The sequence below is a fragment of the Lepisma saccharinum genome, chromosome 1, assembly GCF_977018435.1.
Source record: "Lepisma saccharinum chromosome 1, izLepSacc3.1, whole genome shotgun sequence".
In the NCBI taxonomy this organism is placed as follows: domain Eukaryota; kingdom Metazoa; phylum Arthropoda; class Insecta; order Zygentoma; family Lepismatidae; genus Lepisma; species Lepisma saccharinum.
Window position 1 is genome coordinate 73,475,023 of NC_139229.1, and position 144,179 is coordinate 73,619,201.

At 38.2% G+C, this 144,179-nt stretch overlaps 1 protein-coding gene across 4 annotated transcripts; it reads right to left on the bottom strand.

Annotated features, from left to right (window-relative positions):
- Positions 1–15,922: 15,922 nt before the first annotated feature.
- LOC145996471 (very long chain fatty acid elongase AAEL008004-like) lies at positions 15,923–111,751 on the bottom strand. Of its 4 annotated transcripts, none has more exons than XM_083132970.1 (10): positions 111,695–111,751; positions 69,344–69,455; positions 61,552–61,712; positions 52,024–52,214; positions 31,611–31,694; positions 30,940–30,996; positions 28,389–28,494; positions 22,909–23,045; positions 19,949–20,119; positions 15,923–19,017 (listed from the first exon to the last, which is right to left on the bottom strand). In XM_083132970.1, the coding sequence occupies exons 3-10, from the start codon at positions 61,610–61,612 to the stop codon at positions 18,712–18,714; spliced, it is 1,113 nt and encodes a 370-aa protein (XP_082989096.1). In that variant the 5' UTR covers positions 61,613–61,712; positions 69,344–69,455; positions 111,695–111,751; the 3' UTR covers positions 15,923–18,711. The 4 variants fall into 4 exon arrangements, with proteins under 4 accessions (XP_082989096.1, XP_082989112.1, XP_082989088.1 ...); XM_083132986.1 differs by lacking the exons at positions 31,611–31,694; positions 111,695–111,751 and adding exons at positions 46,144–46,224; positions 110,100–110,637; XM_083132962.1 differs by lacking the exon at positions 111,695–111,751 and adding an exon at positions 110,100–110,627.
- Positions 111,752–144,179: the final 32,428 nt, after the last annotated feature.

A 144,179-nucleotide genomic window follows, 5' to 3' on the forward strand; every position in this document is an offset into this window, starting at 1 on the left:
CGTTCATCTATTGAATAATTCAAAATCGGAAACAACCGGTTTCACACCATCTGAACTTTTTATGCAAGTTGATTATCACGATGAAATAATAGACAAAATAAGTTGGCCAGATGACTTGAAACATTTACCCTGGAAGACAAAGTGTACAATGGCTGAAGCAAATATAAAACAGAAAAACCAAAAGATTAAAAGAGATTTTAATAAACCTAAGCATCCGATAAAATCTGGTGGCCTGGTTCTTGTTAGAAACCATCTTAAAAGCAAAGCTATTAGTGATAGCATTCACAAATTTTTCAGCTTGTATGTTGGTCCTTATCAAGTCAAGGAAGTTAAGAATAACCAAGCACATTTAATATCATTGTCGACGCCAGCAAAGGAACAAAAGCAGAACTTAACAAATCTTAAACTTTTCAATTGTACAGAAGAAAAGAGAAGAGAGCTATTGAAAGCAAACAATGTATAACCCAAATGATTTTTGTGTATAATGTTGTGTTTATTTTCTGTGCTCTCAATTAAATATTTGTGTATATTTATGCAAGTCATAAAATTTGCTTCTTTGTATAAAGATAATATGACAAAGAAAATTGCGTAAATTATGTATGAATGGCATGCTTGAACACAAATATTGTATTGCGTTAATATTTGTAGAAAGCAGTTTGTAATATGCCCCTTTTATTGTAAATTTTCTTCTTGTTCGACAATTTAATATATATTGAATAATTGTCTCACGCAGAAAATGTTTCCTAAGAGAGGGGATTATATTGTGACGAGCACAATAGTTACAATGTTGTGTTATGTTAACTTATGATGAGTTTATAATGTGAATTTATGAACGTACGTGTTCAAAATGAAAAAAATGACTATCGAATATAGTAAACAGTTTGTAAAAAGTTATGTACCATGTCTAAGTTATGAATACAAGAAATATTAATATTGGAATCTAGTTTTATGTTGATAAAAATGTGTACGTTTCAGTGTGTTGTTGAAATACCGAGGGAATCACCCGATAGTTGTTATCAGACATCAATCTTCTAGGATTGTTTTTTAGTAACGTTTCCTGGTGCAGTTTTCATGTTTTTTTTTGTGCAATACCTGTAGAAGGTTGATTTAAAAGAAAAACATAATAAAACACAATGCTTACAATAGGATTCGAATGAGCCCCCCTCCCTCCCGCCAGACATTGCAAAGTGATGTACGGTAGTTTAGCTTTGAAGTGTTCTGGGATGCATGTTGACGTATTTTCTACTTGTCCTTAATTATCTCCCTTCTACAAAATACTTTGTCGACTGGCAACTCCGATTCATTCGTCCACAAGAACGCGTGGTTTTCGGGCATAGCGGGACCGGACACAACGTACCGTGGGAGGTTGACTTTTGCTTTCTTCTGTCGTGTGAAATTTGCAGCGAGTGTTTCGTTCATATTATTTACATTACAGGATCTCTATTGTTTGTCGGTGCTGTGAAGTGATAAAATAGGGGGACCGGGAGTTATTGATGACATACTGGAGAAGGGATTTTCGGAATTTACGAAAAAAGTGTAAACAATCCGAAATGGAAGGTCTGTTCCTGATTTGGAAAAATTGTTTCAGGCAGGAGTTGTGAAGGATGGTAAGCAGTATATTAGGCATTTTGATTTTTGAGAAGAAGAAAAAATATCTCTACAGAGTGATTGACTGAGTAGAAAAACAGTGAAACTTTATTGTTGGCCTTATTCGTTGGTTTCCTCTGCGAAAGGTGTGAAATAGTAGAGGATACTGAGATTTATCAAATTTATTACATGAAATTTGAAAGGACGGAAAATGATTGTGCCATTTCCTTCCCGTTCAATGTTCATCGCACTGCATGAAGGAAATAATCAAAGTTGAATTGTTGGACTCTACTTAGCTACTATCAGAATATATTTGCGAATATAAAATATCATACATATATTTTCCCTCGTTACATTTGGATATTGATACAAGGATGAGAAATTTCCCATTATAAAATTGTAGAAAAAAGTTATTTTCTGAATAACATGATGACCAGGGAGGGGGGGGGGTTCTGGCCCCCATAATTCATTTCGGTTGGCCCATGTTGCGTACCCTAGTTTAAATGTCACCGCACGCCACTGCCTAACTGTACTGTACCCCCTCGAAAATTACGTCAATTTTTTTTAATCTACAGATTTCAATGATTTACGTAATGTAAAACTGGTTCCAGCTTTAGGAAAGCACAACTATCGGAGATATTTGATCCCAAAGAATGGCCTACGTAAGTTAAAACCTGCAATTTCAGAGTATTTTCGCAGCTTTTTGTTAGTAAAAACTGTTTACATTCACACTAAAATAGCGAAACAACACATCGAAAATAATTATCAGTATGAATCCTAACAATCCTAACCTAACTACAAAAAATTATAGCTGCTCTTGTGGAAAGTCGTTTTGCGCGAAGCCTTTGGGCTGTTCTGCTACACGGAGAAAAACATTTAGGTACCGTCGACGCTCCGTACTCTCGCGATAAGGTGATGATTTTTGTGTCATTTATGAAGATTATGTTCTATACGAACGATTTGTGTTGTTTTTAGCTTTAGGCAGTGGCCTGGCGTGGGATTTTTAAAAGTGTTCTCCCCACCTCATGCCCCATTCCCCCAATGTCTTCCAAGTAGTTCATATAATATTAATCTGGTACGTCTGCAATCCAATACTAGATTTTGGTAAAGTTATTAATCAGGAAAAAATGTTGACATAAGGACTGAAGTGAAATCGCAAACATTGGTTGTTGACACAATAATACGTAATCTGAAACATCGAAGGCTACTTATAGAGCAGATGAATCCGACGACTCTTCTTTGAAGATAGTTCGAATCCTGGCTTGGGCATGGACGTTTGTGATGTCTATTCATCAATTTCATCATATCATCACTCATCCCCATCTTCGCAAATTAGCCAAAAGTGGCAAAAGCGAAGCAAAATCAATCAAATCAAATCAAAAAAGTTCTATGATGCTGTCATAAAGTGAAGTTTCTCATTTGAATTTGAATTTTTGGGTGCGTCATGGTCATGGTCCATGTTATCCACACCTGAATTCCACACGTTTTTTTCACCCGAAAATAGAGTACATGGCCAACAAAAACGTTTCGACAACTGCGCACATCCACATAACCACGGATAGTCGTTATACCACGAAACATTGAAATGTTCACCACAATTTCGATTTTTTCTGCAAAAGAACAAACCGAAAGATTGCTTCAAAATATCTTCTATCGCACAATTACACATACTGTTCAGATAGGATGAACCCGCCACCTCGGAACTCGGAGCAAGCTCCATTCGCTTGTTAATTAATTGACAGTCCCCGAAAACAACATAAAGACGAAAGACACCACTCACAAAACTCGCACTGCACAGTCCCTTCCACAAACCGTTGTTTACTTTTGTAACGCGTGAAGCACCCTCCTTGCCCCCTCCCCTCTCAGCATCGGCGCTTCCCCAATATTTCCTTCGGAACCTGCAAGAAGTCCAGTTCTACTACTGTTGCCATCTTAGTTCTTTTGAAACCAGATTTGCCCAAATCGCAAACTTTTCGTTTCAAATAAGACGTATGTAGAGTAGATGTAGTCTTCATCTGTTTCCTAACTACTCCCACTCCCATGTTTCGCTAAATCCACTGAAATCTCATTTCAGCCACCACTACTATTTCGTATATTTTACGTCCCTTGCTACCTTTAAGGCTTTCGCTTGATAGGATAATCGTGACGATGAGGAGGCATGGTGAATTATTGAAAAAAAATATTATATCTTTGTGTATGTAATTATTAATTTTTATAATTATGTAAGTAAAATAATAACAACAAACACTGAAATAATCATTTCTTGCTGAGGATTCGAACCTGCGACACCTGACACTTCAGAGAGTGCTAAGATAACAATCGGGAAATTATGCTTGTAAGTAATGTTTTCACCCAAAAACAGTTCTACCACCTCAAAAACATTGCTTCAATCCGAAATTATCGAATTCCTGCGACAACGTATGTCAATCTTAATCGGCCATTTCAACAATATCACAAATTCCTGTAACCGAAATAATATTTTACATGTATGTGTGAAATATAGAATTTCAAGTTGACATTTTTTAGAAGGACAGCGGACCCCTTGATCATACCCATCCCTCTCCTCTCCTTCTCGGCCATGATGTCGAAGAAGGACAAAGAGGACTTTCGTAATCGCTGATATTTAGAGTAAATACAAAATATCACTTGGTAGTTTGCTTTTCGACCAGTGTGATTTGATTTTTAAAAATTTTGATTTGGCGATTTAAGTCCACTCATGCAAGTTAATGCTAATCGGGACAGTTTAAAGTGGGATCCGAACCATTTGTGCCTCCACCGGGTATCGAACCCGGGATCCGTTGATTACAAGGCGGCGACGCTACCACTGCGCCATCGTGCACGGGGTGACCTCCGATGGACATTAACGAGTCTCTGCAGGATGCTGTGAATGCTATACCACAATCCAGCACATGTGCGTTAGCAAGAGTGGTTGGGGCATCCAAATCGACAGTAAACCATCGCTTGCATGACATGGATTACACCAATACACAGCCTCGACAAAGTCCGCACGAGCTGACAGAGCTGCAGGCCCAGCGCAGAGTTGCAATTTGCCAGAAATTGCTACAAAACCCGCACGATCTTCGTTTTTGGAGGAAAATTGTGACAGGAGACGAGAAGTAAGTGTTTTGAAAACCATGATACACGTAAACAATGAGTGAAAGGAAGGCAGGAGGCCATCGCCCATGTGAAACAGGACAGATTTGGGAAAAAGCTCATGCTGAGTGTGTGGCGAAATATTGACGGGATTATCCATTATGAGTTTGTTCCAGAAGGTCATGCTGTAACAGGTGAACTATATATTGAACAATTACGCCGAGTGTATGTCATTCTGAACGGGAAATACCCGGCATTAACGAGGAGGAAGATGTTACTGCTGCAAAATGACAATGCTCCCAGTCACCGGTCTCGAAGAGTGACCAACACAGTAGCTGAGCTTGACGGATTTGAGTTGTTACCTCATCCCGCCTATAGTCTGGAAGTTGCAGCATCGGATTACGGTTTGTTTCGCTCTCTCACACATTTCCTGTGTGGTCGGCAGTTCAATTCAAATGATGAGGTAAATTCTGAATGTCGTGAGTTTTTCAATTCTAAACCTGCCACCTGGTATCGCCATCAGATTGAACTGTTGTCGGAGAGATGGGTGAAGGTAATTGAACATGGAGGCCTGTACTTTTCTGAATAAAGTCTGTCTTTGATTCTGATATTCTGTGATTCATTTTCGCCCTTGTATGGTGCAGGACTTCTGGGACAGCCTGGTATATTCTCGTTCGTATTGGAAATGGTTGTGGCATGATTTCACAATACCGGACGGTTCCCCAATTTCTTTCATTTTTCGGATAGTCAATAATTTAGGCCTCGTAATCACGAATCTGTAGTTAAAATTTGGCGCTGACGTCATGCACGGGTAACCCCACAAACCATTCACGGATAGCCCCACGAACCATGCACGGTAAGGTTAGGTTAGGCAAACATAGTTAAAATTTGGAGTCGTAGTAATGTCAGGATACGCCAGGAGGGTTAGTTTTGCTGTTGTTTGGGATTTTTTTACGGGAAAAATGAGCGATAGTAGTCCGGAATAGGAGTTTCTTGTGCTTACGCGGGTCATACTTTGCGATCAAATATCTCCGTTATTTGTGGTTTCCTAACGCTGGGACCACTTTTATATTACATAAAACGTTGAAATCTGTCGATTAAAAAAAAATCGAAGTAACTCTCGAGGTCGTACAGTGGGTCGACGACCCCAACATTTACAGAAAAATGCAATTTACATTAGTCCTCATAATTTCATTAAGCATCCACTCATCCTCATCGTCGCGATTAACGCGTAGGTAGAAAAACGTAAAGCGCGGAAATATGATGATGTTAAGATGAATGAACGTGGTAGATAAACTAAGAAAACTTTTTAAAATTGCTATTTTCAAAGTTCAATAGTTTTAACCCCCTCCAAGCGTAGTGTCATGATTCCCTTCCTCTAAGCACCTCAGTGTAAAACAGAAGTAGGCTATGCCTAATGACGAGATTAGCAACCAGCAAACGGAAATTGGGCTTTTGATTTAACTACTTTTAATCTTTCTGTTTCCGTCAGGTAAAATCGCAATTTAATTAAAAATGCACCTTTCTAACCTTAGCGAGCACAAGACGGTGTTGAACAGTTGCATATTTAAATAGAAAAACACTATCACTCACAAACATGGCCAGAAAAAATACGGTACATAACTTTAGGAGCCCAAGGCCATTTTCACAGGTAACCCGCTTGCTTCCCGAGCCGATTTTGATAAAAATGCAGAGTTTCAATTAAATGAGTGTAGATCGGAGGCTAATTGCCCTAGAGAGATGAATGATATACCGTTGTACGCGGAATGAACCGGAGATTTAGACACTATATAAAATTTATGCAAATTCGGCGTTTATGTGGCGGGGGGAGGGGAGAACCCCTAAAATTCCAAAATTTCGGGGAAAATGGGATTTCCCCCTTCCCCCAAGAAAAAAGTACATTATCGTGTCGACATGCACGTGGAAATTATCGCTGGCATGTAAGGAACACAAAAATATTTGCATTATTATCGTATGGTAAGGCGAGTTGTACACCCAAAAGGAATGGTCAGCACGCCACTGATTCAAGCTTCAAAATGCAGCGTTACCTTGAAATGATTGTAGCTCAGATACTAATTGCCCTAGAGAGATAAATGATATACCGTTGTACGCGGAATGAATCACAGATTCAGACGATATAAAATTTATGCACATTCGGCATATATATGGGGGGGCAGGGGGAATCCCAAAAAATCTTTTTTTTAAAAAAAATGGGGTTCGCTCCCGCCCCCACCTGAAAAAAAGGACGGAAAACATTCCTTTTGACCCTTCGAATGCAGTTTCCAGGGGTGAGGGAAACGCACTGCTTTAGAACAACAAAGCCGGCCTTCCTGTGTCGGCAAAATTTTTCCCTTGAAAAAAGACGCAAAAAAAAGTCTCCGTTTTCCCGCCATTTTCATGAAAACAAAACGTGCAACAATCATTTCAGTTAAATACATGTGTTAACGACGATATGAAAAAGAAAATCGGAATTCTAGCCAAAAATAGCGAAGTTATAACGTAAAAACTACGACCTTGACAAAGGGTCTCGATCGAGACGATCGAGCACCTAAAGGTTAAGGTTGAAACATGGCCCAGCTGTCCTCTCAAGCCCCTTGCAACTTCAGACAAATAAACGGAACTCCCAGGACTAGCTTACGAGAACGATAAGCAGCAACAGGTGGCGGAAGTTATTCCCTCTCCCGAAGTGTTCTTTTTTTCTATCGTGTCCAAATTCGTGGACTTTCACGTTCCGGTCCGTTCTTTACGACGTGAAAATATACCATAACAAGCAGCACCTCGTCGCGTTGTAATCATGAGTTCGCGGGTTCGATTCCCTGAGAAAGGAAGGCAAGTTTTCCCAACACATTGAGCCCAACCGTGTTTCACGCATTGAACGCCAAAGAAGTGAATTCACACAAAGTGTCATTCGGAATACAGTATTCTTCTCGAATGTTCCGATTATACTTTCCTCATACAGAGTTTTAAACTTCCCAACGATTTGTCGTTCATGTTAGGAGAGTTTTAACTCTTGAGAAGTGCTTGTCCTGTGCAAGTTGCCCTGTTAACCTTTTTTCGAGGACCTCTTTACACCTCCTTTTTAACTTTAAGATAAGGTTTTTAGATAAGGGAATTTTTCCTCGTACACTTACAAAGGTTCAAAATTGCCATACGTGCAGAAGCACGCAAAAGTGTTGATCAATGAAAACCAGACAACAGGCCCATAGCGAGGGGTAGGTTAGAGAGTGGGTGGGGGTGGGCTGAAGCCTAAGGCGCCATTCAAAGGTTGATTTGAGAAATTTACACTTGGCAGATGTGTATTCTGGTAACACACTGCTGAAATTTTATGTTTCCGAAAGTAGTGGTAATAGTATCTTTTTGAACATGTTCTTCAGACGCTAAGAATAATATAAATATTATTAAATATGCTACACTTTTTAAAATCAGAAATGCAAACTACGATTTTTTAAATAGAACCTGTATTATTTTTGGTGAGTTTTTCTTTCATTTTAAAATGTGTAGGATCTAAATGTCAGAAGAAACTATTGTAGGACCCACATAAGATGTAGGTGCTTGATAGTGCAGATTGGGGGGGGTAATCTTGTTATGGGGCTGCCAGACATAAGGGGGGGGGGGGAAGGGGAACTTTCCTTCGAAGATTCTACGGTTCTAGCCTGGGCATGGATGTTTGAGTGTGTCCATTCATCACTTTCATATCACTCATCCCCATCTTCGCAAATTAACCAAAAGTGGTACAAAAAGCGAAGTAAAATCAATCAATCAATCATTGATAAACATATTATAGAGCTGCGACTTACGTCAGGTGATTAAAGGCGGCCGGATGCATCTAAAGCGTTCGGGTAAGCTTCTTTGTTCCTCCTTCCTTGAAGTGCGAGGTCCACTGGTTGTCCGTACTGCATCTTTCGAGATGACAATCGAAATGCCGGATTAAAAAAATGAACGGAAATTCAAGAAAAATTATCGCGGGTGAATATCCCACTTTTCTGCAATCAGAAAAGGTAAGTTCTGTGCGAATATACTGAGAGATTACACAAGCCTAATCTTAGCTTCCTGTCGACACCTAGAACTCTGAAAGGATTCAGTAGTACCAAATGATACGAATTTTTCAATACCAAAAATGAGTGCTAATCACAATGTGGAATATACCAGGTATGCAAAAAAGTTCATGCCGTATATTGCAGTGAGAAATAAAGACACTGTAATTTCTGGCAAATGTGTTTTATTCAGCAAAATAAGCTCCTTCAGCTTCAATTACATGTTCCCAACGAGATACAAGCTTATAAATCCCGCGTTTGTAAAAGTTCTGGTCCCTAGAAGCAAAAACTTGTCCTATGACCTGCGTGATATCATCTCGGTTTTGGAACTGTTGCTCACGCAAATGGTTATCCATGGTCAAAAACAAGTGAAAGTCGGATGGGGTAATTTCCGGGGAGTAAGGAGGATGAGGTAAAATTTCCCAACCAAGTGTGTTGATTACCTCCTTGGTCGCTTTCGCCATATGAGGTCTAGCGTTGTCTTGAAGAAGGATCACTCATTTCCTGTTGACTAGTGTTGGCTGCTTCGGACACAGTGCAACTGCAACTCTTTGCAACTGGGACGAGTACACCTCGGAGTTGCAATTTTAATCCAAATTTATAATTATTATTATTAATATGTAGCTACTCTATCCACCATATGGGTGAATATCCAACACAACTGTAGTACATTATTTTTCTTACATTTTGTAGTTAATGAATGTACAAAATGAAATTCATAGTTATTTTATTTTGTTATTAACTTTCACACATTCCGTTAAAAAAAAGGCTTTAAAAGTTAGGGGCAAATTTTACTCGTAAAGTTTATATTGTGTGACTTCTCACAAAGAAAATTATAAATTTTGGAAACTGTGGATTCATTTATTATTTTGTTTAAATGGTAGAATATAAAAATATAACCTGGTTCCTCTATTATATACAAAACTTTTTTCAATCTAATGTTTAATCCTGCTAAGGGAGTAAAATTAATTACCACTATATACTATTTAAATGAGATATTTGTAGGATTTCAGGGGGATTCAGCCCCTTAGCCCTCCCCTTTGCTACGTACCTGGTTACAACTTGCTACATACCTGGTTACAACTTATTGTACAAGATGTTTAATCCTGCTAAGGAAATAAAATTAATTTCCACCATACAGTACTCCAATGAAACATTTATAGTATTTCAGGGGTGGGAGGCTGCAGCCCCCAGAATCCACCTCTGGCTACATGCCTGTTCCACCATGAATAGAAAATGGCGACTCTATTACAAGGCAACAGTAACAGGAAAGCCATGCACTTACATGTCTACCTCTCTTGACTATCCCATCAATTTTGTTTGATCATCATCATCATTACAATCGTCGCGATTACCATACAGCTGCAGAAAAGCAGCCATTGGCTGCCATTTAAGAATTGGATAATTTTCTTCTTGTGCTTTCACCTCTGTGCTCATTTCCAGTCTTCTGTATGGTGTTTTAGTAAATTCTAGGATGCTTCTGCAAGCTGTGGCACCTTGGTACATTGTAGGAAATGCTAGTCAGATCAACTGGACAGGCAATAAGTGTCCCTCTTGGAAACCAACCTTCAGAAATAAATGCAACCTTTTGAACCAATGACTAGCTGTACGAGTTGCTTGCACATCACTCGGACTAGGCTGTTTTCTCAGTGGTGTGCATCACGTAGCCTCAGTCTATCATTCATGCATGCATGGTGAATGCATTCTTCCATGCTGGTTGTTGCTTCGGTATGAAACCCCCAGTCACTTTGATAAGAAAAATACCTAAGGTGCATTCCATACAAGCACTCACAATGGAACAGTTCTAAAAAAAATCAATTGAAAAAATCCATGGCCAGCTTGGATCTCCCTGAAAAACGTAAAATCGAGGTTACACTATATGCATCAAACCTCTGGAAGCATACTTTACTCTTACTTTATACGTATTATCAAGATATCTGAGCTGCAGTGGTCAAGTTGTCTGGTTGTCATGTAAAAGACCTTGCTTCGATTCCCATTTTGAAAGATCCGAGAGAGGAATTTCTCCATTCATGTCCCTGCGTTAGCAGATATCAAGTGCGCACAGCCTCTCATAATTAAGTCAGGGGAGCCAATCATCAAAGTCTATTATGCACTCCCCCAATAAGGATAGAACTAGAACATCTCCTCTATGCAGAATTATTTTAGTAATATATTTCTGGCACATACAATTGATGTAGAAAAGTAATAATATATTTTACGTCCTCGTTACAAACACTAACTGGGACTGTATCTACAGTTTTACATGGGATCAGAACCATGGCACTACCCCCTACCTTGCCCCCTTCAAATGAGTGTATGAGGTCTTAGAGTAGATCCAACCCCCCAGATTATCCCCATTAGTATTTAATTATGACAGCATGTCTGCTACTATTCTGCAAAAGAATATAGTCACCGGCTCACCAGTCAATGTCTCGTTACTACACTGCCGAATTGGATTGCTTCAAAAAATGGGATGAATTGCATAAGTAAAATAAATAATGTAATTATTAATATATCATTAACTATTATATTAATTACCTTAACAGAGCAGGAGAGGGGCATTAAATCTAATATAGTCTGTCTGCAACTAACCTTTAGTGGCCTCCCCCCCATTAGCCTCTTGGGACAGGAACTTTTCAGGCATGTGCTTGCAGTGATGTACAAAGAAATTGTAGCAAGAGAACTAATTGTCACATAGAGAGATGAAATCGAATTTTGATTTTTGCAGAAGGATCGGACTCTTAGTGGAAGTGAAATTTATACATTATATTTCCCAATAATGGAAGTTAAAAGAAGAAAATCTAAATTTTACACAAAAATTCATATGGCCAGTAGACAAAAGTGATTGAAAAATGTAGTATGTAGCAGTGTGGTATTTTCCTACAACTGTGCCAAGTCTTGTTGATATGGTTATTTTGGTTTGCTTTTCTGCCACTTTTGACTAATTGTGAAGATGAGAATGAGGATATGATTAAATTGATGAAGACACACTCATAAAGTACACCCATGCTCAGACCGGGATTCAAACCCATGACCCCTAGCATCACAGCATACTGTGATAACCAATTTTTTTTATTTTTTATTTATTAAAAGAAAACCCTAAGCGGCAGTTCCCCCATCATTCTATTCCTCAGTTTTTCACAGATGTCAGTCTTTCTCAATTATCCATTTTCTCACTTTTGGACTTACACAAACATATATGTCTTATGAGGGATCCGATCCCAGGACACTGGCATCGAAGCATGCTGTGCCATGGAGGTTGACACCAATCAGCCACTGAGATCAATCATGTTTAAAATAAGGATCCTTGGTGGGCAAAATATAATAAAAGTGTATAAGCAAAGCAATGTTGCCATCTAAGTGAATAGATTTCCCAAAAATTGGTTCTAGAGTCGGTCCTAGGGATGTTGGATGTACCAAATTTGCAAGGAAATATGACAAAAGACCATTCTTCAAAGATATTTAATCTTCATCATCCAAATATATTGTTTTGTCATTCCATTACATGGCATTCATATGTATATAAATGAACAAAAAAGACAGAACTATCATTTCTAGAAATGTGTTAATTGATGTCATGTGCCAGTCATCCTGAAGTTCATAATTTGTGTGGTATTGTTTGAGATCAGCAATCCTGAAAAAGTTAATGAATGACAAATGGTGCACACATATATTCACCACTTGGGATTCCATTCTGCAAAGCCAGGGTTTAAAGCCTCGACATTTTTGCAAGCCATTATCCACTCATCTCCTCACCATGAATAGCCCACAGATAGAAAAAACAATGTTAAATAACCAAAACAATAAAGAATTCAATCAAACAATTTTCTACATTTTCGTGTGAAGATAAACTATCTACTTTAAAAAAATGTTTATTATATTACCAACGTTACATTATTTTTGTCCCTCCACAAAAATTGCCATGAAAAAGAGCCCTTTCCCTGCTTTGGGCAGTCCATAGGTCAACCATCCATCGGTCATGGTGTATCTGTGCGATACATGCGACTAAACTTGTTTATTTCCTTGGAAACTATTACGCGTGAAGTTCTAAGCTTGTCTGTAGCTGCTTGCTTCTTTGTCTGAATACAGATGACGCTGGTGCCCCTTAGTGTCTGGGATTAGTAGGCTGTTTGTATCCGAGATAGATCGTTCAGGTTAATGGTAGCTTGTAGAATTTACAGTTAGGATCCGGAAACATGCTCAATTCACTCGTTCCATGTTCTGCAGCAGTGATGGTGAATGCAATGAATACATTATCATCAGTGATAAGGATCTATCGGCAATTGTGAAGATAATTTTCGGCAATTGTGAAGATAATTTAACTCAGACTGAACCGGAATGTGATGATTGTGATGAACGGCAGTGTGACGTGTATGAATACATTTGTTGTAAGGTGACAATAAATAGCATATGTAGTGTTAAAGCAATGTTTTTAAGGTGCTTAAGAATCATTATATGTTCATTCATTCATTCATTCATTGTTTTCTGCCTAATTGGCAGGTTTTTCACTGCAATCTCCAGCTTTCCCTGTTCTCTGCCTTACGCTTCGTAATAGCATACGACCCAGTTAATTTAATATCATCCATAAGCTGATATCTCTTTCTTCCACGGACTTTTCTTCCTTCAACCATTCCCTCCAAGGCATCTCTTAGCAGGCAGTTTCTTCTTAGACAGTGTCCTAACCAGTTTCTTTTCCTCTTCTTGATGGTCTCCAGTATAGATCTTTTTTCACCAACTCTTATCAGTACGGCTTCGTTTCTTACCTTGTCCGTCCATTTTACACGCTCCATTTTTCGCCATGTCCACATTTCAAAAGCTTCGAGTCGTTTCTCTTAATTTCTTCTCAACGTCCAGGTTTCTGCACCATATAGTGCTACACTCCACACAAAACATTTCACTAATCTCTTCCTTAGACCTATGTCCATGGGTCCACAAAAAACATTTTTTCTTCTATTGAAAGCTTCTTTTGCTATTGCGATTCTCATTTTCACTTCTTGGTTGCAGCTCATGTCACTGCTTATAGTGCATCCGAGGTACTTGAAGCTATCCACTTGCTGGATTCTTTCACTGTTTGCTCTCACATTAATATTCCTTGGTTTCCGTCCTATAACCATTGCCTTTGTCTTCTTTACATTAATCTTCATCCCATACTGCTCACAGCTGCTGTTTAACTCTTCTAACATACTATTTATGGTTATTTCATCCTCAGCGAATAATGCCATGTCATCAGCAAATCTTATGCAGTTTATTCTTCTTCCTCCTAATTTGACACCTCCTGTGCCCTGGAAACAAGTTTTCACTATATCTTCTAAATAAATATTAAACAAAGTAGGCGATAGGCAGCATCCTTGTCGTACTCCTCTTCCAATTTCACAGCCTTCTGTCATTTCGTCTCCTGTTCTCACTTTAACTCGTTGATTCATGTATAAGTTGCTTAGAAGTCTTCTCTCTTTCCAATCTACACCAATTTTCTTCAGAATTTCTAAAAGTTTAACCCAATTCACTCTATCAAAGGCTTTCTCCAGGTCTACAAATACTACAAACACCTCCTTTCCTTTCTCTAAATATCTTTCCCCAATGGTCCTCAGTAAACCAATTGCATCCCTTGTACCTCTTCCTTTCCTGAAACCAAACTGTTCTTCCTCTAACTCGCCACTGACCTTCGAGTATAGGCGTCTGTTCAGAATTCTTAGAAGAATTTTTGCCGAGTGAGATATCAAACTGATTGTCCTGTACTCAGAACATTTTCTGGCATTGCTTTTCTTCTGCAGAGGTACCAAAACAGTCTCCGTGAAATCTTGTGGCCAATCCCCTTTCTCATAGATTTCATTGCATAAGTGCAGTATTTCTCTTTTTCCATCTCCCAGGCATTTGATAAGTTCAACAGGAATTTCATCAGTGCCCGTTGCTTTCCCATTCCTCATTTCTTTGAGTGCTTGCTCAAATTCTTCATTCAGGATATAGTTAATCATGAATATGTAAGTAAAATCGTACTAGTATCTCACAGATACATCACGACCGATCGTGTTGCTTTTTCAGATGCAAGGGTTAAAGGAGGTATCGTGTGTTCATATCACTTCCATTGTGGACAAGATCGAGAAAATATGGGCCCTATGTCTACGGTTTCATAGTGTGGATAATGCACAAGCTCCAGAGCGGTTCATGTCCTTAATAAAAATAACATTTTTCTTTTTAACATGCCAGTGAATAAAAACTGAGAAACTAGTACTCACTTTATCTGCAAAACTGTTTGTTTCTTCTTTGTTCTATTAATTTCAGTGGCCACTGTCATCATCCTTGTTGGAACTTGTTGTACTGTTCCTTGGCGTGCTTCTATTGTTCGTAGTTCTCCAACCGCCGTTACGTGCGCTGTTGTTAACTGTATGTCTGCATCCGTGTCGTCTGCTACTTCCCGGCACCAACTGTTGTAGTAGGGGAATCCATGTGTAGTGTGCCTGTCCACTATCGATGTTTAGCTCATGTGGGAAGTGCATTATGGCATGTTTTTCCTTAATTTTGGTGTCTACGAGTGTGTGGGCGGTGTGCTTGACTTGTACCTTTTGTATTTTATGGCTATTGTATTTAATGTGTTTAGTAAGACCAGTAGTGGGTTGGGCTTTTTTTTTTGCATCTGTTAGGTGTTGTTGGATTCTTTCATTGACAGATCTGATGGACCTGCCGATGTAATGTGCCTTGCACTCTCACTCTGTGTCATATACACCTGGATTATCAAGGTGGGGGGGGGGGGAGGAAATACCTTTTTTGTTTGTTTAGTTTATCAGCTATTTTGGTATTTGGTTTGTGAGCTACTTTAATGTTATAGGGGAGAAGGGCTTTGGATATGCGGTTGGATGTGGTGGGATGGTAGTGGAAGGCAAACCACTTATATTTGCCATTGGAGGTTAATTGTGGCCACGTAGAGTGCCAGCAACAGTACAAGAAGTTCCAACGAGAATGGTGGCAGTGGCCACTGAAATTAATAGAACAAAGAAGAAAAAAACAGTTTCACAGATAAAGTGAGTACTATTTTCTCCGTATTTATCTACTATCGTGTCCCTCTTCTAATTATGAATGCCAATGAATTTCTACAGTTCTTTAAAAATTTCACCACTACTAGAATAAAAATATGTACATTCTGTTGTGAAGGTTGAGCTGTAACAAAACTTTCAATACAATTTTCAGAAAATTGTTATTTAAAATCAGCCAAGGAAAGCAAAAAAATGTACAAGTTGTAATGGAAAAAGAAAATGTTATTGTCACAGGTAACCTTATATTACAACTTTCAAATATTGTACAAATTAAATTTTCAGGATAAACAACAGAAAACAACATTCAACAGAGGAAAATACAGAATACACACATTGTGTATAACAAAACCAACAATATAGATATACTGGTCATTTCTTTACCCTCTGTTTTCAGTGACTGAGCCATGATTTGGTAGAGGAGAAAATGCATCGTGGCCCTGAACTGTGAAAGTGCTTACAATGTCACACAAATGTCAAAGAAATGCATAATTTTTCACGTGTGGGTGTGTGTGTGTGTGTGTGTGTGTGTGTAAAAACAACTAGAGCATGAACAACCTAATTATTGCACAATATACCAGTCTTACATGAATTGATTGAAGTCTAACATAAAAATTGTCAAAAATATATACACTCAAACCACCACACATTTACTTCTCTTATATGTATAATATATATGTAATGTATACTTATGTATTACTTTGTTAACAACCACAAACATCATGTAAGAAATTCTGTACAACATAAACATAGAAATAAATAAGTTGCAGCATTTACACACAATCTTGTAGAATAAGTTCATACCCTTAGGTTTAAAAAGTAAACCCACATTCCAAAGTCAACATGGAATTTTGTAAAACAAATAAAATGGTTACCAGTGAAAACAAATATGGATAAGAATAATATATGGCAAAATATTGTGAAAGATATCCTCTACCAACATCTGGCTCACAATATGTTCACTATTAGAGTTCAATATATAAATGTTATTGTATAATGATTTGATTAAAAAAAATACCAGTATTGTTCAAAATATTTTGTATTGAATGAAAAAATCATTATAAATAAAGAGGCAAGTGTGACATCACCGCTGGCAATTGTTGGAATGTCTTTATTATGAAAAATGTACTGATTGGTTCAGAGCCCATAAAAATAGCTTGACAGCTTTATTACTTTTTATATTTTTTGTTTTCAGAATTTCCATTTGCAAAAGTCTTGCAAAAGAATTGAGATTTCACAACTAGAAATTACACAGAGCAAAGGCATCCATACTAACTTGAAATAAATAGATGCACTAACTTAATACTACTGTGAATATCTCGGTAAGAGTTTCATATGTCAGATTTAAATGTAATAAATAAAATCAACAATATTGATATTGAATATGGCCGCTGAAAAATCACTGGGAAAGTGCTCAGAGAAACTCTACCATATCACAAAATACTGTTTGAAGCCTCTGAATATTTTTTTCATTGAAAAAAAAGTTATATTTTCCATTTACACTCAATGTATTTCCAATACATGTAGGAAACATGTGTCTAAGATGATTTTTTCACTTTTGAAATAATGAATGCTTTAAATATGAAGTATTCTGAAAGGGTAGCACATAAGTCTTGTTCTTATTAGCTTCTACTGATAATCTCTTATCAATGCATCCGGAACATTCAAAATTATTGCATTATCAACGTCACAATTTTTTTTCAAACAATAAGCTTACTTTTCACTCTAACAATGAACAAACAAGCCTGTTTGATTCACACTGCTCAAAATATACTCTAGAATATTGAAAGTGCCTTGGTTTGTATTGTTGTACAACCTTGAGTAATCTTTTCTTCATACACTCGCGCTACACACTGTCTCGGATTTTGTTTCAGCTTCTAGTATCAGGCAACTAGCTTTATAAACTTCCCAAACATTTAAATAAACAGTCACGTTACATGAAAAATTTGTGAAACAATGTAATAATGCTACTTATTTGCAACTAATACTTATACCTCAATGCATGATTCAAACAACAATTTCATATCCTAGTGTACAAACTTTAGAAATGCCACTTGTGCTAAATGTTAATACTTGATGCAAATACTCTTACAAATATCACAACCTGCCATCTACAAATTATGTTATGTGCAAATATGTAATAATAATATTTAAAAAAGAAGCATCATATAGTATGCATGAGCTACTTCATGTATGTACAAATAAAAGCAAAGCCAACAGCAACTATTCAATCCTACAGCTTGTTGTTTATTACAAAATCAGAATGCAACTTCTCAACACTGCAATGAGCTAATCACACTTTACGATTCCTAAACTGTATCTTTCTCTCTTATGAAGTTGAGTGAATATTAATGATGTTTTAATGCACTTATTAAATATGGCAGTTGTTGCAACACATTAAGCATAAATTTCATTTCCTGACATTACGGTCTTTGAAGGGAGAGGATAATGTGCTTCTTCTGGGTTATTTATATAATGATTATAAAAAGTAGAGTAAATCCAACCCATGATAAATGCACTTTGCACTAATTGCTCGTTAAAACACTTTTTCACGTTTTGCATCCATAGAAAGGAGGTACTGTCAGGCACATAAGGCAAGAAGGTTTTTTTATGTTCTTGTGCATAATCCTCCGAACTTATTTCTTCTTCTTTTTTTTTGTTCCTTTCCTTTAAATTGCATACACTCCTATAAGTGTCACAGCCCTGAGGTTTAAATCAACTCTAGGTGATGAGCACCTTTATGTCTAAGTTTCCAGCTGTGCTGAACACACTGGACGGCTTGCATTTGAGGAACACTGCAGCCATAAAAAAGAAAAAGTACGAAACTGCATCGGTATTTTCTAGTTCCCCAGTCCGTCTCTGGGACAAGATTCTAGAATGAGGGGCACAAAAACAGAGGGTGGGGGGGGGGGGGATTTTATGATCTATTGTAGCTTTGAAAGCAAACTATAATATTCACACTTTGCACTCAGTTAATCCTTTTTCTTGTCTCCGCTCTCCGCCGCTATGCTTCGGCGATGCACGTCGCCGTTAGCACTTCCATTAAGATATCCATTAGCGTGGCCATTTGCCGTGCCATTCATGTGCTGGCCTATATAGCCGTTTTTCGTTCCATTCATCTTGGAGGTGTCTCCATTCAACTTGACACCGTTCACCTTGCTTGCTATGTTTCCATTGGCATGGCCATTTATCAATGTAGTTTTTGCAACATCGCCGTTTGTCAGCTCCCCATTTGATACTTTGCCATTGGTAACTGTACCGTTCAGGTACCCATTGGCCTGAAAAGAAATAAGATACATTAAGGGTGCATATGAAGGATACCAGCCTTAAAAAATTAGGTTGAATACAGCGTTGCTATTTAACCTTATGCATGTAAGCAACCATCAACTGAGTTGAATTGAACAAGCATAGTTTCATTTCGTACCATAAATCTATGGAGAAATTTCTAGTGTTTATGTTTTCAACCAAGATTGTACATAAATGTTTGAGATAAAAGTCACTCTCCCCAAAAATTTATTTTCAGTTTTCATACTTGTTCATGCATGAATACATATTGTCATAACTAGTAAAATAATTTCTGCTGCTACATCCTACACATATGGTATTTAGAGATCTTGGCATTTCATGTACACAGCACCAGTTGTGAATTCTGAAAATTTGCCCTGCTTTACTGCAAAAAATCTTATTTATTGTATGTATTTATTATATATAAATTTGATATAATAGAAATAAAACACGAATGGAGGCATGCAAGTAAAATAAACACAGATGTCTGAACAAAGAAGTGAGTTTCTGCAAGGCTGTCAACCATGGCAACTTCCATCCTACAATACAAAATAAGGAAACTGTTATCCTTCGCTAAAATTTTTGGGGAAAGCGACTCTTCTCTCACTCTGTATGTATCTAAGTTGACACTTTCCTCAAATAAAAATGGTTATTTTTCATTTTTACATTACCTCCCTGCAAAGATTTGTGTCAATCTTTCAGACAGAACTAACAAGCTAGAAATTAAAGTAAGAGTAGGTGATCACCTGAATCACAATAAAAGGGGAGATTTTTTGAGTTTATAAAACCAGTTTCAATTTACCGTGGTTCACTACTCCATCATGGTGAAGAATGTACAGGGGCACGTCACTGAAAAGGGCTGGGGAACATGTTTTACAAAATACAATTCAACAACAGAATATTAAAGTATATAAGTAAATATACCTTTGCTCTTGCTATCCTTTGTTGTTTCTTGTATGTGTTCTTGTAGAAGTCCGAGAATAAGAATAAGAACATCACTGCGTGCATTCCTATCCACCACACAAAAGCTCTGGGGTAATTGCACTCTACAAATAGAAGCTGGAATGCATGGACCATGATGAGAACAAACTGAACCTGGAAGAAAAAAGAAAAGTCAGATTGCAACACTGATACCCACTAGCTTGCATCAAGATTGTACTTGCACTCTTGGCAGTTACGTGAAGAGTGGCCCCATGGACAAAATCTTATTTAGTGATGCTGTTATTATTACAATTAATATGAACAATTAAAAAAGTGTGGATTATGTCACGTGCCAATTCCAGCATGCGATATAAAGAAGAGCGGAGTTCAGTGCAGAAACTAGGAGCGGAAAGGGCGATTATATATATATTATAGTAAATGCAAAATATATAAAGGAAGAGTATAAAAATTATAGAAGGAGTGAATAAAATGTTGTATATAGCCAATTAAGATAATTAAGAACATGCTCATCTATGGAACATTTAGGAAAGTTAATAAGTGAGCAAATGAATTCAGAAATTGTATCTCTCCTCTTTGATCTTCTGACGAGGAGAACATCGTCAGCTTTTGTATTTGTCCGTCCCTCGGTGGTGCTGTGTCCAAATTAGACACCCTGAAGCCCTTACGGTTGCGCTCCTTTTTAGACACACTGGGCCATAGGCAGCGCTTGCTGTTAGCGATCCTGGGCTATTCCCCTTTTGGTCGTTACATAGGAGGTGGCGCTATTGTCAGTTTAGTCGACCCTACTCTTTATATAAGTATAGCTTGTATCGTATGCCAAAGAAGCAGGGAAAGTGAGCGCATATATGTAATAAATAAGATTACACTTTAAAAGGAAAGAAAATAAATTAGAATAAAGAAAAAGAAGAATAAGCCTTCTCCAAAAAATTAGAAGAAAGAAAATAAAAATAAGCCTTTTCCAAAATTAGAAAGAAGAAAAGAAGAAGAAGCCTTTTCCAAAAATAGAAGAAAGAAAATAAGAATAAGCCTTCTCCAAAATTAGAAAGAAGAAAAGAAGAAGCAGCCTTTTCCAAAAATAGAAGAAAGAAAATAAGAATAAGCATTCTCCAAAATTAAAAAGAAGAAGCAGCCTTTTCCAAAAATAGAAGGAAGAAAAGAAGAAGCCTTTTCCTAAATCAAAGATAGGAAGGAAGAAGAAGCCTTTTCCAGAAATTACGAGAAGAAAGAAGAAGATTTCCTTTCAAGAAGAATATAACCGACGTAAATTTGGAAACAACATATACGAGGCGCATCCAGAAAGTAAGTTTCCCTATTTTTTTTTTAAAAAAAAAACCAACACAGTTTCAGGAAACCATTTATTGGCAACAGGTACAGCAAAGGTTCAGCTATTTTTCAACATAGCAACCAGCAGAATTGAGACACTTGTCGTATCGTGGTATCAACTTTTGGATCCCACTGTCGTAGAACTCTGCCGCCTGTGAATGGAACCAGCGTGTGACAGATGTCTTCAGCTCTTCGTCATTGCCAAAACGCTCACCGGAGGACAGGAATTTCTTGAGGTGCAAGAAAACGTGAAAATCGCTGGGAGCCAGATCAGGACTGTAAGGTGGATGATCAAACAACTCCCAGCCAATTCCGTCAAAACAGCTGCTGTGCACCGAGCCATATGTGGACGAGCATTGTGATGGAGGAGCACAACACCTGCAGTAAGCATGCCACGCCTCTTGTTTTAAATGGCACGTCGCAATTTCCTTAGTGTTTCACAGTAATGGTCAGTGTTCACCGTTTCACCTCTGGGGAGGAAGTCAATGAGCAAAATGCCCTTCCTGTCCCAAAACATGGTGCACATCACTTTCTGTACCGACAGCGTCTGTTTGAATTTCTTCTTGACCGGAGATCCACTATGCCACCAATGCATTGACTGCTGCTTGGTTTCTGGGGTGAATTGCGAAATCCACATCTCATCGCCCGTGACGATCCTGTCGAGGAAATCATCGCCGTCATCATGGTACCATTGCAAGAATGTCAGTGCTGCTCCTGAACGTTTCATTTTGTGTTTGGGTGTCAGGTTTTTCGGCACCCATCGGCACCCACCTGGCACACAATTTTTTGAACAGCAGTGTGTGTGTGTGTTTGTTCTGCCATAACTCTCGAACGCCTGTAGCGATTTCAACCAAACTTGGTACACATATCACTTGCAATATGGAAAGAAATACTGTGGGGGTAAGACACCTCTGGCACCCCTAGGGGTGGGGTGGGAAGGGGGTGACAAGTAAAAATAATTGAAAACAGCTGATATTAGTGTGGAATCCATAGTTTTCGAGGTTGCTAAGATGAATAGTGACACTCTCAATGCCGTTCAACTCCAAGACACCACTAGCACCCGTAGAGGTGGGGGTGGGAAGGGGATGGCATGTAAAACTAATAAAAAACGACCGATATTAGTGTGGAATCTATAGTTTTCGGGGCCGCTAAGATGAATAGTGACACTCCCAATGTTCTTCGACTCCAAGACACTCTTGGCATCCTTAGGGGTGGGGGTGGGAAGCGGGTGACATGTAAAACAACCGATATTAGTGTGGAATCCATAGTGTGTGTTGAGACGTGCTGTTTCCCAGTGTTTCTTCAAGAAACAATAACTCCGGCTGTAGGCGACGGACATTATGGGACTTAAACAGTCATGTTCAAAATGCCTTGCCCCATCTTATGATCAACCATAAAAGTAGCGAATTTTAAAACATCTTGTGTGCAAGAAAAATGCAGAAAACTGTGTTTAACTTGCACGCTGCAGTTTCCAAACTGTACAACATTGCACTCCTACCATAGGCTGATCACCACAGACAGGCTCTGCATGGCCCTGCACGATATCGCTTCTAAAATGCATGCCATATACACATTTAACAACTGAACATTTTTGTAGTCCTAGCATGCCACAAACTTACCATCTGGAAGGTAGTGAGGTACTTCTTCCACCACAAAAACCTCTGGTAACGTGGGCCCATGGCAGCCATCATGTAGTAGAAGTACATTACGATGTGGACAAAGGTATTCAGTAGACCAAAGAAAGTGCTGTGGCCACCTGTGTTAGGAAACAATTGTTAAAAAGTTTACAATCACACAGACTATTGTGCATCCTCATACAAAGAAGTATACATTAAGTAATGAATTGCCTCCATGTAACTTTGTCACTTTGTAATGGAAGGGTTCCAGCAGGTTTGATCCCCATTGGTTTGGATTCCACTTTAAACTGTAGGTCCAGTCCTGAACCAGGCTATCTGTGCAAAAAGTGACTTCATTGATTGTTTATTCAAAGTCCACTTTATGCAAAATAAGGCTAATTGGGACTGGACCTACAGTTTAAAGTGGGATCTGCACCACTATGTGTCTCCACCGGGTATCGAACCTGGGACCCCTTGATTACAAAGTGACGACATTAGTGCAAAAAGTGTGCTTCGAACTCTGATAATAAGTTATGCATTTTAAAAAAGCAGTTCCCATAAATGATGTTATAATGCTATTGAAAAAGTAATGCTTATGATGGAAATTATGCGCTGGATGATCACTGCATTACGAACACCTACCTAATAATGTTCACCTTTTTTGTCAATCACAGCTTGCAAACATCAGGGAACAGATCCTACAAAGTGGTAAGACACCATTGTAGCATCTCCATCAGTTGGCCCACATTTTATGGTGTAGTGATCTCTGAACCCATTCCAGCATATTCCAGACATATTCAATAGGATTACAGACTGATGATTTTGGTGGCTAAAGCAATGTGGATAATTCATTATCACGTTCCTCCAACCACTCCATAGTGATCTGAGGTCGATGACAAGTTGCGTTGTGTGGTCAAACATGGCACCGTGGTCAGAAAAGCCCTCCTAGAAGAATGGGTGCAGATGGTCATACACCATAAGTGAACACTGTTCAACAGGAAACAGAACTCATCACTGCAGCCAATGTTCCTCCATGTGTCCATGGTTAATTGATGCTTTTTCTAAGCGAATTCACAGGGGCACCATTGCTGGTTATAGCTGTTGAACCCCGTTGATGCAAGGTATGTCGCATGGTCGTTGTGGAAATTTGTCCAACTTGCCTGCTGTTATACTGGTGAATCAGATGTTCTACTGCTGTTTGTTGTCGCTGAGATATCAGATGTGACATCCCATGCTCGACGCTTGGATCAACCAAACATGGATGACCAGTATGTGATCTTTGCTGGATGTCTTACCCATGGTTCATTGAGTCTTGGTACACCCTTGTTATTGCGGTATGTGAACAACCAACAAGTGCAACTCTTTCAGAGATACTGGCACCACACCTCCGGGTCCCAACTATCTGCCCACAGGCAATTTTTTTTCTCCAAGTTTACCTATAATGGATGCCTGTTGCCTTCTGATGTACAGAGGAGAAGCTAACAAGTTTTCTGCCAGCCGATCTTGATGTAGAAACCACGTGGTATCACATCATTCTTAGCAACATGTCCTGCACCAGGTGTTCCTAATGCAGTGACCATTCAGTCTATGCACACACTTTGAACTACATGCATGTGACAAGAAAATTGTAAACATAAAAAAGTTACATGATAATGAAGCAGTATGCCAATTGCTGTGATCAATTCTATTCTGTAATTCCTAATTCCCTAACATAGTATTTCTCAAGCTATTCATTACATTTAATTACAAATTTAGTTTAATATGTTTTTTGTTACATCAATCATAGTGGTCATTTTTATTTAATTCAAAAGTTGCTTCTCAGAACAGCTCACATTTTCGTAAATTCCACATGTAGTCATCCCAGTTTAAAATGAAATATTCTCTATTTTTTTGTTTGTTAAGATAGCCTTCCTTCCTCAATCACGGCCAACTCTAACTGTGCCATGAGATTATGATAATGTAATTTCTATAGATATCACAAACATTGAAATGCTCATAGTAAAAATTCAGTGAAATGCCTTTCTTTTACTTTACTATATTTCATATTTTCCTGCTTTATCTATTTTACCATGTCTGTCCCAATAAGCAAAATGTTATACATACACGTATATTTTCTGCATTATGAGTTCTTTAGCAGAAGTCCCTTGAAAATTGTTTAATCGAGATTCGATTATAACTCATAGAAGATTGTTATGTAGTCTTTTATCCAAATTCCAAGTGGAAACTGAGATACTTTCGCATTGACCCAGCATGACGAGGACAATCGCATACAGCTATTTGGAAAGAAGTAGCAAAACTCGTAGAAAGCCAGAAAAAGAGCAGCAACGGGACCCAATAAAGATTCGCTTGGCATACATTGGCTGTTGAGTTGCACAGCATAGTTTATTGTTCAGCTGGCCCTACTGAAAATTCTCTGTACTGTTTTCAGTAGATCTGTAGATGTTTTGAAACATCTACTGTTTTCAGTAGCTGAACTGTACTCTTAATGTTTTCAGTAACATAATTATACAACTAACATCTTTTATTGTGTTTAGTATACTGCTATGTTAAATATAAATATATTAATAACACGTTTTGCGAGTATCTAGGTAACTGTGACGCTTCGGGACGCAACTGCTCCCTTCCTCAGGCTGCTCACGTTTAGGTTATGTATAAATCATAACCACGTCGACCTCTCCATAGGTACAGGATATAGGATTGGTAAAAGGTGTGTGGTTAAAAAACAAAAAAAAACTAAAACCCATTACAGGTGCACGTCATACTACCATGCTGTTTCCCCGATTAGAAACTGCTCCTTGGAATGTTAAAACAAACAGGAAGAAGCATGAATGTTCGGTGGGGAGAGCACGACAGAGATATAAGGGAGGGAGTTCACAAAATGGGGCTCTCTGAACATATCCTTGACGAAGACCATGTAATCACCAAACGGAAAGTGCTCAGGGAAGAGAAAAAAACCTATAAGAAGGAATGTATATGAGGGTCATATATATGTAAGGGAAGAGAGAATAAATTCAACAGGGATGGTGGGAATATCGATGAGATGTGGGGGAAGATGTTCAAGAAGTGGGATGGAAAGGAATATGTAAAAATAGGATTTAACGTAGGGATGTGCCGAAGCCGATTACAGATGTATGAAAATCGGCCGAAATTGACATATCGGAATCGGTATCGGAATCGGCAAAAATCCGATATTTAAACCGGTACAGATTATACTAGATTTTACCTTCTAACAAGTTTTATATTCTAGTTTTGTAAGATTTATTGAAAATTTGATTATGATTCGTCATTATTGTAGAGTTTTTGTAATGAAATTATTGCAAACTCTCATTCAGAAAATCAACCTAACAATAAATCTGAAATAAAACAGTACGTTGCTGAACCAGGATCTTCTCTTGTATTGGAAATTCAAAAATGAGTATTCAAACCTGAAGCAAGTGCTGAGAAAATACTTGGGCATACCTGTTGCATCAGTATTCAGTGATTGAGTGTTCAGTGTTGCTGAACAGATTTGCGGTAAGAGAAGAAGTAGGTTACATCCTGAAGTGCTTCCAAATCTCGTATTTCTGAAGTTGAATCTGGCAGAACAGGAATTCATTTTGCATTTCAAAGAACTGCTTGTGTACTAATGTTAAATCTCTAGGTTCACATAACCTTTTGTAGATGCAAATGTACATTCGCATCTCTTGAGAATATATATGTATATACATATGATATGCAATAGAAATGTACATAGCAAATTTATTTTTGTCATGCAGAAAATAACATACCATTTCTGTTTAATAACCTTATTTATCGGAATCGGTTAAATATCGGCATCGGTATCGGTTCCAAAAATTATCGGTGAGTACATCGGCATCGGTAAATTTTCAGCTTCGTCACATCCCTAATTTAACGTAACCCCGAAAGTAGCACGCCAAGCTGAAATGGAAGAGGAATTCTCGCTGGACTTGACATGAACTGGAATGGAGGAGATGTGGGGGATGGAGGGGAAATAGAGGAGAAAGAGAGGGGAGGTGCCCGACCTCGCGCTCTACGAGGAAACTTTGGAGTATTGCAATTGCAGCACACGTGGACCGTGGCTATTCACAGTTTTAAAGTTTTAACATTCCAAGGAGCAGTTTCTAATCGGGGAAACAGCATGGTAGTATGATGTGCACCTGTAATGGGTTTTAGATTTTTATTGTTTTTTAACCACACATCTTTTACCAATCCTATATCCTATACCTATGGTGAAGTCAACGTAGTTATGATTTATACATAACCTAAACATGAGCAGCCTGAGGAAGGGGGCAGTTGCATCCCGAAACGTCGCAGGAGTTACCTAGATACTCGCAAAACGTTAAGTTATTAATATATTTATTTTAAATTTGTGAGTAATTCACACAACTTTCATCATGAATTCGTGTTTCGATGCTATGTTAAAACAGTACTATTATCAGTAACGAAAAATTTCTTATCTATATAATTTAAAATACAAAAATCGTAGCTATAAACAACGAAAATAAATATATGGTAAAGCATGTGGAATCTGTTACGTAGGAATGCTTTCATGCAACAAAAAAAAAAAAAAAAATCAAACATAGTGAACACGTTTTTAAGTGTGTAGCTTCAATGTGGTTAACACACTTATAGAAAATTGAAAAACATACTGTTTTAGACATAAATTGACATATTGTTCTTCCTATATTCACACAAAAACTGAAAAAAAATAGTTTAAACAAAGACCTGATCCTCAATGCTCGAAAATGCAACAAGCAAACTCTGTTGACTACATTGATCAAAACATTGCTCATTTCTTCAATTGCATTACACAGACCTAATTATAACCATGACAATTCCATGCTGAAAAATAAAAGACAATTGGTATGATCATGTATTCAAACTACTACCTGCTTTAAAATTGAGTTATTTCTTAAAAAAAAGTTGTATTAACTTATTCATTAACATATATCTAACTTCAGTAGTATTCATTAGAAAAACGGTAGAATTTGTCAACTGAAAACAGTATAAACTTCCAGCAGGGAGACCTCTGGCCAATGTCATTGAAGACATTTTGGAAATTACCTCACTTTTCAAAAACCGACTATGATATTCCAAAATCTGAAAAAATACATCTGCTTAGATTTCCTTCAAGAGCAGTCATATAAACCTTCATGTGTTTTGTTTTTACTGATGTCTATATATTTGCAATAGTTTTATAACATAAGCCTATTAACTATTGCAAATAACTAGACAACAGTGAAAGCAAACCATGCCAAGACTCATGTGAATCCTCTGGAAGGAATTCTAATTTTTCAAAATTTGGAACATAATGGCGGTTCATAGAAAGGAGACGAAATTTCCAAAATGGCCTCCCTTCTAAAACTAATATATTCCAGATTTCAACCAAAAAGTTAACCTTTGAAGGTATTTTAGATTTAGAAGTTATAGCCATTAAAATTAACACACAAACACAGAAAATAAAATTTTGCATAGGAACTTACCAGGGGTGAATTTGACACCAAACCATACACTCATGGGCATGCAGCCATGATGAATTACATGAAGAGTGGACACGTGTTCATTCTTCTTTCGTAACACAAAGAATATCTGTAAGGAACAAAATCATTAAGTTCATACAATAATATGTGCTGTCAAAAGAAATCTCTATGAAACCCTTTCCAGAGGTTGCTAATTGTGTTTGAAAAAACATCTATAACAGTCTCAATAGTTCCAAGGTCCAGAACTGGCCATTTGTTGTACTTTTGCAGTTATCATTGGAGTCTATCATTTCAATACCCATATTTGTATATTTTCTGTATAGTTTCATGTCTCGTTTGTGACTCTTTAGGCTAATAATGACGAAGATGAATGATTATTTCACAGAATCAATACCCAGGTTGGAAACCTTTGGTGGTGAAACTGTGAATTTCCTACTCAGTGCAATAGGTTACTAGTTTTAGAATTATGCCACCTAAACACACAATAACATATACTTCCTTGATCATTACATATGTGTTTTATTTTATCCACCAAGGCTACGTTATATATTTTCCTCAACAGATGGTAACACAAGCAGGTTTGAACTTTGCTACATAGCATGTGTTCAACAATCACAGTCCGAGGTGTTCATTGATGTTGCAAGCAGTACATAATTTTTCCTGACCTACTGCATTTTCATGGTTGAATGTTCATTTGTTATTTGCTCTTATGCGAAATATATCCAAATGTAAAACCTCAGAATGAATCAACAACAGCACCACAATTACCTGTTTTCATGAACATTGGAGTGTTAGGCAGCTTTCAGACTGAAGCAACAACTAACCTTCAGAAATAAATTAAACCTTTCATACAGAAGTAACAGCAGCTTTCAGAATGAAGCGACAACTAACCTTCCGAAATAAATGAAACCTTTCACACAGAAGTAAGAGCAGCTTTCAGAATGAAGCGACAATTAACCTTCAGATATAAATGAAACTGCACATGTTGCCTGTCACTTGTATGTCACTCAGACTGGGCTGTTGTCTCAATAGCATGCTTCATGTTGCCTCAGTCTGTTGGTCATGCACTCAAGAGTGTACATAGGTGTAACTTGGTGGGGGCAAGGAGGTGCACTTGTTCCCCACAAAATAAAAAAATTAGAATTATTAACATGTATATGTTAAGAGTATTTTTAACCTTCTGAAACCAGAGGCTCATCTTCTACCCCACCCCTCCCCCCAAAAGTGTGAAACCCAACGTCACTTTAGTCTGAAAGCTGCCTTAGAGATAAAAATCATAATGATTTATTATTATGTCATTGTACCGTACATGCTCTATTGTACATGTCACACTGCATGCTTTTGTTTACTGCACTGTACAACAGATAATCCCTGAAAAGTAGATAACTAGACAAAACAAGTGTTTATGCATAACAGGCTGGAAGAAAATTCACTCTCTACTTTCATTTAGAATGTTTAACAAATGCTGTTACTAAGAATCAGTCCAAATGCAAATTTAAAAAAAATGCAATTCAAGCATTAACACCCACTTCTGTTTCATTAAATTTAATGAGAAGCACATTCTGGTCATTTATTCACTGCAATTGAATGCAAAGTTCCTTCTGCAGTGTCCAATACTGTTAGACAGACTTTATAAGAGGAAAAATGGTGATATATCCTTTGAGGATGTCCCCGAAATGTGTTTGTTAACAATTAAAAATCAGGAATTATAATAATAATATATCTTTATAATATATCTTTATAATAATAATAATAATAATAATAATATATCTTTATTTAGTGAGGTTCAGCATATGCTGGGTGTCACCATACTTATTGATTGATTGAATTGTTCTTTTACGTACACTTTATGCACAGATAGGCTAATCACGACTGGGCCTACAGTTGAAAGTGAGATCCAAACCACTGTGTGCCTCCACCAGGTGTCACCATACTTATAAATTATTAACAGAATTACTATAATACACTGAGCAACAGAGTTGACCAGAGTGCATTAAAAAAATTAGTTTTGTGTAGTTAATGGAACATTACTTTGTCCTTTCTGTGGTTTCCTCACTGGAAACTAAAAGTAAAGTTCTTCATGGCGCAACAACAATGATTTATTGAAATGTTTCTATTCCTTTTAAAACTATATTATTTAATTTTGGCTCAAGTTGTCATTTCTCTACTGCACACAACTTTTAGCCCAGGAAAAGGGAGGGGGAGGTCATGTCACTGATCTGGCAACATGTTGACATGAGGCTTGTTTCTTACCTACAAATTTGATGGCATCCCAACTGCAAGTGAGCTCCTGTACCAGATTATACAGAAAATACAATACAGTGAACAATATGCCTCACGTTACTCAAGGTCCGACTAATGAATATTCCCGAACTCTGGTTTCAGTCATGATGTGAATTTTGGAACTCATCCTGATTAGGTATACCACCATGCCAAATGCACTCTGATGCAATTCACATGCAAAGTTACTTCGCTGAAAACAGCATAAGAACTACGAAGAATTTAAAAATATTATACATAATATTGGAAAAACATCTGTAGAAATAACGCTTACCGTGTCTATGAATTCTGTAAATTTTGAGAAATAATACCACCAGCAAGCATGTACCATCTGAAATATTAAAGCATACAGTTATGTAAAAATTACAAGACTACAGACTATGTAGCTCTAAACAAACATGCTACTTCAAACTACAGGTAATATCTTTCATCATTACAAAGATATAATTGAATTGTTTTTGAAAATGACATTATCAATGAAGTAAAGAAACTATTCCATAACATACTATTTAAATATATTTAATTGGAACATATTTTCAAGATTAAAAATTCAAGCAGTATCAACAATACCTCAAACGTTAAAGAATATTTAAAAAATAGTATTTAAAATAGTAAGCATTCTAAAACTGCAGCCAAATTAATAATAGCAAATGCATAAACTTTCCTAGATATGACTGTTACTAGTTGGCATTCACAGAAACTTATTTTTCATTTCCAGCAATAGAATTGGTTTATCAGCACAAGAGAATTTCAAATTTGCTTTCCAACTTTGTGAGGAAGTACTCAGCTTCTACAACTATCCGATGCAATGCACATACCTTCAAAAATGATTAACATTTTTCTAAATTTACTGGAATTCCATAACAAATGCATGTACTATGACTCATTCCCTGCTATACAGCAGATATTTTAAATAACTTTTAAATTTTTAATATCTAAACTCACCCTCACGGCCACTGGGTGGTTAGAATAGTCGACTGGTTGACATCGAAAATTATAGTGGCCTGTAAACCAACCTGACAAGCTTATCTGCAAACAGACCAATCGGTACACTAAGTCATCAAAAATCATTCACTTCATCATTCTAATTGTTTTCCCTTTTCATATTATTTACATAGCAGCTACAACTACTAAAGAAATTTTTAACATCAGCAATAGATTCAACATGTCCAACTGACATGCAAGGCACCTTGCAGACTGATTGGAAAAGTCCAAGCTGAAAGAAAGTGTTAACCTTGGAAAAAAGAGGGTTAACGCTGAACTGCAAAGTTACACATTGATTTTAATTAGTGTTTGTTCTTTCTTACAACTCCAATCAACCAAACTAAAGACCACTGTTTGTCACATTGTGCTATCTAGAATTCACATATAAGTTCCAATTAATACCATCAAATACGCAAAGGTTCCAAAAAAAAACCTGCATTAAAGCCATATTTAGATTCACTGAATACTGATGAGAATGGTGTTGGTTATTCTAGGAATATATAGATGCATAAAGGTGTAGTAAAAAAGAAAAGAAAAAAAAAGACACTTTCACATTGCAACATGCCATGGAACCATATGGAGATGGTGTGATCAACCCCATTATCCTGCTACATTTAACCCCCCTCCCCTATACATTTATTAGAGGCTGGGCAAACTTTATAGCTGCTCCAGCACAGCTCTATACACATGTAGTAGATATCCTTCCCACCTGCCTGGGTATAAATTGGCAAATTTAACAAGTTCATATTGATCCATATGTATAACTTTAGAGCTTTATGGGGGAAAAGATATCTTCTCATTATCGTAAGATTTAATTGTCCATTTTTTTTTTTTTTATCGTGCACAGATAGACCAATCAGGACTGAACCTTTGGTTTAAAGTGGGATCCGAGCCACTATGTGCTTCCAGCAGATAGCGAACCTGGGACCTGTTGATTGCAAGGCCATTACCAATACGCCATTGAGGTTGCCCTTTCTGTTCAATTTTATTTCAACATATGCCCACGGTCATCTTAAATAAGAGAAAGTGACATTTATGCTTGCTAACAGTGACAATTTTACAGAAAGATGAGACACAGCATTGGTAGATTTTGTAATTATGAAGTAGCACTGCAAGTCCTTACAAAAAATATATATCCTAGTAACACTTTCCAATCAAAATGGGAGAGTCATGTGTCCAGACAGCTGTATCAGAAGCATGCTTTGTTTATGGTTTTTTGTTTTGTCATTCATTCAAGGGCAAAACTTGCATTTCTTTCAATGGTAATTTCAATCTACATAGTCCATTTCCAGCATGTATTATTTATTCTTCATCTCTTCATTTACCATCACCCAAATCATACTTTGTATGCTTGCATAATGCATATGAAAGCCAGAAGAGAAGATGCAGATTCTGTTTTCTAGATTATAATAGTTAACAGAGCACTATCAAACTTCATGTACAGGGTGGTCCGAAAGTCACCCCCCCTACCGAAAAGTAAGAAGAACAATAGAGGAACAATATAATAATATCAAACACACGTACTGTAAATATTGTTTTAATTTTCACAGGACATGGCGCCGCATCATTTTGTGCAACGAAAATGATGGTGTTCATACAGACCTTCTCGATGTGTGACGGTGTCAGTGTCAATGAAAGTGAATATACTAAAACCAGTCCATGTGTTTCATATTATTATATTGTGAATATGAAAGTGAATATACTAAAATCAGTACATGTGTTTCATATTATTATATTGTTCCTCTATTGTTCTTATTACTTTCTGATCGGGGGTGACAAGACTTTTGGACCACTACATTTACTTATCGTAGGCAATCTCTTTTGTCGTCATTGTAAAATGTGGTTCCTATTCTTAATGTATGGGTGAGATTCACAAAATCTAATGAAAATTTCATGGAATTTTACAACGGTTACACTGCCATGCTGAAAGAACACTTATCTATATGCCATTCCTCTTATTTCTCTAATAGATTTTAGCATGCATGCCCTCACTGCAAAGTTCTAACAAACATGCCTATACAAGCGTTAACAAATTACAACACACAAAAGTCATCTAAATAATATGGAATGCTTCAGGATTCTCACTTTTCTATTAAAAAGTCTTGTCAAACACCATAACATAATTACATGCATATCACAGTGTCGGAAACAATGCTTTCAAGTAGCCACCCTATTCATTACGCTCATGCAATCACACCAATTAATAAAACAATCACCACACATATGAAGTAACAGTGATTCATGGAATGAAACAGTCTCTCTGCAAATGTAATGGATAAAAAGTGTAGCATGATAATTGCAACACAATCTCCTGGTAATTTCAATTTTCTATGCAACAAATATTGTTCCATGCTAACATTTATCATGCAATTAACTACAGACACATTGCAGTTCGTGTGGAATTTTTTATACTAATTCTAAAGTTGTCAAAAAAACAAAAAACAACATAACTTCAGAAAGTTCCTAACCCATTGAATAAAATAACTAGGGAACAAAGTCTAATGTGTAAAGAAAATTAAGAATGCATTCATATTGTACGCTGATGACAAATTTCATTGTAACTTTGAAATTTGAAAATATGATGCTAAATGTTGGTTTACTGATGGCGTGCTGATGTGTTCACAGGTTGTTGGTCATAGGCGTAACTTAGGACAGGGGGGGGCAGAGTCAAAAAGTTTCTATCCAATACAGGATTATTGTGCTCATTACATTTGCTCCACACAAAAGCACCATTAACTTGTATATTTAAACACACCTAAAAAAAAAATTTTGGAGGGAGGGCAAGTGCCCCACCATGTTACACCTATGGTGTTGGTTTCTCTCCCATCAGATTTGTGTGCTGCTTAGGCATCAGTTGTCTTGCCAATGGAAGAATTCAAGTAGGGTGACAAAAACTTTCAGCTCAGAAAGCCATATGGCAAGATGAAGCATGTGATCATCTTTCCACGCAGCTATCAGATCGGACATTTTGGATAGAAATCCAACAGTGTGTGTATATGTTAAAGGAACAACTGCTATATGTTTTGCCAAATTGAATCACATATTAAATATCACCTGTAAAATCATTGTAATTGAATATGTTTAAAAAGATCTATATACAGTCAGTAATAATTCCTAAATAAATCAAATTATTTATTATAATTAAGTAAACTAACCAAATTAAAATAAATTTTATATGTAAGTTATAATACTGGTTTAGTATTTGACTTTATGAAGTCTATTTCTAGGTTGCTTTATAATTAGGACCTATTCCCTACTGTTGATGCCAACAAATTAAAAACATGTACTAATGTGTACTAATGAGAGACCAAAGTACAATTCATTACAGGTATATTGAAAATAGATCACAGAAAGCTGTGATGGTTCACACTTCATAAATGTTCTTTTTGAAGGTTCGCATAACCACTTTTTGTACATGTAAAATAATCTAACACAGTTATTTTTAGTGGTTTATGTTTGATTTTCTCTGCGACGTTTTGTTTTGGTTTCCCAGAACTTTTTCAAACTACACATACAACAACACAACCTCACATTGCTAGTCACTCACAAAGTAGCTTGTGTTGTATGTGTAGCTTGAAAAAGTTCTGGGAAACCAGAACAAAATGTCGCAGATAAAATCAAATAAAAACCACTAAAAATAACTGTGTTAGATTATTTTGCACACACTTAATGAGGAATTCACAAGTTACCATAATTTCTGAGCAAAAATAAGAAAGTAAGTTTTTTTCTTGTTAAAAAGTGTGTCGTCTTTGCAGTCTCTTGACCAGCCCTGATGATGACTCTGACATGGAGCTGAAACTTTTACAGTGTTTTGTGTCGTGCTGTTTATGTGTTTTTTTTAGAAAAATGTTGCTGCCATGTGGCATGAGTAGTTCTATGTCACATTCTTCTTCTTCCTTATAATGCCTGTTCCAGCAACACAGTACTTTCTGAGTAAGTGTGTTCAAAACCCCACTTTATCCTCCAGTAATTTCACATGTGGAAGCAGTTGGGAAAGACAGGGTGGAAAAAGGTTGTATAATCATTCTGTCAGTCAGATAATTATGAAATTTGTTACTGTAACCAGAGTTTCATGCAACATGCCAGTACTTAGTACACTTGAAACAGAAGTTCTTATTTTACAATCATTGTATAAAATTGTGATATAAACATTTAATATTGAAATATAAAGTGGAGAATATGTAATTACAGCTTCATCAACTTTGTCATTTTCATCTTGTGTTTCTGTAAACTACATTTCTAAGTTTTCTATTTTTCTCTTAGCTTCCGCTTCCTGAGTTCAAGTCCCAGCTTGGGCATGGATGTTTATTTGTTAAAGCCCTTCATCAACTTCATCAAATAATTGCCACTTATTCTCATCATTGCAACCAACCAAAGACAACAGGAAAGGGACACTAATCAACAAATACAAATAAACAAACTAAGAAAAACCATTGTGCTGAGAATTATAGTAAGACATTACTCTAAACTGTAAAAAGCCCATAACATACACAATGCTATAGAGACCTTAAAATTTCAGATTTTTCATTTGAGTTCTTGTCTTGCTTGATATGCTTTCACACTTAGATTTCCATTAATTTCAAACCAACAATTACACAGTCAAGCTTTTCTGAGCCCAAGTGATATTAAAGCCTATTTTATAACCTTCACGCGAGAAAATTTATGAAGTATTGCTCTCCTTTCAGATATTTATAATATATTAAATATCTATGAACAATTCAGCAACTTCACCAAGAATAAACTATCTCAAAATAAGTTTAGAATTAATATGCCATGCTGGATATTATACACACACACATACACACACACTCAGTATCATTACATTATTAGAACTACTATGAAGAATAAATTAACAAAAATCTATTACGTAATCAATATATTCACACACTAGCTACAATAAATGTAAACAAATAGAAATTACTTTTGGCAAATTTGTAAGATAACTAACAAGATAAAGCAAAACAAACGAAAAAGTTGGTTGATTGGAGTGCAAAATATTTTTACTAACAAAGTACAACAATGATATCAAAAAAATGTTCAGCATAAACCCTGTAGACATTGTTCCAGGGTTAATATATACATACAAGTATTGATTTATGTACAAAATCTACAAATAATGCCAAACCATTCACATTATATATATATGGATTAAGTGCATCCCAAATATACATTATAGTTTCTAGAAACAAGCCAACTTCTCTGCAGAAAATGTATGAATACATTCATGGACTAAGCTTTCAAAAAAAAATAATAATAACAATTTGAAAGTAAATATTCTCTACCTCACCATTTCCACAAATTGATGCAAATTACTCTGAGAATTGCTTGATATTTCAGTAACTGTACAAAAATTTTTAAAATTGTGCAACTTATTATTAAAAACTTGTCAAATTATTCAAATATATATTTAAAAAAAATTAATTTCACTTTGACATATAGTTTGTAATTAAAGAAAAGGGTATTAACGACTTCTAGGCTTATCAAATTAAAAGTAATGCAAAAATGTCTAGTAACCTGTATTTGAACTGATATGTTATGGAATATGACTGAGAATGTGGAGGTTGGGTGGTGGGGTGGGGGTCTATCGTGGAAAATATTTCTCATTTCGACAATATTCCCAAATGTGAAAAACCACCTCTACAATGAAATCCTCCTTGAGTAATTAGGTCAGTCACTGTCTTGCTGCCTGGAGTGTTTAATACTAGTGGTGACTATGTCATCAAATTATTACAAAAATCCAAGAAATTATATACACCTGAAGATGTTTGAAAATGCTGTAGGAGGATTTGTAACCCTTGAACATAGCCTAACCTACTGTACACTTTATCTGATTAATTGAAAGTTATTAGTGATTTCGCTAACTTTGGAGATACAATAACTATGCATCTTCTACTTCAGAATTACAAAATGAATGCATCCATACATTTTCTGATGTCAGGAAGCATCAGCTATATAGTGCTTCCATGCAAAAAAAAAAAAAAGTTATTTTTCTTGCCATGCCTGAAGATCTTTGCATGCAGAGAAGTACTGCGGTTGAGGTCGAAGCTGCTGTTTGGCCAGTATAACTACCACAAGCCATCAGCCACTCACCCGCAATGCGGTCTCACCTAGCGAATAGTCAACAGGTTGACAAGTGAATCTATATCCTAGGAACCATCCACCCATCCCATACTGGAAACAGAGGTTATTTACTTTTGCATGTTTACTAACAGAGAACATTTACAAATAGTACACACCAACAACAATAGTACACACACACACACACACAATGATGGAAAGGATAGGCAAGAGGAGTAAATGTTTCAAGGTGCTGTGTCTAAACAATTGGAATTGACCAAAGAGCATAATATACAAGTGCGGTACACACGTAATATATTATGTGTGTTCTGGAATCCATGACATTTTCATCAGATTAGTACATGGTCACATATCTGTTCTTACTGAAAAATATGAGTCTCAAAATATGCCCTTGTACTTATCTGTTCACCTGCATGGTTACCAGATTCATATAGTCATTACAGTTCCCCACCACCATTCTATAAAATTTTTAAATATCCAGATTTCCATTACTGTAAATAAGAACCGTGGAAATTTATGGTAATTTGTTGAAATGAAGGCTGTTTCTGGTTGAACATCCATTTTATATACGTAATGAAGTAAAATATGTAAATATTAAAACTGTACAAGACTTGATATGTGCAGAAATCTTTACATATTGGTATTTAAAAATGTTTAGTACTAACACTAACTACTGCAGAATTCTCAGTTGCTAGAAATGACACAATGTCTATTACTCTTCAAACCTGTGATATACCACAGGTTTGCACACTTATGCAAATCTGGGTAATAGCATGACTGTCACTGGGTATACATAATGTTGCTTATGTGGTGTCAATGTGTATAATTTATGGAAATACTTAAAAATTAACTATATTAAATAAACATACTACTTATATTCTTCTACAGGTGTAAAATGTCTAGATGTGTATCCAGTGCAAAAAGCTCCTTTTGTTTCCAAGTGACAACTAATATGATTGATAATTATGTTATCGAAACATTAATCCACGAGTCATTTTGTTCACTATGCTTTTGCATTACTAGTAGTTTATATCTTACTCATCTGAGCAGACTATATTATTTTTCAAATTCACCAATATATGCCTAACCACTCTTTCTATTTACAAATACTATTCTCTGGCACGATGCATTGTATCACTGCATGTAGTTCAACAGTGAACATTCCAATATTAATTCAGAACCTAACTGCTAAACTCTTGTAATTTACAACAGCTCAGAAATAATGCAATGCAGTCATGTGCATACATTACATGTAGGAACAACCCATACCTTTTTTCATTTTTTCATCTAACACTAAATTCCCAATTTTGCAAAATGTAAGCACTTAATAATTTCTTCCATATATTAAGTAACTGTCCTACACTGTGACCAAGCAGTCTATGGTGTCACGCTTTGGGCTCAAGCTACAGGATGTGTGCTGGTTCGAGTCTCCTGGGGGGAAGCTTTAACAACTTTTATCCCGAGATTTCAGCCAGTGAATGGGGCTGGTAGCCACTCACCATCATGAGGCAATTAGGTATCTACGAATGAGTAGCGTAATCTGATCATCGAAACCTACAACTGGGAGTTTTTTGTCCTGCTGACCACATGTCACTCCCTAACTGGCAGGGATGGTGCTACAGGGGGGCTAGGGGGCTGAAGCCCCCCAAACCAGGCCTCAGCCCCCCTGATAGCCCCCTAGATTTTTGTAGTACGGTAGATGCATTTCAACTAAAAACTTAGAAAGTAAAATGTACATTTTCCATTATGAAACTTCCATTGGGATAGGAAGTTGTTGAAGTACAATTTCTAGTTTGGTTAGATCGCAATTACTTTATTACGATGTGTTCTCAAATCAATGGGCCACTGATTATTCAATACTAAGTGATTTGCCAATCAGGAGTCACCAAACTTGCTACGAAATAATCTGCCTGCCTGGAAGATGGATGTATTCAGTGGCTGTGAGATTGTTCCTTGATTGTTGTTGGCAGCCTCTGTAAATCGTATCACTATCTTTCGGTATAGGTCTAACAGGTGTGACAAATGAATTTTTATAAGTAGGATGACGTTCAAAATATAAAGAAGCATTATGTTTCCTTTCTGTTTGTTAGTTCCTCATTGGAGTACCGACAATTGCATGAGAATTAGAGATTTTCTCTCATTGGTTTCATTGTTATATCTATTCTTAAGTAACTAATTCTCCAGCATTCTTAAACCCGAAGGTTTATGGCTGCAGCAACACAAGCCTCCTTCCTATCCTTATCACTGCAAATATTCGAGAGGGAAAAATACGAAGTTAAAGAATGAGAAAGTACAATACAAACTACCTAATTCGTAAATGTTAAAACATTGGAAATATTAAAAAATTGGCCTCCCAGCCCCCATAGTCTAGCGATAGAATTGCTGCCTTGATATCAAGGGGTCTCACGTTTGATCCCGGTGGAGGAAACATTTCATTAAGTCATTCAGATTCCACTAGAAGGGCTTCCCCTATGGTGCAATGCCAACGTTGTCGACTTGTAATCAAGGGGTCCCGAGTTCGATACCTGGTGCAGGCACATTGCACAGTGGTTCGGATCCCACTTTAAACTGTAGGTTCATTCCTGATTAACCTATCTGTGCATAAAGTGGACTTCAAAAAACAATTCAATTCAATTCCACTAGAAGCCATAGCTCTCATTCCTATTAGCCTCTGTGCATATATTAGACCTTAAGTTTTAGTTTAATAAACAAATTAAATCAAGTAATCATTGAAATACGGTGTGAATATCAGCAGGTTTGGGTAATTTTCTTGCTCGCAGACCTAGTCCCACATGTTAATTAATTATAATTTGTGGAGGTTAGGAAATAATTTCTGCAGTACCACCATAGTGGACAAACTTGATTCTGCGCAGAAGAATCAATCTTTGAAGCACATCTAAAACTATTGATCCAATTCTGTGCAGTATTTATGCACAATATATTCTGAAATAAAATTAAAATCTTCAGTAGTTATTTTCAGTAATAAGAATGCCCAGTGCAAGCGTTGCAGCCATATTCATTGTGTTTATGTCAATATATTTGTCTCCTAGTGGAAGTGAATTTGTAGTAAAAGTATTCTTGTTCCTTGTGAGTGGCAGCTCCTACGTGGACGGCATTTCGGCATCCTCCCCATTTTTAGCCATAAGTTCTGAATGTCAGTCGTTCAACAAGAAAAAGTAAGATATTTCATCATGGCAGAGAAAATGGCATCATTAACATACTTTCTATTCAAGGGTGGTTTGTTTATTGGATGCCTACTTTATTAAGTTAGTGTCGCTTTTCTGATGAGCTGCTCCCTACTGTTGTGATTTGGACAGTTTAGAGTTATGGCACACTGAGTCAGAAAGGAACTCAAAATCAAGACCCTTCAGCAGCTGCTTGCAATGGTTGAAATATTTAAAATTGCCTTTTACGAACTTTATAAGCTTTGTGTTATTGAAATTTGCACACACCCAGCAACGGCTGCTTACGGCAAATGAAGTGTTGCCTTCGTAATCGAAATGGTAGAGAGGTTGAATGCTATATCTATTTTGTCCTTTGAGAAAGAGCTTCCAAAATCTTTGGATTTAAACAAGGTTGTAGCTGCTCATAAAAACAGTCGTACCTTATCGTAGTTTCTTGCTGTGGCTATTTTCTAATTTGAATAAAAAGTACTCACATTCTTTACTTATAAAGTGTGTTACGTTTAGTATTTATACATATATCTAGTGAGTTGATAATGAGTGTATTTTTTATGGTGTATTTTGTTTACTGTTCATATGAATAGTAAGTATGTGATACTATTCCTCTCGATAATGGCTTAGGAAAAGAAAACAATACAATTGTTGCATTTTAATTGACATAAAAGATTCATGCCTGTAGAACAAACATAACATCTCGGCGATTTATCTTTGGATTTGACTGTAAAGTAGGCCTATGTCACTGGTAAAATTATACCGTAATAAAGTATTACGTAATTACATTTTAGCCGATATTTGTTAGCCCCCGAGAATTTGACTCCGAAATCTGTAGCCCCCTCACTCATTTTAGGCTGGCCCTGTCAGTGCTAACTAGTTCGATGATGGCCTACTTCTGCTGAGTGGGAGTAACGCTGGCAGTTGGTAGCTAGGACCTGGCCCTTATGGGCTGTCGTGCCATGGGTCATTATTATATAGTAAGCAATTTCTCTCATATTCTGTCATATTAAGGAAGTGCTTTTTTGTCATCTGTTAGAAATACTCAATTAAAAAAAGGACTAATATCGAAAAAAGGTTGGACAAAGAAAAACAACATGACAGCACCGAAAATGTCAACATTTCCAGAGAGGACTTTGAAAAATACAAAATATGCAGTCTGTTATTTCCTGAAGATTACTAAGTGGATGTTTTAGTATATCTTTAGTACCATTTGCTACAGAATACTGACAAGGCATATAGTTGCAAGGAGAGCTACCATGTAACATTGACCTGACTGTCAACAGCAGCATTCATCAATCGACCAGTTGATAAGACACATTAAGAAAAGACTTCCCAGCAGTTCCTACTTTCATCATCCCTTATATTCACTCATTTCAAAATTTCTCTGGGGCAAGAGTCCAACACCCAGGCAGCATGCCAACAACCATATCTCACACCAGCAATTTAAAGGATACATTTGATAAATTCTCTCTTCGAATGCCATGGCAACCACCACCAGTACAGTTTTGGTTGCAAGAATTTCTGTGGCTTACGTCAACTTCAATACGTGTTGCAAAACTTTCATTTCTACTTTCAATTTTTAAGGTTCAGCTGGATCTCTGGTCGATGCCAGCGATGCTGTTTTTGAAATTTACTCCTATTTCGAAAAACTGCTACAATAGTCCAAAATTTGAAAATTTACATCTACTTATAACCCCTTCTAGAGCATTCACGAGAATTTTTATCTATCTAGATATTTACAATAGTTTAATAGGTTTATACAGTCTATTGTGAACACCTAGATGACAGCGAAAGTAAACCACGTGAAGATTCACATGAATGAATGCTCTAGAAGGAATTCTAAGAATATATATATATATATATATATATATATATATATTATTATTATTTTATATTGGAATATCACAACAGATTTTCAAAAGCAGAGGAAATTTCGAAAATGACTTCACTGCCATCTGTCAAAGGTCCAGCCAAGACTTAACATTGTAGAGTAGGAATCAGGCTGGATACATAATACTGACTGTGTGTTCTGATAGACAAGAATTGATTATAACACCGATTGCTACATTATTTCAAGGATACACACTATGTTACACTCTTGTTAAAATTCTATACATCACCACTGTTGATCAAGAAAGAAAATAATCTGCTCAAAGATAATCATTATAGTCTTGGTCTAAAAACAGAAGAAACAAACTACTACGTGAACAACAAAATAAAGAAGTAACTTGTAAGGGGAAAAGTAACTTATTCAAAGTACCAAATATTGCTTGCCCTGCCGAGAAATGAACATGTCAAAGATATAAGTACACCAGTGACAATAAAATACAATCAACATTGACAATGCAACATCAAACTTTTAATTCTGAACAGCTATGATGCACTGATCTACCGTTATTTACGAAAGAACACATGCAAACAGAAGCAGAAAAACCTACACATATAGCTATATGCAAATCTTTTAACACCGAAAAAACGACACCTTTAAATTACTTGCCATTAAAATCCACTTAATGTACTACTGTCTTGGTCTCTTATGCTGGACAGCATAGCACATTTCTAGTAAAAGTCCTGACAAGACACTTGTGCCACATTAAAATTTATTACTTCATGCCATGCATGACCACATAACTACTAATTACTGAATTACTGATCATTTGCATCAACATGCTAATTTAACACTAATGAAGAATGAGTTCGATGAATTGTCGTGATGAAAATAAACACCTAATTCTGCACTATAAAAGAATGAATTAGAATTAACTATTTTCCATTGGATCATCAATAACCTCAGCTCACAATATAATATAAATTATTCTTTTGCAAATTGTAAACTATCTTCAAGAATGCGATTTCTACTGCAATGTTCATGTGCCCATGTTACAATTTTTTGTCCTGAACTTTCCAGAGTCTCAAATTAAAATGATTGTTAAGTACAATTCTATCAACAATTTCTTAAAAAATATTATCTTATTTCATACCATATGATAATAGCACTTGATAATTGGTGACAAGTATATTGATATGTTCTTTTGTTTTTAGTGCAACCCTTCACTAACCATTGAACAGAAATATAATATTTCCTTAGTTATATAAAATGGCTTTCAACAAAGAATCTAAATTCAAAGTCAGGAACGGGAGAAGACTGAACTGTGAAATGGGACAATTTCCAACACAAGAAACTTCCATTTAAAAATGAACAGCCAATTTTTCTCGAGCAAAATTTCCCCACAGTCCAATGTATGAACCCCACTTTTGACAACTTTTGACAACATAGACAAGAATTTATATGAACAAGGAACAAATTGGTCCAGAAGAAAATTTGAAAAATATTATATATAAGACATGTGGGTTTATAAATATACTTCAACATGTGATCTAATTTTTGGTTCAAAATGGTGAACATGCATTTATATTTAACCACAAATATCAATGACAAATTAACTCTTGTAAATGACTTCAACTGAAAATGATCTCAGAAGACCCAAACGAACATTTATGATAGTAATGGTCAAAGGGCCACAGTTACCATTTTTAACAGGAATATGTTTTATCGGTTTGGACACTATTCATATAGCATCATATATCTACACAATGTAGTAGTTGCTGTTTTTAAGAACACTTCAACTTCCAGTTCACAAGAATATTTAAAAATTGTGATAAACTGAAAATACACTTCCATGACTTCATTCAGTATGTGTAAGCCAAAGTAATAGGCAAAATATGTTTCGTAATGCAAAATTAATGTCATGCTTTCTGAGTTGTTCATTTTTTGTAGTTTTTTTTTTTACTATACGTATAGAGCATCAAATCATTATTTGATTTAACATTGTTTTAAATTAAATATTGCATGGATTAAATGTAACACTAATAACAATTTATAACGAGTGTTTATAAATGAAATAGGATTTATAAAAAAAATATATTAATGGAAGAAACTGTTAATAAGCAAGCTAACAATTTCCTGCCACCATTATCAGTTATCTTTGTTAATTAAAGAAAGTTATTTAGATTAATTCTTTGTTCACACCCACTACAAGAAATGCATCTTTAGTTAAGTATTTCTCTAATAAGAAACTTTACAGTTTGCACACAAGAGCATACAAGAAATGGAAGAGCATTCGTCAATATTTTATACTGGCAATGTAGATGATCTTAAGAAATTAAATCGGAAAATAAAAATGCATGAAGAATAATGTAACTATATGTGACCAGGGCAAAATGTATTTTTTAATATGCTGTGTATGAAACCACATTCAAAACACAAAAGTAATCTTAATGATGAAAGAATAAGAAAAGGGCCGAAAACAAAAATATGGTGATGGATTCAACTTTCCTGATACAGGATACAAGAGTTGTCGACAACTCTGCAAGAGTTAGTCCTTCACCATATATGGACTTCAATGCAAATGGTTTCTGTAAAATTAGACCATTAAGCTACATGGGCAAATACAAAGATAATAAATTTTACAAGTCTTTATGCAATAGTAAAGAAAGAAGAGGAATTCCAATTTTAAAATAAATCTGGCAATGTAGCTGAATTCTTAGAACCTTACATATGTAGATGATAGCAAGAAAATCTTGAATAAAGAAACCTAGAATTTCACAAAATTCATTTAAATATATAGGTAAAATCAGTACAAGTGACCAACAAAGAGTGTAAATGAATGAAGCAGGAATTTTTTTATGACTGCATTCAACAGATGTTATTTACATGTGCCCAACAAGATACTTATTTCTTTGTTCTGAACATTAATATTGCTATATGGATATGTTAGTATCATTCGAATGCTACACTACTCCATCTATTTTTCCAATTTCTCACACATATTAAACCCAACTGTTACTAAAATGATGATAGCATACTTTCAGTTGTACACATGGGTACACACATGCACACACAGATATAACTACATACAAGGGCACTTCATTTCTTGTCAATCTCCATCAGATTAGTACAAGCAAGTAGGATTTCACACTATGAACACAGTGGAATGTTCCATCAGTCTAACACCTTTGATGCTCCGTGTAACGAGAGTACTGAATTTCTTTGTGCTCCTTAGTTGCTATTTCGGACAGATCTTGCATTTTCCATAATATATCGAAAGTAGTAGTCATTCTCTGCTAGGAAAGTCGATGCGGTTTTCATAGTACATGTATAAATTATACTTTGAAGGTTTGAGACTTAACAAGTTGATGAATTTCATGAATGTGTTTGCTGGCAGACGGCTCTGACTCACCCGAATTGCAATGGAATTGTTTGTGTAATCAACTGGTTGACATCTGAAGCTGTAGTGATACAGCCATCCTCCCTGTAGGCACTGTGTATGGAAAATACTCATACAGTTTGGCAAAATATGACAGATAGAAGAATGAAGATCAAGAAAAAACAATGGTAGAATTGGAACATTATACATGTCAGCATCAAGACTGAAGAAGTACGTATTGTAGCTTTTCTGGAGACATGACTGAAACATGTGTTTTCGGATTACCAGCCAGAAGTCGACATTCTTCCAACTTTTGAAGTGCATACTTTGTGCTTGGGAAATGTTGATTGATGACCAGGTGAAAGTTTGATTGATTGACTTGCTTTATTTTACTTCGCTTTTTTGTCACTTATGGCTAATCACGAAGATGAGGATGAGAGATGATATGATGAAAGCAATAAAGGGAAACCACGAAGAACACCCATCCACAGGCTGGGGTTCGAACCTGGGATACCTGACATCATATCATGCTGTGCTAACAACTCCATCACAGAGGATAACACCGTGTGAAAGGTTAATATCGTATTTCATTGCATAATCGTCACACCCTGTTTATTCAGTCCAAAAATTGGTTTATAAGATTTCATTGCATAATCGTCACATCAGATAATGAAACCAATTATAACAGCACAGAATCTTCATACAAGATGATTAAATTTTCACAACACTGTAGTGAATATTCTCAAGGGTAATATTTAGACTACAATGCATGAACAAAAAACAACTAATGTGTTAACGTCTTTATTTCTAAACTGAAAAATGTTCGCTCAACTGTCACAAAGAAATGATGTTCATCAATTTTGACTACATACAAATTTAATGTATATTCAAGTCAGGAGTATTGAGTGCACCCTAATCTTGCACCAAAGACAGTTTAGTACATGTAATACTGACAGAATAATAATAAAAAATGGCTTCACATAATGGTTGCTCCCCACTTTAAAAAAAAAATAATTGCATAACATCTGTGATGATTATGCAGTGAAATGGGACATGCATGGATGAGAAGGCAAAGCTTAGATTCTGTCCTGTGATAGGTCCAATCTGGCAATGAAACTCCAGGTCCATCCTCACAGGACAGAATCTAAACTTCACCTCCTCATCCATGCATATTTTCACTTGGTCTCCAATCAACATCCCCTATTGATGAGAGCAATGTATACATTCAAAATGTTGGATGCTAACACAAGACTTAACCTAGTTGGTAAACCAAGAACACTTGACTGAAGACCTAATATTTTTTTCACTATATATATATATATATATATATGTATGTATGTATGTATGTATATATGTATGTATGTATGTATGTATATAGCCAAATTCAAAACTATAGAAATTTCCAGCTTACAAGAACACTGACAAATAACTTGAGTGTTGTGTAATCCCACTTAATAAATACACAAGTTCTTCCTTACAGTTGATGGTTCAGAAACATTCAGCTTGCCCATTCTCGCTACACGGTAAATTGTCAAATACCAGCAATACTTGAACTAAAGAACAAAATTCACAATGTATAATCGTGTTTTGCAATTCCCTATGTCAAGTTCGTAAATTAGTATTTCTTGAGAAGCATAACACACTTTGATGATCCAGGTTTCGTATTTAACGGTTTCTATACTTACTTATACTGGGTGGCCGCGGTGGCTCAGTCGGTAACGCGTCTGACTACCATGCTCAAGGTCCCGGGTTCGATCCCCGGCTGGTTCAAATCCGGGAACTTTTCTAACGGTGGAAGCGGCCCCGGCGCCCACCCAGCGTCGAATAACATGGGTACCTGGGGGAAACCCTGGGGGGTAAAGGCGGTCAGGGGCGTGATGCTGATCACATCACCCCCACTCACGACCGGATCAAGAAAGTGTGGGGCGTTACCCCCACACCCCCTATACGCCTTCATGGCGTGGTGCTTTGCACAGGGAAACACTTTACCTTTTTATACTTACGATAGAAAATGTTCAAATTCAAATATTTGACTTAACTTCAAATCTTATAAATGAATCTAAGGAAACAGAGGCTTCAAAATTTCATGAATTTCGAAACAGCATAAAAATTGGAAATATATTTCTAGATTAATTGAAATCTAAAATATTCAATAGTGGGGGAAGGAATCCTAAAACACGCCTTTCTTGGTTCTTAAAGAGTGCTTCACCAACTCTAAATATTACCAAAGAGTGGGATCGTGTAGCATTCTTTTTGTATGAAATGATGCTGTTAATTGTTACAAGCTTCTAAATAAATGATAAATGAATATCGTTTTATTTCTGAATTTGGGTCTCTTGTGTGTGTTTATCATTCTGAAACTTTTTACATCTGATATATATATTTGAAACTGGCATACATTGTGTATTATAATGGAATTTCAAGTGTTAATACACACCCAAAAATTATGCTCAGAATTGCTCTCATGTGCAAGAATGTTTTTTCTACTTCAAAAAGTTCCTTTTTTGAATTACAATACTATCGTCCTGTGCTGATTAAGTAAAATTCAAAGACAATAAAGTTTTATTGGCTTGACAATGAATAAGTATATGGCTAAAACTGAAGGAGGTTTATAAATAAACATTCAATCTATTTCTGAGGATAACATGTTACATGGCAAATTGATAAACACAAGGTAAACACCTAACATAATTTCGATATTCCCACATGATTACTACAAACAGTTTAATTACTATTATTAGTGGCATCTAAATTATCATATTCATAATAGTCTCGGAGTAGAGGGGAAACGTCAGGTAATCATTGATTGAGTTTTTGTTTCAAGTTCACTTTATGCATAAATAGGCTAATTGAGACCGGACCTAGTTTAAAGTGGGATCCAAACCACAATGTGCCTCCACCAGGTATCGAAGCCAGGATCCTTTGATTACAAGGTTACATCATCATTGAGGAGGCCCACGACAGGAATTAGGAATATATATATATATATTGTGTTAATTAATTTTTGATAAATGTATAAAATATATATAATATGTAGCAAATGAAATGCTGTGGAAAGAAACAGGGCCGGTTTGAGACAAATCCATATGGAAGCAGAAAAAAAAAGAAAGAGATGCAGACAGATCAGAGATCTGACTCAGTAGTTCCATGGTAGTGCGATGTGGTACAGTATGTCAGAGGTCTATGTTTGAGACTGGTTGAGTCTGCAGTTTTTATTCTACAATTAAAGTTTTCTTGTTGCATTTTCACTGAGTTCTAATGTAAACAGAAGCATACAGTATTTTTTTTTTCATTATTTGCAATGTGAAAACCACGCAAACGAGGCTGAGCATTAGCACACACTACAGATATTACGAGAAACATCATATTTTATGCCAGTCTCATTTTGCTATTGTTCCCAAAAGTGTAGAGGTAAGACAATGGTGATTCCAGGGGTGCAGGAAGGGTACCGTGGTAACATGTAATGACAACAGGTTTACCGTGCGTTATAAGGAAAAACAAACAATGCAACAATATATATCTTAGACCACATCTCCCATTTGAATTAACATCAAAGGTTGAAATAAAATAAACATGCAAGTCATGAATTACGAGAAAATCAAACACTTTGGACTCACCCGTGAGGGTTTTTAGGGTCCTAGTGTAAAGGCCATGAAAAGAGTGACAGAGAGGTAAAAAGTATGCTTATTGTTTGAAGGAGAAAAAACTCAACTGCAGTGCATTAATACTGGGTTGATATGAGTGCAAACACTTCTAAATTACTGCATAGAAAAATCTGTTAGAAATATAGTGCACTGTGAAATTTACAAGTTTGAAGTTATATAAATTAGAAAGTGCTTCAAATATAAGTAACTATATACCACACTTCTCTGAAAAGGTTTACAAAATATTCTGGAAATATCCTAAAAAAAATGTTATAACTTATAAAAACACATTTTTATATTCTAGAACAATATAAACTAAATGTCAACTCAGATGCTTCTGTCATATTGATTAACTTTGGCTGCTTGTGAAGTAAACAAACCAAGAGAGGGGGCAATGTCGTCAAGGAGATACAAGTGAAAGCAATTAATTTCCTGCACACATATGGTTGAAATACCACTTACAAGCAGGAAATGAGCATATTAAATGTACATAACTCAATTTCATGTCACTACTTGGGTTATTTCAATTTCTGTTTTTTTCATACTTGCAAGCATTAAAAGTTCGATAAGTAAGGGCAGAAGGATTTGTAATAAATTCAAAACAATGCCAATGCTTTCAAATTTTGCTACCTGTGCATGTAAGGTAAGTCAAAATTAGTTTCTATTAGTATTCTCTTCCCAACTATATATTTTTTATGGATTTGTCCATCAGCATCAGGCACAGATGATATGGTTTGGACATATGAAGAGGATGGGTGCACAAAGACTGCCAGTAAGAGCATACAGTGGAACAAGGAGTGGGAATAAGGCCAAAGGGGAGACCAAGATGTTGATGGAAAGAGCAGATAGTGGAGAGTGTTAGGAGAAGGGGACAAGATTGGAAGACTGTAGAAGGAGAGGAGTTGTGGAAATAGAAAGGCTTGACTTCTATGCCGACCCAGCCAGAGGCAGAAAACAGTGAAGGATGATGATGTCCATTAGAATTATTCAGGTTCGAAAATATTCCATTCCTCAGTCGGCAATAGACAACAATGAAATCATAACTAATAAAAGGCATTATTATAACCTTCATATTGCATAATTTGTACTATGAAACTTTCTTAATGTCACTAGCACGATTTGTGTACAGAATCAAAATCAATCATTTTCTTTAATGTCTCTTACGCCACCAGACTTCCATTTCAGAAAAATAAAAGTATAAAGATCTGAGTTGACACAAACACACACAATAGCATACGAAAACAATTCAATGTTTGTACATAAAAATCATATACATTTCTGCAATAGATGTAATTAATAAAATCAACAGAGATGCAAGTGTGATTATTGATTTAAACTACTTTTCTGAACACTGCCCTGCAAGACAGGATGCGATCCCAAAGGTGTACCTGTTGGGAGGTGTGGTAATGAACATCAACGCTAATGGGGCAGTTTATCTTGAAAAATAATAAAAAAGGGATGTCAAACAAAAGAAAAGGAAGTAAAATATGATGAATATAGGTGCAGTCTTCAATACATTATATCCAGTACACACCTAATTCAAAATAATGATAACTGTAAAACTGTAATTGACAGTCGCTCTTGTTCATTGTTCATATGTATATCCAATATAACATGTGAGAGAGCTGTACTTGTAAACTTTCTATACAGCCACAGACATGTGAGAATTAAAAAAAATAATTCACTATAAATTAGTTTTGTTTCCCAATGACAAAACATGTGTATGTCTTTACCACTGTGCAGCCTAGTGACACATGTGTGTTGTATTACAACATTTTGAAAATTGAATAAATTCTATGTAAGTTTCTCCCGCCCCTTACCCATATGAGAAGTGGACACTAAAACTTTTTTTTTAAATCCATTAAGTTGCAAAAATGATGAATAACCAGTGCCAATTTCTCTTCTTAAATTTAGAAGCAAAACTACACCAGAACAGCAAAAACTCCATTCTCTTTATATATTCTTTCAATACTAAATATTTGTGTCATGTTTTGGGTGTCTTCTGCTCGTGCAGAAGAAAGAATTAAATGGTTCATTTTCCAAGAAATTACATGCAATTATGAAATATTTCACCACAGCCGTTTCTGCAACCTGTTCAACCTTATAAATGGTGGACATCAACGGAATATTATGGCAAGAGTAAAAAGTAACTTACAATACTATCGTTAAATCAGGAAAAAATAAAAATCACACAAAATGTTTTCTTTAAAAAAAAGTAACAATTTGTCATACATGCTGTTTAATATGTTTTAAAAATTCATTAACTTACCTCATAGAAAAGCCATGCACTAAATAGTACTTGCAAGAAATTATACACTATTAACACATTCCTTAGTTCCAATGGTTTCCTGTTTTCCATATACCGAGGTCCTAGCACTTTTACCAAATACACATAAAAAAAACATGCTCCTAATGTGGGGAATGGACTGTTCATGAGAAACCAGCCTCTCACTCTTGGATCTGGAAGAAGAAATCTGAATGTAAATATCACAGCTTTGTAAATACATTCACAACTTCAGATAATTAACTACAAATATACAGTTTTCAATTAAAAACCCAGTCATAATTCTATTTAGTCATCAAGACTGATGAAGTAGGAAAAGTGAAGTCTGCTACAGCAGTTGAAGGTTAATGTAATGGTTCAAAACTTCATTAATGAAAATATGAAATAATCAGCAATTTAGTGGTGATTCATTCATTCTTAGTTTTGGACTTTTAACCACTGTGTTAATCTTTCAATACCAATGTTTCGGAGGCTGATTCTGCCTCTGTCTTCAGGGTAGTGTTAATCATATTTAGTATATTAGTAGATTTAGTCAGTGGTCAGAAGTAGTGTGCTACTTGGAGCATCGCTACTGTAGCAAGCTACAAAATTTGTAGCTGTATATGTGCTACATTTTGAAAATTGTAACTGTATCTGTAGCAAAGCTACAAAATTCTTGTAGTTGTAGCGAATTATTTCTTCTCAGCATTTTGAAGTGAATTTTAAATATGGCAACAGCATAAAAAAAAAAAAAAGACATTAATGCTTACTTTTGCAGCAGGTTCATAAAGACAAAATGTATTACTCAGATCATGTTCATGACAATAATCATCCTTGAAAGAGTCAGTGAGATATAGTTCAAAATACTGCCTTCATATCAGTCTATTAAAAAATGTCCTTTATTCTCAAGAAAAATATGTTGATATATAAACACAAATAATCCTACCAAATTTTATTTGTGTATAGTTGTAATCATTAATTTTTGCAACACCCTAATTGCAATACTGAGAAATCAAATTTGAACTGATATGCCACTTACATAGGTATGTTATTCTCAAACACTATATTGAAAATAAGTACACGAAGTAGCACTGTTATCAACATTATTGAATGATGGGAATCATGATAATAAATAACAATTTATTTTCCAGTAAGTACAACTGATGCACTAGGGCCCTAGGGTTCTAACTTTGTTATGCATAAGTAGCACAGAAGTAGCGAGTAGTGAACAGTAGCAGCGTAGCGAGATACTTTTTGGTAAATGAAGCTGTAGCAAAGCTACATTTTTGGAAGAGTATCTGTAGCTAAGCTACTTTTAAAATGTAGAATTCTGTCGCTGGATTTAGTAGATTAACACACTACCCTGAAGACAGAGGCAGAATCAGCCTCCGAAACATTGGTATTGAAAGATTAACACAGTGGTTAAAAGTCCAAAACTAAGAATTTAGTCAGCTTCATTAATTTTGCAGACAACATTTTCTTCAAGTCATGCGTAGTCAATAAAATCTACAATGTACTGAACAACAATGTTCTTGTCTGACGTAAAAACATAAACACAGTTGAACATGAAAACATTAATAAACAATAATAAGTGTTGAAGCTTTCTTGCTGACAATTATGAACAGATTCTCTCGGGCTATCGACCAGAGTTAATGTCTCTCTCATCTTCAGGATATAAGTACTTCTTCAATTCTACCCTGAAGATGAGAGTGGAGTTAGCTCTCGAAAGCTCAGAAACCTTTCCAGAACTCACCTGGTCGATAGCCCGAGATAATTTATTATCTCAAAAAATATAAAGTTTGTTTTTAAGTTGTGTAAGAAGCAATTTAATTCTAGTCAACTACATTAATTTTGCAGACTACATTAATTTTGCAGACACATTTTCTTCAAGTCATATATAATCAATAATATCTATAATGTACTGAACAACGATGACTTTGTGTGAAAACCAAAAAAAAACTGTTGAACATGAAGTTAATTTACAACAGTAAGTCTTGAAGCTTTCTTGTAAGCTAATATGTCTCTCATCTTCAGGGTAGAAGTACTTCTTCACTTCTACCCTGAAGATGGGAGTGGTGTTATTAGCTCTGAAAAGCTCGGACACCTTTCCAGAACTCACCTGGTCGATAGCCCGAGATAATTTATTATCTCAAAAAATATAAAGTTTGTTTTTAAGTTGTGTAAGAAGCAATTTAATTCTAGTCAACTACATTAATTTTGCAGACTACATTAATTTTGCAGACACATTTTCTTCAAGTCATATATAATCAATAATATCTATAATGTACTGAACAACGATGACTTTGTGTGAAAACCAAAAAAAAACTGTTGAACATGAAGTTAATTAACAACAGTAAGTCTTGAAGCTTTCTTGTAAGCTAATATGTCTCTCATCTTCAAGGTAGAAGTACTTCTTCACTTCTACCCTGAAGATGAGAGTGGTGTTATTAGCTCTGAAAAGCTCGGACACCTTTCCAGAACTCACCTGGTCGATAGCCCGAGATAATTTGTTATCTCAAACCTAATAAAGTTTGCTTTTAAGTAGCCTAAAGGTAACACTGATCTACTGGACCTACAACTGTTTCAATATATTAGTGTAGATGGAGAATTTCCTCAGGTAGGCTAAAGAGTTGACAAAATACTTTGCTTTTGTTGTCATGCACACTAAAGTGAGAGTTTATCTATCTCTCTCTATCTGCATGTGCTTCTAGATCTACCCAAAATGATAGATTGTCATGTTAACATATTCATTGGCATTACTTGAATATTTCTTATTTAAATTATTTCAGTGGGTAGGAGAGGCCCTCCACAACAAATTTTGGCCCTTAGTAATAAATAGAATAGGGACATTCCACGAAAAAAGTGTTCCTACTCCATGTAAATAACAATCAATCTGGAAAATATTATTGTTTATAATTGCATTAAGGTTTAAATGAGGGCTGAGCTGATACAACTTTGAACCGGTACAGATACTCTTACAGATTCCCACAGATACAGATACTTGGAAATTGCAAAAGTTAAAATTTGTTCAAAATATTGAACAATATTGTTGTGTAAATATTCATCTCCAATTATGTTCATCAATTTACTAAGAAATTTGCTTTAGAAAATTTAAGAATTACATCAGAATATTAAAATACATATTATGTAATCACAAAATATAGTTTTTTGTGCAAAATTGGTGCAAAATACAAACAAAGTTTGAATTTTGCATGATTTCCAGGATAATTAGATTCTGCAAAAGTGTTGTGTGGCATTCTTGCGGACCATGTAAAAGCCCAATATGCCGGAAAAGTATCGGCTGGTATCAGTAGAAAAATTCCAACAGATACTTTCTGATACTGATACAAACATTTTTAAAGCGTCACACATGTGACATGCTTTCATTAATACTTTTAATTCATTCAGGTTATGCCCTCACACTCAATTTTTTTCATTTGTTAGCACTTCATAATTCTATGAAATAAATTCATTATGAATAATTTAATCCAATCACACATCTAGAACCTTACATTTTATGTGTATATGTCACACATGTAATGCTGGAATGATGCAATAGCAGCCCCTGCCCAACAAAATCCCAACAAAAGTGCTTGTGCACCCCTCGTTTTATGCTCTGCACCCCCAGATTTCCTCTCAAGAGTAATAATAACAATGATAATAACACATGGAATAGAGCAGGTCCATTCTTTGTGCATCTGTATGTAATAAAACTACTGTTACTTAATTAACAGTTGGGCTGAAAAGTTCGTAGGCTAACATAGTAAAAAATATTTTTTTGACAAAATTCGATTTTATTATTCAATATAGTTGCCTTCGAGGGCGATACAACGATTATAGCGGTCATACAATTTTTCGATGCCATTTTTATAGTACGATTTCTCTTTAGCCTCAAAATAGGCCTCAGTTTCGGCGATTACCTCTTCATCAGTGCTAAATTTCTTTCCAGCGAGCATTCTTTTAAGGTCTGCAAACAGGAAAAAGTCACTGGGGGCCAGATCTGGAGAATATGGTGGATGGGGAAGCAATTCGTAGTCTAATTCATATAATTTTGCCATCGTTTTCATTGATTTGTGACACGGTGCATTGTCGATTGTGAGCACGCGCGACACCCATTTTGTACACAGCTTTCGCATGTTCAAATATTCATGCATAATATGTCCAACACGTTCCTTTGATATTTTTAAAGTCTCAGCTATCTCGATCAACTTCACTTTACGATCATTTAAAATTATTTTGTGGACTTTTTTGATGTTTTCGTCAGTAACAGCCTCTTTGGGGCGTCCACTGCGTGCATCGTCTTCGATGCTCATTTCGCCTCGTTTAAATTTAGCAAACCACTTCTCAACGGTTGATTTTCCTGGTGCAGAGTCCGAATAATGTTTATCAAGCCAAGCCTTGGCTTCAACAGTATTTTTTTTCGCCAAAAAGCAATGCTTTATTAACACACGAAATTCTTTTTTCTCCATTTTTTCACAATAACAAAAGCTGCTTCACTCACAATGCTATATCTCACGAACTAATTATCCGGCAGCTGTGAAATTTATACACGTATCTTTTGAAGGTTAGTACTAAGTAAAAATCACATGGATTTAATTCTAGTAACGCCATCTATGAGTCAGCCTACGAACTTTTCAGCCCAACTGTTACATGATTTATCCACATCCAAATTTTCACCCCTCGCCCCTCCTTAAATTTTTCACAAAAGTCCAATTTATTGTAAGTTTGGAACTAAATTTGCCTTCGAGGGGTTCAAAGCGCAAATGGTGTAACTCCATTCAAGACGGTTTTGAGAAAAAGTCACATTTAGATAGCTTAGTACTATATTTAGGCACAAACATAGTGGCCTCTATGAGCAAAAACTTGAAACTTAGGATATACTTAGTTCTAGCACTGAAATGTTTATGCTTCACAGTTCTAAGTTATACATGTAACCATAGCCGTATATATAAGGGGAGAGTTTAATGGGTCCAAACCCCTCCCACTGCTTTAATAAACATTTTGCATTAATTGAATAATCGCATCAACAGCTGACGAAATCAATTTGAAAATATAACTTATAATGAATGGTGTTCAATAACTTTTATTTAATTCATATTTTCAGAATAACTAACAGTATGCATTATGTTCAAAATAATCTGTAAAATAGCAACATTTTCGAAAAACTATTCAAAATGCACATATATATTATATTATATATAATTTGAAAATTTTGCAAATAAAAATCTCAATGTACATAATGAAAAATATTGTAATTGTGCATGTCTATATGTACAGTGAGGTATTCAGAAATATTCACTGAAAATTGTCTAAATTCAATAATAATGTAATTATTAACCATTTTACCATTAGTGAATAACATCCATGGTCAATAGTTATTAGTTATAACACAGGCCACTGGGGCTCTGAATCCTCAAACCCCCCTAACCTTGAACTTACATCCTGTCTCCCCAAAATGGAAAATTCTGGATAAACCCTTGGGCAAGTGTGTTCATGAAGAATTTAATTTAGTAGCAGAGAGGCAGTACAGCGAGATAAATATGATACCAGAAAACCAGCTATCTAAAAGTGTTTCCGATAACTTTCTCAGGGTTCCCACATGAACTTTAACTGCATTTTCCCCTGAGTTTTCCAGAATCCTAAATTTTTTTCCAGGGTACTAAATACACAATACATTACTATTTTATATATATATATATATTTTACAATGGCCTATGGCGTATCTGTTTAATCACTAACAATACTGATCTGATATATTTATACATAGTGTGTAATTTAGTGAAATATTCTGCCATTTTGTTATTACTTTTATAAATAAAAACACATAATTCATGTCATGGTTTTATAAAGTAAATGTCTAAATAGGCAGCTCCTTTTCAAAGGCAAAACCTACTCCAAACACCAAGTTATGTTCATTAATTAACAGTGGCGTCTCGTCCCTTGGGGCTTGTGGGGTTTAGCCCCTAAAGAAAAATGGACGTATTGACATAATTATCAATCACCATAACGCATAACTATCACACAGTCTTTTAAAAGGCGATTTTTACCCACGTAAATTCATCGTCTGTTGCAATGGATATGACAGCGCTCCTAGCGGCATTGATGTCAATTATCGTTTTCTAGGGCACGTCGCAAAGGAAAGCGTGGCCTACACCCACCTACGCTATAGTGAAGGTCACGTGCTAGCAGAGAGAGGGGGGTAGAGTCCAATGGATTTGAGTGCTGATTCGGGGCTAGTTCAGTCGCGTTCGATCTCGCGTGTTGTTCTGTAGTGTTTTGGTGGCTTTCATTCGCTATGTTTGAGTGAGTTTGGCAGAGTTGATGTTCGAACACAAATTGATGAAGGACATAGGCTGTCAATTACAAGACACAATGAATTTGTCCGGAAAAATAGGCATATATTAAATAGAATTATCGATTGCTTAAAATTCTGTGGTCGACATGAACTTGCTCTACGAGGACATAATGAAAGAGTACAATCTTTAAACAGAGGCATCTTCCCAGATTTATTATCCCTTCATAGAAGAGAGAAAACTAAAGAGGGAACTTCGTGTTCTTTATTGTAGTGAAGAGTTGAAAAACATAAACTCTATCAGTAGATTGCATTCATTTTTTATTTAAAATTATTTAGATGTACCTTTTCAGAAACAGTAAAAATGACAAACATAGTTTTAATAACTCCAGTGGCAACAGCTGAATCTGAACGATGTTTCAGCACATTGAAGCATATTAAAACCTGCTTAAGAAATGCAATGGGACAAGACAGACCAAATGCCTTGGCACTTGCTTACAATAGAGAAAAATACATTTCAAACATAGAGGGCTTCAACGAAAAAGTAATAACAAAATTTGCTGAGCAGAAGAACAGGAGTCAACGTTCGTAGAAAGGTATGTTTCACAACAATACCTGTTTCTTTTGTAATCATGTGAATTGTCATTATATTTTAAATTCTTTAAAAAATAAGCATCGGCCAAATTTGAGGCCACGAGATGCCACTGTTAATTAAGGAAGTGAATGAACCATTCATCGAACATTCAAGGAATATTTGCAATTTTCTGTCAGGAATATGGATTATCAGTAAGCATATTAGTAAATTTTGTACAGTAGTTTATCATTATCAGTCAATAACGAAACTAGTTAACAAATAAAATAACATATTTCTGCTAATTAAGGACTAAGGTTTTTGTGGGAGTTTTCACACTGTATTACAGTACACAAAATAAATTTCCAACACATCATATCCCCACCCAATCTTAGCAACAATGCTGTGTTAACTTTGGAAGGTGGCTCCTCATGTGTTGTTCAAAGTCAACAACTTCCCCAGAGAGAAAATTAATTCATTTGAATTATTGTTTTAAGTCCACTTTATGCACATATAGGCTAATCGGGCTGGACCTACAGGTTAAAGTGGGATCTGAACCACTGTGTAATGAATGAACACATAAGTCAGTGCTAATTGAGCTGCGAAAGTGATAAAATGTTTGTGTTTAGCTTCCATGATGGAATTGGGAGACTACAAAAACCATGTGGCTCTTGTAGCACCCTGAGAAGTAGTAAAGTCAGGAAGTGAAATTTCGAAGTTCCTCCAGAAGTTTTGAATATACAAGTGGTTTGTGTGTAGTACTATCCAGTGTTTCATTGACACTGGAACAGCAAATGACAGGCTCAGACAGGAACAGCCAAACACCGTGAAATCAGTTCAGGCCTGTATGTGCATCATGTATGGAATCAATCAGTGATGGCCTGTGAACTGGACATTGCTAAAATGTCCATGTCTCGTGTGTTACAAAGTGATCTAGGACTGAAAGTTTACGAGCGACTTGTAGTTCACTTTCTCACAGCTGAGTTAAAGCATGAGAGGGCAATAACAGGAAAGTGCCTGCTGGAACATTACGCAGAAAATAGGCACAGAAGAATTCAGTCCACTGATTAAAAATGTTTGCTGTTGAGAATACTATCAACGTGCAAAATGACAGGGTGTATTCCAAGAGTTCATGAGAAGCTAGTACGAAGGCTCCAAGGGTACAGAGGCCACGCTTGTGGGGGAGGGGTAAGTGATGATGGTATCACTGAGCTCCATTTCTGGATGAAAGGGGTAACAACATCTGCTCGAGTGTACAAGAAGCCAATCCTGGAGACAATGGTAAGGATTTCAGCAATACTCTCTTTCATGGACTAGAGTGAAGCTTTCAGCAGGATTCTGCATCAGCTCATAAGGCTTAAACAACACAGCAGTGTCTTAAGACGAATGTGCCCAACTTTATTTCCAGCCCAGATTGGCCATCAGGCAGTTCAAAACTCAGTTCTCTGAACTAGAAATTGTGTTCTGCACTTCCACACATGGCTTGCTTGAAGAGACAGACACCCAAGTATAGACAAGATTTCATTCAAAACCTTGTGGCAGTATCTATGGTAAGACTGGGTGTGTGTGTGTGTACAACATTCTTGACAAATAGAAATTTATAATATCAATTAATCTGTGATGCAAAATATATGTACATTTAAAGCCTATGTCCCGCACCGTGACCATGCCTTGGGCTCCAGCTATGGGATGCACACAGGTTTGAATCTCCTGGGGGAAGCGTAACAACTTTCCTCCTGAGATTCCGGCCTGTGTATGGGACCGGTGGCCATCATGAGGAAAGTGGAGAGCTACGTATGAGTAGTGTAAGAAACCTAAAACAATGGCTGAACGTTCGTCATACTGACCACACGTCACCCTGAAAGTGATTGGATGATCTCCCAATGAGGTTGGCAGTCGGTAGGTAGGCCCTGCCCCTCATGGGCCGTTGCGCCACAGATTATTATTAAATTATCTTTCAAAATTGTTTGTGTAAAGCAAGTTACTGAAGTTGTAATAATTAGTACAAGAGTATATTATAGCCCTTCAGATTTGTTTCACTGGGATTCAGTGACTGACTAGATGATTTTCCCTGAGAATTTTATGTTTTTCAAATTTCCTGAGATTTCCAGGTTTTGTGGGAACCCTGTTCTGCACCATTTTATATGCCAAAAAATGTACAAAAGTATCCATATTGGCAGAAATATGTAAGTGGATAATGGACATCTACATTTGTAATGAAAAAGTTTACAAATATTACTGACATTTTTATAGGACAAGCAAATTTGTTCTCATTACTGATATTGAATATTGTTTACTATAAATAACTGTTAATTGACTGAGAAAATAACAGTTTCGAATGTCATGGTTATATTCTTCCTTGTTACTGATGTGTCCCAGGAACTAAGGAGAGTAGTGTAATGAAAGTAACTTGTTATTTTTTCGGTACTTGTGATGATAGTAACATGTTATGGAAATTACAATAATAATTGTAACAGTACTTCATTACTTTACGTTACTTGTGTTACCTTGATAAATTCAGAACTGGAGGAATCATTTGCCAGGATGAAACATACTGAAACATATATACCCAACCCGTACCCACGTTGGCATCATCAAAACTTTGTAACCCTAGTGTACAGAGAACCTGTAAACTGTAAATTCTAAATAAAACTGAAAGATAGGCAAATACCTCCATTCTTTTCCATAACTTCATGGTAGCCATCAATGATCTGTCTGATGAGTGCCGCCATCTTGGCAGTGGGTGTTGACAAGTGTTGCTGGTAACTGTTTACTTCCCCTGTCCAATGAAGGGTATGTCCAGGTGTCCACAGGGGTGATACGACACCTTACCTGCAATGGACAAGGGTAAATAAATGCATTGATACAAAATACACATGTACACTAATAATAATGTAAAGATATGCAGATACTAACCTGCAAAACTAAAAAAGAAAATAACCTTATGTAAAAAACGCAAATAGGCAGTTTGAAGATTTTTCTTCACAATTGCATTGTAGTATACCACATGGTTATGTGGGGTGGGTTCGAATAACACTCAGCACACCTTCACTCTACAGTGTGTCTCATCATACTGACTGGTGTGGAGCAGCAAACAAAACATAAGGAATGCTTAATTTTGTTTCATTCATACGATAGGTCTCCCCGATGCACCGTGGTAGCATCGTCGCATTGTCCCAGGTTCGATACCTAGTGGAGGCACATGGTGGGCGTGATCCCACTTTAAACTGTAGGTCCAGTCCCTATTGGTTTTGAAATGTGCCACAATTATTTCCGCAGACACTGGATACCATTCAATAAGGCTCCTTTTTGCCTCATTGTCCATCAATATACCCACATATAGGAAAGAAAATGAGGCTGTCGAGAGAGAGGCACTAGACTGGAATCCGCAGGAAGAAAGGAAACGAGACAGACATGGCGAAGATCTGTTCGTGCTGAGGCATTGGAGGAAGGAAAGAGATGGAATGCAGTGAAGAGAATTGCCATCAGTAGGACCAGGTGGAGATGCTTTGTTGATGCCCTGTGCTATGATCCACAGGGAACAACAGGAATTAAGTCAAGTAAGTGAAGTCCCTATTAGCCTTACTGTGCATAAAGTGAACTTAAAACACCAAACCAATCAATCAATCATTCATACAATATATTATTATATATGAAACTGGACCCAAACATATTGTTGATTTTCAAATAGAAGTGTAGGATTGCTAAGTGGCAGTCGTTAAAAGCAAGATTATTCGATCTTCTCCTCTACTGTCCTGCAATTCCCCAAACTTCACAAAATATAATATATAATTTGTTTGTCTGTTTATGTAAATGCCATTTTTATATTTGAATGTAGTTTTACAATGAGACTTGGTATAATCAACCGTGATAGGATATATCAAATAAGAATATGGATGATATAACCACTCATGCAGTCACATGTAGTATTTTTTTATATTCAGATAATATATTCTTTTGAGGATGCAAGATAAATTTCATGTAAAATATGTATCAATTTGAAGTTCTTGCACACTTTTTATGGTGGTATCGATGAATATTTGGAGCAATGTGTGGATATAAAATACTCTTCGACACAAAAATACAGCATAAAAAAATATAAATTCTCTGAAGTTTGGTCTATTTTTAAACAAAACAAATGGCAAAGTTTGTTTTACGACCATTTTATGCTCTGATTGGCTAGAACAGGACCTACAGTTGAAAGCAGTACAGTTTGAAACTGTGCAATGTGCCTCCGTCAAGAATAGGACCCTATTTCTAAACAACTGATTGATTGAGCAAAATAAGATATTTGGGTGCCTCAACCCCTGGGTTATTTTGCACCTGTCACATTACGTTGCCTTAACTAAAATCCACATTGTCTGTGAGGATTACAAATTCCTTATGCATGTTAAAAGCTGAAGCTGTAAAGGGGCACTCAGCACATATGAAGACAAAACAGTCCTACAAAAGATTAAGGATTGAACTGGTCGTAGGTCTAGACGCCAGAGCCTCATTGGCCTGCAAGAAGCAGTTGCCGGGATGAACTACATGGAAACAAGGTTGACTTTTGGGGGCCTTTCTAGAAGCCCCTTACAGCCCTATTTCTAAACAAATCAAGCAAAACAATGAAGGAATTACTGTCCAAAATATGCAATGTAATAATACCTTCAATTAGGTGTATTTCTAGGTCACAGTTTCCAATATGTATGCTGAATCATGGTTTGGGGGAGGGAATCATGCATCATATCATTACATCATCAAAAGTGAAGACATTGCATAAGATAGAAAACAGGTAAGTGCCTAAAGCGAGAGGCTCATGGCACTACGGATTTGTTCAGAATTATCATGTGGCATGTGTTGCAGCAAAGTGAGAACAGAAAGTAGCAAAATAAGCCTTTAATAGAAGTGTGCGTTGTAGACCTTTTAACAAAGACTAAAGTTCTTTGTGTGGTGCAGCGTTGTATGGCGCAGAAAACATGATCCAACACCTAGGGGTGTTAAAGTTTCTTATTCTGTTACGTTTTACAGCTCAAACCATAGGACCTAGAAACTCGAAAACTTGGGTTCGTCTTCCTCTTATGGCTGAAGCTTTGATTGATTCAACTGGATATAATTTACTTCGCTTTTCAGCCACTTTTGGCTAATCGTGAATGTGAGGATAGATAGTGATAAGATGGAATGGATGAGGACAGCACACAACCCAAGTGCCACAGAAGATTTTACTGACTGAGTCCAGACGCCAGAGCCTCGTTAGTCTACACTCAAGAGTGTACTACGTGGAAGTGAGATTGACATTTGGGGGCCTTATGTATGACGTATGCCCTCTTTACGAAGGGATTTTAAGGAATTCATCCCTAAGGAGGGAATTGGTGTTAAGGTTTTTTATTAAATTTCTAATGAGTGGAGGTGTACAGACTTCAGCCACGTAACGGTGCTAGTGTGCATGTAACACTAAAAAATTTCACATACCATAACATGCTGTGCGTGCTGTTGTTGCGAGGACATCATCTATGTCTTGCACCACACGGCTGAAGTATGTAAACCTCTTCTCATTCGAAACTTACATACTTTCTGCTTACATTACAACAAACTACTCAGAGATATGTACTTACATTAACCTCCTGTATATAACGGTTTACTTTTCTGACATCTCAAACGGATCACCCTGTATCTCACACATGTACTTATATTTAAGTCAGTATTTTTTATTACTATGCACAGCTTGTGCCACAAAATCGTTGCTTCTGACGCTGCTGTCGGGCATGCAACTATAGTAGCGAGGGTGGGGCAGTGGGCTGCTGCTCGACTTGGTACTCTCTTCCAACGTTGCCAAAATAACGTTTGTAACAAGCAGGAGCCGATGCTTGAGCCCTCATTCTGTATTGTTGACAACTATTGTAAATAAACAGGAATTTTAAGTGTTTTACAATAGCAAAAGCAAACAGTTCGGAGGTGCAAAATTGAAGAAAGAAAGAAAAGAATATTATCGTTCGGGTGACAGAAAAATTGTAATTAAAGGCTACAAAAAATGTCGCAAACTCTCGTTTGTTTTGACGTCGCTTCGGACTTTGTCAGTTACTTACAAGAAATTCACCCAAATCTTTCGGTCACACGGGAACATGTGGTTATTGCGCGAATATGGAGTATATGTTGAGAAATGTTCTGAAATATGGAAATAATATAATAAATAACAAAATGTAGAAAGGGGTTTTCAGGATCGTTAGTGACAATACTAGTGAAAGACATTCAAAGGTGATTCAAGAAGTAAAATATGAGCCAAAACTTAATACATGTAAAAATATGGTCAACAAAAACTGAATTTTTCGAGTTTACATGCCATGATACGCAAAGATAATACAAAATATAACTGATTTCAGCTTCATGCATAGACAAATATGTCTTTACAAATAAATCCGTTCCCTGGTTTTAACGGGCGAACTTATGCGAAGGGATCCGAGGAAGATGACTGCGTGAACATCGTCGAGCGTGCATGGTCATGTGTAAACACATAAACACGTGTCACGCCGTACGCGATTGGCTGAAAGGGAGTGAAAAAAATCAATCGCGGAAGTGAAGCCTATCGATTGCTTGGTCAATTGATCCCTCGACGCGGCTTGTTATTTACCCGCGTGACACTTTCGTCAAACGTTGCGAAAGCGGTTTTGTAACGCGGGATTTTCACGGGCAAATAATTTCTTCAAGTAAAATGACACCAGTGGCGATTTTTTGCGATGGTCCGAAGTCCGCAAACTCAACGGCTGCTTTGAAGTTGGGCATGTGAGAAGTTTGAATTGAATAAACATTAGACGAGAGAGGGGGAGGGGGAGACAGACAACTAGACCGTAGCGAAGTGGTCAACAAAGCGTGCTACGACGCCAGGGGTCCCAGGTTCGAATCCAGGCCTGGCCATGGCTGTTCTTCGTGAGTATCCCATCATCAAATCACTCATCCTCATCTTCGCGATTAGCCAAAAAGTGGTAGAAAAGCGTAAAATAAACAAGCAATGAAAATACCAACACTCTTAGAGACAGGGTGATTCTAAAGTAGCCATACATAGCATACAAAGCAGTTTTGTGGTTACACAACATGTTCACTATGACCCCGTTGCTGCGAATGAACATATTAATGCGTTTGACCCAATCAGCTTGCACTGCGTGCAGTGTCTTGACGGAGATCTTAGAACATGCTTCAAGAATGTGGCGTAGAAAAGAATAGTGTGCTCTGCATATCGACTTTTCAATCACCCTGTGCCACTGGTATCCTTCCAGGCAAACTCCACTAGCGAGCGTTTACTTGAATAACAGACCGGAAGCCTACAGGCTATAAGTATACAAATCAAGACCAAACATCAACTTGTAAGAAAATAGAAAGAAAAGCCATCTGCAGCTGAAATCAGAGAGATGAGCCATTTCTCTCGCGCACGGTTAAACAACGTGTCCTTGAACACAACTTTCTCTGTTATTTAATTCACTTTCTCAGTCATTCCTCAGCCTCTGGTGCGAGGTCTAATTTCCTCATCACCTCTTACTCATTGGAGTCTCACGACTGACCAGTGGCAACGGAAATTTTTTTACCAATGCACCGGAAACACCACACGTTCGTGCGTTTATTTATAAATTGTTTTGCCAGATTGTAGTTCTCCCATTTCTTCCCTGGGATTCTCAAAAACGGCTGTGTCGCAAAGCTGTTTTCCTGACTGGAGCTTTCACCCCCCCCCCTCCCTATCTGGAAGTTATCCAACGGGTAGTGTGGTAGGACATTCCGGTTAAGTGTCCTGCTTCTCTCAGGCAATGAAATTCTCCTTTAGTTGCTGAACGTCATGCCTCTGCCATGGCATCTCTTTGCCAGTCTATGCCAGGGTTGTTCAAGGTCTTGGAACCCGTAAATTCTAATGGGTTCTATTGGGTTCCGCTGCAGATCCGCAACCATCCCTCATAGTACCCAAATCATCAATCCCTCTCGTTCTTCAACTCTGCACATTAGCGTCGAACCGTTCGGTCGACTCATCACAGTCATTCCGAGAATCCCGGGTTCGAATCCCCATCTGGGAGAGGATGTCCTTCGTTCAGTGTCCGTTCATAGATTTCATCACATCACTCATCCTCATCGTCGCGAAAGCGAAAAGTGCTAGAAAAGCGACGCTCAATAACAAAAATCAATCAAGAATCGAATCATCCCGGAAAATACCATAGTTATTTTCAAATTTGAAAAAAAAAGAAGCACAACTGTGTTCATATTGTTACAGTTACAGTAGAATAACCGAATAAAAGAAACTTGCCGGCTGGAAAAAAAATTCAAAAAATAATAAATTTTCGATGATATGGGAAAAAAATATTACGACACGAAGCGCAATAGAACATACGCATACAAACCCGAAATAAACAACTATACTTCACCTGATTAACGTTAGTTTAAGAACCGTAACAGATGGCAATTCAACCATCTACCAAATGCAGTAAATGCAGAGAAGAACATGACAAGGTTCAAAAGCAATTTAAAAAAATATACATATATATTATTAAACCAGAAATGTTATAGTGCAAGTGAATATTTAGATTGTAAATTATAGAAATTTTGTGTTAATTATATATTTTTTTGTTTTGCAATGGAAAAAGTTAACTATATTGACTAATACATTCCCATTCAAATTGATTCCTACATCCAGGATTCCAGAACAATTCTAATAACAATATTTCTTTACACATTGATATACAAATTACACATATAGCCTTTTTTATGTATTCAAAAATGTTTAAACTACAAACCTTATGGGACCTCTTGTATATAGAGACCGAAATAGTGCATATTTTCAGTTGATCTGAGGGCAAAGTTCGTCAAGAACGCTTGTTACATATAGGATATTCCAAAAGCAGTGGCTCTTTATCATAAGAAATGCAAGATGTTTTACAAACGTATGTGTGAAATCATTGATTTTAAAAAAAAATCACAACTCGCGCCTTAGATATTCGAAGATGCTTATACTTCGGTAAAATAATTTTAAAGAAGTTATTTGTTACAGCGCTGTTTCGAACACACGCATATTGGAGCTTGCATTGGCATATGATTTATTTATTTTTTAAAATCCTTACTAGCGGCTCCAACATGCTTCGTTCAGATCTACGTTACACGATTAACTTTTACAAATGACCGATTAATTTCGTTTATCTTACTTCGTTTTTCTGCTACTTTTGATTAATCGCAAAGATGAGGATGAGTAATGATATGATGAAGGAACACTGACAAAGAACATCCACGGCGGGATTCGAACCCGGAAGACCTGGCGTCATACCGCGTTGTGCTAACCACTCCGCCACGGAGGCCGACGGTAGCCAAAAAACGCAAAAGGTATTTTTCACTCTCTCTTTCTTCAGATGTGGTTCATTTTTAGACTAACATAAGTTTTTACTTTCTGTTGTCTACGGAAATCTTTCTGGACAAACATAATTTGGACACCTCCATGGAAGGACAATATATGTCTCTCAACGAACTTGAAGTGGGAATGGCATGTTCAATTTCATATTTGAATTTTCTCTTGCAACGATGCCGAGCATTTTTGGCGGATTATCGTGGCAAATTTCCCAAACTGCGTCAAAGACATTAATACTTCAACGACTGTTGACTTTCAATCATTATATTATCATTAGGGAACGGATTTTAAGGTGTAGCACCTTTCCATAAACATAGCTGTTTTCATACCGATCGTTTGATATATGTATTTTAGGACATGAAATCAAGTAAAAAGAACGCACTTTGTTGCACCTTTTTGTGAGATTAGCGCATTTATCCCTCTTTGATGTTTCAGCACCTTTTTCCTTCATGTTTTGTTTAAAAAAATGGACAGAAAAATAAATGATTTTCACTCTTCTTGAGCAGCTATATAAAATCTTGTAGTCTTATTTTGTAGAGCAGAACGAGAGCTATAAAATGGTATAATATAATCACTGCAGCCCCAATAGTTCCAAAGATAATGTAGCAAAACCCACGAGAGAAACCACAAACTTCAACAAAACCTATTCGGCAGAACCACAGTTCTCTACGCGGTCCGCGCGCATTATATACACAAGGCGCATAACGTTGAATACATAATGTTGATGAAACTGGTTTAGACCTGACCTGAATTAAGGCATTTTATCAGCACCTTTTTGAAAACATTTTCAGAACCTTTTTTTATTTTCCCGACCATAATTTTACACCTTAAAAATCATAATTTGTGTTGCGTTAAACAATGAATTGCAAGGTTCCTCAATTTCAGAAAATTTTCGACCTTCACATTTGTTAATTTTCGAGATATCGAAAGGTCAATATAGTTCGATTTCTGCCTCTCGTCGTGAGACACGCAGGACGATTACTTAATTTATGCTGCATTGGGCTAATATTCGGACGATGTACTAACCCAACAAAAACGTGTTAGCTCTGCTAGTTTCTCAAGACACCGGTGATATGGGCAGACAGACATGATTAGTACCAAAAATTGACAATACCTTTGCAGCCTACTTGTTGCTGTTTCTCTTCTGTTTGACAAAAATATCCTTGATCTTCGTATACTGTTGGGAATTCACCGGTATTCTTCGTAAAGCTTGAAGTGTTAATTGCCTGCCAAAAGAGAGAGTAAAACTAATTAATATACATGAAGAGTGTACATATTACGCGTACATTACTTAAGTCACATGTGTACCTATATTTACTTAATATAATTTCCAAGGGTGCCCGTAGGATTTTTTCTAAGTGTGGGAGGCAGAGTCGTAGAAACGTATTATCATCATTACTGCTCTACTTATTATATAAATATATTTTTTAAAGAATACATACATTTATAATTTTCGTCTGGCTAAATTGTGAAGATGGTAATGGGTGATGATGTGATGAATGGACACTTACAAATATTCATGCCCAGACCCCTGGCGTCGTAGCGCGATGTGCTAACCATTCAGCTAGAGGGGGCTCATATTCTGCATATCTATACATATTTGCATAACTGTATACTTAACATATTAAACAAAAAAGTTATTTTTTATAGTTACATATTAGACTCAAAGCTTAAATGTACTTCAATAAAAATAATAATTGTTGCTGTAACAAAAAACAGTATTTTTGTTGTAAAATATCGATACAATTTCACCATTTGATTTACATTAACTCTTTCTAGAAATCTCACAGGGGGCAAGTGCCCCCCCCCCCCTGAGAGCGCCCTTGATAATTTCCACTAGAGCAGAAGCCATTTTGAAACGGAAAGAAACAACAGTGAGACAGTAGACTAACGTTAAAAAAACAAAACGGTACCAAGATGAAACAGAGTTGAGATACACAACACAATAGGATTGATTACTTATGTACAATTTTTGGTGGGTGGGTGATACAAAACGAATAAGAAATGAAGTTCTTATCTATTTGGTTTGGCTTAACTGTACACTCACCGGCAATAAAAATGGGACACCTAGATTCTGAAATACTAGCTTCCCTGAAATGCGTTCTGTGTGTTGTCTACCTCTGCGGCGGTAGTAGAGATTACCATTGGAAATTTGCTATTAAAAATCACTTATCGCCGTATAGTTAGGCAGCACGCATAACGCATTGCAGTGAAGTGAGTATTTTAGGATCTAGGTGTCCCATTTTTTAATGCCGGTGACTGTACGTATAAATGCAAAGCATGTCACAATGCACTGAAAGATATCCTAACCAACTACGATTTTTCACGATTTAAAACACCAACGCTGATTCCAGACGCAGTACATGGAAACGTAACTGCAAATTACGCGAATCTGGCGTTGCGAAAGGGGGATGTCAAACGGGTCAGTAGACCCCACTCACTTCTAAATTTAATGTCGTTAATTTTATTTTAGTAAAAAAGCAACAAAAAAACGATCAATTATATTATACGACCTATACTAATTATAAACGATAAAATTTACACACACTGGAATTTTAATTAAATTATTAATGTATGTGCGTATCAAGTAATTATTGTTCTAGAGGAAGAACCGAAGGTAAAATCAAAAATACGTAGAAATTAAGATGAAACTTCATTTCTTCATACTCTTGCACTTAATCCCAAGAATAAGTGGTTCCATGAGACAATTTACCAAATTTTCAGAATAAAAATTTTCATGCACATACGTTTCGTGACAAAAATCCCTCCCTCGACTTCAAGAACTTTCCTTAATAGAGGTGTGGCCGGCCCCCGTGGCGGAGTGCTTAGCACATAGCGCTACGATGCCAGGGTTCCCGGGTTCGAATCCTGGCTTGGGCATGGATTTTTGCAAGTGTCTATTCATCAATTTCATCATATCATCCATCACTCATCCCCATCTTCGCAAATTAGCCCAAAGTGGCACAAAAAGCAACGTAAAATAAAGCAAATGAATCAATTAATAGAGATGGATAAGAGTTTGATTGCTTCATTTATTTTACTTCGCTTCTCTGCCACATTTTGGCTAATTGCGAAGATGAGGATGAATGCTGATGAGATGAATGGACAATCACACATATATATGGAAGACACAACACGAGCCCCACCGAGGATCATAGGCGTAATTTGGTGGGGCAAGGGAGACACTTGCCCCCAGCCCCCAATTTTCACGTTTATTAAAATTTACATAGCTTCCTGGGACTTGAGGAGCAAAATAAAAAAGAGTAATTATTGTAATTTTGTAAATGTAACAGTCATTTAGCAAATAATTCAGGGTGATAATTTTACGGGATGGATAACTCTCGATTCCCCCCTACAAAGTTAGGCCCAAAATTCTATTCTGCCCCCTCCCCCAAATTTGGGTCCCGAGTTACGCCCATAAAGAGGATTACACTGGCTGTAATACCAGACACCAGAGCCTCGTTAGTCTGCAAAATGAAGGTACCACGTTTGATTGAATGATTTGGTTTATTCTGCTACTTTGACCAATAGCGAAGATGAAAGTGAAATTGATAAAGATACACTCGCAAAAAACACCCATGCAAGGATTCGAGCCCGTCGTACGGGAGGTTGACATTTAGTCACAAAGGGGCAAAAGTTTTAACAAAACATGACGATGACTTCGTATTTCAAAAATAGGAAGACAAAAATTTAAAGGGAAATAGTTTCGTCAGATATTGAATCACCTGGCGTAACGAGCAGAAGTCTTTTCCCGGGGTATTCAACTCTTGACTCTCTCCTTTCTCGTGGGACAGAGTCCCGAACCGCCTTTTACCAGTAAAGAAAGTTCTTTACTTGGAGCTTCAACTATTTTGGCCCGTTTCCAGATCAAGTTTTCTTCAATGGGAGGGAATTTGCCACTGACCAAGAGAGCGGGGAACCGGTTCCTTCGGCCAAGTGTTACAGGAAGGGTTAGAAGGGCGACAATCAAGCATTTGTAGGAATCCAGAAACGACGGAAAGCGAAGAACAGAGAGAAGCTTCCGTGTTTTACTTTCATTTCACAACGGATGGTAATGCGTAAACCTGGTTTTCAATACGTGCTTAAATAACATGAAGTTGTCCCCGAACCGAATGCATTTCCTATCGTTTCCCACGCAGGACGACGCAACGTAGAACGTCTGTTGTGGACAGGTGTTGCAGTCACGAAATGTTCAGAAGGTATAGGTATACTGCTTCTTAAAACGTTAAGGGGGAACCACATTTGCATTCACTTTGGATTATATTTTAATTGTATGGATTGATAAAATCATTTAATTTCTACAAAAAAAAAATCCATTGAGGGAAGTAAAGTGCGGTGTGGAGTTAGGGCGAGGGTGCGAAATTCTGGGGTGGACGGAGGATTTCCCGCCACCAACAAACTTGGCCTCAAAAATCCCCCACCAAAAACTTTGTGAGGGGAGTTTTGTTACAACAAACAAAAGATAAGCAATTACTTTTAATTTCAAATATACTGTACTAAGAATAATATCGAACACACACACACAAATTAGTGTAGTTCTGAGTGTTCAATGCCTTTTCTCTGTCAAGAGATCATTAACAAATCTACATCAATACGCACAATAAAAGTAAAACAAGAATGCAAAACAATAATAACTATGAAATCTAATTTATATTAACATAAATCAAAAACTAAATAAAATAATTTATTAACATCTTTAACCAGTTAGTAAAGGAAGTAGTTTGCTATTATATAATACCTGATATATTTAAAAGTAACAAATGTATTCCTTTTTGTGTAATTAATGATAATACTAATAATAATATATTTAATTTAGTAATTTATGTTTACTTTTGATAACATTATAAATATGTATATTGTATATAAATTATATGTATGTTTGTGGGGGCAGGGGGTTTGTAGATTAAGATCTTTCTCCCCCCCACCCCCACCCGTCTTAAACGATTTCGCACCCTGGGCCCACACTTTCTTGATTACGGCCGAAGTTGGTGGTGATGTGATAAGCACCACGCCCCTGGCCCCTCCAGGTATCACTTTATACGACGCTGGGTGGGTGCCGAAGCTGCTTGAACAGGTGGAAAAAAAAATCCCTGTTCTTCCCCGCCGCGGATCAGTCAGACGCCATAACGACTGAGCTACCGAGGGAAGCATATACGTAGATAACGATGATGTATCCATAATTAGTATAAATGAGGTATATTACAATAAGGCAAGGCATTTTTGGGGTCTTCTCGATATTATGTTCCCGATCACGTGAAACCAGAAGTATTTGGCAGTAATAATCTAACTGAAGTAACTGCCAAACTACATGAAAAAAAGAAAAAAAATAATCTAAACCAAACGAAAGTAGGAGGTACGAAGGGAATGCCAAAAGTATACACATTGTAGCAGACGGTTAACCAGAGAGTACACCGCCGTGTACCCTTCACAACAGCCCTGGTTATGCAGTGATGACGGAATCTTACGTGTTGTCTGGACTAGGGATGGCCAAACGGATCCGGATCCAAAAGTTACGGATCTGGATCCGGATCCGAAAATTCCGGATCCGGATCCGGGTCTGAAAGTTCTGGATCTGGATCCGGATCCGAGAGTTCCGGATCCGGGTCTGAAAGTTTCGGATCTGAATCCAGATCCAAAAGTTCCTGATCTGGATCCGGATCCGAGAGTTTCGTATCTCAATCCCATTATAATATTACCACACCTTAAAAGGTATTATGATCTTCGATTACAAAGAAATTTTTCGTTAGTCCTACAAGAATTTTTTTCAAGTGTTGTTCCTAAAAGACTTTGCTACGCATCGGCTAACACACTCGTGCACACATGTCAGAGGTGACTTTGTAAATGCCATTGAAACGAATATGTATTCATTCGAATGTATTGGAAATGAAAACACACATAAATGTGAGATATTTCATTCCAGGATGAAACCTTTAACACATATAACAAGATAGAAATGTTATACAAAAATTATACAATTGTTCTACAGTTACAGTTCTACAAATTAAAATAAAACATTATAATATATGCAGTGTTAAATAATTACAAAGTGTAAGACTAACAAGGGAGGTTATCTAAGTATCCCCCTCCGATTTCCATGAAATTTGGCAGTATAGTGGAGCCCAAAGGAAGAATTACGTGTTTTTTGTTTCAGCTAAAAAACGGTTTTAGGGGGCAAAACCCCCTCAAATGTCAAGATGAAGACAAATTGAAGTGAGGATCTGACCCATGTGTCCCCCTCCGCTTTCCATGATACTTGGCAGGTGTGTGTATAAACGGGCCCAAATGAAGAAATACGTTTTTTTTTGTTTCGGCTAAAGAACTGTTTTAGGGGGCAACCCCCCCCCTCAAATGTCAATATGAGGACAAATTTAAGTGGGCATTTGACTTATGTGTCCCCCTCCGATTTCCATGAAACTTGGCAGGTGTATAGTGGGACTCAAGGAAGAAATACGTGTTTTTTTTGTTTCAGCTAAAAAATGGTTTTACAGGGCGAAACCCACTCAATTGTCAAGATGAGGACAAATTGAAGTGGGAATCTGACCCCTGTGTCCCCCTCCGATTTCCATGAAACTTGGCAGGTGTGTGTATAAACGGGCCCAAATGAAGAAATACGTGTTTTTTTGTTTCGGCAAAAAATTTGTTTTAGGGGCCAACCTCCTCTCAAATGTCAAGATGAGGACAAATTGAAGTGGGGATCTGACCTCTGTGTTCCCCTCCGATTTTCATGAAACTTGGCAGGTGTATAGAGGGGCCCAAAGGAAGAAATACGTGTTTTTTTTTGTTTCGGCTAAAAAACTGTTTTAGGGGGCAAAACCCGCCTCAAATGTCACGATGAGGACAAATTGACGTGAGGATCATCTGACCCCTGTGTCCCCCTCCGATTCTCATGAAATTTGACAGGTGTATAGAGAGGGAGTATCGGATGCCCTCTGTTTCTTCCTGTGCCTATACTTACGTGGTTTCGGGGTCAGATCCCCACTTCAATTTCTCCTCATCTTGACATTTGAGGGGGGTAAATAAAACACACATAAATGTGAGACATTCCATTCCAGGATGAAACCTTTAAGACATATAACAAGATAGAAATGTTTTACAAAAATTATACAATTGTTCTACAGTTACAGTTCTACAAATTAAAATAAAAAAGTTCTGGATCTGGATTTCGGATCCGCTAGGATCCGGATCGGGCCATCCCTACTATAGACCTGCCACGTCTCATGGAAATCGGAGGGGAACACAGGGGTCAGATCCCCACTTCAATTTGTCCACATCTTGACATTTGAGAGGTAGTTGCCCCCTAGAACATTTTTTTTGCCGAAACAAAAAAACACGTATTTCTTCATTTGGGCCCGTTTATACACACACCTGCCAAGTTTCATGGAAATCGGAGGGGGAAACAGGGGTCAGATTCCCACTTCCATTTGTTCTCATCTTGACAATTGAGTGGGTTTCGCCCTGTAAGTTTCAAGGAAATCGGAGGGGGAGACTTATACCTCCCTTGTAAGTGTATTAATTAATTACAAATCGCGCACGCGCGCACACACACACTGTATATATATATGTGTATATATATATATATATATATATATATATATATATGTATATATATATATATATATATATATATATGTGTGTGTGTGTGTGTGTGTGTGTGTGTGTGTGTGTATGTATATTATATATATGTATATTAGCAGGTAACAATATGTTATAAGAACATTCTTACTTTCCAAAGAAGCGCATGTGGGATGGCAAAACGGATCCGGATCCGAAAAATTTTAGGATCCGGATCCTGGATCCGGAACCAACCGGATCCGGATTTCGGATCCGCCAGGATCCGGATCTGGCCATCCCTAGTCTGGACAGAGAGGGCAAAGAAATTATGAAACTTCTTAACAATAAATATATAATAAACTAGTTACAATTGTAAAAGTGCAGTGAGAGTTTGTGAAGGAAAAGAAGATAATACTCGTAGAATTTGAAGTAACAACTATTAACAAATGAAGAGGGAGAAGAAGGCAAAAAGAAGATGGCATAGACTATAGAAAATGCAATATTATCTGTAGAGACCAGATTTTAAATGTAAGTCCTTAATTATTTTCCAACACGGATCATGGAATAAATAACAACAGTGTTGATAATTATCTTCCACCAACAAGATTACATGGTTTTGACTTCCCTTTTTCAGCCCACATTCCCTTTTTTTTTTTAAAAAAAAAAAAAAACATTTTCCTTTCTGGTCCCTTTGTTGACTAGTTTTTCATCCTACATTCCTTCCCCCTTTTTTTAAAAAAAAATATTTCTTGGTTCCTTTATTGACAAGATATCAAATATTTTGTAAGACTGTTTTCTCCTGAACAAAACATTCAACAATTGTCTATTTGGTGCAGTTCAGAGGAAAGAAAGAACAAGCGCCTTCTACTCTACCTCCATGAGTGTTGGGACTGGGAGTACGTTGCAGCGATTGTTGAAACAATGCAATCTGGGCTTTCGCAGAACAAACGCATTGTAAGCGGACGCCTGTTGGGTTGAAAGTGTACTTATCTTCTAGATTTAGACTTTATTGTGAAGTTTTAATTTTATATATGAATGGTATATATTGCGCTTTTATTAAAAATCGTATTCTTAGTGGAGTGCATAAAACTATAGTCCTTTTTTCGGCAATAATTTTCCCTCTTTTTGTCCTTTTTAGAGGAAATTATTTCCCTTTAAAATCCGGTCTCTAATTATCTGTAAGGTATGAAGGCTCATGCTTGAAATAAGTTCTATTCTAGCCTATATACACTGGTTTAGTTATAGGTAGCGACCACTGTGACTTAAAAATTGAACGTACACCAACCTCCTTAAGAAATACAAATGAATAATTAAGCAGGAAAATCATACTTTATCTAATAATTTAAAAATTACAGGATAGGATAATGTGAACTGAAATTACGGAAGGAAATTAGCCATAAACCATGACGTAACTTTCATAGTGATGAAGCACGTAATAGGTGACGAAACTGAACGTATAGTTGAAAACAAACCCATAAAAAGTATCGGTATACATTTTTAAGGAACAAGTAATGAAACAAATTACGAAAATTCCAGCATTATACGGTAATTCTGAGCACACCTGCGGTGCAGAGGTGTTTGCCGAAAGTTTCGACAAATGGTTAGCAATGAAATTCCTGTATGAGAACGCCAAATAATAATTATTTTTCTTGTTAAAAGACAATTAATATTTAAAAATGAACGTGAAACATGTAGAAGGAGCCACACTGCGAAAGAAGCATTGTAAAGATATGAAAACATGACGGTAAAATGTAAGACCTGAACGTTGTATCATTTCCAAATTGCTGTTATCATTTGATTTTTTTTTCATTTATTGTCCCTACCTTTGAATGACTTTGCTCTATCGTATGGAATTCAATAGAGTTTGTAACTATTTAGAATTTAAAGTACTTCATTAAACGTGTGACGTAGATCACTGTAGTGTAATTTAATTTTAGGCAAAGTTATATAAGAAAGAAGCAAGTAATTCAAAAATTCTCTCCATCCGATTCGCACACCATAAGACATGATCTTAGTAAACATTATTCACAATGGTCTGTATTGAATCTTATGTATTTAATATATAAGCATGTACTAAAGACGAGTATATAAAATATCTAACGACAGTGAGTGGGTCCCAGGTTGTTCTTTCACTATCTTGAAACAATAATGTTCTCCAGTATTCAAGTAGTTCTGTGTTCTACTACGATGGCGCTGTAGTCGTGAGAGGAAAAGTGAGTTTATCCACGAATCAAGCTCTAGTCTCGTCGTCTTGCCTTCCTAATCAGTTTTTACGGGCCATTCGTCAGTCGCAACGCATGTTTAATTATCTCATTGGGCATTTCCTCGACGGCGCAATAGGACAGAGAGAGAGAGAGAGAACTTTATGATTACGAAACATGACGCAAGCGGTGAAAGCACATGTACGTACGTGCTGTGCGGTAAAAGTGCCGTAAGAATGAAGCCCAGTCACCCAGTAAAGTCTTCCCATCCACAATCAGGCAGCGACAGGCAAACAAACTGATAAAGACCTGCGCTGTACTTGTTGTTCTGTGGCGTGCAGAAGAATGGAACCTGTCTTCATCCCAAAGGAGTGGATTACGATACAAGTGAAAAACGACACGCGTTGTGTGTACAGAACACCTTCCACTACATTGCCAAAGCAATAAAGGTGGACTTTTTGTGACAACTGCTTACATGAGGGGGTGACAAACGAAAAAACAGGATACATTATCTGGTACCACTAGCACAGAATGAAACGCCAAATAGGCTGCTGGCAACCTCTGCATCAATATAAGTAAAAATGAAGTTCTTAAAAACTAACAGGAGGATACAAGAAAGTAGTCATGGACAATTTGCCGAGCGCTACTTGTGGATCCCACTGTATGTACACACCCATCCCACGTTAAGTACGTAAGGCGTTAATAAATATGAATGGAAACGGTGATGGACGATTTGCTCGACAATTGAGATAAAATTAAACTGGCACTTCACGAGTTGGTACATTTAAGCTTTCAACCTTGCAAGGAACTTGCCAAAATATATGACAGTGATTATGTACTTCTTATAAAAATAAGAGAACATTTATTCGTTATGGCTATTGCAGATCACTTATGCTCGTGACCTTACAATAAGTAGTTTGTACTTTGTAAACTTCTAAAGGTCATTATTCAATACGCAGATAGAAATTCCACCATGAAAAGAGTGTTCTGTTTCCAGGTTTACGTTTCTCAGTAATCGTGTAACGTGTTATTAGTTTCAACTAGTAAAATGCACCGATTCAAGTTCATGATGAGTTAGAAGGTTTTTAAAATATCCCGTGAGTAATTGGTGTAAACCCATACTCCAAAAAATCAGGAGCAACCAACGCACTCCGATGGAATGACGTAATCCTGGGACAGCCCAATGAATATCCTTGTGTAGCCTTGAACCACTCCTCGTACAAGATTCAAATATCAAGGTCACGGCACGGAATTGCAGGAAGCAAAGCTAATGTCACTTCTTCAGCGGAAGCTTTGTGGTACTTCGCTATATTCAATCCACAGCGATCAGTTTCGTATAATTTCCCTTCCTTCTTCTTTATACGGCGCTACAACCAGGCCCGTAGCCAAGCAGAAGCCAGGGGGTCAGCCCCCCTTGCACTGTCGTTAGCACCCGGTCATTAGGTAAAACTAATGTAGACAGCGGATATTATGTGGTCATAACTTGATGAAATGCCAAATTCACAGAACAAAGATGCTATCACATTCCTTCACCTTGTTTATGAACTGAAGTCTAAGTAGCGGAAATTACAGGGTGTCCACAAATGATTGATAACAGTTTTATGATCTTACTGTACATGTATTATTGAACGTATCACGAAGTAACTTTGAGCCTCCCCAATGGCGCAGTAGTAGCGTCGTCGCCTTGTAATCAATGGATTCCGGGTTCGATACCCGGTGGAGGCACAAGTGGTTCGGATTCCACTTTAAACTGTAGGTCCAGTCCCGATTAGCCTTACTGTGCATGAAGTGGACTTAAAACACCAAATCAATCAATCAATCAACCACAGTGGAGCTTCTTTATCCGTACCTTTGCTGCCCCTGTTGCGGTCTCTCGTTTAGACAGATATCTGTGACTTTGACGTCATCGTCCACATTCCTTCCATACCTGCATACGGTAGGCACTATGATTGAATATTGTGCATTTGTTTTGTATGATATAAATATCTGTATCATCAAAAGTTGTGTATGTAGTATGTAATAAGAGATGATGTCAGTAGCAGTCAATTAACACTTCAAGAGATGATTTAGAAGTCTACGTCAGCTTCCCATTTCTTTTTTGGTCTTCCTCTTAATCTAGATGCAAATGGTTTCCATTTTGTTATTCTTGGAACTGTTAGGCCATTCTTTCAATATGGCCTAACGAAGCTATCCCTCGAGATTTTGCTTCTCTTACTATATTCCTTTGTTTATCAATATATCCAGTTCACTATTTGTCTTTCGAATATACATTTCCTCATTCACCTGATTTGGTCCAAATATCTTCCTCAAAACTTTTCTATCAAAGATTAGGAGCTGTTCTTCCAATTCTTTTCTTTAGTGTCCACGTCTCGCATGCATAGATAACACATGGTTTCATTGGAATATTATCAATGCACTTCTTCACGGCCTACTGTTACGTGAACAAAACAGAAAGAAGACACAAAAACAGCACTGGAGTGTCAATACATGATCATATTTTTACACCTAGTGAGAACGTGCACCGTTGTTAGGTTATATTTATGTAAATAAATTAATTCATTAATATTACCCCAAAGTTGTTCTTATTCAGAAAGAACCAATGAAGGTCAGGGTTGTTGAAGGTCCAGGGACCCATAAATTCTAATGGGTTCTATTGGGTTCCACTGTAGGACCGGAACTTTTTTCTCGCACAATTTAAATTCGGTCCCAGTTGCGTATTGTTACATTCAAAAAAGGTTCCTGGACCGTATTTTAATTGTTCCTGAAAAAAGGTTCCTGGACCGAATTGAAATTCTTCCGTAAAAGAGGTTCCTGGACCGAATTGAAATTCTTCCGTAAAAGAGGTTCCTGGACCGAATTGAAATTCTTCCGTAAAAGAGGTTCCTGGACCGAATTTAAATTCTTCCGTAAAAGAGGTTCCTGGACCGAATTTAAATTCATCCGGAAAAAGGTTCCTGGACCGAATTTAAATTCATCCGGAAAAAGGTTCCTGGACCGAATTGAAATTATTTAAATATGAAAATGTTATATACTGTCTAGAACTCATTTAAGTTTTACATTGGAATGTCACACTGCGGTTGTAGAAAACGTAGCGCAGGGAATAAATCAAAACGCTGTTGTTCTCTCGTGGGCCAGATTAAAAAACTCCCTTGTCGAAGAGTTACTGTACATATGTACATAACGCAATGGACATGGCCGTATTTAGAGGGGGGTTCTAGGGTTCAACCCCCCCCCAAAAAAAAACTTCTGACATGTTGAATTAATGGAAGTTCAGAAACCAAAACCTGTAACTCATTTTCCAAATTTTTTTTCGAAGCATCACAAAATACAAGGAGACAAGGTTGAAACGATCAAGCTAGAATTTTCATACATTTGGAATTCTGAAACAGGATTTATTCCCGGAATCGCAACTCGCCCGCGACCCCTCCATTTTCACTTCTGCTGTCCTCTTTCCAGTCTTGTTCCTGCTTCACAAGGAATATAGACTGAAAATTCACTTATGATTGTCCCAAAGTTCCCTTTCCAAATTTGTAATTCCCTGTTCGATAAAGTTGAAAATCCCCTTGATAGGAGTACAAACCTAGGATCTCCAATTTCGTAGCGCATTACATTCGCGATTGAGACAATCCATGCACCAGGCTAAGTTTTTTTTAAAATAATAACTGGTTCCACACTTTTCAATATTCCAAAAAAAGTTTTAAGGTCAAACAACAAAAATATTGTGACTAAAATTTTCATCAGACTTTTAAAGCTTTTTCTTGAAGGTATCTAAAATTTAATAACAAACTATAATAATTGTGGATTTCAATACACACTGTATGAAACGTAAAAAAAAAACAAAAAAAAACAACAACTAGTGCTGGATATTCACTTGTCTGCTAGATTGAGTATGCCCCGTCAAGGATATAACAACAACAGGGGCGGTTACAACAACAATAATAATATAATAATAATAATTGTTATTATTAGGCCTATTATTATTATGGAATAAAATTATTTTATTATTATGAAATTTTAATTATTATTGTATAATTATTGTTATTATTACTATTATTCAAATTTCTCGCGACGCCCATGGGAACAATTATGGATGAACCCCCCCCCCCCGAAAACATTTCCTGTCTACGGCCATGGCAATGGACTATATGGCGTCACACTGAATTCAAACAAACCCTTCACGTGTTGCTTCGGCATCCGATCCAGGAACCGCAGCCAAAAGGAGCAGTCGATGAGGTAACGTGAGGCTGTAGTGTTCCCAGCAGATATTACAACAGGGAACGGCAGTGCTGCTACAACCAAGTAAAGGAATGGGAGGTAGAGTGGTAACGTGACTGCAGCGTTTGCGTTTCACCCATTTCTACCTTGTACGTACCTTAGATTCTCGAGACAGCCAGCACCTGGATTAGTCTTTCATGCTCACAAGTGAACAATTGTTTATCGTCAGGTCCGTTTTCGATCCAAGCTGCGTATTATGTGAAGGTAAACCTGATTGAGATTAGCTGAGAAACACTCCCAGGATTATTTGCACGACAGGAAATGCATAACAGCAAGGTCAGAATAAACGGCAGAAATATTTACTGACGAGTCCGTGTCGCTTGCGCCGAGGGTTCTTATCGGTTCATTTCCGCCGCGACATATGTCAAGACCTTCCTTCGTGGGTTTTCCCACAATCTGGAGTGTCATTACCGCCGCGCGCACGTGTTTATGACTTTGCCCAGCTACGGCTGTTTATCTTCGTTTGAAAAGGAAGGTGACTGGTAAATGAATATAAGTTGAAAGTATATATGAGGGATCTAGATTGGGATATTAGTATTAATGTAAAACTGAGACTTGAGAGAGACGACAAGATGGCTGAGAATATGGAAAGGATAGAGACAACGCACGGGAAAGCCGTCCCTCATTTACATTTCTGGATGCAATTTCCACTCTAAACAAGCAATTTGGAGAATTGACCCCTGAATCAGAAGTAGAAAAGGGATTCCTACTCATCATGGACAGTTCTCCACTCGATCAAAAGGTCCAGTGTTCAATGACTACTCTCTTCGTGAAACAGTGGTTGGAGAAAGAACATGTTCCAATATCTGTGTGCAACCAAAGACAACACAAATAATGCCGTTGAGTCATGGCATTCAAAGCTAACAAAGTCATCGGGAAAAGGTAACCCAATGTTTACGTGCTGCTTGAATCAAATGCGGAAACAAAGAGAAACTCGTCTGCAATTGAGATGGCAGAATTGGGTCTATTGGCTGGGAAGAGAAGAAAATATCAATACATCAAAAGAACAAACGTGTTGAGTGTGTTTTCTCGAAGTACAGAAGTTCGGGCGATCTTCGAGGATTTTATGTAGTCTATAAATGATTAATGGGCTGATGTTGATTTATGTATTTTGTGTTGTGGAATAAAGTTGATACACGTGTTCCTGTGTAACGTCTTTTGAAATAAGTAAAGTCATATTTGACACTCTGGATAGGTTTAACATTTCAATGTAAACACAGCAGTGCAACGTCATGTTTTAAGTCCACTTTATGCACTACGCACCATGTGCCCATAAACACACGTGCGCGCGGCGGTGATGACACTCTGGATTGTGGGAAAACCAGCCTAGGAAGTTCTTGACATATATCACGGCGGAAATGAACCGATAAGAACCCACGGCGCAAATGACTCCACACCTTTACTGACAGCCAAATTCACTTACATTAGTGATATGCAAGTTCTGTGCAGTGATGAATTCAGGGGGTGGCCCGGGGAGAAATCACCTTAGGAAATTAAAAAGTCCCCCTGAAATTTGCCCCCTCCCCATTGCACAACTAAATAAGTTATTTTACAAGTAAAATCGAATTTATCAACCAAAAAAATGTTTGAAATAAAAAAAATTACGCTACATTCTCTACAAATTTCTCGTTATTTCTTCATTTACGAGTAACTTTCAATTAAAACTACGAAATTAAGCTTCTAGGGAAACAAATTACATTAGATTCGAAGCATTTTAAATGTTATCTAGAATTGTTGTCCTTGTGTTTGTTATGAAAACGCAACCAGCTGCAGAGTGCACAAGGCAGCAAACATGTTACCGGTATAATGCTGAATCATGAACGTAAAACAGTTAAAAAAGGTAGTTAAGACGCCATTTTAATCTGGAACACTGACAGATAATCTCTCAAGGATCAGCAAACTACAGAGTTTCAAGTAGCATGGTTCAAGGAGAACCGTTTCGCAAAAGGGCTGAAAATAAAAAGGCAAAATTTGAAAGAAATAAGCAACACTGAACGTGAAAATCCTTGGCCTGTTTTAGATGCTCGAAACGGTGCTCTAAGGCATATTGCACATTGACACAATGATCTACTTGTGTGTAAGCATACACACAATATACGGACATTACTAACCCAGAACGGCGTTCAAACCTAGGTTATGAAATTTGAGCACCATGTATGTTTTCGTTCAGTGTTCAATGGTGTAAATAAAGCCATAAAAATATGTTTTCAATATTCTATAAACATTAAAATTAGATCTCTGATTATAAGGAAAATGTCTATATGATTCTCTTTGATATATGAAATACTAAAATATCTTTGGATGCAGAAATACAAGTATGGGCAGGAGTTCACAGTGCACTAAAACACCTATTTTGGGTTTAAGCACCTATTTTAGTGTATTTTGTTATGAATCCCACACCACCACACAATTCTGGAATTACTTATGGAATGGTCAATTCTGTAAATGTCAGGAAACTTGATTTTATGCTTGGTCCGGGGCCTCACTGCTGCTTTAGGGCGGGCATACATGGGCGACCAGAAAATTTGACTACCAGTATGATGACCAGTGGCGCACCCAATTCGAAAACGACGTTCCAGCTGTATCTAATTACTTTAAAACTTGATGTACGACTTAATAATTGTAATTAAACGAACATTAATATATTTTTGCTTTAGCCTATTACCTAATACTTTATCTTCTGTAGGTACTGGTAAGATTATCATGTTCACTACTATTTTCTACAAATTCATTAATTGCTTATTGCTGTACCCAAATGAGTTGTTTTTAGATTTCACTTATAAACTATTCTATGCCTAAGTTCCTGCTCCATTTTCAACAACAGCAGCAACGACAACAAAAACACTAGGTGTGATAATAATAATAATAATAATAATAATACAATAATATATATGCACCAGAACACGTATTATTTTCGACTTCCAGTGTGCTCTTTTTTGTTTAAACTTTACATTTCCTGGTAGCCACGATCTGCCAGGTGCGCAGCTGACCCATACAACACAACGATTTCCAGGCAGAAGTGAAGCCCCACACTACTCATAAAATCACGTTTTCTGGCATCGTTTGCACAATTGTCCAGTGGCCTTTCTGTGCGTTCCTTGAGTATCAAGCAGTTTTTCAAGGGTAAGCTGCTGGAAGAAAAGTTTCAATTGAGTAGTAAAACAGAAATATAGTATATTCCCGCCTACATCGGAATGCTTACAGCCGAAAGCGAAAGTACTGCACGCCGAGAGGGAAAGTGATTGCGTGGTACTTTGACAGCTCACATCCCTGGCCTTTATTCTCTGCCCAGGCGAGGCGGAATTTCCAAATGAAAGGGCCGACGGGTAATTAATTGCTCAATAAGACCGCAGAGAAAGAAAGACACTGATGACACCTCGGGAGTCGAGCATACAGTGTCGTTGAAACAGAAGTCAAATGAATCAGAAAAGGGCTTTCAGTGCGCAGACGAAACAAACGTTTCCGTTACCACTTCCTTTCGGAAATGAATTATGATTCTTTCAATTTATACAATATATCTTTGGGATGTTCCATGTCTGTAGGGTCAAAAGTCTGTCAAAAGAAACCTATCCGAGAGAAACTCAACTAAACCAATATGCAAAAGTTTGCTTTAATCCATCTTATTCTCATATTGGGACTGGGGTGGGATAAGAATCACTGTGCAATGCCCCAACCGAGTATATATATTATTGTCATGAAATATATGTCAATTATTATATAATTATTTAATATCATTAAACAAAAGTAAATGCATTTGCTACACTTATAAACTAGCAAATAAATTCCTTTAACAACTGGTTCAAAATGTCAAGAAATTCGACGATAGATGAAATGTTTTTTAATAATTGTTAAGATTTTATTTAATTATTGCTTTTTAGTAATAATGATCAATAAAATTGTATACTTCTATTGTGTTATGTTTCTACAATGGCGAAATCTGTTAATGGTCTCCCGAAAGGAGTATTACCTTATCAGAGCTGTAGCTACAGATTTCAACACCCAGAACGAGAATAGATTTTCGCAGCCCCTGCACCTGATTTGCATCCCCAACCTAGATGTAGTTGGCATACTTAGACATTGAAGAAATTTTATGTACCTAAACTTTTCCATTGAATCCGACGGAAAAAAACTTAACATTCAAGAAATGTGTGCATCTCACATTATCTTCATTCAAGCAAACCTGCAAATTCGATTGCAAATTAAAGATGTGATGTATTCATGAACAAAGTTTTACGTAACTAGGTGAAGGGGCAAAAATAAGAGACTTTAAGAAGACATTAGTCTCCTATTAAATTAACATGTAAGTGCTATATATATATTTATATAATTTGCGGTAGCCGACGAAAGGAGGTGATAAATGGAGGAGAGATAACAGGTAGGTCTGATTTCTGTGTTTCATGGGACTAGGGTGACAACCCCCTTCACAGCAACGGCTCCGTCCCTAACTTGTCCAATTTGATATAATTATAAAATCTTATCTATGAATATAGAAGTACGTTTTAACCCCATGCTGTTACAGCTCTAAAGAAAGAGAGAGAGAGAGAGAGAGAGAGAGAGAGAGAGAGAGAGAGAGAGAGAGAGAGAACAAGAAATGTTAGCAGTACAGCAATCACACAAAGAGATCACTCTTTGTTCTTCCTTCTCGGTATTAAAAATAGTAAACTCTATCGACCAAATTGGAAATAGTGAACTCTCTTGACCAAATTGGGACTTATGGTAGCTTCGCATAAATGCTTATAAAACTAAAATTACTAAATATAGTAGACTGCAGACTTCTGGGAGTCTGACTCTCTCCAGAAACAACACATTGATTTATGCAAGAAAAAAAATCGAAATTCTAGCAAAATCTGAAAAATTGTCCATGTTATTTTTGTAGGATTTTATAGGTTCGCATTAAAATATTTCATGGCTCGAGTGGGGGCCATGGTCCCCTTGCCCCCCTGAGTATGGGCCTGTCTTTAACACACAACACACTCAATATGTTATAATGCATATTTTCTGTATTTTAAGTCCTGGAAACTCTATAGATTACATTACTTATCAAAACCGAAAAGGATTTTCGATAATTTCCTGAAGACGAAAATCTAGAAGTTATTTTCTTATATTCAATAATAGTTTCCTACCATCAAAGCAATTTCGCACAAAATAAAATTTTAACAAAAAGATGGAAAACGTGTGTAATTCCGTGACAGGAAATAAAGTTCATGGGTTCATAACAGAAAAGTTACCGGTAACTTTATTTCGTCTGCACTGTAACAAACAAACCATTTTCCAGTGATTGTAATATGGAGCCAGTATCACAGACTCAACACATCGTGTCCCTTTGTTGTAGTCAACCAGTAACTCAATCACAACTTGGTCCTTGAAAAATCAAATTTTGTATCTTTGGCGGGTATAAATACATTGTCCATTTGATTTCTGTCTGACCTTCAGTCTCAACCAGTACTGAATTCTAACTTACGGAATCCCTTTTACGTACATAAAAGCATATCTCGCAGTTAGATAAAATAGTTCCAGAACTCGACACGACGGCGCTGCTGCAGCGCATTCACTCGTGGACATTTAGCACATACTTGCGAAGATCTTTCTTTCCAGCCGCTGACTGAAATTCAACTATAAAGTGTTTCAAACGCGCTGGTTGCAAAATCGGTACGGAAAGATTTCAAAAACACTTCGGGGAAAGTAGTTATCAAGAAAGTATTATTAAATAATTTACACTAAAGTTGCTTAAAACTGTAGGTCTTGGCTAATTCTTGGTCAACTCAAACACAATCTCATGCACCCCAAGGCACAGAGATTTAATGGGAAAGTATGCAACATTCTGTGTCAAGGGCAAGTTAAAGATGTAAGCAATCAAAACTTGCACACTTCAAAGCTGTAAAAGAGGTCATTAATGATGATTACATCCGTCAGATTACCACTGTTACTGCTATAAGAATGCATTAACGAAAGTAAGATGGTTATCCATTACGAATTGGAAATTAGTTTCCCGAAATGTTTCACACACTCGTACGTAAAAGTTTATTAAATGCAAGTGAGTCAATCAGCAGGGATATTGGGAAATTTTCGATTGTGACGTAGTTTGGTGGTACTTGTTCAATTAACAAGAAAAGAGAATCCAGGAAAGCACTTTCATAGTCGCATTGCGAAGAATAATTTCATGTAAATGAAGTGTTATATGGGAAAAATTATTGCATAAGATTGTTAAAGTTATATTCTATTTCACGCCAAACGATGGAGGTAATATTTACATAACATGATAATTGAAATATGACGTAATTTCTATTCTTGATTTACTGCATGCATATGTAGTTCTGCAGTTTGCAACGTGAGGTCCGTGGGTCTTTCGAAGAGAAGGGGTTAGCCGTGACACAAGTGGTATTTTTCTAGTCAGTTTTCCTTCTTTTGCCGTGTAAAAAAACTATTTTTCGAAGTCAAGATTCTCGTTCTTAACAAACATTTGAAACTCCTTTATGTAAGATATAAAGATAATTGCAATGCAGGATTAATTCGTGAGAAAATGCATTCCTTTCAACTTTTACATCAGAGATTTGAAAATCGTTTTATGTCTGCTTATTTCTCACTTCTGTAGGTTAATGTTTAATATAGTGCACCTTCTTTGACTGAATGAGGCTATTTTCTGCCACTTTTGGCTAACCGCAACGATGTGGATGAGTGATAGGATAAAACTGATGAATGAACACTCTCAAAGAAGACCTCTGCCCTGCCCAGGATTCGAACCCGGGACCCTTGACACTGTATCGCGCTGTGCTAACCACTCTGCCATTTTAGTCATTAAGTTGCACTCTGCGATTTCTCGCATACAAATCTCATTTCTGGAATTTTGAAAAATCGTGGACCCATTTATTCTTTGGATTAGAGAATGCGAAAACATGGAGTTCTAAGCTGGCGCCTGCATTTTGCACTCTGTTGTTTGAGCTAACTCGTTTTGGATATTCAACAGAAGGGTAACTAACTTATTATTGTGTTTCTGGCCATCAATATAATAACTTTATTGCTCTGAATAATACCAAATTCCAGGGGGTTAGACACCAGCACCCCTTTCCTAAGCCTATGATTGTGACGGAAAGTGTTGAGACTCTCAACGACAAAGAGAAAATATCGCAAATCGCTTACGCATTACGCGTGCACGCTGCTCGCACGACACGTGTAAACACAATGGGCCCAATACGTGACAATTATCGAATGAGAAAACTGCGTCCAGGTGCCAATTCCTTCATTTTGCGCAATCAAAGATGAAACCGCGAGAAGCGAAGAGAGTTTTCAGGCTATCACTTACCGCCTTTGAATATCAAATTGCCTTGTTAGCTTTCTTTACAACATTTCTAGTCACGAAGACATTTTCCTTCACGCTAGAGAACGGGGAAAAGTGTAGGGTGGGTCGCCATTTCGAAATCCTAAGGTATTCGGTTTCACACCACGAGGAATCTATAGCGAGTATTCTCGGCATGGACGATTTGATGGAACAAAGCTATTCTGAAAGCGCGCGAAAATAGCGAATGGTCAATAACGAACAACTTCCGTTCATAGTTGCCAACTCTAGAGAAAAGCAGCTCGATGTGGAGAATTTCCAACTGGCAATGCATGACTTAGTCGTTAAATAAACTTGTTATTCCCGAACTTTTCCTTTGACTGACTGACTGGTTCATTTTACTTCGGTTTTCTGCTAGTTTTGGTTTGAGTGAAGATATGATGAAATTGATGATGGGGCACTCAGAAAGAATACACATGGCCAGGACAGGATCGAACACGGGGCACCTGGTGTCGTTGAGCGCTGTGCTAACCACTCCACCACAGAGGTCGGCTCCACCTTCTCGTTAGCATGACTGTTAATACCATTGCATTATAATCAAGAAATACAGGGTTGCCTACCCAATATGGGACAGATTCACTATTCCTTGACCAGAAAATGCAGGCTCTTAAGGCGAGGAGGGACAATTTCCCCTAGGTCTTTCTCACTCGGGAAGCTGCCGATCACTGTTGCGAACTTCGCTCTTTTGGAGCCAGATCTGGCTCTTTCGTGCACTCGTTTGACTGAACTGTGGCACCCGCCCTCTACTTCAACATGATGCCGCCACTCGCACCGGCCCATAAAGACCAACCCTTGCCATGAGTGTACATTTTGCACGTGACTTGATATTCATATATAGGCTGCGTCAGCCAGCCCCCTCTTCCTCCCGAGGTATTTTTATATATAGCGCTGTGGCTAAGGAGATGATGACAATATTATTATCCGGGAATTCTTTATTTTTGATTTCATATGAACATAATTGGATTATTGAGATGGGTGATGCCGCCAAATCTAGGCGGTGAAAACTAAGAATAAATTGCCATCACTGTAAAGCTAACGGTAATAGCGGCGCCTCCACCCCTCTGACAAATAAAATTACCCTAGGATGCACTTTATGCAGCCTTCGTTAATCTAGCTCCTTGAAAGTCATCTTTAGCTATATTAATGGTGAAATGTAGCTCTTTTATGCACATCAGGTTTGGCAACACTGCCAAGATGGCCGTATGAGGCAAGGAGAAATGTATTAGGTTCATAGGACCATTATTTTATTCGTTCCCTCTGGAATATCAAACATCCAATGACGTAGAAAAGTACATGAACGGAAAAGGGCACGTTGAACTATGTCATAGTAGTAGGAAAAGTCGAAACTCCCATTTGATTAGCCATAACTTGAAGTTGATTTCCTATAACGAATACATGGGATTCTGTAAATACTTGTTAATCATATTTTTCGAATATCGTGTCTAGCTTACTAATCAACTTCAAAAACAGTTTCCACTTGCAACATGGAGAGAAATTCATACTCTCTTGCATACTAAACTCTTTTTTAAATAGCAGTGCTCAATCCGACAATATTCAAATAAATGCACAACTAGTGCGTAATTGTCCCTCCTCGCCTTAAGTTTGAAATCAATTTCTGAAACTAATACACCAGTTTCATAGTGCCTATTTCCAAGATAGCTGCCTCCTTATACATTATATACATTATACAGTAAGCATATAATACTGGACATAAGATTCACGCCTACATTTTCTATTGCGGTGCTTTTAATTTATGGATCAAAGAAGTAAACATAAAAATACCATTATCCCGGGAGCTAAAGAAGCGATTTTGATTAAACGTAAACAAAAAATCAAGTCCACGACATATTGCTTGTACACGTTAACACAATATAACAACGAACAGAGGAAAAGTTCCATAGAAGTGTAACAAACTGTTTGCAATGGTAATAATACAGATTTTCACTTTTGAAACTCACTGCTTCCCTCTACCGCACACACGCAAAACTATTGGCTGTAATCCACGATCTGTTACCAACAGCTTTAGCAACTTGAGATATACACTATCTGGCCATTCGTCACCGGACACCCCACCAAAGGCATGTGGAAGCATCATGGTGTGGTCATGCTTCTCCTGGTATGGTCTTGGTCCCCTTGTGTTAGTGCGTGGAAACATGAATGCAGATGCATACCTAACGATCCTGGACAATTCTGCGCTACCGACATTGTGGGCACAATTCGGTAGTGGTCCTTATCTGTTTCAGCACAACAATGCCCCATGTCATACGGCAGGTGTGATCAACACGTGGTTCGAGGATATGGGTGTGCAAAAACTTGATTGGCCCGCCCAAAGTCCTGATCTCAACCTGAATGAGCATCTTTGGGACGAGTTGGAGCGCCGGTTGAGAGCCAGGCCACACCCCCCAAAAAACACTAAAGAGTTGTTCGCCGCTTTGCAAGAGGAATGGAGCAGGATTCCCGTCGAAACCTATCGCAATTTGGTGGACAGTCTTCCTCAGAGGGTTGTGGCTGTACTTGCTGCGAAAGGTGGCCCCACACGATACTGACGGACGCCTGAAACCGGATTAAAGTACTCGTTCCAGGTGTCCGGTGACGAATGGCCAGATAGTGTATATACTGCTACAGAGCGACCACAAAGAAAAATAACCTTCTGCCAAAACCCTTCGCGCATATTCTCCTCCATCCCTCCAGCTCGGCACAAGGAGAAGCTTGCTCCACTTTGCCCCTTCCCTACATGCGCGAGTATGATGCACTCGACGCGCGGTTCTGCGCAAGTTCTTATGCTTGTGGTCCCACTACAGCAATGATGTTATGACGTCAGTATGCATTTTCTGCTGCGCAAGCTACGCTGACAGCAATAAACCTAAGCTGCCTAACCTATTCACACGTTTATTTCTGCTATTAGATACATAAGTGAGTAGGTTAGGCTGTTCAGGTTTGATACTGTTAGCACATATTTCGAGATTGCTATGGCTAACCACTCGTTGCAATCCTCGCATGTAAAGTATTTCGTGTATAAAATACAACCATAATGTTCTTGCAGGAACCTGACTAGATCCTGACATGTGTGTGTGGAGAAGGTGTGGAACAAGAGAAAGCCAGGGGCCTCTTAATAAAACAAACAAAGCTGATGTCGGTGTATTTTTCATGTGTGTGAAAGTCGTTCGTTTACTTTCCCGCTGGTGGTCTAACATCACGCCATTTGGAAAGGAGTCAGGCTATTAAAACCAAGTAACTCCGTGCCGACCTCCGCAGCGTAGTGGTTATACGAAACGTCAACTAGGCGGGTAGAGCATTCTGACATACGATTGTAGAACGAGCGCGCTGTTGCCGAACCGGACGACGGACGTTGTCTGCTACATTCCATGTCTCTCGCTGTAGACCGGCTAATAGACACAAACGATTAAATAACCCAAGAACTGAGGAGACTTACTCTTCCTCCTCGGCAAACGGGGGGGGGGGGGATTGACAACAGTGCTCGATCGCTATTCGTTGAATTCACGCACGCTTAGCCACAACCATTTCTAAAATTTACTAACCGCCTTGGTATATAGGCCATAAAGATTTGATTGATTGATTTGGTTTATTTTACTTCGCTTTTCTGCCACTTTTGGCGCTAAACACGAACCTCACAAAGGATTATTATGCTGGCTGTGAGTCCAGACGCCAGAGCTGCGCTAGTCTGCAAAATGCAGTCCAGGGTGTGTTACGTGGAAGTGAAGTTAACATTTGGGTAACTTGCGTCACCCCATTCACCCCTCAAGTTTAAAGTGGGATGTGAACCACAATGCGCTTCCACCAGGTATCGAACCAGAGATTCCTTGACTACTATAACGGTCAAATATTGAGTAACAGGTAATTGATCTAATTGCTCGTTATTAAGAATTAATTACAATTGGTAATATTAAAATCCGTCGCCAATAAAGGTGTTTAGCGACTGCCTTAGCCAATGCGAGCTTGGTCAACCACCGGTTTTCGCCCGAATCCGGATTTACATGCATTCATATGGGGAATAGCAGGAAAAGAGCAACTTCTAAACCAATGGACCGAATTGGATGAGATTTTAACCAGCGGAAGACCACATCATGAAAGTACAGATTAGAGAATTTCAGCCTAATCAGAACAGAACTACGGGAGTTATAAATAATTAAAGATCCATCAGCCCTAGCTGAACGTGCCCAACACAATACAAGACTACTTGGACTAATCTCTGCACGAGGGGTTGCTAACAGAGATTAAGGACCGGGCAGAGCTTCGACCAGGATAGGAGGACAACGGTCAAAGCACCGAAAACAATAACTAGGCACATAAACACAGAGGCTAGAGCGTCACCACGTTCAAACCTTGCATAAAAGAGATGATTCGGAATAGCGAGAAAACAGTTTGCCTAGAATCGACACCGGAGTGGGAGCTACGCGCGACCCAGCTCCGAGTCGCGATCTGACCCGTGGTCTGGATTTGTTTTTTGACTCGAGTGAGTGTTTAGACTCAGTGATAAATCATAAGCAACAAAATCTAAAAGTTCTAAAATTTGATACAGGAAAGTTTACTGATGAAATAATTAAGAAAGATTACCAAATTAAACTGTCAAATAGATTTGATGTTTTGCAGGATTTAAATGATGATGAAAATATAAATGAAACAGACGTAAATAAGAATTGGGAGCACATACGTAATGCAATAGAATCAGCAGCTAAAGAAAGTATAGGATACAATAAACCGAGAAAAAGTAAGCCATGGTTTGATAATGAATGTCATAATCTAATAGAAATAAGAAATCAGGCTAGACTTAGGTGGTTAAATAACTCTGATGATACAAATCTAAACAATTATAATAGAATAAAGCGAGAAGTTAACCGCACGTTTAGAAGTAAAAAAAGAGATTACTTGAAAAGCAAAATTAACGAAATTGAAACAAACAGCAAAAATAAAAATATCAGAGATTTATATAAAGGTGTAAATGAGTTTAGAAAGGGGTGGCAACCTAAAGTAAACTTGATAAAAGATAAAGATGGTGATTTTCTAGCTGACCCAAAAGATATTCTAAATAGATGGAAGAACTACTTTAATGACCTTTTAAATGTTCATATAGGAGATAAATCAGAAGTAAATGAAGTCCACACAGCAGAACTTTTAGTTCCAGAACCTAACTTGACTGAACGTTAAAGATGCTATTAAAAGGCTAAAGAATAACAAAGCACCTGGCATTGATTTAATACCAGCTGAGTTAATTAAATATGGTGGAAATTCATTAATATGTCAAATTCATAAATTAATTTGTTTAATATGGAATAAAGAAGAAATCCCTCAACAGTGGAAAGAATCCATAATTGTTCCTGTGTTTAAAAAAGGTGATAAAATGAACTGCAATAATTACCGTGGAATTTCTCTACTCTCAACAACATATAAAATATTGTCTAACATTATTTTAACAAGACTAACCCCATATGCTAATGAAATTATAGGTGATTATCAATGTGGATTTAAACGTAACAGATCAACTACAGATCAAATTTTTCACATCAGACAGACACTTGAAAAAAAATGGGAATATAATCAAAATGTCCATCAGCTATTCATTGATTTAAAAAAAGCATATGATTCGGTCAAAAGAGATAAATTATATAATATATTAGTAGAGTTTGGAATACCTAAGAAGCTTGTTAGTATGATAAAAGTATGCACCAGTGAAACAGAAAGTAAAATTCGTGTGGGTATTAATATGTCTGACAAATTTACAATTCATGATGGGTTAAAACAAGGAGATGCATTATCTCCATTGCTCTTTAATTTTGCCCTGGAATATGCTGTTAGGAAGGTAAAAGAGACTAAAGAAGGACTAAAATTAAATGGTGTGACTCAGTTGTTAGCATATGCAGATGAAGTAGACTTACTGGGGGATGATGTGAATACAATTAAGAATAATGCTAAAATATTTTTCAAAACTGCTAAAGAGATAGGTTTGGAAGTTAACAAAGACAAAACTAAATATATGCTTACAGGCCGAAACCAAGTGTTATGTAATAATCAAAATCTAATTATTGATAACAACTCGTTTGAACCAGTCTCCAAATTCAAATACTTAGGAGTAATATTAACAAATGAAAATTATATTAAAGAGGAAATAAAAAGTAGGCTTAATTCAGGAAATGCATGTTACTACTCTCTTCATAAACTTTTGTCTTCTCGTTTAATATCTAAGAAACTAAAAGTTAAAATATATAAAACAGTAATTTTGCCTGTAGTATTATATGGATGTGAAACTTGGTCCCTTACATTGAAAGAGGAACAGAAATTGAGGGTATTTGAAAATAAGATCCTTAGGAAAATCTTTGGACCTAAAAGGGATGAGGAGACAGGTGAGTGGAGAAGGTTACATAATTTAGAACTACATAATTTGTATTCATGTCCAGATATTATTAGAATAATTAAATCAAGAAGACTTAGGTGGGCAGGCCATGTGGCACGAATGGGAGAGGAAAGAGGAGTTTACAGGATTCTTGTTGGGAAACCTGATGGTAAGAGACCTGTAGGAAGGCCAAGACGAAGATGGAGGGACAACATTGAGATGGACCTAAGAGAAATCGGCAGGGATGGAAAAGAGTATATAGATCTTGCTGAAGATAGGGAAAGATGGAAGGCCTATGTTGCTGCAGCCATGAACCTTCGGGTTTAAGAAGGCTAGGGAGTTAGTTAGTTAGTTAGTGAGTGTTTAGAGCCATGGAGTAGAGCAGAGTAGACCCAGGGGGTCGTTTCCCCCTCGCCGTCAACGCATCCGTGCACATACGTGTGGTTATGTGAGAATAACGCCAGACACGTCCACCTGTGTCAATCGTCCGAAACAACGTCCTAAGTAGTAGAAGTTAATATCAATTGATAGCAAAGTTAATACCGAAGTGCAAAACAGCCAATACTTAAGTTAATAACATTTAATATCCATGTGTGTACATGTGAAACCGCGAATGGCTCATTACGTATGTTCGTCTCATCGCCTAAGCCACGTATCTACGTACAAGTGAAAACCAAGGACTGGCCTATTGCTGCGCTAGTTGTATGGAATCGACAGTGTACGTGTACCGTCATGGACGTGCCAACGAAGTCAACGAGTGAACCCAGGATCCGATGATGCCATATGGAACTGCCGAGTGATCCACTTTCGCCAACCAGGATAACCGCGAAGTACGACACCGGAGTGTGGACGCCTTCCAAAACTGTAGGACCACTTTCACCCGACCCAGGTCAGAGGGAATGCAGCGAAGGTAAGATCCAACCATGTGCGTGTGTGAGAGAGATGACGCCAATCTATCGCGAATATGCGTAAATCAAATCATTGCATAACTAAATCAGTGCTATGGCATACCTAGACATCCTTATTCCGGCGGACTAATCAACGTTATAGATCAGAGTATATGTTAACAGCCAAACAATAGTTCATTGAAATATATTTGTACCTTCAGAAAAGATAAAAGGGTTCGCACAAAGAACAATTATTCACATTATACTTTAAACCCTAAACGGTAAATTGTAAACGTCAATGTAGCCAAGAAATAGCATGAGTATAGTAAAAGTATTAATTAATTTACCCTCTGTAATTGTCATATTGTCACAATATGCCATGGAATGTGTGTATGAATGAGAGATCGAGTGAAAGATGGCAAGATGTACTGTGTATTTGTCTGTGCTTTAATATATGTGTATATTCTGAACCACCGTAGTACTATGTCACGTCATTTCAGGTGCTTGAAAACAAATCCCCCTAGGTTTATTCTCGGTAACTGCGACTGTAGGCACTTATCCTGACCGTCTTACAATTCATGTAATGTTTAATTAGGTGACAGGTGTGTCACGGGGAGCGATTCTGCGTTGTTGCGTTGCTTTGTCGTTGCTTAGTTTAGTTAGGTTTAAAGCACGTAACACTACAAAGCAACGACGTTACCACTACGCTACTGAGGATGTACTCTGCATCATGAAGATTGATTGATTTACATTATTTTACTTCCCTTTCCTGTTACTTTTGGCTTAATGCAATATGATTGGTCACGCATGGATATATACGTGTGTTTGTTCGAATCCCGGCATGGGTGGACTTTGTATAACCCTTCATCAATATCATCATGTGGTCTTCGTATATATATAACCCTTCATCAATATCATCATGTGGTCTTTGTATTACCCTTCATCAATATCATCATATCACTCAATCTCATTTTCACGATTAGTCACAGAAAAGCGAAGTAAAATAACCTAAATCAAATCATGACTCATATTGTTGCGATTAACCCAAGAGGTAGAAAAGCGGCGTAAATATATATTAAAGGAATAGAGGGAAACAGAAAGATACTGACTGTCCCCTCGTCCATTTCATATTCATCCTCATCGTCGCGGTTAGCCACAGTGGCAGCAACAGCTACGTATTAATAAACCAAAAACCATGAATCATACTGATTCCGAGCTGATCCTTCGTAGTACAAACAAACATTTGCCGATTACGACATCGTGTAGCTAAGGAGACCGTGCCTTTCACTTGCGTACGCCGAAGGCCTTATTTTTGTCCAGCAGCCAAAGCTCCAAGAAACATGCCGGTATTACGTAGGCTGGGTACAACCACCTCCACCGTGTCTTCCTGACACGGTTTATCCTCACGACGATAACCTTGCGTTCGATTTATCCTTGGAAGCGAGTCTAGGAAAGTTGGCGAAGTCCAGTCGGGTCCGGAACAAGGCTACACGAACGTCCGACAGAGGTCGTTTGCCGCTGGAATTCCGGGTTAGTCCCAGTGGATTCTTTACGGAAATCTTGTGAATGAGAAGAAGTACCGGCCTCTGTAGCGGAGTGGTTAGCGTAACGTAACGCTATGAACAGTACTATAATGAACGCAACTCCAACTGGCGGCTGGGAAACAGCGAATCATCGATCAGTTGAATTTTCTTCGACCGAGATCGGGCATTTTCGAGTCACAAGGTACCGAACGTTGCTCGCGGGACGAAACAAATTAGCGTTGGGTACACCACATGTTGCCAAACGTTCTGTAAAGCGCGAGAGTCTTCTCGGCAGAGGCGTCTCCTGAACGCATGCGTGAATTGTGGGGAAAAGGACAGCTTGCTCTGCGACGCCATTAATGAGCATTTTTACATTCTAATTTCTTCATATAGGAGAAGTATTTATTTTACAACTAAGATTATATTACATTTCTTGGATCTGAAGTGACGCATGCGTCAATTGTGGGAAAATAATTATTACTTTCTTTCACTTCAGATCCAAGAAATGTAATATAAGCTTAGTTGAGCGCTCTCGTGTAAAATAAATACTTCTATATGAAGAAATTAGAATGTAGAAATGCTCATTAAACTCGTCGCAGAGCAAGCTGTCCTTTTTCCCCACAATTGACGCATGCGTAGCATGCACCGCATGCGTTCCGACGCCTCTGCTTCTCGGGCAACGATATTGCCAGCACCAGAAATCAGCGAGGTGTTAAATGGTACAACTGCACACGTGGTCCTACATGAGCGAGTTTCACACGCAAACACACAACTGGCAAAAACAGAAGTACGCTTGGCAATGTTGCTTCCGGAGAGCGATGTGACACCTTCAGCTTTTACTTCGGAACTGAGTTTGTTGACACCCATCGAGCCACACACCCCCGAAGACGATTGGGGGACAGAAGGGGACAGAAATAGCAGTCAAGGGCAGCCGCCAGTTGGAGCTGCGTTCAGTTATAGAGTCCCACGCTGTTTCGTGAAGCGTCAAGTGGAGACCGTGTATTGATTAACTTTGGATTAAATTATTTAACTTCTATAAAAAAAATGATTGTAGGATTGATTGATGATAATGCGTATTAAAATAGAGAAGGCAATTTTGAAAAAAAATAAAATGAAAAGCGTATTTTAATGATTGCATTTAAACGTAAAGGCTACTGTACTCGAAAACAATTGTAAGTTCCCCTTTTGATACAAGGGCTGATTTTTTAGTAGTGGCAACTATTTATTTTCTAGACACACAGCTAGGCTTACCATATTTTTTGGGGTCCAACCCAGGACATACTCGCGATCAACTCGTTACTGCAGAATTTCAGTTTTTTTTTACAAAAATAAATTGAAATTACTTAAAAGCCTTAACATTTTATTGGAACATTAAACTATTAAATTGTACAAGAAAAAATATTAACATTATTTTCTAAAATCAATCAATTAATTTTTAAATGTTTAATTGAATAATACATTGTCTGATGTTTAGGAAGCCTCTCTGTTCTGTTAGTTGACTCAGTTGAACTTTTCACTAGACATAACTTTTTTCAGAAATGGCTTGTTTGTTTTAATAACATCATAAAATTCACAACATGAAAGTTCTGAATTACTTTTAACATTCAGCAGATGTTTAACAGTGGATACTAGAAGTCTACCTCTTTATGCAGACCAAATATTCCCCATAATTGAAAATACTCTCTCAACTGGAGCAGATGTTCCAGGCTAAGACATAGCAAACTCAACCATTTTAGAAATGTTGGTACATGAAATATCAGTCTTTTAAAACAGCTTAAAAATTGGTCGTGAATATTCAATACCGGTAGCTATTTTCATGTTCAGATCCTCAAAACCCCGGACATTTTGCTATCCCGGACAGCACTAAAAAACCAGGACTGTCCGGGCTAATCCCGGACGTATGGTAAGCCTACACATAGCATACATACATGGTTCTAAGTTTTACAGGCCTTCGATGTAGTCCCCAGCGTTGTGTACAACATGTTGCCAGCGATGTGGAAGCCGTTGGTACTGCCTAATCTGTCAATAGTGTGAAGAGAGCGATCTACTGCCAGAAGAATGTCTCGAACTGTTCGGAAGCGAATCCCACTAAGTGGTTCCTTCGTCTTAGGGATTAGGTCGAAGTCGCAGGGACTTAAATCCGGAGAATATGGGGAGTGGCGGGTGAAACAAATCAGCCACAGCTCCTGCTGTATGCGCCCGAGCATTGTCATGCAGAATGATGGGTGGGTTATGCATAAAGTGTTGCAGTTTTCTTCTCAGAGCTGCCCGCAGGTTGTTTTGCACTGTTTGTGACACTGTCGTACTGTGCGGCCTCTAGCACAGCCATTTTTTTCTTTTGACCAGCTCCGCTGCTCCTGCTTCGTAAACATCGTGTCTGCACTCCGCAAACGCTCGCTCACAACTGCTCTGTTCTTGTTGTCACTGCGCATGAGCATGGAGTGGGAAGAGTGAGTTAATTTGCTCCACATGTAACTAACGTTTGGTATAAGCGATATTGCCTGACTCCGTTGCACTGCGTCGCTATAGCATAGTTGCCACTACTAAAAAATCAGCCCTTGTACAGTCACGGACAGTTCTGGGTTGTAATGAATGCATTGACTTTCAATGGAATCGTTACAACCCAACAGTGTCCGTGACTGTACGTCACTACACTTGTCACTAGAACGTTTTAAACAAACTTCGGTATTAGTGTAATTTGCAACATGGTAGTTTCCCAGTCATATCTTCACACATACGTATAAGGGGTTGAAACTGTCCTGATATATCGGTATCGGTTAGATTTTACTTACCGATACCTGCCGATATTTTTCCGGCGATTTGACCGTTCGCGGAGTTTTAAGCCAGTGTGTTTATGTACGATTGTCCCCCCCCCCCCCAAATAAACAAAAACATCGCCAAGGCGAAATCATTTATGTATAGCAATTTAAACAAACATTTAGTCAGCAGCATCTATTACTCCAAACACACCTCTTGTTGTTGTTGTTGTTTTTTACGAACTCCCTGGCATGCCCAAACGCGAAGGTCATAGCAGTTCTTGGGCAACAACAATGCAAGCTTGACCTCGGTAATTTCTTGGTCTTTGCCTTCTTAAAAGTCTCTTAACATACCGTTTTCTCAATCAGGATCTTGTATCATATTTCTCTTCCATGTGAATACCAAATGGTCTCTTACCTAGAGAAGTATACTGGTACTTTCGTTATACATACCTTGTGGGAAAATTTTACAGAATTGTTGAAATTAGAGCAAGCAACAGAGCTGGGTTGCGATGAGAGGTAAAACATACTGTGGGGAAAGATGCCCTCCTTTTCACGAAACCACCTCCTGCTTCTTCTGTCATGTTTACAATGCCATACTGTATTGTCACTCACGAGAGGTTAGCCACTGGACGAACGCGATGAGGCGTCCTTTCCGTCTTTCTTACGAAGCTACTACAATACCGCTGCGCTCTGCAGTCCACACGTGCATACGAGAACGCTCCTTTACAAATAAGGCTGGTTGACCGCACCGCATTAGATTGCAAGCGAATAGATCCGGATACATGAAATCCAAACTTACTCTCTCTCAGCCTGGTTATACATACATATATCATACTAAAATGTTAATCTGAGACCTGTGGATAACACTTTTTTTTTATCTTACAATAGCTATTACGGCAGTATGAATTAGTTCATGAGCTAATTGCTAATATTTCTGCTCTTTCTGTTTTTCATAAACATTTTGGGCCATATGTCTAAAATTTTAGTTCATGTTTGTTAATTTTATTGTTCATAAACGCGCCATCTAGTATTAATAATGTGTAGACGTGCAAAAATTATTCAGATTATTGGTTTGTTTCAAGTTTGATGTGGAAACGAACGTTTGTTCATTTGGTGAGAGTTACGATACGAAATGTTCAAGTAAAGCGACCACTTCAGATAGCTCTGCAGTGCGCAACACGACGCTGTATTGTTATTGCCAGCTCAGTGGCTGAGCGAGTTACGTGGTCGACTTTCGATTCTACCACCGAAGTTAACTGATTCAAATCCCGGCGTGGGCACGGGTGTTCTTTGCGAGTGTCAATTTCATTATATCATCACTTATCCTCGTCATCGCGATTGGCCAAAAGTAGCTAAATAAGAAAAAAATCCAAGTATAACACTGCTGTATTGTTTGGCAATAACATCACGCGCGTCCTCGGGGGAGGGGGGGGGATGGGACAAAATTGACGAGGGTTCCTCTGTATGTCTAATTTGTGTCAACCAATACAAGTGAAAACAACCAGTCTTATATCCAGTTAACTAACTACAAATTGGATGCCAAGTTCCTGGATTCAAACACAAATCCTCCCGATTCAGCGCGTTTTCTTCGTACCTCAAATTCATGGAGGCGGAGAATGCAATTGTAACAATCAAATAATTTCATCATCGAAGTCATTGTTTGAACTCAAATTACAAATTCACACGTTAGGTGATGCTCGGGTATCCCCGGCAATCCCCTGTGTACGCTTATGTATAACAACACTTATTAGCTCTCGCCCCGAAAACAGTCCAGTCAACGTCGGATCTCCCCTTTGCCTCCTCCACACCCCTGGTCCTCCAGGGTTGCCACACTTCTTCTAAGCTGCTCAGACAATGTATCTATGCGTCAGTTGAAATTGTTGCTTATTGGCAACACTGTAGATGGGTGGCGTGACCTCGTCTGGACTGTTTTCGTGGAGAGAGCTTTGGAGATGGTAATTTTGGCAATCGTGATAAATGAGAATTGTGACCAAACGCTGTAAAAATAAATGTATTTGATATTTTAAAGACAATTAAGTGTATCAACGCTTTTATAATCCGCCATAAAACGCGAAATGTGTGTGTCTCCGCGAAAGAAGAGTGAAGTTACATTTCTTTGAAATATTTTCGAGTATAAGAAGAAATATCCAGATTGTATTTAAAGGGTGTACTTTCATCAGAAAGACTTCACAAACTTTTGCAATTTTTTTTAAATAGTTCGTCACCTCTCCATCATGGATGTCCGGAAGGCGGGGGGAGGGGCAAGAGGGGCCACGCCCCCTGGACAATGAAGGTGCACCTAAAAAGTATATATTTCACACATAATTTCATTTCAGTTATGTTAATTATTATATGGGTGTTGAAGGAAAATGTAATTCCAGGCTGAAGTAGTGTTTTTTGAGGGGGCACCACTATTATGGGGGGAAAATTCCTCCGTTGCCCCCCCTTTGGAAAAAAATCCTGCAAACGTCCATGCTCTCCATTGATTTTTTTCTTTTGTGTTATGGACACATCAGCCCAAGTTCCGTAACCAAAACAAAACTGACGACAGGGTCCTAACAAGAAAACAAAATATGTCTGTCAAAAACCTTCCTCACTCAATTTTGAAACTTTTGCAGTAATGGATCCCTTAGCAAGAACTAAAACTATCCCAAATCCGAGGCTAAAATCTCCATACTATAATTAACAATTGAGGATGTAGAGGGGCACTTAGCATCCATATGGACAAACACAGGGCAACACACCCACACGGGATTATACTGGCCGTGGATTCAGGCGCCACAGCCTCGTTAACCTACAAGGCTACATTTACCACGGTCTAGTATGTAGAAGCGAGGTTGACTTTTCGGTGACTTCAATATTGCTTCTATCACAAAGTGCTAAATTTCGTTCTTAAAATTCCAAGTTCTTAATTTTAAAATTAGAAAAGCTATCATCTGAAATTATGGATTGGGGTGATTTCGAATCTGACAGAGGGGTGTGTAAAGCACCGAAAAGTCAACTTCACTGGTAACAGCTTCTTGCAGGCCAACGAGGCTCTGGCGCCTGGATAACCATCTGTGGAGTCGTGTCGTCCTGTGTTCTGTGCGTGCTGAGTGCCCCTTTGCAGCCTCAAATTTTAAGAGATAACGAGTTTTTTTGTCCTCGGAGACAGTATAGTCTTAATTCTTTTAAGTAATGAATGAACGAGTTTTAAAAATTAAGTGGGTGTTTTACTTAAGGGGTTTATCCCAGTTTTGTGTGACGAGCAAACCTAGGCTATGTGCTGATGGGTCTGGTGCGAGGCACACCCAGCATCCACCAAACTCTAAAACTAAATACTAAGAACTCTAAACCTTGCCTTCAGAGGCCTGCACAAGACCTGGAGCAGACCCGTTCGCGAGACATCGCTCCTGAAATGCCATGCAACCTGCGCAACATCCTCGCTTGAGCAGCTTGTATGCCCACCTGCCCAGATCGTTCCTGGCAGGCATTGTAGACCCGCCGGGTACCCGAAGTCTTACGATACCTAGTAGGTCTCAGTTCGTTCTTTCCATCAACTGCAGGCCCCTCCCTCTGCATGACGTAGTTGCTTCGAGTAGAAACTGCACCGGGCCCACACCGTTCTGCAGTGTTGCCAACTGCAATAGATTTTCACTACTTAAAAAAGGGAACTCGAAGCTTCGTAAGCCACATCACCAATGAAATGAGATTTACGAATGTTGCTACCCCCCCCCCCCCCACACACACATTGAAATAGGTTTTCCGTGGCACAGGATCCATAAGTATATGTTGTAAACAACCAATATACGTATATATAGTGATATAGGACAGGACTGAAACATGTCACGTTCGACGCTGAGGTCGCGAGTCGAACAACACACTGTTCTACTGCGAACACCAGGGCCGTAGCCAACCAGGGCCATTGCCGTTACCCTCGTTTGGGGGGGGGGGGGGCAAGTACTTGGATAAACGTAACAACAACAACAATCACAATAATAGTAATAAAGTAGCATGAAAGGCATTATTATCCTCATAAATCACGCAAAAAGGGGGTAGAAGTCGGTTCTCACGCATTTGTGTTGAAACAGAGGATTAGAAATATTTTTTTTCAACACGTCAATTTCACATTAGCTAATAATGGAAAACAAGCACACAAACTATTTTTGAAAGAAAGAAAGTGCATGATAAATGCATTCCGAATGTACATACATATGGCATGTAAAATTTCCATCTACAATATTTTCTTTTCACATGGAGCGACGTATTACATAATTAATTCATCCAACTCGTAACAAACCAACATTAATAGCAAATAATATCACGGGCCGCCATAGCATTCTCTGTTTTAAAACTTTTCTCACTTAGATCGTTCGGCGCTCAGGGCCGACTCCCGCTACCCCTTTGCTACGGCATTAAACTTGATGAGACTTGTACTTTAATGTTTGACCCCCACCCTGACCCCTCCGCTAGACAATTTCCGTCCAAGGTTGTGAGCAATGCACCCTGCCTCCTCTGGTTGCGCCACTGCGTGCCTGGTTAAGGCACCATGCAATGAAAAACAATTAGTTTTCAGTGAGGAGATTTTTGTTTGCTCGATCATTCATTTAGATAAATGAAACTGTAATATTGCGTGCATTTCCTGGCAATAAGATAAAAACTGCTTACGCTGAACTGAAATCGCTAAGTATATAAATTATCCTTGGAGAAGAAGCTCCTCCTAGGACTTCGTAGGATTTAGTAGCTACGTAAGTAGGCAACACTGGCTGCAGCCGTCCACGTGGTGATGAAACACCTGGAGCGACACGCTGCCGGAGGGCTGTTTCCTTCCAGCAGGTTTTGCAGGTGCCCGGGTCTTGTTGAATGCCCAGGTACCTTGTAAGCGCAGAGCGCCTTGAAGACCAAGAACCCGGGTAAAGACGCAAGTCGACTCGTTGCCGTGGGCAGGCGAGCAGGTAAACCTGTTATCGCGTGCAAGCGGGCAGTGGGTAGGTAAAACGCAGACTATGCTGGCCTCTACTTGCCTTCCTACCCTAACCACATAGGCATTATTAGACCTAAACGGACTAATCCAGCTCGCAGCATTTTTTCTCAAGGAGGAACGTCACAGAAACTTGTTATTGATTGATTGATTTGGTGTGTTAAGTCCACATTATGCACAGTAAGACTAATCGGGACTGGACCTACAGTTTAAAGTGGGATCCGAACCACTGTATGCCTCCACCAGGTATCGAACCCGGGACCCCTTGATTACACTGCGCCATCGGGGATGCCCTCAGAAACTACTACTTATTACTATTATTATTATTATTTATTATTACTATTACTATTACATTACTATTTTTTAATTACATACATTTGTAATTTTTATATTCTACTTTGCATAACTATATATACGTAATAACCCGTGGCTCAACAGCCCTTGAGGGGCCTTGGCCGATCTCCCGACTGCCAGTCTCCCTCCCACAATCCTACCTAGAGGTGTGGAGATGAGGTGAAGTGGGGTCAGCACGTCGAACGCCAGCCGTTATAGCAGATTTCTGAGACCGGGTTACGCTACTCACTCGTAGCTCCCAAATTTCCTCACGATGGTGGGTTGCCACCGGTCCTATGCGCAGGTCGAGAACCCAGAGACTGAACCCAGGCGGATTCGAACCCATGCCGTCCCGCAGTCTGAGCCCAAAGCACAGCACCTTAGACCGCACAGCCTCGGAGGAGGACTTTGCATAACGGTATACTTAACATTAATTCATGTAGGACAAAAAGCTGTTTTTATAGTTAGATAATCAGTGTAAAATAGACTGTAAGCTTAAATGTAACCCTAATTCAAATAATAATAATAATAACACTGGGGAACAGTGAAATTGCGGCACAGTGTTTGAGAGCTAATTTAGGACGATTTCATGCTGCTGAATAATGATATAGTAATAATATATTTCCTGAATTGGCTCTTATTTATTAAATAAATGCAACTAAACCAAAATGGCGGAAACATAAGACATACATATAAATGAACTTCCAACAACAATTTAATATTTCTTTTTGTGATTACAATCATTAACATGATTTTTTGGTTCACTCCATGTCATGGGCACTCCAAATTTGAGTCCCTTTCGTCCGCCTTGGCCCCAATAACGAAGTGATTCGAAACAAGTTTTGCAAACTATATGTGGGACCCATTTTTTATGCTGTTGTCCCAGATTTTTGGCAAAATAAGCCTGATACAAATCTCTCACTACATCCGTGAAATTTCTTCCCTGTGATGGTAGACAATATATTCCACATATATAGCAAAAAACATTTGGTTTATTGAAACACTAACTACGTGAGGAACTCATATTTCTAATGTATTCACATTAAACTTCTTATTTTGCTTATACTACAAAATTCAACATTAAGATATATATTGCCTAGCAATGCTTCATAAGTTGCCTAGCAACAATTTACAAATAAATAAATAAATAAATAAATAAATAAGTTTCTTAATGGGAATTTCAACCCATTATCAAATTTTGATATTACCGAGAAAAGCGTGGAGTAATTTTACCTCCCACATTTTCCATGGTGTGTTTATTTTTATAACTGGAGTCAATTTAACTGTACCAATCATACAATTGGCAATCACAGCTGTTTTGTGTGCTGAAACTGTTATTAAACTTTATGCCACAAAATAAAATCTTTTTTTTTTTGTTCCCCAGTGCAATTTAACGGCCTGTAAGTCACAGAAAACAATACATTTTGTTATAAAATATCTACAATTTCACCATTCCAATTACATTAACTTTTTCTAGAAATCTCAGGGGTGAGGAGGACCATGTTTAGAGCTCCTAGCATTTAATTTTGGAATTTGGTGGAAGTAGAGCGTGCCTCGCACCAGGCCCATGAGCTGATATACCCATATTATCAAAATCAATGTAATCTGACACCATAAACTTCGTGAAACCACAAAATAAACTTGAGTGTTTACTGAAAAACAGGCTGCGCGTTATTTACAGAAGCAGACAAAAGAGGGCGCCTCAGATGGGAAGCAAAGAACTTGTGTGAGTGAAGCCGAGATGAACAAGTTCTCTGTTTCTAACCAGTAGATATAGGATTCAACAAACCAGACTATTTTCAAAGGCCCATTATGGCAGATACAGACAGCGAGTCTAGTCAAGCTTTAATAATTGTTAGAAACTGTCAGTAGTATCGTGGAAGATAAAACTAACTTAATTAAAATCATTTCCTAAACACGTAAGGCTTTGTTTTCTTCCTCGTTCTTCACTCTGTTCGAACTAAACAGCTAACGTCATCAGAACACGAACGTATCCATTCGACTATTCCGCTTTTCTGGAGTAGAGGAAAATGTGTACAGTTACTTGCAAAGAATGAGTCCGTCGTCAGGCACATCCAGCTCCTAACACGTCACGAAAGTCGGTTGCTAAGAGCCCTAAGTCTGGCCTCCTAACCTAACAACATAAGCATTATTAGAATTTTAACTGTAAAAATAAGGCTCCTAACCTACCAACATATGCATTAATAGAATTTTAAATGTAAAAATAAGGCTCCTAACCTACCAACATATGCATTAATAGAATTTTAACTAAAAATAAGGCATGTTGGGTTAGGAGGGTTAAGTTTGGTGTTATCAGCATGTTTTAGCAACCGCTTTTCGCGTCGTGTTAGGATCTGGATTGCCTACCGACCGACCCGCCAAGAAAGAGTTGAAAGGAGCTTCTAGCTTCATCTAACGTAAACCAAACTGAAGTATGTGCATGACAATTTCACCACCGGCCTATTCACATGTACCAAGAGGGTGTTTGTATTATGTGATACACAACATGCTACGACGCGAGGGGTTCCGGCCTGGGCGTTCTTTGCGAGTGTCCCTTCATTAATTTCATATCATCATCACTCATCCTCATCTTCGTTAAAAAAAGTGGCAGAAGAGCCAAGTAAAATAAAAGCAAATCATTCAATCGTAGGTGATTGATTGAGTTGGTGTTCTAAGTCCACCTTACGCACAGTAAGGTTAATCTGGACTGGACCTACAGTTTAAAATGTGACCACTATGTGCCTCCACCGGGTATCGAACCCGGGTCCCCTTGATTACAAGGCGACGACACTACCACTACGCCATCGAGCTGGCCCGAACCCGGGTCCCCTTGATTACAAGGCGACGACACTACCACTACGCCATCGAGCTGGCCAAAATCAATCTTAGGTGAAACGTTGCATATATTGCTTATATTTTGTTATGTCGCTTTTCAACCACTTTTGGCTAATTGCAACGATGGGGAGGATTCGTGATTATATGCCACTGATGAATACTCCGGCCAGACCAGAACTTGAAACTCGGACATTTGGTGGCGGGACACCGTTGTTCGATCACTCAATTTTTGGCGAATGTTTTGAAAGAATTTTGTATCAATTGTTTCGAACACGAGATGAAATAGAGACTTTCCGAAGCGAGATATACAGTACTTCCTCATTCTTGAGATTAGGCTAGGATAAATGTGGACCAGTCTCTGTGCCATTCATGTTCGGAGTGTGTCCCATTATTATGCAGGACTTTTTTCTCTTTGTTAGTCTGCTTGAAGTTAATTTTCTACTCAGATACGCTAATCGGGACTGGACCTACAGTTTAAAGTGGTATCCAAACCACTGTATGCCTCCAAACCCGGGACCCCTTTCATTTGCAAGGCGACAACGTTACCACTACGCCATCAGGAAGGCACCCTCTAATATACGAAGATATATTCCTTAACATAATATTATGGTAACATACAGTACTTGCTTTACAAATCAAATAAATGTAAGTAGTTCTTTCAAAAGTAATTATTTGAGCGCCGATCCGAATGCATGACTGACGAAATCAAATATGAGTTGCGGCGTGATGAAAAATTCGAATTCACTGGGTATCGTCCATTCATTCCCCACATCACCACACCAATCAAATCACTAATCCTGCCAATATTTTTCTAAGCCTACGATCACCCAGTACTAACAAAAATAGAGTGGGCTGAATACTCACCGTTTTCACCTTAGAACGCACACCTTGCTATTTCACGTCACACAGTCACAAGAATCCATGTCGACAATTCCTTGTTCCGTACGGAAGGTTTAAGGCTTGAAAAGTGACTAGCCTGCGACACAACACACGTACCAAGTCACCAAAAAACACACGAACTTGACGAGAACGGACGTGGTTTCCAGAACAACTACTAGATGTCACTGCGCTAGTAAATGGATCCTCCGCTCTCTAAAGTCAACGTACAGATCGTAAAAGAAGCAAAATGCCTTACGATAAAGTGAGCAAATAAATATTGGGTAATAAATATGTTAATAAATAAAATCGGAGCACCTTGTTGGTCTTAAGGGGACGGGCAACACAAAACACTCAGAAGCGTATGTCTTTCCGATGAAGATAACATTAACACGATTTCTCGGCCAGATTGCTTGCTAGCCGAAAGCAAGCATGGAGAGTGAAAGTGATTGCGCGTGTACTCACGGCCGCGGACTATAGGGTACTGAATCAACAAACGAAAGACAATGTATTCACCTCTTTCTCTCTCTCTCCCCTCCTCGATCTGACGAAAGAACTGGCTTTTGATGAGGCTGAGGCGGGGAAGCTGAAGACCTGTGCTAGTTTGGGTTTTCCGTCGCTTTGAATTTTGAGAGCCAACCAAATTTCGCAAAAAAAACTATGATTGTATGCCTATGTGATGCAAGCAGGCATGTCCATTGGCTATATACATCCATCGAGGGGAGGGATACATGTTCTCGACTCCTTCCCTAACTGGAGGATTATATGTAATCGTGTATGGCGTCAGAGCTTTGCACGTTCAATTAAATGTTAAAGGGGTTGTAATTACAGTTCTTGCTGAAGAAAAACCCCCATCAACTGTGTTGGAAGCTGGAGGGAGTGAGTAGGCGACCTTGAAAATTGCCGGCTTCTTAAGAAATGCCACAAGCGAGCAAAAACATAAAACTCATAATAATGATATGATGGTACCGAGCTTGGAAAAACCGAGACCACAAACAGATCAGAACCTACTTCAACAAAAAACACAGCACTGGCAAATAGAATATGCAAAAGAATCATAAAATTTCTGAGAATACTAGTGAGTACAGGATTGGGACATGGAAGTCCAGCAATCCAGATTTTCACATCTCGTCTGTTCGAGATTGGACCTACCCATCCATTACCTTAATAGTTAGTATAATACCTTATGTGAGTGTGTCCTACGTGGACGTCCGGAAAGGGGGGGGGGGGAGAATGTGAAAATAAAACTACATGTTTCACGCATATACTTTCATTTGTCACAGTAATTTATATCATTATATGGGCGTTGCAGGAACATGTTAGCTTCACTGAAGGATGTTCTTGAGGGGGGGTTACGCTATATGCCTCGTTTGCCCCATTGAAAAAAAATACCCTGCTTTCCCCTCCCTGGAAATAAAATCATGCGGACGTCCATGATGATTATTATCTCAGTGTTTCACTCACAAACAACTATGAACAGCCGAGCATATTCCAAGCATCACAGTCAATTAAGAAACTGTCCACTTTGAGATTGAACAGTGAATGGCAAATTATTTAATTTTAGAAGAATAAAACGTACGTACGGTTCTTTTGTACTGGTAAACGTGAAGCCTGCCGTATTATCTCCTGAGGAAGGTCACCTGCAAAATAAAAACAGATACTTTATAAGTATAGGAATCTTACAAACGTAACATTAAGTACACATACTTAAGATGTATTAGGTCCAATAATTTTGAGAAATACAGTAAAACCTCGTTAATCTGGACACCAATAAGCCGGACTTCGCTTAATCCGGACAGGCAAAAGGTAAAAAAGAAAATCAGAATACAAGATTTTAAATGTGGCTAGAAGTCAACAAGAGAACTTCCCAAAGAAAAGGCAGTCAGTCAACCACTGATGCAATTGTTTCTCGCAGACTTTGTACTGTGCTGTAGATATAGTGTATTTAGGCCTATGCCTTTTAAATACACAATAAACGTGTTTTGTTGCTATAAACGGAGTTTTAATGCACTTTCTACTGTTCTTTTAGGTTATTTAAGTTAATCCGGACTTTCGTTAAATCGGCCAACTTATCCCCCATTAGTCCAGATTAACGAGGTTTTACTGTATTCAATATTGTCTCAGTTGCTTCTGTGCCTTGATTCACCTATTTGCACTTAAATTAACCAGGGCGGGGACAGGAACAAGGAAAGAAAATTGAACATCGTTAATCGTTTACAGTCAATGGGAAACAGAACGTCGCATTTCTACCTTTATTAGTTATCGCGACGATGATAATAAGAAACAGATGAAATAGCAAAGGCGATGGATCATCCATGATCAGATGAGGACTAGAACCCGTAACTTTCAGATGAGAGACTGAGTGAATAAAGAGAAAATAACGTAAAATAAAACACACGAGTTGTCAAGATCGAACTCGCGATTCCGATACGATGTTCAGCTAAGAACATTACGAATGTTCACTACATATAACACAGAGGACCAACAAACCACATAAAATTATTTTGACAGCAAAAAATATAATTGGAAACAGTCGGTTAAGAACGAAGGGAACATTACCGATCTGTGTTTCCATTGGAGAGTGTCTAATTAGCCCACACTTCTATACAGTTCCAATTCGGTACAGTTCTCCCAGAATGCAACGCAAGGAATGAAATTGAGTCTATTACGAAAAAAGAATGTCCCCAATGACCCTGCTCTGTTGTGCAAGCACCAGTTTATTCGTTAATATAGTGAATTCTCCTTTCGTTCCACATTCCAATGGCGTGATACCTTTCAAACTTTCGCTCCTCTTGGTAATAAGGATGACATCGATAATTGCTCGCATCTCGATTTCTCGTTCTCGTATCGAGTTGTAAATGATGTCTCGTTTCCCCTCCAGGTCTCGTCTTGAATTGATTGATTTGGTTTACTTCGCTTTTCTGCCTCTTTTGGCTAATCGCGAAGATGGGGATGAGTGATATGATAAAATTGATGAAGGGACACTCAAAGAACTTCCATCCAAGCCTGGGCCGGGATTCGAACCCGGTACCCCTAGCTTTGTAGCGGGTTTTGCTAACTCGCTACGGAGGTTGTATCGTCTTGAAATGCATAGTATTATAAGCAAGGAACACAGAGTGTCACTGCCCGGGTTTGATACCTGGTGAAGGCACATTGCGCAGTGGTGTGGATCGCACTTCAAACTGTAGGACCAGTCCCGATTTGCCTATCTGTGCTTAAAGTGGACTAAAATATCAAAACTTAGAGCAATTTTAGTTTGAGTAAAATTTCTAAATATCATATATTCTAGTTAGGCAGGGTCTCGAATAAAACCGAGATCTGGACGCTAAGTCTCGTTCGTATCTCGTTCTGGGTACCATTCTGGCAGGAAAAATGACTGGTGGAAGCAGAGAGAGATTGGTGGAAATATTGGGAAGGGGTAATATATTTACTATAACACTAAATACCATACCAAAGTAAATGTGTTAATTTTTTTTATATATAAGGGCGTTGCCCCGCCCCTCTTGGCGCCATCACTGATCCAAACTTGCTAGATCTTGACAGAGGAAACTGAAGATCAGATTTGAAGTGTTCCTTGGCAATGCGAGATATTTAATGTGGTCAGACGACCGCATGGAGACACACTGGGCAGCATACCGCAATTACCCGAAATGACGAGAGTTACGCAATTGTCCAACTGCCTTCCTGCTGCAAATGACAAAACGGGTACTATTCCAGTTTTCCCACTCTTCGCTTCATTGTATAACGGTTTAGGCTGTTGGCCACGATCCAGCACATGGAATTGCATAGCAGGGCAGCCATCTTCCTGTTTGACATCTTGGAGGTACGTTTCCGTGCATGCTAAACTATGGGTTGGGGTGGGTGGGGCGATTGGGGGGGTTGCATGGATCGTGTACATTTGGCGTCGCTTTCCTGCCACTTTTGATTGATTGACTGATTTGGTTTATTTTATTTTGCTTTTCTGGAACTTTTGACAAATCGTGAAGATGAGGATGAGTGACGATATGATGAAAGTGAACCGTGCCCAGGCCAGGATTCGAACCCGAGACTCCTGGCGTCTGTGCTAACCACTCCATCAAGGAGGTCGGCTGCAACTTTTGGTAGTCGCGACAATGACTAGATAAAAGTGATGAAGGGGGACACAAAATACTCCCATGCCCACGCCGGGGTTCAAACCGGGGACCGTCAGTGGCTAGATCGTGATTCCCAGAATGCAACGCGCTCGGCCAACGATGCCGCAAATATCTCGTTCTCATCTCCATCTCGAACGGAAATCTCAATCTTGTCTCGAAGTAACAGATACAAAAAAATGTAAAAACAACAAAAACCAAGGAGTCCCGGAGTAGGCCCACTCCACAGTGATTCGGATCCAACTGTAGATTCAGTCCCGATTAGCCTGTCTGTGCATAAAGTGAACTTCAAACAAAATTTAACAAACAGAAACAAATTTCTGAGAAGTATAAGCATCCAAATTTCAATATCTCTAAGTGTAAGGGCTGACTTCCCGTAAGCATCCAAATTTCAATATCTCTAAGTGTAAGGGCTGACTTCCCGTAAGCATACAAATTTCAATATCTCTAAGTGTAAGGGCTGACTTCCTGTTAAGCAACCAAATTTCAATATCTCTACCAAGTGGTATGCCCTACATTCTTACAGATTAACGAGGCTGTGGCTGTCTGAACTGACAGTCCCTGTGTGTTGCCCTGTCCATGTGCGTTATTTCATCCTCATATGGGATTAGCCTACGGGATTCATTAACTGAAAAACTTGACTCAGGTCAAACGACCACGGGATTTCAACCTGCCGAGTGCAATGCCTGTTAGCTTTAACCATTGTGCAATTCCGGCACACTGAATGATTTCATGTACCTGTTGCCTATTCCTGTCCCTTTACGCCTTACATAAGTCCAGTTTAAGAGAAATTCCCAATAAGCTCACACTTTGTTCTTAGCTGCATTATAGCCAACAGCGCAAAATAACCCACGCGTCAAACACACATAACCTCATTCGAAATGCATCGCAAGTACACTTCTTGCAACGTATGCATTACGTGACGAGACATCACTGTTGAGGAGTGAAATCTTGACAATAATTTTACAAACAATTGTTGCAAAACAACCCTTTCTAACGCACATGATGTAATTCGCGCCTGCTAGTTTAAAAAACGGAACAGGGTACTTTCGATTAATTCGAGTCGATTTTTAAACAAAATATGTGACATAATATGCAGGAAAAAGGATCAACGAGCTCGCCTTTCTCTTGCAAACGAAGGGAGCAAACTACACAAGGTGTGAAACATGAGAATTGAAGAAATGTTTCGAGGCCGAAGCCTTAGGAAGCATTTAAGAGGAAGCGTGGGAATGAATACTGACATTACAATAGAATTTGCAGAAAGAGGACGCAAACTAACTGAACCTTCACTACTACGGGAGTGGCTACATTCCTGGTTATTGCTAGATCTTTCGTGGCTATTTTAAGTAGCTTTTTTACTCCTTGGATTAATCTATTGGTGCTCAGATCTTTCAAGTTGCCATTATCGTGAAATTAATAGATACAGAGCCATCTATACGAGACTTCAGAAATTACTTCAATGACTACGATATAACTCAAATTACACTCGTAAAAATATTATTGGGAGTTAAAATTAGTATGTTAAAAAGGTACAACTACCTCCTGCACATTGCAATACCTATAATCTCGGCTATTTTTTTAGGTGACGCGATAAGCTCCACGCTCAGTCTGCCTTCACGACCTGAGGTATTCATTTAATAGAGGCTGGGTGAACCCAAGAGCAGTTCTATGCAGGTGGAAATTGTAAAATCACCTCCGGAATTGAACCCGTGGCTACCGCGTGGCAGTCAGATTCTCTACCGACTTACAGCCAGGATTCGAACCCGGTACCACTGACGTTTTAGAAATGCAAAAAATAAATTATGGTGATTCGGCCCGTATCTGCATACTTAAACTTTCTGAATAATATTAAACCCCTACAGTCATGAACGTCTTAGAACTTGTAATCAACAGGTTGAGTTAGTTCATTACCAACTGTCACGTGAGTATAAAGCGAATGTAAAGTTTAAAATTAATGAACACCGGTCAATTTTCAACACAGTCACAACATGATACATGCAAGTAGGGGCACGGGGACATGTCGGACATACTGTAGATGCAGAGAACGACTGTAATATAATAATAATAATAATAAATAGGGCTTGGAAGTTGTCATCTTTTCGATACCTTGAATGCAATGTTAACCTAATAGTAGTCAGTTTCCATACGGTTAGAACCACAAAATATTGCTATTATTTTGCATTTTTTCTTGCGCATTTTCCGGCTTCTTTTTTGGCTATTAGGTTATTTTTCAGTATTTTTTTCAGTTTTCATGTATTTTTTTAAAAAAATTAAGTTTCTTTTTGCTCCTTGTCTTTTGTTTTGTGAATTTTAAATGCATTTTCTAACATAGCCTGCATATTTAAATTTCCTAAAACTGTCTTTTTAGCAAGTATACTATTACCAAAAATATGATGAATACAAAAAGCACTATCTGAGATCTTTGTAAATCATTAATTATAGCAATTTTACTTTTACTCTGGGTGATGCCTACTTTTAGGTTTCTTGCTGGCCAATATTATCGCTTTATTCAGTGGTTTAAAGTAAAAATAGTCACATGACCAGAAGTCATGATTTTCACAGGACAGTGCTTTTCTTGAGGGTGAGGTCCTGCGGTCTGCGATGCTACTCCAAAACCAAATATGTCGTATTTTTAATCAGCGCCCTTTAAAACATCCAGACGAATTGTTTACCTCTTTCAAACTGTTAGCGCCTTTTAAATTAATAGTATTGTTAGCTTGCAATTGATATGCATTATTTTACTTCGCTTTTTGTGCCACTTTTGGCTAATTTGCGAAGATGAGGAGGAGTGATGGATGAAATTGATGGATGAAGAAATATCCATGCCCAAGCCGGGATTCGAACCCGGGACCCCTGGCATCGTGGCGCGATGTGCTAACCACTCCGCCACAAGGGCCGGCTATTGTTAGCTTGCATAGAAATACTTGTAGATCTAAAAAAATTCACGCTCCTTTCGCTCGCGATGTTTTTTTGTTTTTTTTTTACTGTATGGCCTACATTTATTCCTTAGAAGCAGATATTGCATGTAGTCTGTTTATGATATGAAAGATACAGAGTGATAAGTATATGCAGGGGCGTTTTGAAAATTGGAAATAACCCAATTTTGGGGATTTGAATGTTTGATGCATTGATGAGATGATTACTACAGCTGCGGCAAGAGACAAATATGTTCTCAGCATTGATTAATGTTTGAATGTTATTTCACAATGTATGGATGTTTTATGGTAAAAGAGTAAGGAAACACACACAAAAAAAAAAAAAACAGTAAGGACGAGACAGATAGGAAGGTTAATCTGCAAGATTAAAAAGATAAGCAAAAGGAGGAACAAAAAAGAGAGAAATGAAAAAGGAGAACCTCCGTGACGGAGTGGTTGAATGTCAGGGGTCCTCGGGTCGAATCCCAGCCTGGGCATAGATGTTCTTTGTGAGTGTCCATTCATGAATTTAATCATATCATCACTCATCCTCATTGTCACAATTAGCCAAAAGTGACAGAAAAGAGACGTTAAACAACAATCAAATCAAATTAAGAAAACAGATTAAATTGAGTAATAGGTAAGCAGCCTGACTTTTCCTTTGCCAAAGAGCGGGAGGGTACACTTGATGTGCTCTCTTAGTTATAGCTGCAACTCCCCTTCCCCTCCCCGTACACATCCATGGACGTCCTGCTTTTACCTGGTCACCCTAGTCACAACATAAAGTAATAAATAAAAATATATATTATATATATATAACATGTTGCACGTGAAACAACTGTATTTTCAGATGCTGACTGACTACTTTATCGTGCAAGGACCACTCTCAAAGGAAGTGAATGACAGAAAAAAACTTGCCGTGTATTTTATGTACGTACCTTGAAGTAAATATAAATAAAACTACATAATGATTTAATTGCTTCGGTAATTTAAACCACCAAACAACGGGTTTTCTTCAATTATTCAACTACTCTCGTGTAATTTATATATAAAAGAACAACAAAATAAAGCTCTTTCATTTTGAGATTGAAAATTCTTATACTTAGGTCATTTTTTAAAATTATCAGTCATTGAACAGGTCATTTTTCCAAGGTTTAAAGGTCATCAACTTTCAAGCCCTAATAAAAACATTATGTTTAGGTAAAGTTGAGTGGTAATCAAGATTGTAATTTCATTAGAATATGCATCAGGAATATAGGGTGAATGATTCCAAGAAACTTTGCAACTTTCCAGTTCTGCTGCAAGCAAAAGCTCTTGAACTTTTTTCAAAATTGTCGAGGATCACTGAACCACCACCCATAGGCGCCGACTCCATGGGGCTTGGGGGGGGGGGGCTCAAGCCTCCCAATGTTAACGATGTGGGGGCAGAGACCCCCAAATAATTTTCCTTAAGAGGATCTAATATATTATTTTGCTTCTCATGTAATTGTGCCACATGAACTTAACTTTAAATACACATTTGAAATGTTCTAGACCATCAACTTTAGGGGGCTGAGACCGCTAAACCATCAACTTTGGGGGGCTATGACCGGAGACAGCAAAACATGACTTATTGCTATATACTAAGTACATAATTATTATTATACATATATTAATCAGATACACAATTAATTTAGCCAACGACTTGTTAAAGACGGTTTGGGAATCCCCTAAAAGAATGCAAATATTTAGGAATATTTTTGATGTGAATGAGAAGGCTGGCCATACTGGACTGCGACCACTTTGCCCTCGTCGGTGGACGTTGAGAGCCCCCAGTATGCAACAGATCTTAAGGAACTATGAAAACCTTCTCAATTTTTTGAGAAATTTTCTGAAGAAGATTCTACTGACACAGAATCAAAATGTGCTGGTAGCTGGAGACAATGCTTCACTTCAAGACATTTCTCTTTCTCTCACTCTAATGCCATGTGATGGGTCAAATATAAGAGGTAAACTGTAAGATTCAGTTTCCACGCATTGGTGTTACAGAAGTGGAATCAAAACTGAAATGCTTGACTGACATCTTTCAAGAAAAGCGAATGGTTTTGAGCAGTTCTGGCAGAAATGCACAGAGGGCAAACACAGCCTCGTTGATGAGCCAGAATTGCCCCGGCAACGTCACGTTCGTAAGAGACTTGAAAATCCTGATGCTGCCAAACATAAGTTCTACACTCCAAAATAGTATTATAAATCAATATACACTGACGTCTGTGACACACCAAAATCATGTGTTAAACAAGGACATGAATCTACAGGACTACAAAAAGTAACAGCCGTGATAAAGAATGCATCTCAGCTGTGAACAGTTGCACAACAAACTTTCAGCAAACGCGAGAATTCTTTCGCCAAGATTTGGATGCCGATAGGCTCTCCATACACATGTCCATGCTTGGTGATATCGCCAAACAGAAGAAAGTGGTTCTAACTACCATGCGTGACACAAGGAAGTTTCTTTTGGAAGACAGCACCCTCCAGGAGCTTCTGCCTGAAGTTGCTAAATTCATGGTCGTCCTCCGCACTGTGCCAGTGATGACAGACTCAGCCGAAAGGTCATTCAGTGCTATTCGCCGACTAAAGACATATTTGAGATCTACAATGGGGCAGAAGAGACTAAGCAGCTTAGCGGTACTCCACACATCAAACTGTGCTTGATAATTTGGACCTGAGACCGCTCGTTAATGAGTTCATACAGAAATAACCCAGTGCGTAGAGCAACTTTTGCTTTATTTTTAAATCATGTTCATATGTATTTGTTGAGTATGTCACTTTATATCTTAGTGTACATGGATTTTTTTTTTTTTATTATTGCAAAATTAAATTTAAAAAGTAAAATATTGTAGCAAGAACAAAAAAGTAAAACTATTTCCCTGCGATTTGTGTTAGCATTTATGTAAATAATTAAATAAAACTTTAATATTGTAAATATTTATTATTTTATGGGTACGTCAACACTAAGGTTATTTTCCACCCGTCACATGTCTGTTTCGGACATTAAAACACACCCACACCCATACCCTCGAATACGAGACCTCTGGATCAAAGCGAGTTGAGTCGACCACCCAATACGCTCGGCTACCGAGGCCGGCATAAAACTGTCAGGTTGGCCTCGTAATGTACATTAAATACATACTTTTCAATAAAAATGATAATGATATAAAAAAACAAATGAGCAGACACAAACGACATAAAGAGACTTTGAAACGTTTTCTAAACGTTTTTCATGTTACATTTCATTTGCATGAGGAATATAATAGCTGCTTAAAAACTGCTATACGAAGACGTAATTTTTATTTTTTTAAAAAAGAGGGAGTGAGTCATTCATTCATTTATTTCAGTGATCAGAGCCCCCCCCCCTCCCCAATAATTTTGACAAGTCGGCGCCCCTGCCACCACCACACACTAGCAGCGTTCCTGGGCGACAGCGAGGATAGGGAATTCAAGGCATGTAGTGAAGGAGTTGTAAAGGACGAGATCGTCTTCTCCTTCCGAAAGCTGCAGTTTGGGTAAAATTTGTAGACAGAAAAATCCCCGGCTCCGGAGAACGCGTGCCGAGAATCTGATTGTAGCGTTCACGGGGGTAGAACTCCCGAAGCGCCGCCATTGTTTGGAGCTGATTCGCATGAACAACAATGAAACTCTGAAGTAGATTGCTCCCGAAAGAGGTCAGGACGTGCTCGCAAAGGCTGGATGATGGAGAATAACGGTTATTCGTCTAGCTTTGTGGTTCTTGAGACTACAAAGTTTTGCTTACTTGTTCAATTCATCGTAGTCATTAACCGACGTGAATCTATTCTCGATAACATTCAAATGTCAATATGAAATTTACAGATCCTGGCATCTATTTGAGGTGGGAAAAATTAAAAAGTGTATTGATTGAGGTCGATAGTATTGTTCTCGTAGCAAACGAAACTAAACGCACTGCCATGAAATTAGGCGGGTGGGAGAAGTCCGCGCTGTTGCCACGTCGGAGCACAACCCCATGGTTTCAGAGGTTTATGAGAATGAAAGATCTCCTTTTAGAGTCTGTCTTTCTAATCCAGTTGATACAAACACAGTATTTGCTCGAAAGGTCAGGGATGACAACTGTATGCCCCGGGGAGAGGTCGGTCTGACGCTCGTACTAGGCAACGCAGCCCGGTTGACGTTGCCACACAGTGCGAGGGAACCAGCGACTTTTTCCCCGATCTAAATTTGCTTCTCTCATATGTGGCACCAGCGCAATTATGCCCAGCCGCCTATTTGCATGGCCGTGAGTTTACGCTTGAAAATAAAGATTCGCAGATTGTGGATAATATCGCGGATTAACTTTCATTTTGTTGAGCCATCTTGTTAATTGTAAGAACAAAATTTTGGAAGTCAAATGCGTTGATACCTTCGTATGTTTGATTGAAAGAATCTGCGTAGTTCCAAGTGAATATTATCTATAAAGGTGTGTTTTCAAACTTTAATCAGTTCTTACAAATTAGAACATGAAATTTTCAGAGGAAAACGAAGTGAATGGCAATAAATGGTAAAAAAAAAAAACAACTTCCTAGAGTGAAAATAGTTATAAACGATAAAATAATTGATCAGGTAACAGACTTTGTATATTTGGGAAGCCATATTTCACAGTTTAGAACACCAAAAACATGCTGAGAAAAAATAATAAAATATTAGAGATTAAATGGAATTTCGAAAATAAATCTTGGAAAACAAAGGAGAAGAGAAATTCAAATTAGAGACCATATGTAGCGAATGTGGTTCAAATTCAAGACCATATCTCTCTTCTATATACTAGTAGCGAATGTGGTTCAAATTAGAGACCATATCCCTCTTCTATATAGAAACGAATGTGGAACTCTTCAATATGATAGACCTAGAATGAATTCTTCACAGATACGATTTTTGCTGTCATTAAGTGGAGTAACCTTACGAGACAAAATTAGAAGCGAAGAAATCCGAAATAAATGGAAGGTCGAAGCAAAGGTGGAAGACATTTTAAAGTATCGGTTAAAGTGGAATCTACATGTTCTGAGGATACCAGATAGCAGTTTACCTCTAACATTATTAAATTACAGGCTAAAAGGAAGACCATATCGCCGATGGAATGATCAATATCTGTGTAGCTGAACGGGCTTCGGTTACCCAGACCTGCAAGATGAAGAGGAGGCGGCAGAGAAAAAGTTTCAATCAGAATTAACTGAATATAACATCATAACAAACAATATTTGTCAGTTTATACAAAACAAATAGCTGGCATATTATTTGTATAACTTCAAAAGTTCACGAAAGAAGTTTTAAAAGATATGCAAGTTCCTATAAACAACAAATTTCGTATGTTTTGTATGCGAACTCTTGTCTCTTTTCGTTACAATTTCGATTTCTGGTTAGACCCAGCATGCTTGGGCTTTTCCAGCACGATTATGGCGACAACTAATAGTGATAACCTAATAAAAAGTTACATAAAGAGAGTAAAAGGTCCTTAAAATAAAACTGTGGAAACTTCTATGCCGTGGAGAAAGGAGATGGGGTAATGGAACCGCAATAATAGGTCTCGGTAAGTCGCCAATGGCTATGTTATGACTTTCTATATTCGCACACACTTAATGTTATGTAACAACCATAATCTTGATGGTAAGAGCAATATTCAGATTGACCACTCGAAGCTCAGGGTGTTGGTTTCTGCCGCTGAGCATGACAGAAAGACACTGGAAACATGCGAGAGAAAGGTCAAGATGTCTGGAGAGCTCACTTGTTGGATGAGTTGATATTCTGGAGCTGGAGACTTGCTGGAGGAACACACTCCAGTGACAAAAGACTTTTTGGCATCACAGGTGACTGGGACACGTTCCTACCTACCTCTGGGACAGTGAAGAGAAGAGAAGGGTTTCGGGATGATTCTGCGAAAGTGAATTTGACATGAAGCAGTGTTGCCAACGTTTGTAAAACATTGGGTGGATTGAACTTGAAGATTTGTTTTATAATTTTATGCCAGGCTGACGAGTTGCCATGAAAATGCCTTTTTTGTTCCTTGGCCAGAAAATGTAAACATTCTAAAACAGTTCCAGGCCATTTCATAGATGGTTGTTTTTGTTTTTGTCAAAAGTGCCTATTTCACAGTTAATTCCTTTTCGAGTGCCTGATACGGGAAAATAACGAAAAAAACCTTTCGTTTATTAATTTTATTGCTTATTTTGAGTTCTTAGTGCTTATCGATTCTCATCCTGGTTATAAGCCTTTATCTTCCCTTAATGTCCTAATAAGATGGCACCACTGCCGGATAGTGTAATAACATAGAACACTTGAAAGTATAATATTTGAGATGTGACAAATTACTATGAAATATTTTGAAAACAATCAGAAATAAATTTGTGAGAATTCTGTAAGTGTTTAATAATAAAACGTGTTTTTCTTTTTTAAGCCCGGGGACTTTAATAACAGACACATTATTGGGTGGGCTCAAGCCCCACAGGCCCATAACTTGGCGTCACTGCACATAAAGCAGAAACTTAAGCTCTAAGTTTGTTTCAATAAGTTCCCCCCCCCCCACTCTTAAAACTTGGAAAAGTCTCGATATGACCCAGAATGAGACACCGAGACATCCCACTACACTATGTAGCCAAAAGTCACCGGACACCCAAGTGAACGTGGCGGTAGTGTCATGGTCTGCGGCTGTTTTTCCTGCTTTGGGCTCGGGCGATTAGTTTTGGTCAATGGCAACATAAACAGTGGTATTTATGAGGACATTTTAGTCAACAGCATGCTGCCCACATTGTGGCAACACTTTGGAATGGGCTCTTTTCTCTATCACCACGATAATGCTCCTGCCCATAAAGCAGGGCCCATTGCAATGTGGTTTGAGGACAATCAGGTGAATGTGCTTAGCTGGCCCGCTCAAAGACCCGACTGGAACCCCATAGAACATCTTTGGGATGAACTGGAGCGTCGGTTGCGTACGAGACCCACTCGACCAAAAACCACTCGAACTATTCACGAGGCTACAGGACGAATGGGAAAAAATTCCCACCAGGAATATACCAGAACTTAGTGGAAAGCCTGCCCCGAAGAGTAAATGCTGTAATAATAGCGAAGGGAGGTCCGACATCTTATTAGTTATCTGGTTGGTGACTTTGGAATGAACAACACTGGGTGTCCCGTCGCTATTTACCCTCGATTGATCTCTATTTTCAGCGACTCATCTTTCATCCATCTAACGTCACTATGCCCTCTCGGTTTACCACCTACTTTCAAAAAATTCGTTCCCAGTGAACTCACTCTCACTTAATCATCCATCGCAAACGCCGCGGTTACCTGAGGGCATAAATACGTGACGTAAACAAGAAGCAGTCACACTTGAGCTCTTCGGAAAGCCGTGTTGTGTTGGATAAGTACACTTTTCAACAGTCCAATGCATTACCGCCTGACCGCACCTTCAACGGCACTGCTTTACTTTTGCGTCCAAGACTGGCCCTCCCCTCCCTTCGTAACTTAACCAACACCGCACCTAGAGCTTTCGCAAGTGCGCATGGGCGAAGATTATCAATGGCATTGTATAAGGGAGCACCCCAGACGGAATATTAATAGTCTGCGCGGGAACTTACGAAACTTTTTTGCACAGTCATCAACCCCTCTTTTCTTCGAGAGACGTTACCTGTCCGTTCATGTCCCTCTTCCTCTTGCACAGGTACGAGTTTCCTTGTACACTTTCTCCTGTTAACTATTCGCCACCACTAGCGAAAACGTTCCTATCGTGGCCATATTGACATTATCGGAGATATAAACAAGTGCCGAGACTGCATGAAGAAAAGGGGGGCAGGTTACATAATCGTGAACGAGGAAGAGACTCGCTCGTGGCACACGGTCGCAGTGCACATTGGCATCAGGAAAAATGATTTGTCCCTTTTGTTATTCAGTTGAGGTCTTGAAGGCGGTATCAATTTCCTGATTAATTCGTTTCGTTGCCGCGGGGCATTACTTAGCAGCACCGTCAACTAGGGTTTCGCGTTTGGGCGGATATCACTGTCGCGCTTTTCTGGTGCAGAGCGAGATTTCTGTTTTTCCTGTGATAATGTACGAGGGCATGTCAAAAATTCGGACGGAGACTTTCAGAATCTAAAGAAACCGTTAATGGAACAACACTGCGCTCGGCGGCCATGTTGTGGTTTCTAAAAATTAAAGCGGGTGATGTTTACGGAAGCCACTTCACGTAAACCTCTCTTGCGCGTAGTGCATTCTGGGAAACGCATTCTTGCAGACTAACGAGGCTCTGACACCTAGACCCACACCCATGGGGATCGTTATGTTGTGCTCTGTCCATGTGGGTTTGTGATCGTTCCTTCGTTAATTTCATCGAATCACCATTCGTCTCCATGGTCGCTATTAGTGACGTCACAAAAGTGACGTGAAATGAAACATGAAGTTAAAATGTATTGGAATTTTCAAGAGAATACGGGACCTGGAGTTTAAAATGGGATTCCATTGACTTATTTGGTTTATTTTACTTGCCTTTTCTGTCACTCTAGGATATTCGCGAAGATGAGTGATGATTATGATGAAGGGTCACTACCAAAGAACAATCATGCCGGGATTCGAACCCGAGACCCCTGGCGCCGTAGTATGCTGTGCTAAGTGGGATTCGAACCACTAAAATGTGCATACACTGAGAATGCAACGTACACCACCTCGCTTTCGGGGTGATACTTAAGTTTTTAAATTGACCAATGATAAAAGTTAAGTCTTTTCCGTCTGACGCTAGATGCCTCTGCTGAGTTCACGTTAATAAATCGAAAGTTAAGCTACGAGGCTTCTATTTATAATACATCACAAAAGCCTCTATAAACTGTGTATTTCCTCAGTTAACTAAAGGTGGTCCGATATGAACATTTTCACGATACCAATAACATATATTGTACCATATGAGATATAAAATTGCAAATGGTCCATTCATTTCTTTAGTTAACATACTAAGTCAGGTATCTGCAAAAACGTATAAATATCTTCCTTCCCTACTACCAAGTGAAAATAGAAAGAATAAGTGTCAACCTCACTTCCACGTAGTACATTGCATTGTTGCAGACTAACTAGACCCACAGCCAGTATAATCATCTGTAGGCATTGTGTTTCGTCGTCCATGTGTGATTGTGATCGTCCCTTCATCCACCTATGTTATCACCATTCATCCTCATCTCCGCGATTAGCCAAAAGTGACAGAAACGCAAAGTAAAATAAATCAAATTACTCATTCAAATTACTATTAATATTCATGTAATTAGTAATAAAATAACTTCACACACGTTCAAACAACTTCCATTCACACAATTCTTACACCCACTGTTATACTTACACGGAATTACATTCTAAATATAAATCCACGTTACGAACACAATAAAATAAATAACATGTTGTTGCATTCACACGATTCTGAAAACCATTCTTGCTTTCCACACAATTCTAACACTAAATTCACTATTCCAACACAACAAATGCGGTATATTGCGGTTTAGGATATTACACTTGCCGAAAAATTAATTACGCCTGTTACCTCAGTCAGCAGTGAACAGGTACTACATTGATACCTGATGCAGAAACAGTCGGTCCTATTTCTTATAAATTCAAGTCCATTTATGGGAATGATCGCATTTCCACTCTTAGCTGTGGCGAAATAACACACTAGAGTAGACAGGATACAGATGTCAAAAGAGTTCTTGAAATCGAGCTGTTGAAACATTAGCGAAGCGTAAAAATCCTAAGCGGTCTTCGGGACTCTGAAGAACTTTCTTAGGTCCCAACTTCCTTGCTTGCATCTCTACAACTACTTACCAACGAGAGTCACATATCTGATTTCCGGTTTGTGTGCAAGTGGTTCCGAAATCGACTGTGTCGCGCTCTAGATGCCTTCACATAGAGAATTGCGATGTTTCAGAACAAAAGGGGGGGAACTGAAAGCGTTTCCGGTCAGGTTTATCATCACCGGATAATTACACAATAAGGTGCGCTTGAGGTTGAGTCCATAACTAATTACTGGCATGCTTGCTCCACATATTCAAGTTAACCCCTGCAACTTTTCCCTAGCGTCAAACGGTGAAGGTAAGATTGTTGCAAAATGAATATTTATTCGTTCACGGGCTGCACACACTGCATCTGCTGGATTGCCTTGAAATCGAAATTACAGGATATCAAGCTTTGCAACACTTCCTCTGACTTTGTAACAGATACGTTCTGGAAAATTTCAATGCGTGGCCTAGCTTCATAACCTATTTTTTGGTGCACAACAGGTGCATAAGGATATATTGCATGTTGAATACTTTCGCCTTTGTGACGTGGAGGTACTTGACCAATTAGCAATGAGCACGAGTTCAGGAGCACCCTTTAAAGAAGCGTGTTTTAAAATAGACTTGAAAGCCAATACACATTTAGGATAATTATGACTGTATTTTTACTTCCTTCACAAGTAAGAAACACGGGGAAATTGTAAACATTATTATGATAAGATTACAATGCCAATAAACCAATTCTTCAAAATTGCTACCTTTTTCATCTGCTCTCAATTCCGCAAGCATTCTTAAACTCAGGATTATTGGTTTCTTCTTAAGTTAAGCAAACGGTATGGTAATAATGGAATGAGAAATATTATTTACAAAACTTTTTTGAAGGAACATATGGATTCGTAGATATGTATGTGTGAGTGCAGGGCCGGATGAAGACGAAATAGGGCCTGATGCTGCAGTGCAAATTGGGCCAGATGCACTTAAATACTATGATTAATGTTTTTCTTGTTTTTATGTTGTTCCTTTATTATTATTTTTGTGATTATGATAATGTACTCGTCTGATTTCATCTGGACCTATTTCAGGAATGGACCTAATGCTGCAGCATCAATAGCACCCACCTTAATCTGTCACTGTGTGTGTGTGTATTTATTGTATGTGTGTGTTCAATTTTTGCACTTAATGCAAAGTAATTATACAGGAAATTCTACAATCATTGTTGCAATCTGCTTGTCACAGATTAACATGCTGTTATATCTTATACCTCTGTGTATTTTCTGCACAGAACTAATTTGATTTTTTATATATTTTTCTGCAACCTTTAGTTAATCGCGACGATGAGGATAAGTGATGATATGATGAAATTGATCAATTTACACAGAGAACATCCATGCCGAGACCAGGATTCGAACACGGGACCCATAGAATCGTAGCGCGATGTGCTAACCACTCCGCCACGAGGGCCGGCTATTATTTACATTCAACATACACGCAGTCCTGCAATTGATGCGAACCTTCTTGAGTATCACATGCTTGAGTGTGGTGAATACCATGAGAAAGAATGCGAGAGGGGTGGGTGAGGGTGAGCTTTGAGGCTCTGGTAAATTGTAAGCTTACATGAGAAATTTTCATAATCATGTATGTAGTAGAAAAATAACTAAACAACAGACGTGATAAAAGAGGGAAAGAAATGAGGGGCAAATAAATTAAAGAATTTGTGTCTTGCATTCTTTGTAATTTTACATAGCTTTTCCGCCACTTTTGACTGATCGTGACGATGATGATGATTAGAGAAATTGATGGACACTCACAAAACATCAATGCTTAGGCCGGAACTCGAACCCGGGAACTTCGTTGGCGAGATCGAAAGTCGACCACTTAAAACTAGTAGCCCAGCCGTCTAGAAATAAAGAAAGGAATAGAAAAGCAAAGTAAAATCGAAAGAGTTCGATAGAAAAAGAACAGAGGGAGAAAGAAAGAAAAATAAACACCTGAAAGAGGGAGAGGAAAACAAGAAAAGAGTTGAAAATAGGTAAGAAAAAAAGTAGAGAAGACAGATGATGGGTCTCACTTATTGCACAACACTAGAGCAACCTTGCTTTCTGACATAGCCAGGCAGTGGCGGCGATTGGGTACCCGGGAGGGGGGTAAGGTGCCAAAACTGGGGGGGACCAAAGACAGTATATTGACCTTTGAAGATAAGGTTTAGCATAGTACGTGGGCAAAAGTGGCGAAAAGTGGTGGTGGGGGCAATTGTCCCCCCTTGGTCCCGACTAAGTTGTTAGGCTAGATAGGTTTAGTTACATTTATGCTAATAGAAACACCTAAGAACGTAGCCATTCCTCGTCTGACGTCAGAACGCAAGTCCTTGCGATAAGGGAGACCCGACAAGACAGAGAAGAATTTTGAATTTGAATTAAAATCTTTGGGTGCGGCAGCACAGGCAATTTTGCACCCGTCACACTATAAGAGGTCCAGCCCCTTATCATAACAAAAATAAAAGCTTGTCTGAAAACTAAAATGTTCTTACCTTGGTTAAAAGCCGAGGCTAAAAATGGCGCTGAGCACAAATAAGGGCAAAACACAGGACGACACAGAATTATACTGGCCATGGGACCAGTCGCCAGAACCTCGTTAGTCTGCCGGCCAGGGTGTACTACGTGGAAGTGAGGTTGACTATTGGGTGCACTACGTGGAAGGAGCACCCCTTACACCCCAAGACAGAGAGAAGAAGAGAAGAAGAGAAAAAGATAGAAAGATGGAGACACACAAAGAAAGATTCTTAGCAGGCACGAGCCAAGTTTACCTGACCACCCTTCCAGAGCTCTGACAACGTCAGTGTTCGAACTTTACATCCACCAAAATACGATACAAAGTCACTTACTATTAGCCACCGCCTGTTGTACGGTCTGCTTGCGATCCGAGAAGAATTATACTTCTATATGCAGTGCAATCAGCTGAAGTGCTTATATATAATAAAATCCACGTGGATTCACTCCGAGTCACAGACCTCCTTTGACGGTATTTCGTGCAAGAGGCCAGAACTTGCAAAATCGCTACGTAAGTTCGAATACAGCTTAAATTAATTTCATTGTTCTTTTCTCGATGTCAAACTCCATTAGGATGTTATCTTCTTGACTCGCGTACTTTCGACGTGGCCTTTGGCCACGTCTTGTACGCTCGCATGCGTGACCTTCGGCCACGTTGTGATCGCAATCATGTTTTAGATGGGGTTCCTCAATGATCTTAATGACTTTGAAAATGTCTGCATGTTGTATTGGATGATGGGGAACATGTGTACAAGTTCGATAATTTGAAAAGTTTAGAAAGTAACTTTGTGTGTGTATGGGCTCTAATAAAGTACAAATATTCAAACTATTATTGTCTATTTTCTTAATAATAAACTGTGTAAGTAATAACCGTTTCAAGATAACTAGTTGGATGTTTTGCTTAAACGAATTGAAAAGCGACTAAATTGAAAATGCAATATTTACGTATTTTGTTATTTTCACATTTTTGAACGTAATTGGATAATAACTGTTTTCCGTCATTCTCCTCAAATTCCTACATTGCCTCTGTAATAAATTCTGATGCTCGTATTTTGAAATTCGAAAAGTCTAGCATAATCCCCTTACAGTAGTTTCCGGGGTGAAAATAAACTTTCTTTAAGTTCCCTAGCAACGTCCGTTTCCATGGACAACAACAGGCACGGCAAGCTCTAAGGAATTGCATGTCATTATACCCCCTAAACATTTAGTTAAAACAAGCACGATGTAGATATTTACGCATTGAGTATAACAATATATACGTAATTGTATCTGGGCTGAAACTCCTTATTATGTAGATGTCACCCTTGTTTCAGGCACCTTTTCAAAGTCATGAGTTGATTCATCTGTGTGTTGTAGATCTGTGAGAAATATAATGTATCTCGACAATTAAGAATTGGAGGAAACAATGTGTGCAAAAGAAATGCCCGTGGCAACGGTTGCTAAGGACGTGAGAAAAGGGCATTTTCACCCTTAAGGAAGGGCCGATTGAGCGATTTTTTAATTTTCTCGGCCTTTTGGGACGATTTCATGGGGGGTCGTAATCGGGCATTTTTCGCCTCCGGGGCTTCCTTCATGGAGAACATTTATGTCAGTGAGTGGTGGGATTGGGGCTATATATATATTGGATGTAAATCGGTGTTAACTGGTATTATTGAATTCAGATTCATTAAAATTTCTTTGTCCTGAAAAAGGTCAACAATCGTACATTCATAATCTGTTGCCCTGAGCCCGTGTCAGGGCAACAGTGTTTTTTTTCCGTATTGAAATATTTATTAATATGTTAATTAATTAGGTAATTACGTGTATAAAAATATGTATATGTGATAAGCGTATCTCAATTTATTATGCATCTTTAGGTTCGTCTATATGCCATGTATAAAAAACCATGTAGCTCTCTGTTCTTTCTTCCTGTTTCGAACGTTCAAAAGAAAGGCGGGCAGTTTAGCTGTTAAAGATTAAAAATTTTGAAAGAAGGGCCGTTGGCAACAAACGTCAACCATACATACACTCCCAGATGAGAGTGGGGGAGGTCGGTTATTGGAACTGAGACTTGGAAGGGAGAGGCTGTTTTTTGCTTCGTTCAGCTAGGACCGGAGGACAGATCTCCCGCAACGGATGCTGTAAGAGATTGGATTGCCGGTCAAGCTAGTGATTTGGTGTCCAGTTTACAGGTAAAAGGGTAGTTTGTACTGGATGTTATTTTAAAGTAATTACGGTGCGCCGGGCAGCCTAGTGCCTTGTCACCGTGGAGATTGAGAAATGTACACGTCGGGCGACCTCGCGCCTGTTAAGACGTTTCTTGGAGCAACGCGAGTCTACCTTGTGACAAGCGTGCTCCCTATGTAATTCATGAAATGTAAACCATCCAGTTACAAACAATAGATTCCAACATCAAAATTAGAGTTTTGGCCCTATAATTAGATAAATGAACGTTCGGATACGACATGTATATACTTCAAATTTTACGTTAATTAAACTTATAGAAAATACCCAAAATTTCAGTTTTTAATTTCACAAATGCTGGACAAGGTAATTTATCCCCTGTAGCAATAAGGTTTCGCAAAGTTTATCCGTTGTCTCTTGTAGTTAATTATATAATTATGTTGACTTGTAGCAACCCACGTGCATTGTCGTACAAAGAGAGATACCCCTAGAGAAATCTGAGCCGAGTACGAAGTGCACCGAACCTCGAGTGCGGAGGTAAAGTGTGGGGGCCAGGCGAGTAACAATCTCGTATTGACTTCAATGTGGGGCAATAAAAGGGATGTTAAGACATCCAATCCTTGATTCTCAAGCTGTATTACGTAGCATCGTGTTTCTGCTAGTTTAGGCTGATCATGGCCAGCAGCGTAACTTGTATGGAAAGGGAGGGGGGCAGAACATAAACCTGTTCCCAGGAGGTTAACCAAAATATCCTTAACGTGTCGTCGTTGCCTTGTAATCAAGGGGTCCCGCGAGTTCGATACCCGGTGGAGGCACATAGTGGTTCGGATCCCACTTTAAACTGTAGGCCCAGTCCCGATTAGCCTTACTGTGCATACAGTGGGCTTAAACACCAAATCAAACAAATCCTTAACGTGTACATTTTAATGGTTGACTGATTGATTTGTTTTTTAACTTCGCATTTCTGCTACTTTTATCGCAACGATGAGGATGAGTGATGATATGATGAAATTGATGAAGGGAATCGCACAAAGAACACCGATGACTAGACCGGAATTCGAACCCGGGACCTTTGGCGTCGTAGTGCAATAGTTTTAAAATCCCAGTTTGTCGATTGATTTCGTTATTTTACTTCGCTTTTCTGCCACTTTTGGCTACTCACGAAGATGAGCCAGGGATTCGAATATGGAACTCCTGGCGTCGTAGCGCGCACTCCGCCACCGATGTCGGCAGATATGGTAATCGGGACTGAAACTACCGTTTAAAGCAAGATCCGAATCATGTGCCTCCACCGGGTATCGAACCCGAGACCTTTTGATTACAAGGCGACGGCATTAGGAAGTTTTGAATATTATACCTTAAAACATATTGTACTTAAGGCTTTGTGCTAAATACATAAGCATTTTTAATAAGATTAACTTTTAATGTCATTTGATGCAAATTATTCTTTTCTCACCCTGTCTCTGAACCGCCCATCCCAACTTTTCCATCAGGCATTAGTACACACTCTGAGCTACCTGCATATAAAATTGGGGGGAAATTGAAGGGGGGGGGCATTGCACGAAATTCGCTCTTGAAGTTAGTAATTTATTCTGCTAAAAAAATACATGAAACTATACATAAAAATACAAGGTTATTAATACAATCATCTGAAACCTTATTTAAATGAAAGCTTACACTATTTTTAACAAAAGAAAAGAAACTTGAAGTTTCTATGGCAAACCTGAGGGAAGATACTATCATTTATAACCTAATGCGTGCCATTGAAAGTCGAGCCGCAAGTGGCGGACACGGAGATTTTAAAGAGCGCGTAACTTCTGAACCCCTTGACCAATCTAAAACAATTGTCATTTTTGTAATCAGCATTACAAAATTCTATAAGTATACAGAATTTCATCAAAATCGGGGATGGTGGGTGACATGGCCTGGATGAATTGAAGTGGAATGACCCTTACCCAAGAAGAACACAGAACATAAACAAAACAGTCCAACCCAGCATCCATTGGAAATTTTCTTCGCTCTTTAACTTTTCTTCACGGAAAACTCCGAAGCGTCGTAGCAAAATGTCACAGATCGACAAACCAAGAAGTTGTTGCTTAGCGAGACCAAGCTTTGATGGCAAAAACACAGTTTCGACGGTAATCGAGTGCTAAAATGTCATTTCCTTGAAGAAGAAGGAAGCGGAGACAGGCACTTAGGCATTTAGCACAAGTGGATCATTATTTAACGCTTGGATTTTTACAGATTCAAGGAGAGAAAATAACGCAGGACTCGAACTCAAGTGTTTTTTTTCTTCTTCGGAAACCTGCCCCAGAGTCTTGCCTTGCTGATTGGTTATGTAAGCTCTGAACAGCCGGGAAATGTTCAGAGGAGAGAATTAGGGTAGGTAAGTGTCGGAATCGTCTCGTTCCAAGATTTTAGCAGATTAGAACGTAAGGTAATATGAACATTTCCGGCTTCTTTACTGTGAGACTTACTCAGACAAACCAATAGTGTCCGTGGACGTCTGATAATATATTGATAGGCTATGACTTGTACCCACCCAGCCGAGACTGAGGGGGCTTTCAGACTGAAGCGCCACGGGGGTTTCGCACCCAGACAAGCGACACGGGCCCCTTCAGTCTTGGGATCTTTCAGTTTCAGACCGAAGCGACAATCGACATGGGAACTTTCAGTATAAAGGAAACCATTCACAACGCATGAGCGAACAGACCGAGGCGACACGAATACGATGCACAGTATTAAAAAAAAAAAGCGAGCAAGTCCGAGTGACACGTGCAGCTTGTCGTGTCTATTCGGTTCGGAAAGTGGCATTTATTTTAAAAGGCTGGTCGCCTGTCACCAGAAGCTATCAGCTGAATGTAATTTATCTAGACTTTGCGAAAGCATTTGACTCTTTAAACCACCTATTATATAAATTATCTTACATATTCAATATCCATGGAAAATTTCACTCTCTGCGCGGTAACTGTCTCCAAAACAGAAAGCACAAAAGTTAAACTTTCCCTCATCATCTAATTAAGCAGCATCTTCTAGTGGTTTCGGAAGTCTCTTCTTTACTTATTTTATTTTGTAAATTCATGATCTTCCTGTCTGTTAGTTCTGATTGATGTGTCTCTAAAGGTTTACGTTCGTAAACAAAATCAATAAACATTTTGTTATTCACTGTTGTCACCTAAATGACGTAAAGAGTCATGTATAAAAGCGACCGGAAAAAGCAAAATGATATGGTTCATTCAGTGGTTGCGGCCGTGCACACCAAAGTACCTCGGCGCCAATGTAACCACTTGCATTTTGTGCTGTTTGCTCTGCCATGTGCCAGAGCACAAAAGTGCCCCAGCACCGAAACCGAACCTCGCCTAAGATTTTGAATTGGAATCCCGGACCGACCTTAATAAATACATACATTATGATTGTTCTTCCATCTATTAAGCCTAATTAACATTAATCTTTCTTTCTGTTTCGCCCTTCTACCTCTGGAGTTTATCACGACTATGAGGGTAAACACAGTGAAACAAATCTCCATACCTAACCCAGTGTTCGAACCTAGTAGGAGGAGATTATTTCCGTAACATCGTTTGGCTGTTATGCATTTGAAGCTTCGGAACGAGTCGCAAATCTCGAAGCAGCCTATCAACGAATCGAGCCGCTGACGTCATCTCAACACAGAACCTATCGCTAAGCCCCCTGCTCAGGCTCACAACGCCCACTAGGCTCGCTAGACAGACTCGCGTAGTCCGCTGGGAGACGTTCCGAAAGTAATTCGACTCCACCTTTGTTTTCGTAGCACCGTTGTGCTGACCACTCCTCCAAGGAGACCTGCATCATTCATCCTCATCGCTGCGCTATTAATCTAAACTGTAGGATTTGATTTCTGTTATTTAGCGTCGCTTTTCTACCACTTTGGGCTATTCGCGACGGTGAATGATGATATGATGAACGGACACTCGCAAAGAACATACATGCTCAGTACGGGATTCGAACCCGGGACCCCTGGCGTCGTAGCACGCTGTGATAACCACTCGGCTACGGAGGTCGACAAACATTCATGTCTTGCCCAGGACTCGAACCTTGTTCGAACGTTACGCTGGCCACTAAGGTCGTTATCACTCATCCTCATCGTTGCTATCAGGGTTCGAAAGGTAATTTACTCGTAAAGTTTTTTTTACGTAAATTGCGTGTATTTTTCTAGTAATTTACTTCGCGTAGAAAAAACAGTGTTTACGCAGATGTAAACAACTAATTTCGTAAATTAGTAGCTAATATAAAAACTAATTTAATTATATTACATTTTAAACTTTAAAAATGTTCTTACATATTCGAACACAAAATCATAATTTTCTGAAGATTGTTTATACAACCACCTCACACTCTCACCCTCACTAAAAGATTTTTAAAAATAGAACTGTTGTTTCACATATTCTTAAGAATTGAGAAACCTTTCATATATAGCCTACGTCTTGCACATAACGATTAATATCAATTTATTTGGATTCGATTTTAAAGTTTTAAAGTTTTAACTTCAAATTCCTATTCCATGCGTATTGTACACTTGCATAGGCTAATTATGATGTGAATGTGAATATGTTAGTTTTTAAAATACCAGAACAAGAACACACACAAATTCGGAAGGAAAGTTTTTTAAAGCTTTTTTTGTGTTGTTTTCTGCCATTGCCAACTGCCATACATAACAATAACAATCGTAAAAAGACATGTTTTCTTTTCATTTTTATGTTTTATTCAACTTTTTACGCGTTTTTACGCGTCATGTGGAAAACCAATTTTTTTACACGTAATTGCAGAACCCTGGTCGTGATTAACCTATCGCAGGAAAACTACCGTAGTCCAGTGTACGAGCACCTTCTTTCCTCTTGCCCAATTAATTAAAAGGGCGTGTGTCAGTAGGAAGTGTTCCACCGTGCGTACGGTTAGGACCCAACGTGAGGAGGAAATTGGCTCCCCCTATCCGTTCCCCTTCTGGCCGCATAATTCCGGTCCACACGCGTGCGTGTGTGAGGCAACCGAGATACACAGAGAGGACGCACGCATCTGTTGTGCAATGGCGTTGAAGGTCGTATTGTGCGGCCGAGAAAAACTGCTCGGAAGGTGCGGCTTCTGAATGTCTTCTCGGACTGACCCTGATGGCAAGAGAAACTCCGGAAACAGGAAGAAGACCGACAACATCCACTTTCACGTTCACGGCCCATCTTGCGAGCATGGTCTGGGAGCTGACCGCGGTGAGGGACAGTTTGCCCCCAGGTCCACGAAAGCCTGTATAGCTGGTTCCTTTCGAACGGCAACCATCACGTGCACAAGGACATTTTGGAGGTTGCCTTTGCCACTGAAATTTCAGTCAGCGGCATTAACTCGAGCCTAAGAACTTAATTTTGAATTTGTTATTTAACGTCGCTTTTCTTCCACTTTCTGGTTAGTCGCGACGATAAGTATGAGTGTGATCAGATTAAATTGATGGACACTCGCAAAGAACACCCATGCCCAGGCCGGGATTCAAACCCGAAGCATTTCAGACAGCATCCATAGTTCCAAGGGTGGAAAATGACTAGTAATGTCAGTAAAATTATTTCTTTTCCAACTTGTTATCTGTGATGTATCGGTTTTCTAAAAACGATTGATCAGTAAAGTCAGTATTTTTGTTATTGTTACTGCATTTTGGCACCTTATGAAAGTAGCCTAACGGATGGCATAGTGGTAACGTCATCTCCGGGGTTTCGGAGTTCGATACCCGGTGGTGGCACACGTAACGTAAGGTAGTGTTACTATAGTTAAAATTCACTAGAGAATAGATAATGTTCGATTAACATTACATTCTACTAGAGAAATAGGCCAAATATGAAACAAACATGTAACGGATATGTACTCAAAACTGAAAATGTGACTGTCTTCTATATTCACGAATAACAGTATTTACTTTATTTCTGTTGTACACAAGTTTATGAAATTAACAGGGAACCATTGAAATTAAGGATGCTGTATCGATGTTTTAAGTTGTTGATTTCGATTCGTTTTTTGTTATGTGAAAAGATTGATTTAAAACGTTTTGTGCCAAAAAGTTGCAATGAATTTGTATCCAATGATTTAAGGTGAAAAAAAAATATTTAATATGTTAAATTGTGCTCTTTTAATTCTTGCAATGTAAGTAATATAACATTATGAAAACCCAGTTGAGCGCTGAGGACTTCAATTTAAATTTTAAATTGCGTAATAGTCTGCTCATCCTTCGCGTATTGTATGAATCATTATATTCGGTGTTAAGTATAGTTGCAATATGCGTCAAAATAAGCAACAAGAAATTCATGTATATGAAGTATTTTTGCTTGGCGATCAAAGCTACGGTCGTTCTACTTTTGAAACACCCTGGATAAGGTTATCATCGATTACGTCGGTAGTAGCAGGATGTAAGGCCCACACAGCTTGCAGACAGCTACTTTACCAATACTTTTGGGTATAGTGTATACATGCTTCCATCAATGTGAATAAACCGGTTTACGACACGTATAAAAACGACAGTGGACAAGAAAAAAAAGTTCTCTGGGACATATGAAAGGACTGCCGGGTCCTCTGAAACAATGACGTTCTCCTCAGTTCGCGTGCTCACTTTCTCCTTTCTCCAGCATGCACTAAAAACATTAACGTATGCGCAAATGCAAACCTGGACAGGTAGTGCAGTATAGCAACACAACAACCATTACGCTAACGTATATTATTTATGCCCGTTTCCCCCTTCTAGAAACTGCTTGCAAAGTGAATGCCTTTGTCGTTGTAGTCAAACTAGTTTCATTCGGGGAGGGGAGGACTTTCTTTCCACCCCCCCCCCCCAAAGCCTTTGTTCTTCACGAATAGGAAATGCAGTTACATCTCGTGAATGCATATATTGAACCAGTAATACTAACTTTGCAATGCTAAGCATCTTTTAATGAGGATATCATGTAACGATGGTGATCACAATAACGGAAGTCTCAAGAATAACTGAACAAAACCGAATGTTGCTTCACAAGTTAACTTAAGGTTCGGTGCGAGCCAACCGTTGATAAAATTTGAATACTAGAAAAAAAAACAATTATTATTTTGAAATACAGTAAAACCTCGTATATCAGGGCCCCGATAAGCCGGACTTAGCTTAATCCGGACAGGAAACAAAAAAAGAATGTAAAGTTTTAAATGTGGCTAGAAGCACTGCATTGTCGTATGCTTTACATATTATTGTACTGCATAGTATGTTTAGGCCTATGTCCTTCAAATGCACCACAAAAAAGGTGTTTTGTTGCTATAAGCGGAGTTTTAATGCACTTTCTAATGTTCATTTAGGTTATTTAAGTTAATCCGGACTTTTGTTAAACCGGTCAACTTATCCCCCCCCCCCATTATTCCGGATTAACGAGGTTTTACTGTACTACTAGGACTGAACCAATGCTGATGTATCGGTATCGGAAGTATCGGTTGAATTTTGTGTACCGATACTTTTGTGGCGTTTTGATCGTAAGCGGGTCCTCAAGACGCCCCACGACACTTTTGCGGGGTGTAATTATCCTGGAAGTTATGCAAAATTCGAAGTTTCCATTGATTTTGAACCAATATTATGTGAAAAACTGTATTTTGTGATTACATAACAGGTATTTTTTTATATTCTGACGTAATTTTTGAATATTTGAAAGCAAAACTCTCTTAAATTGATGTTTATAATTGGTGTGGATTACGCGGCCCCTAATATTACTTAATATTTTAAGCAACTTTTAATTGTTGCGATTTTCAAACATCGGTATTGGTGGGAATCTGATAAACTATCGGTTGAAAATGGTATAGGCTGAGTCCTTCCTACTGTCTTTGGGCAAACTTATCCACCAGATGGGTGAATATCCATCCTAATTTAGAAAAGATTCTCTGGGGTTAAAGATCCGGCTACATTTCCACTCTTTTGAGAACTAAAGTCGCTCTCATTTTCAGCGTGGAAGTAAGACGAGAGTGACGTTAGCTCTCGAAAGCTTGAAAAATTTTGCCACCTGGTCGATAGCTCAAAAGAATACCGGGTGATCCGTTCGAGATGTCAGAAAAGTAAACCGTTGTGTACAATAGGTTAATGTACGTATCTCTGAGCAGTTTGTTGTAATATGTGCAGAAACGATGTAAGTTTTGAGTGAGTGCAGGTTTACAGACTTCAGCCATGTGGCTGTACTAGTATGCATATAACACTCGAAAATTTCACATCCCATAAGATACATTGTGCGCTGTTGTGGCGTGACCACTATCTTTATCTAACATGAACGCTGGCGCCACGCGGCTCAAATGGATCACCTGATATTTTCGTCATTCATCGCCAGGAAAGCTTCAATTATTTCTAATCCATCGTAACGGTTGCAATCCATCGACGGAATAACAGCAGAATTAGCTCACGGATTAAGTGGAAAGAAGAATAACAGCAGATTTAACTCACGAACTAACCGGAAGTGGGAATAACAGTGGAATTATCACACAACATTAACGGGATTGTGGAATAACAGTGGAATTAGTAAGTGAATTAAGTGAAATGTGAAAATGAATCTGAACCTGACTTAGCTAGAAATGGAGAATATCAGGAGTAGCAGTGAATTTACACAGGAATTAATTCCAAATGTGTATGGAATAGTGGCGAAAACGTATGCACAATATCCTAAATGCCTTTACAAAAATTGTCGTATGAGAGCCATAGGAACGTGACTCCAAAAATGGTGTTTTCAGTTTTGTTTAAATAAACTCCTCTGAAGAGCTTATTTGGAGTCAGATCTACTCATCTCCACTTGTAATTCTTAGGAGTCATTTATCTCCAATTTACTAAGTCTTTTCAAGAGTCTGACATATTCCTAAGGATATGTCCTTTCCTCTCTCCTGTAAAGGATAAATTGGGAGTTACGTACATCTGGTTCTTACACGACGAATTGTATTTGCAAAGCTTCTTGATGTAAACTGTGTGAACAGCGAGCCTTCTCAAGCGTTATCAACCACAAATTATAATTATTAGAAGAGGTAGTCCACATCTATCCCACTCTCTAGCCTTATTAAACCCGAAGGTTTATGGCTGCAGCAACACAAGCCTTTCATCTGACCCTATCCTGGACAAGTTCAATCCAATCTTTTCCATCCTTACCGATTCCCTTTAGGTCCATCTCACCATATCCTCCCTTTTCGTCTTGGCCTTCTTCCTACAGGTCTATTACCATCAGGTTCCCTAACAAGAATCCTGTAAACTCTTATTTTCTCTCCCATTCATACCACATGCCTTCTTGATTTAATTATTCTAATAATAACCGGACATAAATGCAAATTATGCAGTTCTAAACCTTCTCCACTCACCTATCTCCTCATCCCCTTTTAGGTCCAAATATTTTTCTAAGGATTTTATTTTCAAATACTCTTAATTTATGTTCCTCTCTTAATGTAATGGACAAAGTTTCACATTCATATACTACTACAGGCAAAATTACTGTTTTGTATATTTTATATACGTATATCACTGCATCTGGACACAATATCTATTCGGTGGAGGCGCACAGTGGTTCGGATCCCAGTTTAAACTGTAGGTTCAGTCTCGATTAGCCTATCTATTCAAAATTATTGTCGTTTACCTTGTGGTTGTAGACACACCTTTGTTTGACTTCGTGCACGAAGAGACGGGTAGAAGAAGAACCTATTTGTCCAGATCCGGTGACGCGACAGTCTACTGTTTTGAAACTGAAAGAAATGGGTTATGGTCATAAATTGGGCAAGCATCTGAGGCTGGTTGTGTGGACACAAGAATGACGATGCGGCGTCTGTGTGCGAGTGTGAAACCTGAGAACCCTGTAGGAAATTGTGATCATCTGGTGGAGTGAAGGCAAACACAGCTTCTTCGAGCTTACGTCTTTTGTCGCACATGTGTCCAGTGTCTTCAAAAATGTGCGTTTTGTGTTGGGAGATGGATACACTGACAAAGTGAGTTTTTTTGTATGGTTTTGCGCTTGAAAGTGTTTCCGTTTCTCTGATTATCACTCGATGCTTTTATTTTTAGTACACCTTATGCATCGATAGTCGGTAAGACCTGCGACTGCTAAGCGGGAGGCCGGGTTCGATACCCGGAGTGGATAATCTATGGTTGGAATTTCCAGCCTCCCCCCTCTCCTCTCCCCTCCCATGTGGGAAGACTGGATATAGTGTTTCATAAGAACAGAGGCAAATTAATGTACAAAGGTCGTTCAAGGTTGACCGAAACTTTTATTTCTGAGAAGAAATCGGAAACCTACAAGCACCAAACTATGTGAGTTTTTTCAAAGGAATTCCCATGATTATCCAAACACCGCTGCCATCATTATGTCAGTGCGACTCAAACATACCTGATAATCACTGATGGCTAAGTCCGGAGTGTAAGAACATGGAGCAAAACCCTTTCGGAGAGTTGTTGCTGTCAAACTGACCGTGTGGGGCCATGCATTGTTATGGTGAAGAATGATATTTACAGACAACATCTCCGGCCTTTTACTGTGAATGGCATTACATACGGCACCCTTCATCAATGTGCAGGAATACTGGGCATTAATCATGACCCTTTCCCAAAAAGAAATTCACATAAAAAACACCTTGCATGTCGCAGTCGGACAAATGTGTCCATGTGGTTCATTCGTCATGAAAACTGTTGACATCATTCGTACACTCTTGCCCGTGACATTGTTTGTTCCCTATACTCTGCGTGGATTCTTCTCGAAATTTCAGCTGGCTTTAGGTTCTCCTTCACAAGGAATTTGATCATACACAGCTGCTGACACACTATTGCGGATGTGCCAACTACATCGGGGCGAAGGATGAAGGTACATCTTGTGGCAGTTTTATCGTTCTCCAGCTATTTACCACTTTTTTATTCACAAATGTCTGTCAACGTTGAACGACCTTGTGTGTTAAATAGGAGAAACCATGTCAATATATGCGAATTATTTGCCTCTGTGAACAGTTTGGCCCGCCAGTCCCTTACTGAATGTGAAAATGGTCTGCCATAGGAGGAACGTTGAAGACGTGCGTGATTTTTAATATTAATACTCGTATTAATAAATTTAATTGTAACATTAATTTCGCTCCCAACAGAGGAATGTCGACAAGGTCAAACGCAATAGAATATCCTGAGACGTGCCCTGGGAAGAGGATATCCAAGAGAGGATGTGGTTTGGTAAAATCCCCCCCCCCTTCCCCATCTCGCTCTTGGTCTTCATTTGCTTCTTTCATACACAGACGACTTAAGATTCATTTTGGTGGATCTATTGAAATGTCATTGTGTTTTCTTGAAATGTCGTGTTTGTTATATGCAACTGATGCATCAGGGTAGCAGCTGAAAAGGTAGTTTTCTATTAATTCTCCAGGTCGCAGCATATTATCATGCACCTAAATGCATCGACACTATTTGATGTATTTTAGTGCGTTATTTGATCCAAGTGATTATACATTTTGTGTCGGTTCACACGCTTTATGGTCTCTATGTGATTTTTCTTATCATAATGTTCGTCACTGTCCTGTTTGCATCGTATCTGCTGTGAAATAGTCCGCTCACAACATTGTCCCCGACAGGGTAGAATATGTGACCCTGCATTAGTACGTCTGGACTCACTCCGCACAGCGAAGCTACGACGCCAGGGGTTCCGGGTTCGATTCCCGGCGTTTGTGAGTGTCCCTTCATCAGTTTCATCATCTTCACATTCGTGATTAATCGATCAAATGAACCGCAGGATTTTTTCTCAAGGGGTGCAGATTAAGATTTGATATCTTGCCCTTCAGTAATAGAAACTTTTATTAGTATTATCATTATCGTTCTTATTTTTATTGTTGTTTCTATTATTATTACTTTTTATCATAAAATTCAAATTGAATTGAAAATACTCTTGACATTGTATACAAGTTCAGATGCGAATGGAATCGCCTTACATCCTGTCCAAAATCGTATCACTTTGTTGATGAACAGTTTTATGCATTTTTCTTCACAATGCACAGATACCAAATAGGGACCACGTAATCTACTGTCCTTCATGGTATCTTTGATCCATGTTTTAACATACCGAAAGGTACTGTCGAAAGTAACAATTCAAAATGACAGAGTGTGAATTATCAAGGTCAGATCCCGACTTCGGGAAATTATTTCCCAACTTTTCATAATCCCGAACAGCTGAGAAATTCCTAAGGATCTTATTTAAAAGAGGTTAATTCTTGATATTTTCTGCACTATAAGTGTGTGAAATTTCTTGAAATTAACAATTTTGATTCCAGAAGTGTAAAAATAGTCACTTTAAGGGAAATTATTTGTAATAAAATATAGCAAGAATTTCAGCATTCGAATTACATGAACTTTTTCCAGATATCTCAGTGGGAAGCAAGTGCTCACCCCCCCCCCCCCCTCTGCAGGCACTTTGGCTAGTAAGTCTCTGGCGTCTGGACTCACAGGCAGTATAGTCCTCGGTGGGGCTTATGTTGCGTCTTCCATATATGTCTGTGCATCTTATCACCATTCGTATCCATCGTC

Coding starts and splice junctions, on each gene's coding strand:
- LOC145996471 (XM_083132970.1), bottom strand. CDS start 61,612: ATGGCGGCACTCATCAGACAGATCATTGATGGCTACCATGAAGTTATG. Junction 30,997..31,610: donor ACCACCCAGTGGCCGTGAGG/GTGAGTTTAGAT, acceptor TTAATATTTCAG/ATGGTACATGCTTGCTGGTG. Junction 19,018..19,948: donor AAAGGATAGCAAGAGCAAAG/GTATATTTACTT, acceptor ATTTCTTTTCAG/GCCAATGGGTACCTGAACGG.